The following is a 144,179-nucleotide window of genomic DNA, read 5'->3' as shown; positions in this document are numbered from 1 at the left end:
TAAAATGGAGACAACTGTACTTGAAAAACAATAAACAAAAAAGAAAGTATAAGACTTGCATACTAAGAACTATAAGATACTCCTAAAAGAAAGTAAAGAAAACCTAAATAAATGGAAATCTATCCCATGATTATGCATTGGAAGAAAATTTTGCTAATATGGCAATGTGCCCCAAATTTATCTGCATATTTCTTGTGGCCCCTATCAAAATTCCAACTGCAATTCTTTATTTGTAGAAATAAACAAGCTGATTCTAAGGCTCATATAAAAATGTAATGGACCCTGAGCAATCAATGACAAAGTTGGAGAACATATACTTTAATGTTAAGACTAACTACAATGTGCCCTCACTGTTGTGGCTCAGTGGATTGAGTGCTGGCCTGTGAAACAAAGGGTCCCCGATTTGATTCCCAGTCGGGGCACACGTCTGGGTTGCGGGCCAGGTCCCCAGTAGGGGGCACATGAGAGGCAGACACATTGATATTTCTCCCCCTCTCCCTCCCTTCCCCTGTCTAAAATAAATAAATAAAATCTTTTTAAAAAGACTAACTACAATGCTACAGGAATCTAAAGTGTGGTACTGACATAGAAATATGTATATAGATCAACAGTATAGAATTAACTGTCTAGAAATTAATCCATACATCTGTGGTCCATTGATTTTTGGAGTGCCAAGACTATCCAATGAGGAAATAATCTTTTCAAGACATGGTACTTGGAGAAATGGATAGCCATATGCAAATGAATGAAGTTGTTCCCTTACTTAACATCATATACAGTATTTATCAAAAGACATATAAAAGACCTAAAAGATAAAACTATAAGTGACACTCTTTTTTATGGGTGAACATCTTTTTACCCTGGGGATTGGTACCAGATTTTTTGACATGCCACCAAAAACACAAGCAACATACAAAAGAGTAGATAAATTGGACTTAAAATTAAAACTTCTGTGCATCAAAGAACACAATCAAGAATGTGAAGAGCCCAAGCTGGTGTGGCTCAGTGGATTGAGCACTGGCCTGTGAACTGAAGGGTCACCAGTTCAATTCCCAGTCAGGGCCCATGCCTGGGTTTTAGGCCACGTCCCCAGTAGTGGGCGCATGAGAGGCAACCACACATTGATGTTTCTTTCCTCTTTCTCCCTCCCTCCCTCCCCCTCTCTAAAAATAAATAAAGTATACTTTTAAAAGGGTGAAAAGACAACCTATAAATTGGGGGAAAATTTGTAAATCATTATATTTGGTAAGAGACATATCCAAAATGCATGTCTTACAACTTAATACTAAAGCCCAAGTAAAAAATGGGCAAAGGCTTTGTTAGAATGTTCTCCAAAAAAGATATACAAATGAACAATAAGCACAAGAGAAGATGCTTAATTTCATCAGGAAAATGCTAATCGAAATCACGATGATTTTGATCACCCCTAATTCCCCCACTAGGATGGTTATAATGCAGAGAGAGACAATAACAAGTGTTGACAAATTGTGGGAAAATTAGAACCCTCATACATTGCTGGTGAGAATATAAAATGCTGAAGCCACTTTGGATAATAGTCTGGGATTCCTCAAAAAGTTAAACACAGGATTACTATATGAGCCAGTGGTCCACTCCTGCATACATACACAGGAGAAATGAAAACACATATGCCCACAAAAACTTGCACATGAATACTCATAGAAGTATTATTCATAATTGACAAAACATAGAAACAACCAAAATGTCCATCAACTAACAGTGTAGTATTTTGGTGCAATATAATATTAGCCATAAAAAGAAATGAAGTAATAATATGTGCTACAATGGGAATGAAAACATTATGCCCAGTGAAAGACGTCAGGCAAAAATGGCACATGTTTCAAGATTCCATTTATAGGTAGTATCCAAAATAGGCAAATCCATAGAGACAGAAATAAATTAGTGGTTGCCAAGGACCAGTGGATGTGGAGTTGTCTGGAATTAGTGGTGATGGTTGTACAATACTGTGAATATACTTAAAACCACTGATTTGTACACTTTGAAATAATGAAAATAATGAATTTTGTTGTTAATTTTATCTAAGTGCAAACAAAACTTTAGATGATTTCATGAACATCACAATAGAAAGATATCAAGCATCATAATATCTTATTAACTATATTTTGGACATATAACAAACTACAATCATCTTTGCACAGAATTTTTATTAAGATAAGCAGTAAAATTTTGTGGATACATATATAATGAGAACTGCCCTTCTGTAATGAACAAGTCACAGTTGAAAAAGATAATTCTAACTCCTTGGCATTACATGAAAATATTTCACCTTTATAAAAGCAACCTAGAGAACCACACACAATTTTTCCTTTTCAGATCTCTGCACATAATGAAATTATCACATACAGGAGTAAAATTAAGGTTCAAAGATTGAACACATAACTTACACAAAAGGAAATTTACTGACAAAGCTGAAAGTGTGTTTTTTTCTAAATATTCCACTATTATAATCACAAAACTTACAAAGGCTTCATGTTAGGAAATGGCTAATGATCAGTGTGAAGGTATAATGAAATTTAGTTAATGCTAAAGAAAAACTGCTTATAAAACATTTGATAAAAATATTTACCTCTATTAACATTACAACATGTAGGCACATATTACCAAATTATGAAACTACGTAGGGCAGCTTTAAATAATACTCTGAGGGTCTTCTTTCTCTCCATCTTCTTTTTTGACCTCTTCTTTTCCAACTTCAGCCTTATTTTCATTTTCCTTTCCATGCCTTCCATCTTTTCCATCTCCTTTTCCACCTTCCTCCTCTTTTCCTTCTTCCTCTTTTCCATCTTTGTCATCTTTTCCAACTTCTCCTTTCTCTTTTCCATCTATCTCATTTCCATCTTCATCATCTTTTTTGTCTTCATCCTTTGTATTGTCATCCTCTCCATCTTCATCCTCTTTTCCATCTTCATCATCTTTTTCATCTTCATCATCTTTTCCATCACCTTCCTCTTTTCTGTCTTCTCCTTGTTTTTCATCTTCTCCTTTATCTTTTTCATCCCCAGATTCTTTGCCATCTTTTCCTTTCCCCTTTTCATCTTCACCTTCTTTTTCATCTCCTTTCCCTTCTCCATCTTCACCCTCTTTTTGGTCTTCTTCCTCTTTTCCATCTCCTTCTTTCTTCTTTCCATCTTCATCCTCTTTTTCACCTTTTCCCTCATTTCCATCTTTGTCTTCTTTTCCATCTTCTCCTTTCTGTTCTTCTCCATCTCCTTTCTGATCTTCTTTTTCATTTTTCTTTTCTTCCGATGCCACTGCTTGTCCCTTTTCTCCTCCTTCTTCTTCAACATCAATTTTTTCTTCTTTCATTTCCTCAAATTCTGTTTTAAGAGCAGGAGCCTATATGTAGAGGGGAAAAATCACAATTGTATTTTTAAATTCAGAACCCCCCTAAATATTTAGAGAAGATTATATATATTTTATGAAAATAATAACATATCATTTACAAAAAAGTAACTTTTTGTGGAAAAGGCCTCCTAAATACCACATCACAAGGAAAACATTCTAAGAAATAGGATTAATTAAAATACCTCCACACAAACAGACATTTGCACAATAACTTCAGGGAAACTTAATTCATGTAAGTAATCTTTATAAAAATATGAAAAAAGAGTAAGTACAGAAAAAAATGACATATTCTATATCAGCAATTCTCAATGAGTAGCATACATATAAAAAAACTGCCTTCCTTGAAGAAATATTATGTTTTGTTTTTATAATGGTAAGATTTAAGTTTTTTGTAAAAAGTTACTTGAAATGTTTTTACCATATATCATAGGATCACTTAGAAAAAGATTTTCCCTACATGCACAGGTTTAGTTTGTAGATTTGACACTTTATCCCATTTTCAGTGTTTTACTATAAAACCTAAAAGTGTGGTATGCATTACATATGCAAAGCAAGACCTATTGGAAACATTTACATAATGTTTTGTTCTGCAATCTGCAGGGGAGGCAAATAATCATGATCTGGGAAAAGGATTTACAAATAACTCATGTCCTGACAAAAGGAATAGATAATTAGTCTATATTTAATAAGAAAGTCATTATATTACTAAATCATTATCACTGGCATTGTTCTATTAATAGCAATACTAAGCCACTGCTCCCAATACCCACACATGTAAATCTCCTATTTAAATTAATTTTCATTTTTAAATTTTCCCTTTAGATACCATTATATTATATGTCATAGATTGAATGTTTGTGTCCTCCCCAATTAATATGATGAAACCTAATCCCCCATGTGGTAGTGTTTGGAGGTAGGTCTTTTGGGAGGTGTTTAGGTTATGAGTTAGCTGTCATGAATGGAATTAGTGTCTACAAAGGACAGAGCTCTCTGGCCCTTCTATCATGTCAGGATGCAGAGGACTGCCATCTATAAATCAGGAAGCAGGTCCTCACCAGACACCAAACATACTGTAGCCTTCATCTTGAACTTCCAAGCCTCTAGACTGAGAAATAAATTTCTGTTGTTTGTAAACCACCCAATGTGTGGTATTTTGTTATAGCAGCCTGAAAATATTAAGACATTATAGAACCACTACTAAATTAATGTGTCTCAACTTTTAAACTACAAGGAAAGTAAGATTTCATCCAGTTGCACCAATTGTTAACTTTCAAATGGACAAATCTGTTAATATTGTAAATACCTCCATAATTTTGGCTCCTCCATTTTCAGCGTTTTCGTTGCTGTGTTGTTTAACAACTTCTTCTTGCTTGGTTTCAGCTATGTTTTGGGGACTTGTAGTTGCAGTTTCCATCATATCATCTTTTTTCACTTTCTGTCCAGCAACACAAAATAATAAAAATAAACAGACAATTTAACTGGTGTATTTATTAAATTCCCCAAGATATTTTACCAGATGTTGTAATAATCTATGAAAAAGCTTTAAACTACCTGTAAAAACTTTATATCAACAGAATTATCACTAGAGACCTTCACTTTCATTGTAAACTGATATAGTATTAAAAGAGAGGGGTTTGAGGGTGCTGGGTGAAAAAGGTGAAGGGATTAAGAAGTACAAAATGACAGTTACAAAACATTAATGGAATATAAAGTACAGCATAGAGAATATAGTCAATAATATTGTAATAACTATGTATGCTGCAGTGGGGGGTACTAGACTTAAGTTCATAAATTATATAAATGTCTTTAACTACTATGCTGTATACCTGAAACTAATATAATATTGTATTTCAACTATAATTGAAAAACTAAGATTAAATTAAAAATAAATAAATCTCTCCATATATATTAAAAATGAATAATATCCTGATACAAATCAAACAAATTTTCTTTTAGATGAGCAACAAGTTAGAATGCTGAGCAGTGGCCACTCAGCCAACTGCCAGCATTAGGTTAGACTGATAAATTAACTGCCTTTGACTAGAGGGGCTAGTTTATTATCTCTGTCATGTCTAATAATTAGCAACAGGGTTTTGCTGATTACAAATCCTTCATTTGTAATAATTAAGAGAAATACTAGAGAGATTATCAATTTACATATATTTCAAAAGAGATCACTTGGGGGCATAGTTGATTAAATCTATGTGTCTACAAGTTTTAGAATGACTTGAATCATGATTGTTTTTATCAAGAAAGCTTTTTGCCTAAGTACATATGTAGTAGAAAGAGCACTGGGTTAAGGGGCCAGAAAATCTGTGAAATTTGCATCTGCTACTTACTTATGTGATCTTGAGCAAAAGCATAAATCCCTTTGAGCTTATTCATTCATATATAAAATAAAGTAATGCCATCTATGTCATAGGGATGTTATAAGGATCAAATGATAAAATATATGTGAAACTGCTTTAGAAACTGTTAAATGCAATATAGACAGGTAGTATTTTATTATTTTTTAAAAGATTTTATTTATTTATTTTTAGACAGAGGAGAAAGGAGGAAAGAAGGAGAGAAACATCACTGTGTCATTGCCTTTCATGTGCCCTCCACTGGGGACCTGGCCAGCAAGCATGTGCCCTGATTGGGAATCAAACTGTCTACCCTTTGGTTCCCAGTCCAGTGCTCAATCCACTGAGACGCATCAGCCAGGGCTAGATATGTATGTAGTATTTTGAACTCAATGATTATATACTGTCCATTTTATTCTAGCAATATCTTCTATTTTTAAAGGAAACAAAGTGTTTACTATTTTTATAATCTATAAATTGAGTACCTAATTTTATACATTAGTGACCTTGAAATGTGAAATAGAGAAAAAAATAAACTTTCTCTTCTATTTTTACTTACTCTTATTATTAAGACTTCACTTACCCTAGTTTTACCAGTATCTTTTAATCAAGAATTTCAAAGCATTTTACAAATAAGACTGTAATGCACTTTCTTCAACCACAGAACAATGGGATTACATGACTCTAATATTCTCATAGCTTTAAACTTTTATGATTTTAATAATTCAATCAATCCTGAAAACATAAATCATACCTCAATCAAGCACTTAAAATGAAATTGAATTATATTCACACATTTGCAGATAGATAAATAAAAAGTATAAAAATGAACTTAATATCAAGGTTCTTTCTATTTCCAATGTCTTTAGCCACATCAGAACATAGAAGCTGATATGAAATCAATTGAGTCCATTTAAAAATAATATATGTGAAAGCACTTTGCAAATTGTAAAGTATCAAATATGTTAGTTATTACAATTATTAAAAGTATTTCTTTGGTTACTACAGTTTACACCTTTTGTTTTTTTAGGAATATGGGTATTGTGAATATATGATGTCAAAGGCATGTACATCTTACAGATCTATCCAATTAAAACTTTGTTTTGTCTCTTCCTAATGAAAAGGCCAAAATACAGTGGACAATCACAGAACATGAATAAATATTCCCTTACTCAAAGAGATTACATGTACCAAATGGTATAATGTAATATATTACTAAGTGAACAGAAAATTTAAAAAATGATCAACTGTATGCTTTTCCAAAAAAATATTTTTGAATAAAAGCGATTTTTTCTCAACATTGCATGTTGAATATTTACTCTTGGAGTTGATCTTTTGGGCTTCAACTCTGGTATAATGGGCACAGGCATCTGCATTAAAAAACAAAACAAAAAATGAATAAACAAACAAACAGAAAAACATGAATCAAGTTGGGGGGGGAAGGAAGAAGTCAGAATTAAAGATCACTAACAACAATCAACCTCTTAATTAAAATAGATGGGTAGGTATAGTTCAAGCTGAACACCAGGAAAACATTTCTTTCATGTGAGAGTTTTTCCTTACAAACAAATCTTGTAAATATAGTATTGTCCAGGATTACCTGAATTTTAAAATCATATTGTACAATACCTAGGCAGATTTTTGAAAAGACTACTTACAGCAGACAGTCTGGCTGATCTTCTCCTTGGCTAAGTGTGGAAAAAAAATATATCAGTTCAGAGATTTATGGATACACGATATTAGAATTGTTTATATTTCAGTGAAATACTTAGTGTAACACTACATAAATATTTTCACTACAGAAGCAATTACAAACTTGATTATAAAGTTTGTACATACTAGAAAAGTATGTTATGAACATACTTGATCATACTAGAAAAGTTTTTATTTCTCCCTCCTCTAGACTCTTCATATAACTAAGAAAAAAATCCAAAATTAAACTTCAATTGCTAGACTAAATGAACAAAATCACTAGTAACAAGGAACATATTTAGAAATGACAATATAGCCCCTTCTTGTAAACTGACAAAGCAATTCTTTTGCTTAAAAGGAAGAAGCTCCCTCCAGATCTTAACAAGAACAATAAGGTCCTAAATTCCAAGAAGTTTGGAGTTTTCAATACATACTATATTTTTGAGAGAGCTCACTGACATATACATTGGTACTCAAGTGATGAAATATACTAACCAGCATCTATATTTTAGCTGCTTTTATGAGCTTCAAGTTTTAAAAAGGAGTGTATTTTTGGACAGATTCTAAAACTAAAGAAACTCACCTCCTGCTTCATATCACCTTGACCTGCAGCCTATAAAGAGGAGAAAACCATACAGAAATAAGGTCATCGATATAAACATATAGATGACAAAATAATGCCTATGGATTACAGTTGCAACATAACCGTGTAGGACTTTTTCCCAGATTCCCGTTCAAGTAGCTGCGCGTTATTTCCTAGCAGCATGCTACATACCACTACTACTGTGCAAATGTGCACCAAGATGCAAATGTATTCACAAGACATTAAGTTTACACAAATGATAATCGATTTCATCCTTTTGTGTACATTGCATCTCCTAAAAAAAACAAACCTTTTAAATTTTAAAATCCACCTGTTGTTGCTAGTGCTAAAGCCCCAAAGAAAACTGTGGGGGCGGGCAGAATGAAGGCGGGGCTTCATGCCATTTCCCTGTCTTGCCTTATGTTTGAGATGCAATTGTATTTATCTGAACCTCTCTAATTACTCTGGACTATTCTACCCTCCAAGTTCTTAACACAGGAACTACAACCCCCACAATGCTCTGAAGGGGGGGATCTCTTTGTTACAACGTCAATGCGTTATTCTGAGGAGCCAGCCGCATTTTTAAAACTTCCCGCCACTACCTGCTACAAGGTTGCTGTCAGCTCTGCAAAATAGCAAGACACATTGCACAAGCCTAGAAAAGTGCAACGGCGGGAATCTCAGAAAGGGGGATGGTGATTAGAAACCATTGCTTCCCGTGTCTGAGCAGCGCTCTAGCCTGGGAATTATGAAACCATTGCAGGATTCATAGCACAGCCCCAGAGCCCCGGGGAATTTCAATCTTATTCCTATGCTATAGAAATAGGGAAGGTGGACAGATAAATGAGAATCATATCAAAACAATCATAATGCCTTACATTAGCAGTGTTTTACAATTTTATCAAGCATGAAACTGCGTTCGACTTCACTTCTAAGGGACCCTTCCTCCCAAAACAAACACCGAGCGTGAATTTATTTCCTGTCCAAGAGGGGAGCCACGAATTTAGAAGTGAGGGTTTTCAGGAGACCTGTAGCCCTTGAGGAGCTCAGATCAATTCTGCATGTCGCTATGCCAAAACGAACAATACTTTTTGTAGTTTAGTTCTTGTTTCTTTCCACCTTTAGGCAGAGAGCTTGGAGAGCCCCAGCGCTCTCAGCCCTAAAGTTGTTAATTACAGCGGTGAATCTCTCCCTTCTCTAGGACAGTTTGAAGTCTGCGCCGCCTAATGGCACAGGATTACCATTGCATAGCCATCTGGCATGACAAGAAGTGGAGGAGGGAAGGGGAAAAAAGGAAAAAGAAAACGGGAAGAACAAAGGCAAATATGGGAGAAAGCCACGGCTTTCGTACTCCCAAACGGGACGGTTCCCGGAGAAAAGCCGGAGGCTGAGGAGGAAACTGGTGCCTGGAAGTGCGGTTGGGAGAAGTGTTCTCCAATAGGGTAAGCGGAGGAAGGGGGGTGGGGTAGGAAGCGACAGCACAGCGCTATGGCTGTTTGTAATTCAGCATGGAGACACCTCATAAGCGATTCTTTGCCTTAAACAAAACAAGTCAAAAGTGAACTACTAGTTGCATGCGAGACCATCCTAAACCTTACACTGACCGTTCTTTGCCCTTCCCTCCCCTTCCATTCCGCACATCACAAAATCGAACTAGAAGTCAAAATGCTTTTAAAAAAATCTCTGCCGGTTAGGAAATATATATTTCAGTAGTCAATCCCCCTTATATCTTTCCATTTCACTTACCTTTCTTTTGGGCATTGTTGCAGCTCTCCACAGAAGATTTTACCAGTGAGCAGAAGAAAAGCTGAGAGCAGTCTGCTCCTCCGCTCCGAGAGCAACTGAGTTTTCAATGAACTAATTGCAGCACGACCTGTACTCGCCTCCCCCCTCCCCAAAAAAAATCTCTCGTTATTGGCAACATTAAACACACCAAGACGCAACCGAACTACGTGAGTGGTTAGCTGGAGTGGGAGCCAGATTGGAGTGACAGGCTATCAAGCCAATAAGGGGAGGTGACCAGCCTAGGGGGCGTGGTGCACGGACTTGCCTGAAGCCCTCTTCGCTCCCAGCTCCGACCGCTGTTGGGGTATAGGAGCACGCGGACTTAGAAAACGCAAAGTGTTCAAGCATTAAACCGGCCAGAAAGCCCGACTTGTCTTGATCATTTTCCCCCACTTATGTTGTAATGACAGACGAAAACCACCGCAGTTGCTTTCTCCACAGCCTCCGAAACGTCCACTTTTACTTCTTCCCGGGGCAGGGCAGGCAGGGGAGTGCCTTTGAGACCTGATTGCGTGTAGGCTCGTCTTTCCATTCTAACTCTGTCAGGAAGATGGAGACGAACTAAGTGCAGAGCGCTCATTCAGAAAGTAGAAAAGAATGAAGATGTTTTCTGATTTTGGGTACTTTCCGCCAAAGCAGAACTGTGGCCCTGGCACAAGGAAGTTGCCAAAATTGCCTGTCCCCTGCAAGTAGAGAGTAGCATCAAAACTGGGAGCTGGAAGAGCTGGAGGTGCCCGAAGGTAGGGACACCCGATAAATAACCCTTATCCCACTTGGTGGGAGTCCACCAAGAATTCAGTGGGACCCCGCATGAGGTTTGTACTAACAGAGGCTGTCCAGAGGGAAAGTGCTGGTACAATGGATTTTAAATCTAAAGGGAGGTCCACATACGAAAGTGTTTAGAACTGAAGTCTGGACTAGGATAAAGTGGTTAAGGGACTCACCTCTGGAGCAAAATTTAAGGATGTGCCCAAAACTCAAGAGATTACAGTTAAGCAATTGAGGTGAGCTATGTTAAGTGTAAGGTAGAATCCTGTCATTTAAAAATTTGATATTTTGTTAGCCATGGACTTTTACATTAATTTACATCTTTACAATAGTGTATTAAATAGGTATCTTCATTACTGAGTTTTGGGGCACCCCTTACATTTTGTGCCTAAGGAGAGTGCTTCCCTAGCCTCGCCCAAGTCCTAGCCATTTTAAGTGGTTTTCTACACTAAAAGAGAGGCTTCGATTTGCTTTCCAAAGTTATTACCTGAGACCTGTGGATTGTTGGAGTGGGGATGGGCATTGGCAAATAAGGTATTGAGTATAATTACGGGTAAACATAGGGTCCAAATCCCTGAAGCCCTTTCTTACAGTACCTCGTTTTGGCTGTTGTAACAGCTAATTGGACTTAAAGGTGCTCCAACAACAGCCCAAATCCCTGTTTTGGAAAACATATCCAAAAAGAAAAGAAAAGAAAATTCACCAAATTAACCTTTTGAACAGTTGCGTAATGAGAGAATTCCATTTGTATTCATGTGGATTTAAAAAATTGGAATGGTGAGTTAAAAAAATAAATATTCAAACCATCCCTTCAAATTAAAATACAGCCCAACAGAAAAACCCATCATTTTTATTTTTATCCATTCTTCCCCAGCATCTATAGTGGGGAATTAAACAGATTACATAGTATAAGACTGACTGCAGCTCAATTCCCTTCCTCCATTCCCTTCCTCCAACCTCATATTGCATTCTAAGTCAAGTAGGTAAATCAGAAAGATTTAAATTGCATCTTTTGCCCATCATTATTATGAACATCCCCAGATGCCCTAGACGCCTCTTTTTACCCTTAATGTGAAAGCATTATTGGGTGACACTAGATATGTTTCAATCATTTTATTTTCGAGGAGTTAGAAGCTAAGCATAAAAATTGGGTTCAATATAAGTATTGCCTCATAAGGATAAAGAGAAACATGAAGGGAATAAAAAATCTATCATCACCAGAACACATTCATTCAACAAATATATGTATTTAGCATTATTTTGTGAGTTGGATTTTGTTTTTGTAGACTAGCCAAAGAAAATGCAAAACCCTGTGGCATGAAAAATTGCATTGCGTGGTTTCTGGCTTTAAGGATTTTTTTCATAAGTTTGCAGGATAGAGCAAACAGATGCATACATATTTATAAATCAAGGTTGCTGGTTGCTTGTATCATGTAAGTTGTGCAATCTACATTCAATTTGCTCTGAATTGTTCAGTAGATTGTTATATTTTAGCAAATGCAGAGGTAAGGAGAGTTTGTTCTTACTCTGAGAACAGAACGCCTTGTCCAAGTGGATTGAAACAAATGATTATGAGGAGCCCTGGGAGGAGAGACCGTTGGGAGGCATAGCAAATGTTGCAGGTCAGTGAGCTCTAAAATTCCTAGTAAGTTTGCAAGCAATTTTCTTTCTTGATCAGTTTCTCTTCCGTGCAGTCTAACCTGTTGCAATTATGAGTTGTGTCTTATCAGAATGCAAAAATAGACATAAATGCAAAAGAAAAGTTTGGGTGTGGAATATTTCTTTAATTCCTGTGCTGCACCCTCCATGTTTTTCTTTTCAACCATTAACCAGAGGGGTCTTCTGTACAAACCAATCTGCCCTAGGCTCTTTGCCTTTGTTATGTTGTTACTACTGACTGCAGTCTCCTTCTCTTCCATCCTCACCTATCAAATGTCTACCAAACTGTTCAGGCCCCAGTTAAATATCACCTCTTTGAAAAAAGCCTTCTCCAATCATTTCAGCCTAAAAGATACTACCTTCTTGTCATACTATAGAATTTAGATCCACTCATATAACACAAGAAAGCTGGATATTTTCCACTACACCCCAACAACTCAGTCCTACAATTTCACATTTAATTAAAATTGTATGTATTTAGTTCCTCTTGCCTAAATATTTTCTTAACACATCACAGTATATAACTTCTATAGAATTTAACATTAAATACTATTTTTGTAAAATTGATAAATTATTCCTTAGTAAAGTTTTTATTTTTGTACAACTTGTTGAAGTTAGACTTTTTATTAGTTCATTTTTTCTAAAATTACATTGGCTTATTTCTCTTTTTAGGTTATTTTTCAATGACTATGAAGGTTTATTGCCAGGCAGTTCTCCACAGGGCACTCTCATTTCCACTGGGTGTTAAGTATGCCTACTACCACTCTGAAAACTTACAGGAGCTTCAGCATGTCCGTTTAGTAACCATGGGGAAATGACATGGGATAATATGAAAAAGTATACAGGAAGACACCAACATTAACCTGTTTGAGAAAGAGAATCCAAAAGAAAATATTATGTGTTTATGAGAAAAGGGAAGGTAGGCAGTTAAGATAAAAGGGGTCTCAAATATTTTGCATAATCATAGTTTTAAAAGATATATATACAAAACAGTCATTGGGATATAAAGTACAGCATGGGGAATATAGTCAATAATATTGTAATAACTATGTGTGGTGTCAGGTGGGTACTGGAAATACTGGGGGACCACTTTGTAAAGTATGTGATTGTCTAACCACTATGCTGGACACCTGAAACTAATACAAAATAATATTGAATGTGAACTGTAATTGAAAAAAAAATTTAATTGTGATATACACACACAATGGAACACTACGCAGCAACAAAAAGAAAAATCACTGTTAGTACCCATAGCAATGTATGAGAACATCACAGACACTATGTTGACTGAAAAAGCCAGACACAAAACAACACATGCTGCTGTATTAAATTTACATGAAGTCTTAGAAAAGGCAGAACTATGGTGACAGAAGCAGAAATGGGAGAGATTGAATATTTGGGTGTGATAGGAATTTTTGATAATTGATTATGCTGATGTTTACATTGCTGTAACACGTTTGAAAAAACTCATCACACTGTGTACTTTAAATGGGTGCATTTTATTGTATGCAAAGTATGTATCAATAAAATGCATCTTTAAAAAGTGTGAAAAATAAAAAGATATATATAAATGATACATTATGAAATGTATTTATAAATACGCTACTTTGCATGCAATGGGATCTCAAAAATACTGATTCATTAATAGATATTTTCTTTTCCTTATTAACTTATCATTAATTTTGGCCTCATTCATTACCATTATTATCCTTATTATATTAGCAAAATAAAAATTAACAAATCCAGTTAATATTGTTAGCAAATAATAATGTAAAACTTCTAGCACATAATCAAAATAATATGTTTTAAATAAATTGTTTGTTGGTGTTTTTAGAGGACAAAATAAATGGTAAATCTAGTGAACCAAGTACATCAATGCACTTATTTTTTAGCTTTGTTTAAGACCAATGACAACATTTAGCTGAAACTCTGGAAAAAAAACGATAATCCTGGGACCCAAAGTTTCCCATATTCTATATTTATTCACAGCAGGTCTGAGATTAATAAAATACTGAATTAATGAGTGACCCCTGATATGAAGGATCTGGAAAATATGTTTCCAGTAATAAAAAGTAAATGGGGCTGCTTTCTAGACGAAAAAGCAATATAATACAATTTTATGTTTTTAATTGCAAAATGTCCATTTTTTTTTTCTTTCTTTTACGTATTTTATTGTTGTTCAATTACACTTGTCTGCATTTTCTCCCCACCCCTCCCCCCCACCCCATCCAAACCCACCTCATTCAAATGAAATGTCAAATTCATTTATTAGGTCAAGTAGTTTTTGGTAGAGTCTATAGGAGTTTCTATATACACTATCACGTCATCTGCAAACAATGACAGTTTTGTTTCCTCCTTTCCAATTTGGATGCCTTTTATTTGTTTTTATTGTTTGATTGCTGTGGCTAGGAATTCCAGTACTATGTTGAATAGGAGTGGTGAGAGAAGGCATCCTTGTCTTGATGAAAGCTCTGAGTTTTTGTCCATTGAGTATGATGTTGACTGTAGGTCTCTCCTATATGGCCCTTATTTATTATGTTGAGGAATGCTCCCTCTAGTCCCACTTTGCTGAGTGTTTTTATCATAAATGGGTGCTGTACCTTATCAAATGCTTTTTCCACATCTATTGATATGATAATGTGATTTTTGTCTTTCCCTTTGTTTATATGGTGTATTATGTTTATTGATTTGTGAATATTGTACCATCCTTGCATTCCTGGGATGAATCCCACTTGATCATGGTATATGATCTTTTTAACATATTGCTGGATGTGGTTTACCAATATTTTGTTGAGGATTTTAGCATCTATGTTCATCAGCAATATTGGCCTGAAGTTTTCTTTCTTTGTTATATCTTTATCTGTTTTGGGGATTAGGATGATGTTGGCTTCATAAAAAAAGTTTGGCAGTCTTCCACCTTCTTGCATTTTTTGAAATAATCTGTGGAGGATGGGGGTTAGTGCTCCTTTAAATTCTTTGTAGAATTCTCCTGTGAAACCACCTGGTCCAGGGCTTTTGTGTGTTGGGAGTTTTTTGATGACTGCTTCAATTTCCTCTGCTGTTATTGGTCTGTTCAGGTTTTCTGCTTCTTCTTCATTGAGTTTTGGAAGGTTATATTTTTCTAGAAATTTGTCCATTTCATCTAGGTTTTCACATTTCTTGCCATACAGTTCTTCATAGTAATTTCTTACAATCCTTTGTATTTCTGTGGTATCAGTTGTAATCTCTCCTCTTTCATTTCTAATTATGTTTATTTGAATCCTCTCTCTTTTTTTCTTGATGAGCCTGCTTAAAGGCTTGTCGATTTTGTTTATGGTTTCAAAGAACCAGCTCCTGGATTCATTGATCCTTAGAATTCTGCTTTTAGTCTCTATGTCATTTAATTCTGCTCTGATCTTCGTTATTTCCTTCCTTGTACTTGCTGTGGGCTTTCTTTCTTGTTGTTCCTCAAGTTCTTTTAGTCATAGAGTTAGGTTGTTTACTTGAAATGTTTCTATCTTTTTTAGGTAGGCCTGTATTGCTATGAACTTCCCTCTCAGGACTGCCTTTGCTGTGTCCCATAAGTTTTGGATTGTTGTGAGTTCATTTTCATTTGTTTCCAGAAACTTTTTGATTTCTTCCCTAATCTCATTCTTCACCCATTCATTGTTTAATAGCATGCTATTCAATCTCCATGATTTTGAGAGTTTGGGGGTTTTTTTCCTTGAGATTGGCTTCTAGTTTCAGTCCCTTGTGGTTGGAGAAAATGCATGATATGATTTCCATTTTCTTGAATTTGTTGAGGCTTGTTTTGTGTCCTATCATGTGGTCTATCTTTGAAAATGTTCCATGTGCATGTGAAACAAATGTGTATTTTACTTCTTTGGGATGAAAGGCTCTCTATATATCATTTAAGTCCATTTCATCTAGGGTATTGTTCAGTGACACGAAATCTTTGCTGATATTTTGTTTGTTTGGAAGATCTGTCCATTTTTGACAGTGGGGTGTTAAAGTCCCCTACTATAATTGTGTTGCTGTCAATATCTTTCTTGAAGTCCTGCAAGATTTTCTTTATGTATTGGGTGCTCCCATGTTGGGTGCATATATATTCACAATGTTTATGTCTTCTTGGTGGATTCTTCCTTTGAGTATTATGAAGTGACCTTCTGGGTCTCTTTTTATGGCTCTTCTTTTGAAGTCTATTTTGCCTGATACGAGTATTGCTACCCCGGCTTTTTTTTTTCCTGTCCGTTTGCTTGGAATATTTGTTTCCAGCCCTTCACTTTCAGTCTGTGTAGGTCTTTTGTCCTGAGGTGCGTCTCTTGTAGGCAGCATATGTGTGGGTCATGTTTTCTTATCCATTCCGCTATTCTGTGTCTTTTGATTGGGGCATTTAATCCATTTACATTTAAGGTTATTATTGATAGGTATTTATTCATTGCCTTTTTTTTGTACCTGTCTTCCTCTCTCTTTCACTGTTTTTCTTCCTGTTCTTAAAGCAAGCCCTTTAGCATCTCCTGAAGAGCTGGTTTGGAGGAGGTATATTCTTGGAGGCTTCTTTTGTCTGGGAAGCTCCTTATTTGGCCTTCCATTTTAATTGAGAGTCTTGCTGGATAAAGTAGTCTTGGTGGCAGGCCTTTGGTTTTCATTACTTGGAATATTTCTTGTCATTCCCTTCTGGCTTGGAATGTTTCCATTGAGAGGTCAGCTGCTAGTCTTATGGGGGCTCCTTTGTATGTTACCTCCTGTTTTTCTCTTGCTGCCTTTAAGATTCTCTCTTTATCTTGGAATTTTGCTATTTTAATTATGATGTGTCTTGAAATGGGACTCTCTGTGTTTTCTGGATTTCTGTGACTTTTGATCTCATCAAATTAGGGAAGTTTTCCATCATTACTTTTTCATGTCTGCCTATTTTTAAAATAGTAATTTGAGCTCTGGTTGGTGTGGCTCAGTGGATCGAGCACCCGTCTGTGAACTGAAGGTTCTCTGGTTCGATTCCCAGTCAGGGCACGTGCCTGGGTTGTGGGCCAGGTCCCCTGTGGGGGGCGCTCAAGAGGAAACCACACATTGATATTTTTCTCCCTCTCTCTCTCCCTCCTTTCCCTCTATCTAAACATAAATTAAAAAGTCTTTAAAAAATAATAATTTGAAAGAATTCTATTTTTAGGCTTTTAGACCTTAAAGTTTAGATGATACCATTAGGGCTTGCTGAGTACTTGCCCGTGTTTCTTCTTTCTTTTGCCAGAAGAGTAATTTCCAACTCCTAGTACATGTCCTCATTTACTAGAAGAGTTTGAAAGTTTCTCACTTTAGCTATAGAATTCTGGTCCACTGAACATTACTAAATTCTGTCTATTGAACTTAATTTGCTTTTTTTTTTGGTTATTATGCATGTTTTGCATGAAATGTAAGACTTTTAAAATCTTAAAATTGTTGTAATTTTTTACCATCAGCCTCATCATATAGAAGCATAGATATTAGTCCATACTATATCAACTAAGATTTAGATTGGGACAGTTCTACAAGCTGTGTGAATATTATGATACAGTAACACAATGGCATCTTTAGTGTAAAACAGTTATATTTTGGCTTTTTATATTTTAATTTACCTTAATGCCCCAGGCTTCTTCTCTCTCCTAGAAAGCTCATTAACGTTGGTTACCCTTTTAAAATAATTAAAAAGTTGATTAATGTTTCATGCTTCCCATATGAGATTAGAGCTTAGTTTCCAAAAAAGATGGGTCAGATTTTTGGTGTAGTCCAACTGTCTTTCAATGAGGCTTTGTTAGAAACAATCACCTTTCACTGAGAAAATAGTGGTGACCTGTCAAATAGGATATGTGTCTTCATTAATAAAAAATATTCAACTTATTAAATGGATGTCATTTTAACCACCAGCGAAAGATAAATATTTGGCCTTCATCTACTGCTCACTTAGAGCCTTACATATCAGAATGTTTTATGATAATGACCCTCTAAATTGCTTTATTTTATCATAAATTACTTGAAATACATTGGCCATCTACTGAAGCTTGTTTAAATTTAAACATATCTAAAGTGTGATATCAAAGTTAAAACTACTTTTGTTCAATCATCAAACTATGGTTATGAATGCCGTGATAAAGTTGTAGAACTCAAGAGGATTTTGTTTTGGGAAATTGGCAACCTGTGCTATTGTTATTACTAACTGTGTATTCCTTCAAGATGATAAATGAATAAACAGCTGTAAAACAAAGGTGTTCCGTTTGAAAATGCTTCAGAGTGTATAGCAAAGGAAGAGTTCTGGAAGGAAGAGAGAAAAGAAGATCACTGAAGAATAATCATTAAGAAATTATCTCTTAAGAGTCATCAACATACAGAAGAGAGCAAGAGAATAAGACTAGAAAAGAACTACAAAACATTCAGAAACAATAAAATGGCAGTACCTACCAATAAGCACTTTAAATGTCAAAGGTTAAATGCTACAATCAAGACATTTTTGGATAAAGAGGTAGTACATATACATAATGGATTATTATTCGACCATAACTAAGAATGATATCTTATCATTTGCAGCAACATGGATGTACCTAAAGGGTATTATGCTAAATCAAATAAGTCAGACCTAGAAAGACAAATACCATATGATTCCACTTATTGTGGGATCTAAACAACAAAATAAACAGACTAAATAGAAACAAAGTTATAGATACAGAAAACAGACTGATGGTTGCCAGAGGGGAGGTGTTGGGGGATGGGCAAAAAAGGTAAAGGGATTAAGAAGTACTAATTGGTAGTTACAAACTAGTCACGGGGATGGTAAGTACAGTTTACGGAATATAGTCAATAATATTACAATAACTATGTATGGTGCCAGGTTGGTACTGGACTTATGAGGGGGATCACTTTGTAAAGTATATAAATGTCAAACCACTATGCTGTACACAGGAAAATAATATAATATTGAATGTCAACTGTAACTGAAAAATAAAATTTATAGTAGTCATTTGGGGGGGTAATTTATAAACATATATGTTCTTAAATTCTAAGCACATGGCAAACATTTATAGCAGGGGTTTCCTCATTACCTCTTTTTCAAGGAATCATTCTTTTTGTTTGTTCCTATCCTCTTTTATTTTCAGTCTATGTTCAACTCATTTGTTAAACAATGGCTGACTTGCTTCATTCATTTTCCACTTACTTAATACCTGGGAAATTATATTTTATATTGAAATCACTAACAAGTCATGCACATGGGCATACTCAATTTTTATATACTTTGATGACAATGGTATAAATCTACATTTACATATTCTTATTAATTCCAATAAACTAAACATACCTTTGGAACTTCTTTTGGTTTCAAGGTTATATTGTTGAAATGCAAATAACACAATTTTTTAAAAACATGAACATTAAGTAGTTTGTTTTTAGATTGTATATTTTCTTGTCCATTTCATGTATGGAGTCATTGCTGATTCAAAGGAAGAGAAAACAGAATTACTCCTTCAATTTCCTTTTGTTTTAATGTTGTACTTCATTTCTAAATTTATTGTGAGATTAATTGCCATTCATCACTTAATTTCTTCTGAGTGTAGCCAACAATGGAGATTTTTATTTTTTTATTTTTAATTTTAATTTAATTTTGTAATTGTTCAAGTACAGTTGTCTCCATTTTCACCTCACCGTGCCCCCCACCCGCTCCACCCATCCCCGCCTCCCACCTTTGATCCTACCCCCTTTGGCTTTGTCCATGTGTCCTTTATACATGTTCCTTGATGATCTTTCCCCTATTTCCCCCACTATCCCTCTCCTAGATTTTTAAGAGAGTAATAAAATGCATGGTATTTGGGTACATGAAGTATGCTTTGTTGTGTGAAAAATATTATTTGTGTAGTTCTTGAAAATAGAAATATTATTTTGTTTATGCTAATTTTGAAAATTAAAAGTAGTATTCTATTATAGTCATCTTGATTTCATATTTAAAATAACTGTGGCAGAATAATTTCTTTAAATATTATTTGTTTACATTTAAAGAACTTACCCAAATCTTTGTTTTTCTTATCTTTAGCCAGTTGATGATGTCTGTGCTTTAAGATTCTTGGAATTTGTAAAACTTGAGAGAAAGGGGTCCCAAAGAGTAGAAGAGAGGGGAAAAGCCATTGTAAAGGAAACTTTGAACTTCCCTCAAGGCCAAGGAGATGACAGGTCATGGGACTGAGACCACTGTACTTATTTGGCATTTAGTGTCCAAGATTAAAATATGTCTGTGGAATGCCAAATTAGATACTGAAATTACTGTATAAGGGTGGCTCAGAAAATTATTCGGACAGAAGTGCTTCAGAGATGGGTAGCAAGAACCATTATTGGAAATACCCTCTCCCATTTGGTTGGTTGCCTTTTTGTTTTGTTCGCAGTTTCTTTTGCTGTGCAGAAGCTTTTTAGTTTAATATAGTCCCATTCATTTATTTGCGCCTTTGCTTCCCTTGCCTTTGGGGTAAAATTCATAAAATCTTCTCTAAGATCATAATTTTATTACCTATGTTTTCTTCTATGTAATTTATTGTTTCAGGCCTTATATTTAGGTCTTTGATTCATTTTGACTTTACTTTTGTACATGGGGACAAGCAGTAGTCTAGTATCATCCTATTGCTTGTGGCTTTCCAATTTTCCATCACCACTTATTGAGGAGGCTTTCCTTTCTCCATTGTATGTTTTTGCTATTTGATTAATAATTATTTGTATACATGTAGTTTTACTTATGGGCTCTCAATTCTGTTCCATTGGTCTGTATATCTATTTTTCAGCCAATATATCAGATTTCTGCTGACAGTAATCTGTTATGATTACTCTCACTTTGTAGTATAATTTGAAGTCAGGGACTGTGATAACTCCAGCTTTGTTCTATTTTGTCAGGATTGCTTTGGCTATTGGGGGTCTTTTGGGTTCCATGCAAATCTGATGAATTTTTGGTTTAATTTCTGTTAAAAAATCATTGGGATTTTCAGTAACAGCTCTGACAAGGGGTTAATACCCAAAACATAGAAAGAACTCATACAAATCAACACCAAACTATTCAATTAAAAAACTAAAAAATGGGCAGAGGACCTGAACAGACAGTTCTCCCAAGAAGACATGTAAATGGCCAACAGATATATGAAAAGATACTCAACTTCACTCATTGTTAAGGAAGTGCAAATCAAAACTACAATGAGATACAACCTCACACTTGTTAGAATAGCTATTATCAACAAGGCAAGTAGTAACAAGTGTTGGAGAGGTTGTGGAGAAAAAGGAACCCTCACTCACTGCTGGTGGGAATAAACTGGTACAGCCACTATGGAAAACAGTATGGAGGTTCCTCCAAAAATTAAGAATAGAGTTACCACATGACCCAGCAACACTGCTCCTGGGTATCTATCTGAAAATTTTTTTAATGTTCATTTGCAAAGATATACGCACCTGTATGTTCATAGCAACATTATTCACAGTGGCCAAAACATGGAAACAACCCAAGTGTACTTCCATAGAAAAGTGGATAAATAAGATGTGGTACATGTATACAGTGGAATACTACTCAGTCATAGGAAAAGATAAAATACTACCATTTGCAACAAAGTGAATGGACCCTGAAATATGAGGATCCACCCCCTAAGTGAAATAATTCAGTCATAAAAAGCTAAGAACCATATTATTTCACTTGTATGTAGGATATAAAACTGAACACAACAATGAACAAACAAGAAAAACAAATAAAAATCATAGACACAGACAACAGTATGGTGGTTACCAGAGGGAAGAGGGGTGGGGTTACTAAAGGTTAAATGGAGTCAAGTGTATGGTGGTGGAAGGAGATTTGACTTTGTGTGGTGGGCACGCAATGCAATATACAGATGATGTATTATAGAAATGGGCACTTGAAACTTGTGTAATATTATTAACTAATGTCACCCAATAAATTTAATTAAACATTTAAAAAAATAGATTAAAAACCCAACACTGAAGAGCAGCACCACTTTACACTCCCACCAACATAGAAGTATGCCACTTGCTTACCTTGGACAGCATTTAGTATATTAAAAGGTATTAATTTTTACTTATTGGATAGGTTAAAATATCTCCTTTTGATTTGCATGTTTTTAATTATGAGTGAACATCTTTTTATGTTTGAATGCCACTTATAATTTTTTTCTGTGAATTATTTCACCATATCCTTTCTTTTCCTACTTGATTTTCTCTTTCATCTTTTGAAGTTTTTTTTTGATACTGGTATGTTTTTTAGAGAGAAGACTTAAATTTTAAGTAATTTCATCAGTGTTTAAGTCATTGTTCTTTATGACTTTTTTTATTCTGTTTTTTGTAGAAGAATTTCTCCATTTCAAAATTGTAAAAATATCCATCCATACTTCTCTATAAATTATATAGTTTTGCTTTTTATAAATACTTTTTTCAGTCCTCTGGACTTTATTTTTTTAAGGAGTGAGTGAGGGAGGATGTGGCTTTATATTTTTTTCTAAATATGAGTCAATCACATCTGCATAAAACCAATCATATATAAGTGAGGAAGTTGAGGCCTGGAGCAATGAAGCAACTCACCTAAAATTTCTAAGTTATTAACAAGGTTGAGAGTAGAAATCAGATCTCCTACTTTAACTTTTGGCCTGTAATTTTTCCAGCAAAGTACACTGACTCATTGTCACCGCCTCTGTTTAATTAAGTACTTTCCTGGCTTGACAGTATTGTGATTTAGTCTAACCCACTAGAAATTGAATGAAAAAGGCTTTTTATTATAAACAATTATCTGCTTGCTACCAGGAAAGTGTGAATTTGAAAATGATTTATTTCCTTGTATAGGAAGATCTATACCAGGAACTTCAGAGAGAGAGACCAGCTGTGCTTTAGACTGGTGCTTGGTGTAAGTTGGGAAAGTAATGAATACAGTGTTACCACGAAAGGATTGAGGTGAGAATGGGAGCAAGATAAGAGGAGGGACTGGACTTCTTTAAATTTTTCTCTTGGGTCATATTTTCAGAGAGTCAGTCCTTGGAGATTATTAGTAAAACATTCCCTACTTTTCTCCAGATTAAATTAATAATAACAATTACTATCTATTGGAAGCTTACTATGTGTCAGGGACTATTTAGGCTCTGTATGAATTATCTGTGGTCCTCAGTTTACGGATGACACATGTAGTAATTGTTGAGCCAGAATTCAAATTCAGATGAGCTTGATTCCAGAGTCTTTGAGCTTTTAATTACATTTCAGTTCTTTCAAGATGTAATGAGCATAAAAATACCTGTTTCTTTTACCCAGTAATTCTCCTTTGGAATTATAGTTTAGAATCTATTATTGTAAAAACACTCAAAATAAAAATTTGCTAATGTAATTAATTAGATAAAGAATTAATTATGTTTGGTTTCCTGTCTTGCAGTTTTAAATTTTCAGTTCTCCCCAGGATAGACACGGTGCCATCTTGCCTCCAACTGTGAAATAGCCACTAGATATATACTTGTAAATGTAATTTTTGTGACCACAGTTGTAATTCACGTTTATTCACTCTATAAATATCAACTATGAATTTCCCAGGGCCTAGCATTAGGCAATGAGAATACAAAGATTTGACTGTTGTTCTTGAGGAATTCGTAGTCTAATACAGAAGTAGATGTGGCTACAAAAATTACAGTGCCATCTTAAATGTGATATAATCAAGGTATGTGCAAAACAGTATGGGAATCAGAGTAAGAAGCAAGTAGCACTGTCTGAACATAAGATCAGGAAAGACTATTGGGGAAGAAAAATTAAAATAAGAGAAATGGGCACTCCAAGTAAAGAATTACTAATGATTTTATATATTCTTACTCATTCTAAAGAAGTAATATTTGGTAAAATACTGATATGCTAATTATTTTTTGTAATGCACATTAAAACAATTACACATGTGTTAGAACACTTGCCAATGTATTTCTCCAAATTATCTGTGGGGCACCTATGAATCTGTTCACACTATGAGAAGTACTCTTCCATTAGAGGCACTGGCACTGTTCCCAGAGCTCAGTGCAGCTGGCTGATTTTATTTTTTTCTGTAACTGGACAATTAAATGAGCATTTTCTATTATGTATTTTTTAGATAGTGCTGAATAAGTAACATTTCTTTTTTCTTGCTTGAATAAACAGAAGTAGAACTGTACCTTGAGTACAGCCAGGTATACCTATGCAAAAGAACTGTGCTGGAGCTGACAAGGGTTATGTTAGTGCACAAGCCAAAGTAGCAAATTTGATCTTGACTAGCTACCATTTTAGGGAAGCAGGGGCTGGTGCGAGTCAGCCAGCTGATTTGTGGAATAAGTATCCTTACATAAGATGTGAAGATAAGACTGGCAAACATATGACATACATACCACATAATTTCACTAACATATGAAAAATTAAAACTATTATCTTTTTAACTTAGTATATCTTTTTTGTTTTGTTGCCAATTCACTTCAATATTTAAATTAAAATTTAAATATAAAAAGGTTGTGATCTAGGTAAGTTGGATTGCCGTCGAAATTGTTTTATTATATAGTCATATAATGAAAATGAAAATACCTCTTTGCTTTCAATGAGTACCAAGAAATGAACGAATGTATTGATGATGAATCTATGAATAGATTTTCATTTGGCAAATAAGAGTGACACTAAAAAAACACAATGTTTATGCATATTACAAAACTTGTCTAATATAAACAGAGCAGCTGACTAAATATTGAACTTTAACCTGTTAGAAATCATGCTATGTGCTGTACTGTTGTACTGCCATTTCTCAATTGTGTTGTGTTCTTTGGTTACAAGGATTTATTACAACCAGTTTAGGACCTCACATTGAATTTGAATGTTGCAATCAGTTTTGGATTTAATATTTGTCTTCATTAATGTTTTTAATTTCTTATGACCAAGTTTCAAATTGTATCATTATATTTATTTCTTCTTTAATTAAGCAAGTTTATTGAGGCATAATTCACATACCATAAAATTTACCATTTCAAGTGTACAGTTCAATGAATTTTACATATTTAGAGTTGTGGACCCATCACCACAATCAGTTTAGAATATTTAAATCACTCCAAAAAGAATATTTTTATCTATTAGCAGTCACTCCCAATTCTCTCCTAACCACCACACCAACTGATCTGCACATTTAACACAATCCCTAAATTCATATGAAAATTACAGGGACCTACAAAAACCAAAGTAATCTTAGAAGAAGAGAATAAAGTTGGAGGATTCACAGCTCCCAATCTCAAAATTTATTACAAAACAATATTAAGACAGCGACATAAGCATGGACATATAAATTATTACATGTGTGAATAACTGGTTTTCGACAAGGGTGCAAAGAAGATGCAACGAGAAAAAAGCCTTTTCAACAAATGACAGTGAAAAGAGTCTACATACAAACAAGTAAAGTTTAACTCATTCTTTATACCATGTAGAAATGCACTCAAAATGTATCATACACATGAATATAAGTGATAATATGGTAATAGTCTCAGAATAAAACATAGGACTAAATATTTGTGACCTTGGGTTAGACAATGTTTTCTTAGATATGACACCAAAAGAACAAGCAACAAAAGAAAAACAGATAAATTGAAGTTTATCAAACTATAATATATTGTGATTCAAATAATATCATAAAGACAGTGAAGAGACAACATGCACAATGAGAAAATTTCAAACCATTCATCTAATAAAGTACTTTTATTCAGAATATGTGAATAACACTTACAGATAAATAATAAAAAGATAAATAACCCAATTTAAAAGTGGACACCAGATCTGCTATGACTCACCACTCCCACTTCTAGATATCTTCCAAAGAGAAATAAAAACATACATGCACACAAAAACCTGTACATGAATGTTCATAGCAGCATTATTCATTATAGCCAACAAGTAGAAGAAACGCAAATGCCCATCAACTGATAAATGTGTAATATATGGCATGTAAAATATAATGGAATATTGCTTAGCAATAGAGAAATAGTGATACATTCTACAAACATGGATGAACCTTGAAAACATTATATTAATTGAAAGAAGCCAGTAATAAAGATTATATATGATATAATTTTATTTATGTAAAATGTCCAGAAAGGCAAATCTATCAACACAGAAAATCAATATACTGGTACTTGCCTGGGATTGGCAGGGATGGGGGAATTCTGGGGAATGGAAAGTGAGTGCTAATAGGTACAGCGTTTATTTCTACAGGGACAAAAATATTTTCATATTGATTGTGATGATGGTTGCACAACCATTTTATACTAAAAATATTGAATTGTACAATTTGAGTGAATTATGTGGTACCTAAATAACTTATTAATAAAGCTGTGAAAAGGAACTCTAAGTACATACAATAGATCATGCTTTTACTCATGAGTTTTATAAACCATATTTTAAAATTAGAACAAAAATATAATGCTATCAAATATAAATAAAATGACATTTAAAAGTGAAGAAAGTAAAGGGACCTCCATGGAAGTATGGTATCCACACTACAAAGTGGTAATATGTTGAAACCAGTAGACCGTGATATATTGCAACACCCAGAGCAACCTCTACTAAAACTACACAAAGATATACACTCAAAGGCAATATAAATAATTCCAGGTACAGTCTTAAAATGTTTTCAAATAATAAACAGAATGGAAAGAAAAGAGAAACAAAAGAATGACAACCACAGGTAACAAACAGAAAACAATAGTAAATGGCAGGCTTAAGCTCTAATATATCTATAACAACATTAAATGCAGATTGCCTCAGTACATCAATCAAAAAACAGCAATTGCCAAAGTGGAAAAAGAATGTCTCAATTACATGGTGTTAACTACAAACTCACATCAAATTCAATAACATGATTGGTTGAAAATAAAAGTATGAGGACAGCCATACCATGCAAATATTTATTTTCAAAAGCAAGAGTCTCTATATTAACATCCAAAATGTAGACCTCAGAATAGAGAAAACTACCAGAGACAGCAGGACATTAAATAATAATAAAAGGATCAATCCACCAGGAAGATAAATGATCCTCAATGTCTATAAACTAAACAATAGAGCCTCAAAACACATACATGAAGCAAAAACTGATAGAGTGTAAGGGAGAAAAAAAACAAATCCACAAGTACAGTTCAGGTTTTCAACATGCCCTTCTTAGCAACTTACACAACTGCTGAGCAGAAAATCAAGTATATTGAAAGAAAAATACAATAAATGAACAGATATATGTACACATACATATATACACGAATGTCTGTCCAGGAGGTATCTAGCATGCAGTATGAAAAATATATTTATTGAACAAGATACAAGGTACAAGAAACACTGTACATAGGACAATGATGTCTCAGTCCCCTTCAAAGTAGGCACCTTGGGACCTCACACAGTTCTCCCAATTGCCATCAGCTGCCCCGTCATATTTTCCTGAATCTCATTGATGGGCTGAAGTCTCTTCCCTTTCAAAGGGAGAGTGGTGGGGGAGAAATGGAGACAATTGTACTTGAATAATAATTTTTTTTTAAAGGTGATTTTAGTTTGGGGAAAAGCCAGAAGTCACAGCACGCCAAATCTGGGCTATAGTGAGGCCGAGTCACCTGTGTGATTTGACGTTTTGCCAAAACTCTGCACGAGACATGATGCATGAGTGGACATGTTGTTGTGAAGAAGCTGCCAATCTCCAGTTGCCCATAGCTGCAGCCTTCTGAATCATCTGAATAGTCTCCACGGAAGAATATTCAAGCTTAACACAAAATTTGATGCAGATTCGTTGCTCTACTCAGTCATTTTGAATGTGATGGCCACACAGGACATGTGGTCACTCAATGGCATCTACTGCCCCCAGTAACTAGTACAGTGAAATTGTCATTGTTCATGCATGCACATTCCAGTCTACTCTCCTTGGCTGCCAGGTTACATCAATGTCCAGCAAACCATTCTTATTATATTAACAATGGCTAGATTTTTTCCAGACAGATCTAATATAGACACACATACATAAACCAGTCCACCCAACAAGAGTAGAAAACACATTTTTTCCAAATACCCATTGAAAACTCATCAAGATAGAGTATCCAGGGTCATAAGACAAACCTCAACAAATATAAAAATTTGAAATTATGTACATATCCTTATAAATTGCTAGTGGTAATATAAAATGGTACAGTTTCTCTGGAAAACAATTTGGCAGTTTCTTATGAACGTAAATATGCAATGTTAATCTACAACTCAGCAATTGCTCTCCAGGGCATTTTTTTCCTGGAAAATTACAACTTATGTTAACACATAATCCTGTGCAGGATTTTAATAGCAGTTCTATTGATAACAGTCAAAAACTATAAAAATTCAGATGTTCTTCAATGTGTTAATAGTTAAGCTGTAGAACAACTATACCATGGAATAGTATGCAGTCATGCAATGGAATGAACTATTGAGGCATGCAAGGACCTGAATGAATCTCCAGGGAGTTAATATGAGTGGAAAAAGCCAACCCCCCAAGGTTACAATCTTTATGAATCACTTCATATAAAATTATTGAAATGACACAATTTTAGAAATGAAGACATAATTAGTGATTGCCAGATGTTAGGGACAGAGTAAGGGGTGGAGAGGAGGTTGGGTGTGTTTATAAACACACATTACAAGGGATCCTTGTGATGATGAAATTTTCTGTATCTACAGTTGGCTTGGGATATACGAACTTGCATGTGTAATAAAACTGCATAGAACTTAATAACATAAACAAATGAATGCATAAAATATGGGGAAATATGGATAAGATTAGTGGATTATACCATATCAATATACTGGTTGTGCTATTGTTTTATATGTGTATACACACACATATATACATAGTTTTGAAAGTGTTAATGGGGAAACTGAGTAAAGGGCATAGGGGATTTCTCTGTATTTTTTTCTTACAACTCACTGGGAATCTCAACAAAAATTTCAATTTAAAAAACAGTAGATCAGATTTGATCTATAAATTGTTATTTGTTGACCCTTCCTCTAAACAATATGTAATGCCATTTTTTTTCGGGAATTAAATGGTCATTCATGGTAGTTGTTGAGTGGCTGATGTTTTCCTGCAATGTGTGCCTCCAATGTAGTATTGGAAGCAGATATTTGCACTATATGAATGTGTTCTATATCAGGGTAGGCCAGAGAATGGTTAGAAGAAAAGCAGGATGAATACATCTGAACAACAGATAAGATCATACTGATTCAATTGTTATTTAATCACAATGACTGAGTCCTCAATCCAAAGTTTAAAGCAGAGTTAAAATTTCAATTCTGAGTTCCTCTCTCTAGAGCTCTTCCTCCCAGATAGCTCAGTGTTGTGCTTCTTCAGCTTCTTCCAGTATTTGATTAAATATCACTTTCTTGGGGAACCTTCCCTGATGATTATATTTAAAACTAATATCCTTATCCCCTTTCCTTGCTTTATTTACCTCCATAACACTTACTAGTTTTTAACTTACTATTTGACTTACTTACTTGTTTTGTTTATTTTGTCTTCCACTCTAGAATGAAAGCCTCATAGAGCAAACAATTTTGTCTGCTTTGCTTACCACGGTATCTCAAGTGTCTGTGTCATAATAAGTCATTAATAATTACTTATTCAATAAGTGAATAGCCATGTATCTCCTCACCATTTTGTTCTGCGAACAGCTTCTTGATAGACTGATTTCTTCTTGGGCACTCAGGCTGTATGATTGTTAAAGCAGGCATACCTTAAAAACCTGTAATCATTGATGTTATCAGTAAGCAAAGATGAAGCTTACAGAATGTTCCAGATGATAGTTCAGTTATGAGCTTAGACCAATTGAACTCAAGAACCAACATCAGAATGAGTAGCCCCATGTATTACCTACTCTAACAAGTTCTACTAGATGATGGTTTTCCCCTAGCAGCAGATGCCCATTACATGTGCCCACTAAGTCTGGTAAAAGCTTGAAGTGTGTCTGGACCTGCTGGACCATTAATGAGTTTTATTCCCCAATTCCCTGAAATCTGTCATTATGTGGGTCTATAGGCAGGTTATATAGGTAACCAGGATTCCCCTGACATAAGATAAAAGTACAGGGAGAGAACCTAGCTGATTTTTATCATTATTGAATAGCTGCAGCATATGTTGCAGATGGGCCCACCACATATATACATAAAGTGACTGACTTTTCTGCAGTAAAATATTTCATGCTGCTGCATTCACTCCTGACTTGTGCTAGACTGAACCAGGATGGCTAGGAGGTGGGTCCAAGTGTTCAGGTTTATACACACAGGTCCAGGTTGCTAGCCTTGGCTATCTAAATCAGTTGCTCACATAAAAATATGTAAATCCCTTCTTGGGTGTCATATTTAGACCAGCATCATTCTATAGCATGTCCATTCAAAAACTGGAACACATTCATGGTGTCTGCTTTCTGCTGTGGAAGTATTGGCACCTCTTCACGAGCAGAAAGTCACAGAATGTCAAAAGTGATAATAGTAATCCAACATAGATCTGCAGGATTGCTCTCAGCTTATCTGTGTCCTTATGTGTAGTGTTTCTGGAGCTATGTGTTTAATAATATGATGGCATTGAGTTGGCCAAAAAGTTCATTTAGTTTTTTCTGTAAGATTGCTCTAGTAGCACTTAGCTGCCTTTAACTTCATTTGAGACATTTTTGTTAGATTTTTTAGTGACAGCTGTCATAAGAGTATGCATTAAAAAAACATCAAAATTAGTGAGCTTGTGTAGCCATTTTAACTGGAATAGAAGTGTGTACGTGTAAGTGGAATACTGCAATAACAAAATTTAAAAGTGTGCATCAGCTGGGATGAAAAGGAATAGAAATAGTACAAAATGGAGTCCTGTGGACTGCCAGACTACCACAGGGGGAAACAAGCTTAGAAAACTATTTAGCTGCAAACATGAAAATATGGCTTAGATTTGGAACCAAGTGACCAGAAAGTAGAATGAGGAGTAATAGAGAGCAACTTCCAAGCAGTAGGACACAAGAAGGAAATGGCAACATAACCATACTTAGATTTCAGAATTGCTATGGACCAGTGATTTCTACCTTCTTTCTATTCCCCCTCCTCTCATTTGCATTAGTGTTTATACTGGCTATGTTAGACCCACCCCCTGCAATTGTAAGTTGGCTATGTCTATAAGATAAATTGTAATATGAGTTTTCCTATATTCAAGTGAAGATATACTCAAGGAACTGTATCCAAAGAACCAAATCTGAGGATCTTCATTTATACATGGACTTGATCTAGAGAATGAGATCTGATAGGTAAAAAAGTCTGTCATATGGGCTTAGACTTGGAGGATGAGATCAGTATATTTTGTGTGTGGGAAGGATATTAATTGTTATAGTCAGTGGGCAAATTGTGACAGATTGTATTTTCCAAAGTTAACTATAACAGTATCTCCAATAGCACATGTTCTTCTTAAAATGTGACTTTTAACTACTTATTTCATGAAGAGTTGGAGTTTATGTTCCCTCCCATTCAATCTGAGTGGGCTTGTAACTATGAAACAACTGATGCTGTTTGAATTCCGAAGGCTAGAACATAAAAGGTGATAGAATTTCTATTTTGTGATTATTGGGACACTTGCTCTTGGAACCCAGCTACCATGCTGTGATGAAGTCTGAGCAGCTATGTGAAGAGATCACATGTTCCAGCTGAGAGTCTCAGCTTACATCAGAGCTGACAGTATCAATTGCTGAACATAGGAATGAGTAAGGCTTCAGATGATGTTAGCTGTCTTTTATTCTTCCCTTCTGAGGCCCCAGTCACTATTAGGCAGAGACAATTCATCTCTGATGTTTCCCAATTCCTAACCTATAAAATATGTGTGCATAATCAACCAGTTGCTACATGCCATTAAGTTTGAATGGTTTGTTATATTGAAATAGTAACTGGAACAGGACCTAATAGCCAATAGACTTCATTCCTAAATTAGGCACTAGCCAGATAGGTAGAGTATACTATAATTGTTCTTGCTGAAGAATTCCATCTCTTGACTTTTGAAGCTGTATTTTTAAAAAATTTAGCCTGGATAGTACATAAAACTCATTGCTGCTTGGATTTGGAGTTTGTCAGAGACCTATATCTGTGAAATATATGAAATTTATGAAATAGGTCAGTGTTCTTCAAGCTTCCTAGCCTCCTAACACACATGAGGAATGAATACCTTTCTCAATACAGTTCTGGCATTTAGGTATAAGCACAGGAAGTATGTACCGTAATCTCTAGGGAGTAAGAAAAGGGAATGTGTAGTTTGAAAGAGCCCTAATCCCTGGAAATTCTTATGTGTTTTCTATTTGAGATTAAATGATTGATACACTAACATGCCTCTGAGACCTGAGACAAGATAATTGGTAGGCTTCAATTTCTTAGCAGCCAGGGCCATTGAAAAAGACAAAGGAAACCATTAGAAATGGAATTTATTTTATAAGTGTCCTTGAGTTGCTACATAAGGCTCTGGAGTTTCTTATTGGTTTAAAAGTGGCCCTTTGGTTGATATATAATTTCAGGGGTGCACAAAAATAGATAGAAGCCCCACAGCACTAATAATGTTATTTCAAGGTGAAGTACAAGAGCTGTCATTAAGTAATGCTGGGCTCTTTCTATCAGTGATTCCCCTCCCCTGCAATAACAAGACTATGTCAAAAGTGCTGCAAAAGTGTAAAGTACTAAGATGAAATTTTAGTTCAATGCACTTATTGTGTAGTTGACTCACATCTATTTGTTTCCAGATGGGAGTAAAACTCAGTCTGAGACAGACAAGAGCTAGAATACAGAATCAGAAAGGTGATTGTTTGAATTTATCTCTATTCCCTCTAAATTTTTCTTTCCTAATGCATTCTGGCATTCTCAAACCAGGCCCACCCCTTTACCCTAACTCCCTCCAATACTGTGTAGCTAATGTACCATCTTTGTTATATTTTGTCAATCTCAGAATAAAGATTTCTTTGTCCACTTATCTTGAGTTTATAATGTAATTTATTTTATTATGAATGCCTTATTCATTTTTATGCAGCATTGTTTCTCTTTGCTTTTGACCAAGGTCAACGTCTCTCTAATTTCTGGATTGCTCTGTTATCTATTTCACCTATTCAAAGCAACCAGCAAATTTGTAGGAAACCTATAAAGTAACATACAACACTGAAAAAAGCTGCTGGAGTGGGGGAAAGGGGAAAATAGTATTGCATCTAAGATTTCTTACTAATATTGCAGGTGAGGAATTGAGTTTCTCACAGAACCAGTGGGTTTATAACAGGGAAGACCTCTGGAATCCCTGTCTTATTATAAAGAAACTCGCTACACAATAAGCTTACCTCAGGTCTGGTGTTTTTGTCAGCTTTGTTTCCTGATTTATCCAAGTGTTTACAATAATTCCTGGCATATAATAGGTGCTTAATATAAAATTTTATTGAATGACTAAATGCAATTCCCCTTCTGTCTGGGAAGCAGCTTGATATAGTGGAGAGACATTGGATGTGGATTAATCCTTTATCTGACATCAAATGTTGGAGTTACCTAAGAGTTTAGTTATGGACTACTTTCTCTTCTTTTTTTCCTTTTTATTTGAAAATTTATTTTTAATACGATATAGTAGTTTCAGGCAGGTGTACAGCATAGTGATTCAACATTTATATATCTTATGAAGTGATCACAACAATGTCTATATAACAATCTGTCACCAACAGCAGTTATTACAATATTATTGACTCCATTCCCTATGCTGCACATTATATTCCCATGGCTTATGTTATAACTGGAAGTTTGCATTTATTTTTAAGTATATTTTATTGATTATGCTATTATAGTTGTCCCAATTTTTCCCTGTTGCCCCCCTCTGCCCAGTACCCCTATTCCCTCTACCATTCCCCCCTTAGTTCATGTCCATGGGTCGTACATATAAGTTCTTTGGCTTCTCCATTTCTTATGCTATTCTTAACCTCCTCCTGTCTATTTTGTACCTACCATTTATGCTTCTTATTCCCTGTGTCTTTCCCCCATTCTCCCCCTTCTCCCTCCCCACTGATAACCCTCCATGTGATCTCCATTTCTGTGATTCTGTTCCAGTTCTAGTTGTTTGCTTAGTTTGCTTTTGTTTGTTTGTTTAGATTCAGATGTTGATAGTTGTGAATTTGTTGCTTTTTTAATGTTCATGATTTTGATCTCCTTTTTCTTCAGTAAGTCCCTTTAACATTTTATATAATAATGGTTTGCTGATGATGAACTCCTCTTCTAAATCTATATTATATCTTCAACTGTTACCATCCACTCCCATGGCTTCAATTACCATCAGTAAGCTGATGATGCCCACATTTTTATTTCTACCTCCATTTCTATATATTCAATTACCTGCTTGACATCTCTGCTTGAATGACTCACAGGCACTTCAGTCTCATATTTAAAATTGAACTCATTATCTGTTTCCCATATCAGCCACTGAGATGAGTTGAACCAATCCTGGTGTGGTGTACAGGACATGGATTGAGCCTAATTTCAGCCTTTTTAAGTCCTAGAATATTATTTCCATCAGCAGACTGATGATATATCCATAAGAGAACACCCTTTACTTACCTTATATACACTTGTTCACCAGAATTAGAGACAAACAGAAAAAAAAAAAAAAACTACTTCCAATCTCTATTTCTTCCTCTTGGCTATCACCCTAGAAAATTCCATGTTTAAGATCTGAGCTAACTTAATTTTGACTTTCAGAACTATCAAGTTTTGAGAAGTACAATTAGGGTTTGAGAAGGAATATCAGAGTTAGGGCCATGGTATATTTTCTATGAAAATGAAAGGGTATATAAAGGGAATAGCTCACCTTAGCTTTGAATGGCTCAAGGAAATACTAGGGATAAATGTCAGGGTCAGGTCAAGATTTTTCAACATCAGCATCAGCACTATTGACATTTTGGGCCAAATAATTCTGTGTGTGTGGCGGGGGGGCAGGGTACTGCCCTGTGCATTGTATGATGTTTAGCAGTATCCTAGCCTTCTACCCACTAGATCTCAGTAGCACACTCCCACAATGTTTTAACAACCAAAAATGTCCTCAGGTGTTGCTAAATATTCCAAGTGGCAAAAATTCCCCCAGTTGATATCCATCAACTTAAGAAGATTGGTTTACCAGAGTTTCGTGAAACAAAATCTGAAAATTTTTGAATGGGCGTGGATTATCATACTCACAGTTGCTATGACCAGATACAAGATGTATAGTATACCTTGTTAGGAATTTAATAAAGTACTCAATTATATTTGTACAACATGAGTAATAAAATCCCAGTCATTGATGCAAGGAAAACATATCTTTATTAGTTTAAGAGGCTTCTTCAGAGAAAAACAATAGCTTTGCCACCTCGCAATAACAAATGGAAAGACAATGGATTAGGTGAACTACCTAGAAGTATTGGTAGTTCTAAATGACAGCACTGCCTTTATCAAGGCACTGAAAGAACATGGAATTTGGCTATTTAAAGTCCCAAGCCACCTGAGTGTAGCCAATTTGAAAAGATCTTTAGAAAATATTAGTTCCGTTGAGATGCTATTAGAGAGAGACTCACACAAAGAAGAACCTCATACATTCTTGGCCTCAGCCAATTAGTTGCATGAACAACAAGATCCTAAATAGACATTTCTGTATCATTGCTGGCACTGACCCCTAGGATGCCATATCCAGCATTAGTCTTCATTGTCTGTGACATCTTGCTTGTCTTAGGGAAGGGATTCAATAATACTTTCAGACTTGATGTTACTGGGCATATGTGAGTGGTGGTTTTTCCAGGTTAAAATTTAAAGGCTTGAATCTATGCTACAGGACCAGGGTTAGCAGCAGAGATATGCCATCTCAGGTACTCAATCTATAGGAAATGGAAACTATTCCCAAGGAGGAAATTAGGACTATTTGGAATTCCTGGAATACCTGGGACCCTGTTTTAGCAAACATGTCTGAAAACTTGTGTCTTCCTCCAGACAATATTTGTAGTAGCTGTCAGCTATGTTGCCGTACATAAATCCTTGTTGCCTCAATTTATGGGATAAAAGATAGATGCCTTATGAGCTAAGAGAAAAGGGCCTTCTAGACCAAGAGGACTTGTGATTTTACTATGAAAATAAATTTCAATTCTTTATGACTACTATCCACAATATGAAATAAATTTTATGTCTCTATCCACAAACATATATGCATACATAAACCCAAAAATATTTAACAGAAACATGTTTCACAAAATAATATTTTTTCTAAATGCCAGGCATTCTTATATGTATTTATTTTTTTTAAAGATATTTTATTTATTTATTTTTAGGGAGAAGGGAGAGAGAAAGAGAGGGAGAGAAACATCGATGTGATTGGATACATCGATCTGCTGCCTCTTGCATGGTCCCAACTGGGGACCTTGCCAACAACCCAGGCATGAGCCGTGACTGGGAATTGAACTGGTGAACTTTTGGTTCACAGGCTGACTTTCATTCCATTGAGCCACACCAGCCAGGGCACATTCTTATGTTTCTTACACTGTCCTATTATACTTCACTTTATAAAAATGCTGTTTGCAACCAACTGACTTGATTTTACTACTTAGGAGGCTATGATCTGTAGTTTGAAAAGCATTCTTCTAGGGTGATTAAGATTTAACTTTAAGAATGACATTATTTGGAAGTAGTCAATCAGGTATTATGCCAACTTTTGCACTGCTTTGTGCAAGGGAAATAGAAACATTAGGGGTTTTTTTTTACACATTTGGTTTTCCTCAAATGATATTGGCATGTATTTATGACAGCATTAGCAATGACTGTGCCTATTAAAATAGAAAGGACCCTAGACCTACTTGGACCTAGATTTTCATTTGTTTTGCTTGCCAAGGGTGACAGAAGACAGTAAGTCCACTATAAAACTTCTGCACACTGCAAAAGATGTCCAAATTTGGCAGCCTATCTGGAAACAATCCATAATGACCAACTCATACTGTTAATGAACAGAGATGTCTTGTTTTTAAAGTGGATAACAAAACCGTGGGAGCAGCAAACTCTTGTAAACCAATTATTTTACTCATCATTCCCCAAATTAAAGGGATCTAATCACAGTTGCTTAGATTTTGTAGAGGAAATGTTTCTCTCTATATAGGCTCTTATGCAAAATAGTCCAAATGATGGACACACAAAAATCTAGAACCTACCTAAATGATTCTCAGGAGATTCGCTACCTAAAATGTTTGATTGGACTTTGCTGAACTTGCCAGGAAATGGGAGTGTGGACAGACCCAAAGGGTTAGCACATGATATTCTTAGCACTTAGCTATAAAGACTCTAAAAAATGCCATTTTCTTTGCCCTTCATTTTTTGGTATTTATAGAGAATCCTGACTGTCTCCAGACCCCTAATCTATTGTGGGTGCTCAGAATGGTAATTCAGTAAGCCAGACCTATCATGTGGCTAGATAAAATGAGAAACAAGCGTACATTCCCAGATGAAAAATCACTGTGGGCCACAGCACTGATGTCAATGCTCATGTGCGGTGGCAGGTACTCCAAAATGGGTGATGAGTACTGTTATAGACTCGGGCCACCCTGTCCAGTGTACAATGAATGGGAGTTGAACATTACACCCCTTATAGTTGGATTAATTTTGAGGTCACTACTTACACAAAAAGAGCTGATATAAAGTGAAGTATATATAATAAAGGGGGATCTACAAACATGATCTATTGCCTGAAGGCCAATTAGGGAAAAATACTTTTCCTACCTATGTATGTCTGGCACTTGGGAACCAAAGCAAGAGTATGAATCATCTGTCCTTTGCTTAATCAAACACAGTTTACTGATTAAGATGAGAAAGATAGTGAGTCAGAACATGTGGCTGGAGTGGTTGTCATCATAAACTATGGAGTCTGCCTACACATACCCATAGACTTTCTAATGGACAGTGTTTTTTTTTTAATGTGTGGCTCACCCAGAGAGGACTCAGCAAGTTCCAGGAAAAACAAAACACCTGGAGGCTTACTTTTTTAGGAAAAAAGGGATCAGAGACAGAAAAGAAAATGCTCATCCTGAAAATTAGTGAAAACACTAATTTACAGCAGAGGTCATTTGAAATCTGCATCAAAGGCCAGCTTTATTCTATCACCCTGCTCGTGCTGGGGAGGATGTCACAAACAAAGTTCAGGGTTGTTTGGCATGTGAGAATCTGGGCCTGCGAATCAAGGTTAGAGTGATTAGATAAAGGAATGCTTATGTTTCCCATTCTGCAAGAATGTAATAATTAGTTCCTGCATAAAGATTTACACTGTAGCTTGTATACTGCAAAGTTTTTACTGGGAAAAGAAAGTTGCAGGGAGTCCCAGTATGCACCTACGTTTTATTCCATTTAGGTTTGGGGGGAACTGGTGGAAAAGCAGTCCTAGGAGGCTAGTTACCTGAGGGGCCAAAGAACTTCTTGGAAAATAACTTATCCTCAGAAAACAAAAAGTCCCAGAACTCACGATGAGTTCAATGGGTCAGCCCCATTAGAAAGAGTGATTTCAATTACAGCACAGGTATGTATCACTCAGCTGCATTCGTCACTGACCTAACAAATTCACAGGCAATTACATTTAAGTCCTAGAGGGATACCCAAACAATAAAAGAGTGAAAAATGTAATGAATTGTTTCGTGTATTAGACAGCATTACACAACTGCTCTACCACAGCTATGCCACTCTTCGTGACACATTAAGTATTTAATCCTTACATTTAAGTATCAGGAACATTAATGTCATCAACCTTAGATGGAAGATGGCATTCTTTGTCCACATAGTCCTGTCAGGCTAAGGCAGTAGGTATCAGTAACCTTAGTGTAAAAATTTCCAAGAGTGCCATTAGCAAGAAACTTCAGAAGCCATCAGTAATGAGTGGTGCTTTAAGAGCCAATGGATTCTATAACTTTTTTTTAGCATGGAGAATGACAAGGCATAATTACAGCAAAGAACGTAAAAAAATGAGGGGCACCAAGTAGTAGCCAAAGGGCTCACTGATTCACACAGCATCTGAAAGATGTACCCTTAAGGACTCTCAAACCAATTCATGTTGCACTAGGGCCATAAGTATGGTGAGGTAGAGAAGGCATTACAGTTTTTGAAGCAAGTGAATCCAGAGTTATAGAAATACTATTTGTTAGAATAAAGCTATTTTACATCCATGATAATGTGGCCTGGGAAACAAAAGTCACTTATGATTATATTACTTTTCTAGGAAAAAAATGAATATATAACAAAATATTGAATACAGAGGGGGGAAAGTAGGTTTATAGTCATGAGTATGCAAAACAGAATATATTTTTGTATTATTTTCCATATGCTCCACCTTGTATATTAAAAGAAAATAAAGCAAAATTAAATAAAACCAGTTTGTGTAGTAATGTTAATGGTCTAATTTATAAGACTATAAGTATATGCACTAGGGGCATAAAGAGTAAAATCAATGATCCTTCAAACACTAATAAGCAATTATCAATGACATGTATCAATGATGAAATGTACCTTGTATCATTATTCAATTACAGTTGTATGCCTCTTCTCCCCATCCCTCCACCCCACCCCAGCCAAACCCACCTCCCTCCCCCACCTCTACCCTCCCCCTTGATTTTGCCCATGTGTCCTTTATAGTAGTTCCTGAAAACCCCTCTCTTCACTGTCCCCTCCCCACTCCCCCCTGGCTATTGTAAGATTGTTCTTAACTTCAATGTTTCTGGTTATATTTTGTTTGCTTTTCTCTTCTGTTGATTATGTTCCAGTTAAAGGTGAGATCATATGGTATTTGTCCCTCACCACCTGGCTTATTTCACTTAGCATAATGCTCTCCAGGTCCATCCATGCTGTTGCAAAGGATATAAGCTCCTTCTTTCTCTCTGCTGAGTAATATTCCATTGTGTAAATGTACCATAGTTTTTGGATCCACTCATTTGCTGATGGGCACTTAGGTTGATTCCAGTACTTGGCTATTGTAAATTGTGCTGCTATGAACATTGGGGTGCACAGGTTCTTTTGGATTGGTGTTTCAGGGTTCTTAGGGTATAATCCCAGCAGTGGAATTGCTGGGTCAAAGAGCAGTTCCATTTTTAGTTTTCTGAGGAAATTCCATATTGTTTTCCACAGTGGCCTCACCAGTCTGCATTCCCACCAACAGTGCACTAGGGTTCCCTTTTCTCCACATCCTCTCCAACATTTGTTTGTTGATTTGTTTATGTTGGCCACTCTGACTGGTGTGAGATGGTACCTCATTGTGGTTTTAATTTGTATTTCTCTGATGGCTAGTGATGCTGAGCATCTTTTCATCTGTCTCTGGGCCCTCTGATTGTCTTCCTTGGAGAAGTGTCTGTTCAAGTCCTTTGCCCATTTTTTAATTGGGTTGTTTGTCTTCCTGGAGTGCAGTCATGTGAATGAATTGTACCTTGTATCTTGTATCGTCTTCAATAAATGTCTCTATTTTTCATAGTGCATGGCTAGATATCTTGTGGACAGACTATATGTGTGTGTGTGTGTGTGTGTGCATGTGTGTGTGTGTCTCAAATATATCTCAAATCACCCTAATCTATTTACATAATAGGAATACTAGTAACCAACAAGCAGACTCTTCACAGCCACTCTGCATGTTAGTTACTGTTATTCCTATTATGCAGATAAAGAAGCTGAGAAAGAGAGATGGTGACTTGACTCTGATATACTACAAATATGTGATAAAAATTGGGATTGCAGTCTTATTCTGATTGACTTCAATATTCTGCTATAGTATTCTGCCTTCCAAGAAGGTTGACTTCAAGCAAGGAAAAATGTACAGCACTGCCGCATTGTTACTGCGACTCAAAGGGAATCTGTCTTAATGTCCAATCTGTGTGTTACAATAAATGTAGGTACAATTTGGTGAATATTAAGTGATTTATAAAAGCATTTTGGAGATCTTCTTATGAGAAAATGAGATTTTATATATGGACCAACCAGTGGCCATGAAATTGCAGCTTTCATTAGAGACAAAAGACATGCATTTTAGGTAAGTGAGAAGGAAAGTAAATGGCACTGAAGGAACATCTGAAAAAGTAATGATTGTACAAATTTTCTTTTTTTCACAAATATAATTTATTTTCTTTACAAATATAAATGTTTGAACCCTGAATTCTTGTATGTCGAGTGGTATATTGGTTCTAGTTCTGCATAAAATTCAGGAGTTGGAGGAAATGTGAGTAGAAGCACAATGGCATGTTTCCAGGCTTGAGAAAATAATTTAATAAGTTTTCACTCATGTGTTGGTGGATGAGACACAAACAGCTTGCATTTCCTTGTGTATTTTTATGTGAAATAATTAATAAACATAGAAATATTCCGAGTTTTCCTGAGTTGAAGGTGTATGGCTAAAAAATTAAAACTTTTCATTGGCTTCCCATTGTTCTCAGGGTAAAAACCAAAATCTTATGGCCATAGAAAGTCATGCATAGTTTGGCAGCAGCCTCTCTCTCTGCACATCATCTGAAGTCACTCAAACCCTTGTTCAGTACACTGTGGTCATATTCTTCAAGGTCATTGTACATACTGTGCCCAAATTATGATATATTACAGCAATTATTTTGTCCTCTCATTAGAAAATATTTCAAACATAAGTATATAAAACGAGAACTGATAAGTATGCTCACAAGGAACTATTTGAAGAATTCTAGATTAATGTAATAAACTTTAGGTTTATCAAAAACAAATTACTTTTTATGAATCACATGTCTTGATAAAACTAAATGTTCTGGGCAAAGCTGAATGTTATTTGCTTAAATCTTATTTCTTTTGTTCTTATTTCTTTCTAAGGATTTCATTTATTTTTTAGAGAGAAGGAAAGGTAAGGAGAAAGGGAGGAAGAGAAACATCAATATGTGGTTGCTTCTCACACACCCCCTACTAGGAACCTGGCCTGCAACCCAGGCATGTGCCCTGACTGGGAATCGAACTGGTGATCCTGGTACGCAGACCCCACTCATCCCACTAAGCTACACCAGCCAGGCCTAGATCTAGTTTTAAAGGGTGATGCTACACTCTTTTGTTTCTCCTCTGTCTTCTTAAATGTATATACATAATACAGGGGGAAATGAGGGATATAGAATAAAACAAAGGAGACATAACCAAATTTAATGTGTGGATCTCATTTGGATGGTGTTGAGGAAAAAAAATGGTTATACAATAGCCAGAGGGGAGTGGGGAGGGGACAGTGGGGAGAGGGGTTGTCAGGAACTACTATAAAAGACACATGGACAAAACGAAGGGGGAGGGTGGAGGCGGGGGAGGGAGGTGGATTTGGCTGGGGTTGGAGAAAATGCAGACAACTGTAATTGAACAACAATAAAAAAAGTGCAAGAGAAAAAAATGGTTGTAAAAAGACATCTTTAACATAATCAGGAAAATAATTAGTATAGCCTGGGTATTAGTTGGTATTAAGGAATTAATGTTAATTTTGTTAGGTATGATAATGGCATGGTAGTTAAATGAAAAAAATAAGTCCCATAAATTACTTATTATACTTAGGAGGGAGCAGACATGATATCTGAAAATCGCTATAAAATATGCCATCAAAAAGTAAAGGAAGAAATGCATGCAAAAAGATTGTAATAATATACACTGAATACCCGAGGTAAACTCCCAATGCTAAACGAAACAGTAAAGCTAAAGAAGAACTTGAATAAAACACAGGTGAAATATTTTTTAATAATTGAAGAATAGAAAAGGCTTTTTTATACTACGGTTCAAGATTCAGAAGCCAAAAAAGGAAAGATCAATAACATGAAATACTTTCTCATTTTATTTTTTATTGTTTCCCAAGTACAGTTGTCTCTATTTTTCCCCACCACTCTCCCCTGCCCTACGCTTCTTAAAAAAGATACTTCTGCATGACAAAAAAAAGCATATATTTTTGAAACAATAAAAAGCTGGAAAAATATTTGTTACTTACATCACAGATGAGAGCAAATATTCCTAGTTTACTAAGAGGCCCTAGAAACTGATATGAAAAAGACAAGCAATCTAACGGAAAAAATGAGGAAAAGACATAAATGGACAGTTCAGAGAAAAATGAGTACAATTACCCATACATATAAAAAAATGTTTCATCTCACTCATAGTAACAGAATTATGCATTACATGACAGCAAAAGATAATTTTTGCCAATAAGCTTTGGGAAGTAAGCATTCTCAATATCTATATAAAATATAACCAAAGAAATTGAAATAAAGAATAAACCAACAGCAACCACAGGGGAAGGTGGTGGGGGATAGTGGGGGAAAGGAGGGGAATTGTTGTCAAGGAACATGTATAAAGGATCCATGGACAAAGCCAAAAGGTGGTAGGATCAATGGTGGGAGGTGGGGGGAAATGGAGACAAATGTACTTGAACAACAATAAAAAAATTAAAAAATAGAAAAAGTATTTGGAGTATAATTTGGTAATATCTATCAAAAATATAAAGGAATTTATCTTTCCACTCAGTAATCCCAATGAGAATGTATGTCTACAAATATATTTTCATATGTAAACAAAGCTATTTATTGGTGCACTGTTTGTAACAAAATGTTGGTAATAATCCAAATGTCTATCACTATTGAACTTGTTAAATAAATTGTGGTAAACCATACAATGCAGCACCACACACCTGTTTTAAAAAACCATGAGGAACCTCTCTGTATATACTGATGTGGGAAGATCTCCAGGATATACCGTTAAGTGAAAAAGAGTAAGAAAATGAAAAATGTCTATAGTATAATACCTTTTGAATAAAGGATGGAAGTGATAATGGTACATATCTTCATTCTCTTGTATTTACATAGAAAAACACTGGCAGTATCCACAAGAATCAATAAAAGCACTTAGTTGCATGGTGCAGGGGAAAGAGGTGCAGATGGGGAAGAGACAGGAATGGAACTTCCCAATATAAACCTTGATTGTTTACTTCATTTTTTGAATCATTTAAGTATAATCTGCATCCAAAACAATACAAATAACATTTTAAAAGAAGAAAGTTAGCTACTCAACAAGCCTTGCACATTTCATCCAAGCGGACTTAGTCTTTTGCTTTACTGTACTCCCACACTATTTTAAAAGCAATTTTCTGCAACACTCTTTAGTCACTTCCATAGTTTTTGTTTCTTGTCAGTCATTCCTACAAAGCTATGAAGTTCTTAAATGTAGAAGTCCTGTGTTAATGCATTTCTGTCTCTTTCATTATGTACACGGTGCCTAGCATGTGGTAGTTGTCCATTAAATATAACCTTTTGAGGTCCAGCTTGTTGTTGTTTTTCATTTTCTAACACCTGAGTTTGATTGTAACTTTTATTTCTGAAATTCTAAAGGGCTATTTCCTCAAAGTGCGTTATAACTACTTGCATCAGACCTTAAAAAGTATGTATGTAAGTGGTTATTTAGAAGTCCCATTTTTACCCACATTCACACATACACAGACCCTGTAGTTAAAGTGCCTTGTGTAAGCCCCAGTAGTCAAGTTGGCATCCCAGGGGCTCTGTGCCAAGGATCATTTCAGTCATCTACATTCTGTATATATTTAACTCACATAATAATCTCATAGGGTAGATACTCCCCTCTCCACTTTATAGAGTTATAGAAACTGAGGCTCAGGAAGCTTAAACAACTTTCAGAAGGTCACATAGTCAGTAAGTGAGAGTTATGGGCAGAATTGTGTTCCTTCAAAATTTAAATGTTGAAGTCTTTTGTTTTCACATTTTGTTACTGTTGTTCAAGTACAGTTGTCTCCATTTCCCCTACCAGTCCTCACCATCCCAGCAATCCCCCACTTCCCCCACTTACCATTACCCCCTTTTGGCTTTGTCCTCGTGTCCTTTATACATGTTCCTGGAAACTCTTCCCCTTTACCCCCCACACTGTGTTCTCCTGCCTCCCCTCTGATTACTGTCAGTTTGGTCTTTATTTCAATGTGTCTGGTTCTATTTTGGTTGCTTGCTTGTTTTGTTGATTAGGTTCCACTTATAGGTGAGATCATATGGTATTTGTCTTTCACCACCTGGCTCATTTCAATCTTTTCCCGTAGCATCTTATTTTTGCTCCCTTGATTGCATTTATCACTATCTTGTATTAGAATTATTTACTTGGTTTTGTTTGTTTTTATCAAATGGTGAACCCCTAGTGATTTATTAGGTATTCAATTAAGATAATGAACTGAGAGACCTTGAAAAATTAAAAATAATTTTTCTATAATTTCTAAGTTAAATGATGCCAATACTATCATAATACTTAGTGATATTTAAGATGATCACTCCCTAGTAAAATAATAGAACCTCATTAGTGGAAAATGAGAATCACATCTTTAAAAAAATCTTTGTTCATTATACTGATGCACTTATCCATGAAGACCTCCCACATCCTACACTTCTTTGTTAAGGGTATGCAGAAATCTGTTAAGCTGTTTTTAAAATCTACCTTTGGTTTAGTTTCCATAATTTGAAGAATTGATTTTGAAAGACATTAATAATATTTAAACAGACTACTATAGACCAGTAAGATAGAACATTAATAAATAAGAATTGAAGTTCTGAGACTGATAGAAATATTTTCCTAAAAAGCACATAAATTTTTTCAATGCATGAAAGTCCCTAGCTGAAATGTATTTATTAACATTCATTCATTCAGCAAATATTTTTGAGCAACTGCTATGCTACACATTATGAAGTATTAAAATATGAATGAGGGGGGATTGAATGTAGAAGATGGGGGAGGGGAGGGCAAGGAGAGTAGTGGGGGAGAAATGAGGACAACTGTAACTGAACAACAATTAATAAAAAAAATTTTGAAAGGTATAAATGAAATATAGTCTTTGTCCTCAAGGAGGCAGTATTGCATAGTGATTAATAACATGGAATTAAACATAATTTTGAAATATCCCTTGTCTACACGACCTTGTGGAAGTTATTAAACACTACGCCTTATTTTTATCTTCTGTCAAATAGGACAATGATAGCTATTTCACAGGACTGTTAGGAAGATTTAGATTAAATAATGTGCATACAGACTCTACGCACTGCTTGGCACATAATAACCAGTCCAAAAGTGTTTCAATTCAGTCTTATTGTCTAAAAATAGAAGTATTCTTTTATGGAGTCTATCTTTTCATAAGAGTAACATTCATATGCTTTACTGTAGAGTGTAATCCCATTCCAAATACTTACATGGTATTCACACATAGCACCCTTATCCTAATTCTCAGGCTCTATGAGGCATGGGAGAACAACTTTTTAGAGTGGTGAGGATATTAGTAAATGAAATTGATGAGCAATTATTAGTGCTCTTAATAAGAATAATAAACGTGGTTCTCCAAAACTGATGATGGGAGAATACATGTTATTTATTTGAATGATAGAGTGGAATTTTAACAAAGATTATAAATGTATTAAAAATATTTTGAAAAAGAAATGGTGACTGCTAAAAGTCAGTATGGGTTCACTAACAATATATTATGCTAGACTAGTAGGCCACTGTTACTTAAAGTGGTGTCCCTCAGAACACTGAATGCTGCCAAAATTGTATTTATTTTCTATGAACAGATAAGTCTAGGAAACATGAGATTAAGCAAAGTTAAACATGTCTTCACATGTATTCACTGCAGAACTTTTCAGAGTTTTAATACAGTAAAACGTACTACACGTTTCCTATAGGGTAATATAGTATTCAGTCTTTCACAAATGTGAGCATAATGACAAGGTGGGGCAAAAGTAGGTTTACAGTTGTTCAAATGGAAAATAATGCAAAAATTAATAAATCATACAAGAATAAACTCTGTGTGTTGTGTAAACCTGTATTGTGGAGGCCAGGTGTGTGTGCTCACTAGTACGAGCACATTACTTATCAACATTACCCCAGACTAATGTTCTATAAAATATAGTTTTGAAAATATGGTTCTAGTTTAAGTTTGTTTTATTTGTTTGAGGAATTTTTATTACGTTTTTATGTACAGAAAACTCAACAGTGTACACTTAGCCAGGCTTGGGGGCCAGTTCTTTAGCCTTGGCCTTTTCCAGTTTGGCCATGTGGGCCACCGACTTTGGACCCAAGACGTTGCCTCGCCAGTGGCAGTGGATCCCATAATATCTGTCGTAATTGGTCCAGATAGCTTCCACCAGCTTAGGGAGAGCTCCTTTGCCTTCCAAGTTAACCTATTTAAAGGCGACAATGGTGCAGGCCTTCCTGTGGAGTAGAGATCTGGCCTTCCCCTTGATGATGCAGTGAGAAGCCCCCATCTTTGGCAGGAAGATAACCAGCTCAATTGGATCCACATCCTGTGCATTCACTACCAGCTGGGACTTCTTGCTCTCCACCAAGCTAGTGGCAGTGTTAACCCCTGCTGGAGGGACAGGTGGCCCCTTGGTGGAGATATCCCCTTTGCTGTCAGCTTTTTTATCAGCCTAGGGCCAATCTCTGCTTCTTCTCTGGCTTTGTCTCTGGTCAGTACTTGTGCACAGCTTGAGCAGCTGCGGAGCTGTTTGGCGGTCCAAGCCCTGGGTGAACTGGTTAATGGCAGGAGGTACTTTTAGACGCTCATAGAGAATAGCCCTTTGCCTCTGCAGCCGAATGTAGCAGGGCCATTTGATAAAGCAGGTGAGGTCCAATGCAAAAATATGGGGGCCTTTTCTCAAACAGGAGATTTACCATCTTCTTAGCCTCCTGCTTCTTCAATTCCTTCTTTCCTTTTAGCCTTTTGGGTGGCAGGAGGAAAGTTAGTTTAAGTTTCCTTATAGAGTTCATAGAGTAGTAGAAAGGAGATTGAGCAGGCATTATATTTCAATTTTTAGAAGAAATTTGAAAAAAAATTCCTATTATTAATCTTTGGTGGAAAAATGTCCTTTGAATCAGTCATCTTTAAACATTTTCTTCATATACCCCTTAAAAGAATTTTGAAAACATATATACAATCTCCATACTTTTTCTTCTTTTAAAAAAAATTTTTTATTGTTGTTCAATTACAATTGTCCCTGTATTTTTAAGTTGATACCAAACATCTATCATCATGATTTTTAAATTATTTTTTTAAATTTTGTATCTCAGAAGTACAGAGTTGGCTTCATCATAAACATTTCCTATGATCTACTCTTTTCATTGGTCTTATACATGGACTACTTTGAGTGATTTATTTAGTAAATCGTTTTGTATGATGTAATAAGCATGCACAAACCCAACACCTCAAAAGAAATTTAGGCCTTGAGAATAACTTGACATTTGTCCATATATTTTGCTCCCATTATTCCATTCCCTTGGATCACCTATCCTGAATCTGGTGTTCATTGTTCTCTGGCTTTCTGTTTTATTTACCTTTATTGTGTTTAAACACATTCATAGACATATAAAAATATGCTGAATGTCATTAATTGTTGTTGAAATGCAAAATAAAACCACAATGAGATATCACCTCACATCTGTCAGAATGGCTCACCAATAAACCAACAAGTGTTGGTGAAGATACAAAGAAAAGGGAACCCTCGTGCACTGTTGGTAGGAATGCAGACTGGCACAGTCACTGTGGAAAATAGTATGCAGTTTTCTTTAAAAATTAAATATGGAACTGCCTTATGATCCAGCGATTCCACTTCTGGGAATATATCTGAAGAAATCTGAAATATTAATTCAAAAGAATATGTGCACCCCTCTGTTCATTATAGTATTATTACAATAGCCAAGATATGGAAGCAGCACAAATACCCATCAATAAATGAGTGGATAAAAAACCTATGGTACATTTACACAGTGGAATTCTACACAGCACTAAAAAAGAAGGAAGCCTTGTCATTTGTGACAGCATGGATGGACCTGGAGAGTATTGTGCTAAGTGAAATAAGCCAGTCAGAGAAAGACAAATACCACATGATCTCACTTATATGTGCAATCTAGTGAACAAAATAAAATGAGGAACAAAATAGAAACAGATTCATAGATATAGCAAACAGACTGATAGCTGTTAGAGGGGAAAGGGGTTAGAGGGCTCAGTGAAAAAAGAGAAAGGGTTAAGCAAAAAAAAGAAAAACTCATGGCCACAGACAACAGTATGGTGATTACCAGAGGAAAGGGGGTGAGGGCAGGTAGAAGGTAAACAGGACATAAATACTGATGGATGAAGTCTTGACTTTGATGGTGAACACACAATATACAACATACAGAGGATGTACTATACAATTGTACATTTAAAGCCTTTATAATTTTATTAGCTAATGTCACCTGAATAATTTCAAGAAAAATTAAAATAAATAATTTTTTTAAAAGATCTGAGGAAAAAATAGATTTATTTTACATATTTGATACTTTACACTATTTTATATATTTTAAAACATACAGTTCCTAGGTCTATTGCTAATATGTTGGAATACCATTCTATTTATAACGAACTATAGAACTGATCCCTGAAAGTATAGTCTTCTATTCTATTTACATATTGATCTTGCAACCAGCTTTCTTGTCAAATAAATTCATTTATTATTTAAAATAATCTGTAGATTTTTGGATTTTTATATACATAATATTATTTATAAATACTGATATTTTAAATTTCCCCTTCAAATCATAATATCTTTATTTTATTTTTCTTGTCTTTCTGGATGGGTGAGAATATCTAACACCAGGTTAAGCAGAAAAGGTAATAGTGAGCCTCTATTTTTCATTCCTTCTCTGAAAGGAAAAAAATCTGAATATTTCACCTGTAAATATGGTATTTCCTGTAGGATTTTGTACCCATTTTTAAATCAAAGTCAAAAAGCTCCCTTTTATGCCCATTTTGCTATTTTTAATCACGAAGGGATGTTAAATTTATCAAATTACTCTCTCCATCTGTTTAGATGATCTTAATGTTTTTCTCCTTTATTCAAATAATAAGGCTGGGTGCAGGGAGTGAGGGGGGGGAATTGGGACAACTGTAATAGCATAAATGATAAAATATTTTGTTAAAGTTTTCTTAAAATAAACCTGGCTCTGTGAAATTCATTAGAAAAGCACATCTTAGAAGAGAACATCATCCCACAATTATTTTAATTTCTGTATTATTGTAACATTCCCTTATATGGGCACTAGATAGACGGGTTTAGTCTATATCCTACTCTATGAAATATAGAATCTATATAAAATCAGCCCTGGCTGGTGTGGCTCAGTGGATTGAGCACCTGCCTGCGAACCAAAGAGCTGCTGGTTCGATTCCCAGTCAGGGCACATGCCTGGGTTGCAGGCCAGATCCCCAGTTGGGAGCACACAAGAGGCAACCACACACTGTTGTTTCTCTCCCTCTCTTTGAAAAAAGAAAGAAAGAAAGAAAGGAAGGAAGGAAAAAAATCTATATAAAATCTGTACACTTTAAAACAAAAGAAAATCTAGTTTCTTTGCTAAAGCAGCAATTATCTGTTTCAAAATAAATATAGTAAATTCCCTATTTAACTTTAAGAAGTATTTTAGTTAAGTTATATTATCCTTTATTAAAAATAGTGGGTATTTTCCTTACTCCCTTTTTTCACTCAAAACACAAAGACTCAAAAAATTACATTGATTGCTTTTCAAATATTGAGTCAATACTGAATTTGTAGACTAACCCAAATTGGTCATAAATATTATCCTTTTTATGTAATACTGAATTTGGTTTACTATTGTTTTGTTCAGCAACTTTGCTTCTATTTTTTAACAGTGGGATTGGAGTACTGGTTTCTTTTCTTGTACTATTAGGTTTTGAAATGAATATGAAACTGTCCTTGAAGTGATCAGGAAATAGCCCTTTTTTGTCTATTGTCTGAAGAAATTTGGATAAAATTGATATTCTTTATTCGTTAAATTTTGGTAGAATTTACCAATGAAACCATTTGGGCCTGCAGTTTACTTTGTGGTAAGGTTTTAATTATATATAAGTTGTTCTTAGTGGTTATAGAATTACTGTATTTAGTCCATTCTGTGTACACTCTAGTAAGTTATATTATTCTAGGAATTTTACCATTTCATCTCATTTACTGGCATAAAATTATTAATAATATCTTCAAAAATATTGTATATGTTGTAGTGTTTGCTTTTCATTCCTGAGATAGGATAATGCAGTTTCTCTGTCTCTCTCTCTCAATCTCTCTAAGGGTTTATGAACTTCAGGGGTTTTTAATTTTTTAATTTAATTTATTTTATTAAGATTTTATTTATTTAATTTTAGGGTAGGGGAAGGGAGGAGAGGGAGAGAAACACCAGTGTGTGGTTGACTCTCATGCGCCCCCTACTGGAGACTTGGCCCACAACCCAGGCATGTGCCCTGAGTGGGAATCGAACTCATTCAGGTGACCCTTTGGTTCCCAGGCCTGTGCTTATTTATTACTTTCAGTCTTATATCCCACATATGAATGAAATCATATGATTCTAAAGTTTTTCTGTCTGACTTATTTTGCTGAGCATAAAATTCTCAAGATCCATCCATACTGTCACAAATGGCAATATTTCAACCTTTCTATGGCTGAGTAGTACTCTACTGTATACATGTACCACATCTTCATTATCCAATCATCTACTAAGGGACACTTTGGTTGTTTCAATATCTTGACCACCATGAATAACGCTGCAATGAACATATGTGAATGCTGCAGTGCACATATGTTTGCAAGTAAATGTTTTTCAATTTTGGGGGGTAGATACCTCAAAGATAGGTTGATGGGTCATATGGTAACTCTGTTCTTAATTTTTTGAGGAACCTCCATACTGTTTTCCATAGTGGCTGTACCAGTTTTCATGTCCACTGTTAGTGAATGAGGGTTCCTTTTACTCCACAACCTCTCCAACACTTGTTATTATTTGTCTTATAGAGAATAGCCATTCTAACAGGTGTGAGGTGGTAACTCATTATAATTTTTATTTGCATTTTCCTAATAGCTAATGAAGTTGAGCATCCTTTCATATATCTGTTGGCCATTTGGAGGTCTTTGTGGAAGAAGTGTCTGTTCAGGTCCTCTGCCCATTTTTTAATTGGACTGTTTGTTTGTTTGGGGTTGAGTTGTGTGAGTTCTTTATGTATTTTGGATATTAACCCCTTCTCAGAGCTGTTGTTTGCAAATATCTTCTTTCATTGGATTGGTTGCCTTTTCATTTTGCTGGCAGTTTCTGTTGTTGTGCAGAAGCTTTTTTGTTTGATACAGTCCCATTCATTTATTTTTGCCTCTACTTCTTTTGCCTTTGGGGTCAAATTAATAAAATCTTCTCTATGACCCAGGTCCATAAGTTTAATACCTATGTTTTCTTCTATGTAATTTATTGTTTCAGGTCTTATATTTAGGTTTTTGATACATTTTGAGTTTATTTTTGTATATGGGGATAAACAATAGTCTACTTTCATTCTTTTCTGTGTGACTTTCCAATTTTCCCAGAACCATTTATTGAAGAAACATTCTTTTCTCCATTGTATATTTTTGGCTTCTTTATCAAAAATTATTTGCCCATATACACGTGTGTTTATTTCTGGGCTCTCACTTCTGTTCCATTGGTCTGTGTGTGTTTTTCTGCCAACAACATGTTGTTTTGATTATTGACTAAATAGTATTATTTTCAAGTGCTAGAGATTGTTGATGAAAAAATTTAGTAACAGTGAGAGTCTGGATGATATTTCGTTTCAAGACTAATTACTATTATTGCTTTTGGAGCAATATCAGATTACCTCAATGTAATCAATGTCTCTTTGAGATGTGGTCCAGTTTTCTTTCCTGTGTTTGTGGAGTATAGCTTTTTGGAAAAGCAATGCTATGTGGCTTCCAAGGTAAGGTCATAAAAGGTAATAAAAGCTTCTACTTTGTTCTCTGGAGCTCTGATATACATTTTAAGATCAACTATCTGAAGCTGCCCTGCCACAAGGAAGACTGTCACACGTTGAGGTCACATGCAAGCACTCTAGTCACCATTTGCAGTTGAGCTTATTAGTGCTTGAATCATCTCCATAGACATACCAACTACATGAAGAAAGAAGTCTTCAGATGATTTTTGCCTCCAGCCATTAAGGTACTCTCACCCTTAAAGACTTTAGATGAGGCCACAGATACTATAGATAAAAAACAAATATTCCTGATGTATAGAATCTTTCAGCATGACCAAGTGGAGTTTTTTTTCATAGCACTAAGTTTTGGAGTTTTTTATTACATAGCAACAGTAAACAGCATGAGTGTTTTAGAAGTGTCAGTTCAATAAGAAAATGAAAATAATATACACCACTTTATGCTCTGCCCCCTTTGTCAATTGGGGGGAATGGTGGGGGGGAAATGAACACAACTGTACTTGAACAACAATAAAAATGTTAAAAAAATAAAATAATATACAAATGGAAAGAAAAAATAAAACTATCATTTTCTTGAATGATATTACTGTATAAATATAAAATCTAAAATATATACAGGTACATTAATGATATTAACATTTGTATTTAGCAAAGTTTCTGGATACAAGGTCACTATCCAAAAAACAATTGTATTTTCATATTGTACTTACAAACATTCTAACTTTTAAAAGGAATGATAAAGGACTATAAACAGTGAAGACACTAAACAAAGAAAACCAAAGTAGAAAAACTTGTTGTACCAGATTTGAATGTATTAAAATTGATAGTAATTAAGATAGTGTGGTATTGGCACAAAGGTAGATGGACAATGAATGTAACAAAGATACGAAAGCACAAGCAGTCCCAGTAGAGGCAGCCACACAGAACAAATTGCATGGTAGCTCCAGGCTGATAGCCCAAGGCTGGTTACAGGCAGCGTCTGACATTAACCTGCACTGGAACCCTACCCTAGTGGATCCAGAATAAACACAACCAAACCACACCAGACCATGACCATGACCGAACTAACCACACAAGTGGCACACCCAAAGGAAGATCCTGGCAAAAACCAGAACTTGCAAGAAAACACTCTACTCTGGCTGCAGCCTCTGCACAGTGGTTGAGGTCTATCCTTACAGTCAGCCAGCCTGAGCATTACCCTAAAGCACAAATAGGCCAACAGCATTTAAGACTCTACTACACAGGAAGGCACATATCATCCACACAGGAGACATTCTTGGAGCACCTAGCTCAGGTAATCTGGAAGATTGCACCCATAAGCACCACAAGACACCTACAACATAAAACCACCATAACAAATTTGGGAGTCATAGCAGATGTACCTAATACACAGTGATAAGGACAAGAATGCAGATGAAATGGAAACACAAATAAACATTCCCCAAGTGAAAGAATAAGATATATCCCCAGAATAAGAATTAAATGCAATGGAAAAAACCCAAAATGCCAGATGCAGAGTTCAGAACAATGATAATAAGAATGGTCAAGGACCTTAAGGGAAGAATGCATGATCTAGGTGAGAACTTAAACAAAGACATAGTAAGCACTGAAAAGGATATAGAAACCATGAAAAGACCCAGTCAGAAATAAACACAGTATCTGAGATAAAGGATACACTAGAGCCCTGGCTGGTGTAGGTTAGTGGATTGAGTGCTGGCCTGCGAACTAAATGGTCACCAGTTCGATTCCCAGTCAGGGCCCATGCCTGGGCTGTGGGCCAGGTTCCCAGTAGGGGGTGCATGAGAGTCAACCACACATTAATATTTCTCTCTTTCTCCCTCCCTTCCCCTCTCTATAAATAAATGAAATCTTTAAGAAAAAGAATACACTAGAAGGATTCAACAGCAGGTTAAGTGAAGAAGAGACTCAAATCAGTGAATTATAGGATAATATAACAGACTAACAGATGTCAAAGGGGAGGGAGGTTGGGGGGCTGTATAAAAAAAGGTGAAGGGGTTAAGCAAAAAGAAACACACATGGGCACAGAGAACAGTATGGTCATTACCAGAGGGAAAGTGGGGTGGGGGTGGTAGGAAAGGGTAAAGGGGGATAAATGGGGATAGAAAGACACTTTACTTGGGGCAATGGGTGCACAATGCAGTGTGCAGATGGTGTCTTATAGAACTGAAAATCTCTTACACAAATTGGTGTACGCTTGAAAGCTCTATGGTTTTATTAACCAATCCCCCCCAATAAATTCAATTAAAAAGCCAAAAAAGTATGGATGGGCATGTATAGATGAATAAAAAGATCCCCCCCATGCATGTTTGATCACTCAGTCTTTGACAAAAGTGGCATTGCAAACCAGTGGAAAAAGAATGTCTTTTCTTCTTCAAATTTCTGAACAGATAGTCCACAAAATAAAATATCCAAAAGGCAATACGATGTCAAAAGGTAAATGACTGACTAGTAATCAAGGAAATACAAATTAAAACCACAATGAGATAACCACTCCCCACCAAATAGAAGGAATAAAAGAGAAACTCGAGGTCTAGAATGAGGACCCCACAGTACTCTATATGATGCTAATCAAACCACACTTGGAACATGAAATTCAGTTCTGGAGACCACCCTTTCAAGAAGAGAGAAGCGAAGAAACTGGAACACATTGAGAGGAGAGATCTGTAGACATCACAACATCTAAAAACTGGTTAGAGCAATGGGAAATATTAACTTAGAGGACAGAAGGCGTCCATTTCAAAAGCTTTCACAAGAATAGAGATAAGTTTATAACTGAATTATTAGTATGAAAGAAACATAAAGGGAAACAGTTTTAAGCTCAACCTCAGAAAATACTTCTCAAGTTTGGAGCTGACCAAAAATGGAATAGGGATGTCTCAGGAATTGTGAGCTAACTGTAACTGGAGGAATTCACAAGCAATGCCTGAATGACAATTTGATGATGTCATTATTGTTAGGGTCTGGAGGGAGCTAGAGGGGTTAGACTGACCTCTGAAGTTCTTTTCAGATTTATAAATCCCTAAGTCATGCAGCATGTTTGTGTGTGAAAGGGTTCTTAAACCAGGCCTCCCTTCGGAAGAAATAACACCTGTACCCTAGCCCCCATTATATATTTTATTATTTTTTAAAAGATTTTATTTATTTATTTTTAGAGAGAGGAGAGGGGAGGGAGAAAGAGAGGGAGAGAAACATCAATGTGCGGTTGCCTCTCACATGGCCCCCACTGGGGACCTGGCCTACAACCCAGGCATGTGTCCTGACTGGGAATCAAATCGGTGACCCTTTGGTTAGCATGCTGGTGCTCAATCTAGTGAGCCACACCAGCCAGGGATCCCCCGTTATATTTCAAATTTATAAATTCATAAATCATGGGGTGTGTTTGTGTGTGAAAGAGTTCTTAAAGCAGGCCTCCCTTTAGAAAAAATAACACCTGCATCCTAGCCCCCATTACATCTCCTTCTAGTGACAACTGGGTTGACTTACTACTCTTCTGGAGTCAGTGATTCCTGATGAAAGAATAATTGACCAGTTGTCCTTACTGCAAGTACAAGAACATTTTAGAAATAATTATTGCTGTTGCTGGAGTCCTATTGTTCCCTGAGAACTTTTCTTGTTACTGCTCAGGGACAATGGATAAAATGACATTCTACGCATGTCCCTGTTGGGATTCTATACAGAGTTGATAAAATTTTATCTTTAAATTTTGCTTTCCCAAGCAAGGAACATTTACTTTCCATGGGTATATGTCACCCTCTAGTGGCTACAACTATGAACCTAATATCTTGGGTGAGATCAGAACTCTGGACCCAATACTTCAAAAACAACTTTTGGCACCAAGTCATGAAGTTGCTTCCTGATCATGCGCATCACCAGGTAGCATATAAATGAGACAGACTTCAAACTCTTATGCACAACACTCTGCTGACACCCAGGGAAACAAACAGTAAGTCCTCCAAAATGCAGTATTTTTCTGTATTTAAATATTTTGTGTTAATATGTTGTTTGTTAATAGAAGAAAAATGTGATATTTCTAGTCTTCCACTTGCCAGAACAGCCATAAATGTGGGGAGTGTGTCATCACTGAGTAACATTGCTGTTAATTCAATCTAACAATCAAATGTCTTTGAATACAATCAAGAACCAGGTACTCTTATTTTAGAAACACCCCTCCACAATGTATCAAAGAATAAAAAGTGAAATGTACTTACCTTCTTATTTATTTATTTATTTAAATTTTTAGTTATTGATTTTGAGAGAGACAGGATGGGGAGGGAGAGAGACAGAGAGAGAGAGAGTGGTGGGGAGAGAGAGACATTGATTTGTTGTTCCACTTATTTATGCATTCATTGGTTGATACTTCGATGTGCCCTGACCTTGGATTGAAACCACAACCTTGGCATATCAGGCTGATGTTCTAACCAACTGAGCTACCTGGCCAGGGCCCCTACCTTCTTATTCAAGTAGACATGAAAAATTCTCAATGTCACTAATCATCAGAGAAATGCAATTTCAAACCACAATGAGATACCACTTCACACCGGTCAGAATGGCCATCATAACCAAATCAACAAACAACAAGTGCTGACGAGGATGTGGAGAAAAGGGCACCCTAGTGCAGTGTTGGTGGGAATGCACGCTGGTGCAGCCACTGTGGAAAACAGCATGGAGTTACTTCAAAACTTAAAAATGAACTGCCTTGGGAGAACCAAGATGGCGGCGTAGGTAGACACACTGCGCCTCCTCGCACAACCAGAACTGACAGAGAATCGAACAGCAAGGGGGACCAACACCAAGAAAATAGAAAATAACCATTCATCCAGACTGGTAGGAGGGGCGGAGACAGGCACCGGGGTGGAGAGGACTCGCGTGGCTGTGGCGGGACTGAGACTGGCGGAGTGTGGGACAAACGGCGCAGGCAGTCTGAGCACTAGCAGACCCTGCGGCCCCACATTTGCGCAGATAAACCGAGAGGGCCGGACTCAGAGTGGCGGAGAGTGGGGCAGGCAGAGCAGCAGGTAGCACCCCGCGGCACCACATTCGCCCACAGATAAACCGGACAAACGGCAGGGAGCGAAGCAGACCACGTAACCCAGGGCTCCAGCTCAGGGAAATAAAGCCTCAAACCTCTGATTGAAAACGCCCGTGGGGGTTGGGGCGGCAGCGGGAGAGACTCCCAGCCTCACAGGAGAGGTCGTTGAAGAGACCCACAGGGGCCTAGAGTGTGCACAGGCCCACTTGCTCGGGAACCAGCACCAGAGGGGCCCAGTTCGATTGTGGGTAGCAGAGTGAAAGATTGAAATCCGGAGGAGAGTGAGGCGGGCACCATTGCTCCCCCTCGGCCCCTCCCCCTCGTACAGCGTCACAGCGCTGCGACCAGCATTACCCCGCCCCGGTGAACACCTAAGGCTCCGCCCCTTAAAGTAACAGACACGCCAAGACAAACAAACAAAAAAAATGGCCCAAATGACAGAACACTTCAAAGCTCCAGAAAAAATACAACTAAGCGACGAAGAGATAGCCAACCTATCGGATGCACAGTTCAAAGCACTGGTTATCAATATGCTCACAGACTTGGTTGAATCTATTCGAAAAACAGATGAAAAAATGAAGCCTATGCTAAGAGAAACAAAGGAAAATGTACAGGGAACCAATAGTGATGAGAAGGAAACTGGGACTCAAATCAATGGTGTGGACCAGAAGGAAGAAACGAACATCCAACCAGAAAAGAATGAAGAAACAAGAACTTGGAAAAATGAGGAGAGGCTTAGGAACCTCCCGGACGCCTTGAAACGTTCCAACATCCGAATTATAGGGGTGCCAGAAGGAGAAGAGGAAGAACAAAAAATTGAAAACTTATTGGAACAAATAATGAAGGAGAACTTCCCTCATCTGGCAAAGGAAACAGACTCTCGGGAAGTCCAGGAAGCTCAGAGAGTCCCAAAGAAGCTGGACCCAAGGAGGAACACAACAAGGCACATCATAATTACATTACCCAAGATTAAACGCAAGAACCTACATCCAAGATTACTGTATCCAGCAAAGCTATCACTTAGAATGGAAGGGAAGATAAAGTGCTTCTCAGACAAGGTCAAGTTAAAGAAGCTCATCATCACCAAGCCCTTATTATATGAAATGTTAAAGGGAGTTACCTAAGAAAAAGAAGATAAAAAATAGGAACAGTAAAAATGACAGCAAACTCAGTTATTAACGGCCACACATAAAACAAAAATGAGAGCAAACTAGGCAAACAACTAGAACATGAGGGTTGTCATTAAGGGAGTGGGAGGGGGAGAGAGGGGGAAAGGTACAGAGAATAAGTAGCATAGATGATAGGTGGAAAATAGACAGGGGGAGGGTAAAAATAGTGTAGGAAATATAGAAGCCAAAGAACTTATAGGTATGACCTATGGACATGAACTATAGGGGGGGAATGTGGGAGGGAGGGGGGTGGGCAGGATGGAGTGGAGTGGGGGGGGGAAATGGGACAACTGTAATAGCATAATCAATAAATATATTTAAAAAAAAAAAATGAACTGCCTTTTGACCCAGTGATTCCACTTCTGGGACTTGAGCTGAAGAAACCCGAAACACTAATTTCAAAGAATATATGCACCCATTTGTTCATTTCAGTGTCACTTACAATAGCCAAGATCTGGAAACAGTCCAAGTGCCCATCAGTAGGTGAGTGGATAAAAGAGCAGTGGTACATTTACACAGTGGAATACTACTTGGCCATTAACAAAATGAAATTGTAGCTTTTGTGACAGCATGGATGGACCTAGAGATTATTATGCTAAGTGAAATAAACCGGGCAGAGAAAGACTAGCTCCATATGATCTCAGTTATATGTGGAATCAAATTGAGGAACAAAATAGAAATAGAAGCATGGACACGTGGAACACACTGATAGCTGTCAGAGGGGAGGGGGTTCTGGGTGAAAGAAGATGAAGACATTAAGCAAAATCATATAATATGACACACAGACACAGATAACAGTCTGGTGATGAGCAAAGGGAAAGAGGGGTAGGAGTGTGTGGAGGTGGACAGACGGGGGGATAAATGAGGACAGAAAGAGACTTTGCTTTGGGTGATGGGTGCATGTTGCAGGGTGTACATACTTTGCTGAGTTGTACACTTCAGCCCGTTTTATTAGGGCAAACCAATGTCACCCCAATAAAATTAATAAAAATGAAAAATAAGTAAATAAACATAAATATTAAATAAAAAGTATTAAAATGTTATAATTTTGTTTTTAAATTTAAAATTATGTAGCACCAAGCAATTTATTAAATTATGCTTGACAGTGATTTCTTGGCAACCACTATATATACTTCTGAATTCTGCAGATGCAGGAGAAAAAATCTAAACTCCCAATTGTTTTCAAATGAAATGCACATTTTATGAATACTGAATGTAATATTTAAACAAGTTGATGTGGTGATGTTTTATAGACATTTCATTAAACATTTCATAATTGTGTATTTCTAGGCTTGTTTTTATAATGTGGGGTAAATAGTATTTTTACTTTCTCAAAAGTTTAAAAATAGAAAAAAAATTTCTTCTGGCCATGGTGGACTACATGATCTGGAAAAACCCTTTCCTAAAGGAAACTTAAAATGTTAGAAAACAGTTGACAAAATTTTCTTAAAAACATCAAAGGCCTAGACAAGAAAGTGAGGAATTACCAGGTTCAGAAAAGGGGATAGACTTCAACCCCAGAGAGCTCAGTGATGACCTGAAGGTGCTTTTGCCCTAGTCAGACCTTCTGTTTTGGCATGGGGGATACAGATAACTTGCCTGCAGACTCCTAACTTTGAGTGCGGTGTGAGAGCGTAAGCAGTCTCCACTTGAAGGGGAAGTGCTGCCCTAAAGAAAAAAAACGTGAGTTAAGGCAAGGGGGAGAAATAACATTCAGAGAAAAGACTGAAGATATAGGAGTATTTTCTCATCACAAAGTCGAACATCCAGTGAATTCAGAGAACAGGTTTGGAGAAGAGGAAAGCGTGGACACTGAAGACTGAGGTAGAATTTTTTAATGGAAGATGCCTTCTTGTACTTGTCCTGTGCCATAGGCGTGATCCATGTTATTAAAGTTCTGATGGAACCCTTCCAGTGTGAACAGATATCCTCAGTTCTGTCTCTTTCTTACTTTTTTGTTCACCTATGAACATGCTTCACGCCCCAATTCTACCACTGTATGTACAGCTCACTATAACTGTACTATACCCTCCTCTAGCTCAATAGTTGGCCCAAAAATGTAGGGCAGGAAACTAAAATGTATATTTTGGGTAGTGCTGTACTCAGTCTGCACCATTAGCACCGTGAGTTCCTGATCCATCAAAAGGAATATGAGGCAGAGAAGTATTTGTAATAATTTATCTGCCACCTTAGAAAAGTGCCACATGTTAGGGACTTATATCAAGACAATCAATGAGGAAGGAGGGGGGATAAAATTCTTGTTACTGGGGTAACATTGGCTTCTTCTTCAATAAAATTAATAGTCATTTGTACTCTAGACCATGGCACCAAGAGGCCCAAATTATAACATTGTAATACTAAGCCTGAATGCCTATCCAGTTTGCCAGCAATTCCACATCTAGGAATTTATTCTGAAGAAATTATTAGGCAAGTGGGCAAAAATCTATTGGTAAATATATACTGCAGCATTAACTATAATATAGAATAACTGAAAACTAGCAATATGTTTAATAATACAGAATTGCTTAAAAAACTTGGTATGTTTTCTGATATGGGATAAATCATTTATTTATTTTTAAATATTCTTTTTTTTTAAAGATTTTATTTATTTATTTTTAAAGAGAGGGGAAGGGAGGGAGAAAGAGAGGGAAACATCAATGTGTGGTTGCCTCTTGAGCACCCCCTACTGGGGACCTGACCTGCAACCCAGGCATGTGCCCTGGGTGGGAATCAAATCGGTGACCCTTTGGTTCCCAGGCCCATGTTTAATCCACTGAGCCACACCAGCCAGGGCATAATTTCTAAAATATATTTTCTAAGTAAAAATGAGCCATTTATAAAATACTATCTATCTTATCATAAATAGATTTTTAAAATATATTTACTCCTCATCCTTTCCTGCCACTTCTCTCAAAGCCTCACACCCACCCTCATCTATCTATCTCTGACTAGGCCTGTAAGGGCTTATATCCACATATCAAAAAGTGATTGTCCCCAAATATTAGGGGTATGGATGATTTTTATTTGTAGTATTTGTTAAGTTTTCTGTACACAGCATGCATTTATTTTATAATTTTTGAAATATGTTACCATTTAGTTAATAAATAGATTTCTTATCACTATTGTCACGAGTACTATTCAAAAACTCTTTGATCCATCTTAATTTAATCAGGCTTTAATGTTTTCAATCAAATTATATGAACAAATTGTTTGGAGACAGTTCTATGAAGGAGTAAAATGAAGCAAAAATGACCATTCTAGAATGTACATTCCAGGGATGGTTGAATATAGTAGGGAGCAGGTCTAATATAATCTATTATGTTAATTTCTAGGAAAAAATACTGGTAAAGACCTTCCCCCAAATGCATCCTAACTGTTCTTGTTAATAAGGATCAACAGATTTTGTTTATATATCAATTTAGTTGGGATATTTTCACTTAGATTAATACACATATTTAAAAAAAAGTTTACAGCTCCAAACTCTTTTATTTTATTTTTTAATTTTTATTGTTATTCAATTACAGTTGTATGCCTTTTCTCCCCATCCCTCCACCTCACCCCAGCCAAACCCACCTCCCTCCCCCATCTCCACCCTCCCTCTTGATTTTGTCCATGTGTCCTTTATAGTAGTTCCTGTAATCCACATTTAAAAGAAATGAAGTATCAGGGAACATCTGCCCATCATCAAAGTTTCAGATAAGGCCCACTGGACTCATTGCCAATCCTGGAATTCAGTTCTCTGGAGATATTAATTTTGTCATATGGATATGTAGAATAAATAGAAGAGTTCTTCTTTTTTGTCTTTATTGTTTTCATCAATTCAGTAAAGACTATTGGTCCAAATAGAATACATGTTGACCACTAAGGGGTGGGACTCATATATGGCAAATTATGTCAATTTTCCCAAATCAAAACCTGAAGGAAGATTTCCCTGTCCTGTGGCCTGGGAAGCACAATAACAGTCACCCTGATGCTGCCAGGGCATTTGTGTAACAATTTTAAATTAGGTCTAAAAAAGGTAAGAGCTGGGAAGATGGAGAGGGCAGAAAAGATTATGAGCATGTGGGAAAAAATGAATAAAAGGATAGGAAGAGCAAAGGTATGAAAATGAATAAGTACTGGGATTGCAGTGGGGAGTAAACAATGATTATGCAGGGAAGTTAGTTTAGGGAAACAGTGAAGACTATGTAAATAGTGTAGGGCCAGATTATGGTAGGAGCTCCTTAGAAACATAATTTAGGTTTGATTTGATAGTCAATGGAGTAGTATTTTAAGTATTTCAGGCTGTATTGTCTTTAGTGCCAGATAAAAGTGATGTTTTAGGGAAAATAGTTAAGAATTATTGAGAACTTTCCCTGTTCCAGGCATTGTGTTACAATTATGGTCAAGAGGATGACCTTTGGGGCTGGTTGGACTTGAGGTCTAGTCCTGGCTCTGGAATTTACTTGCTATATGACTTTGGGAAAAATTACTTATTCCCTAAGTCTCAGTTTCTTCTGTAAAACTGATATAATAATATTGACCTCTCAAGGTTGTTCTATGGAGAAGGGAGAACCTGTTAACAGGAAATAGTTAGGAAGGTACAACTGTTACAGAGCAGGCCGGGGGATGGTTCACGATAAATTATTACAGAAAGGATTCCCCCCTTTCTGTCTCTGGAGGTTCCTTCCCCCACGCCCACCTGCTAGGTTCGAAATGCCCACCACCAGAGGAAAGACGTCTCTCAATGCCAGAGACTGGTGAAAAGGAAAGGAATTATTTATTTAAAAGTTACACAAACTTAAGAGTAATGACTTAATGTCTTCAATAAGATACTAAAGTCCTCTAGAATACCCACTGATGCACAGTCCTTCCCTCTCCCTGTGCCCAGTCCGGGGTACTGTGTCTCAGGAAAGGAAGTAGAAGTCCGTGATTCAGGCTCCCGGCACCATCAGCTGTGTGGCTGCTACAATCTCCAGTTAATCCAAAGCCATGTGGCACCTTCCCATGGCCCTCCAGCAAGAGTCCTTTCTCCCCTTTTCTTCTTGGCAAAGTCTCTCCTGCTCCCTAAGCCGAGTGGCAAAAAGAAGCACTCCAAAACCACATGGTCTTCTCTACTCTCCTTCAGATCCTCGTGGCCCTCTCCCTTTCCCCTCAGAACCGCGTGGTCTTCTTCCTTTTACTTCAGAACCTCGTGGCCCTCACTTTATTTACTTGCTTCAGAACCTCGTGGTTCTCTCTTTTCCCTCAGAACCGCATGGCCCTCTCTATTTACTTCACCAAAGCTGCATGATCCTCTCCTTTCTCCCCCAAAACCTTGTGGTCCTCTCCCTTCCCCTTCAGATCCGCGTGGTCTTCTATCTATCTACTTGCTTCAGAACTGTGTGGTCTCCTCCTTCTCTATCACGGCCGTGCCTAGGTTTTAATCCCAGTGCCCATCTTCCTTTGCAGCCCCATTTCCGACTCCTCCTACAGTCAGTTACACCTGCCAGCATCCCCGTATTTTTTCAGCTTTACTGGGCTGCCATAGTAAGTCTGGGCAGGTGTGGCCCCATGGCATGGAGCCAATCATCTCCAAGCTCTCACGCAGGCCTTGTAACCAGGGGGAGTTGCTTCCCAGTCCCATCTTGGGTGGAATTTGTTCCCATCCTCCTGGCCCAAAGCAGGGCCACAGCTATTTAACATATCTATGAAACCAGTTAAAGGTTATAGATATGTTAAATGAGTGTGCCAGGGGTTAGCTGCAAAGCTCTTGCTACCCAAAACAGCTCTGAATGGCCCTGTTCCATGAGTCCCATCCCCCCTGGCTCAGGCTTGTGGGGGTGAGGACATCCTATATATATATTTCTAATATTTCCTGGACACCTTGAGTTCTGGTCCCCATTACAAATCCCTTCTTGGGGCCCTCCTCTTGGCTGCACCCTGCTTCACAATTATTGAACATAGAAAAAGGTGATAAAACCATTGGAATATAGAGGGAAACCAAGTGCAAAGGAAAAGTAAAGAAGTAGGACAGGTGACTGACTCCCTCTATCCACTCGATCTGTGAGTTCCTTAATTCTGTTCATTTGACATAATTTGGAAATTTGAAATCACAGTCTGACATATATGGTCCTTCTGTGGACAAATGACCATTGCTCTCTGTTTACCATTTCAAGATGCCCTGAAACATAGGATTCAAACTGCGTTTCCTCGGTCAGTTAATAAGGAAACAATGCAATACAAAATGAAAAATTATTTACTTTCTCACACTGCATTTTCTTTTCTTTTTTCTTTTTTTTTGGGGGGGGGGGTTTCAATTGCTTCCTCCATTCTTGAGTTTGCGAGTCAGTCTTCCTGCGTATTCACACAGAAGCAGGATTCCTAATCTTAACAAAAAGCAAAGCTCCAAAGAAATCAAATCCTGCCATTTCTGGCTTACAGAAACCTGAAACTTTTTATAACCTTCTGTGGCATCGCTCAGCCCTTCGGTGCCCAATCCTAATAAACAGGATTCTTAAAATGCACAAGGTTTGAAGAGCAAGGGCTTTCTTATTAGTGTGTGAATTCAAGGAAAATCGGTCTTCTCATTTGCATACATTTCTGAGCCGGAAGTTATACGCAGAAGTTTTAGTCTCTGTGGGAAAAGCTCTTTCATTCTAATCTAATTGAATTAAACTCTCCCTTTTCTGTTTCTTTCATCTATCCCTGCTCTCTTGGAGGGAATAGTAAAAAAAAAGTCAACAGATCTCGCGGTGCTATTCGAGATTCCTTTAGAAAAAAATTAGAAATGATGCAAACAAGCCTTTGCCTTCCGGGATTTGGGGCTGGGACTGCAGAGCTCCCAGCCCAGTGAAAGCAGCCAAGGGAGGAGGCGGGGCTCTAGCGAGTTCCCCTTCCACGTTCCCCCACCCTTCTCTTCCAACCTCTGTTCGGCTGTTAGCTCAATTACAGCCTTTGCTGCCCCTGCTCTCCAGCCATTTGCAGGACCCAAACTACCGCAGCCGTTGTTCTCAGGATGGTGATCCGTGTGTATATTGCATCTTCCTCTGGCTCTACGGCGGTAAGGAGGGTGGGGAGCCCATCTTTGTTGCTTTCCAACACACCAGGCTTTTGCTGCCCCAGAACCGTTAAATTGCAGAAGTTCGTCTGGCAGCTTCTCTTTCGGAAGACACTCCGACCCCACCCCCTTCTTCTCTTTCTTCCCTTTGTTGTATTGATTTCATTTCTCCATGGAGTTTAGATTTCCTTGCCTTCTGACGTTGGGGCCAAGTTTCTTCTTTGAAGGAAAAAGAAAGCTATGGAGTTTTGGTAGATGAGACATGATGGTATAGAGTCTTTAAAGTTAGGCGAAGAAGTGAGGTAAAATCACACACTGGTGATGTTTAAGAGTGGGACATTTGACATATGTGCTCTAGTTACTGAGGTGAGGGGCAGAAGTGCACATCTGTAAACGATGTAAAATATGCTCTAACTGGTAACAACTGAATGGAGGCCTACTGCGGTATTGTGACTACTTTCAGAAAGTAATACCCCTGTAATAAAATAGTTATTTTACTTGTATATAGGAGAGGGTGTTTAACTTCGGCCTAAAAAGTTTGTCAGAGCTAGACACAATAGTGGGGGGGGGGAGTTGGGAACAATAGTACAAAGCTGTTGGTTTAAAAAAAAAATAACGATAAAGGATCTTTCCCCCATCCCCTCCTATATTGTACCTTATTTTGACCTTTGCTTTTCTTTCAAAAGTTTTTACTTCTAACAGTTCCTAACTATTTCAAATACATTGAGAAAAATGAATGAAAAGGGAACTAAGGAGTCACTTCCTGGGTAGTAGCAGACTGACGTTGCTACTTCTTCAAATTATAGGACATACCCCCAAATTCACATGCTCTTAATTTATAAAATGTTTTTAACTTCATTTATCATTGTTCAAGTACAATTGTCTCCATTTCCCCCCCCACTGCCCCCCACCCCAGCCATCCCCACCTCCCACCCTCAATCCTACCCCCCTTTAATTTTGTCCATGTGTCCTTTATACATGTTCCTTGATGGCCTTTCCCTCTTTCCCCCCTCCATTATGTCCTCCCCCTTACCCTGTGGTTACTGTGAGTTCGACGTTATTTCCGTGTCTGTGGTTGTATTTTGCTTGCTGGTTTGTTTTGTTGATTAGGTTCCAGTTAAAGGTGAGATCATATGATATTTGTCTTTCACCGCCTGGCTTATTTCACTTAGCATAATGCTCTCCAGTTCCATCCATGCTGTTGCAAAGGGTAGGAGCTCCTTCTTTCTTTCTGCTGCATAGTATTCCATCATGTAAATGTACCACAGCTTTGTGATCCACTCATTTTACTGATGGGCACTTAGGTTGCTTCCAGCACTTAGCTATTGTAAATTGTGCTGCTATGAACACTGGGGTGCATAGGTTCTTTTTTCAGCACCTATGAGTAACAAAAGGGTAAACTTGGGTGCAAGCTGAGTGTAATCCATGATGAAAGTGTCTCTGTTTTCCACAACTCAGGAGAAAAGCCAGAAGTGGCAAGAGCACATGTGTGGGATCAGATGTAGGATGTAGGAACCCCTTCCCTCTTCTGGGCTTCAGAGCAGCACCTTTTCCGTGTTTTTGTTTTGTCTTGTTTTGTTACCTGCTAAGAGGATTTGGAGTAGAATTGAATGTTGTGTGAAAACCCAAGAACCTTGATTAAACCTTGAACTTCGGCTTCTCTAGCCACCATATGTGAGTTGTTCACACAACTTTGAAATAGAATACTTACCTTTATACTTTTTGAGCAAGTTTAGGTTGAAAAAAAAAAGAAAACTTTTAAAATTACCTTTGAACATCAGTTTTTGAGCTTCTTGCCTTATTATTTTCCATATATATTAATTCCAATATTTCAGAGTAATATTTCGGTTGTTCAGAGTCTCAAGTCCAACACAATGATTGTAATATTTTAAACACCAGCTTAGTACCCTTAATTGAACCCTTGTTTAGATTGAACAGATCAGGAAATTAGTTTCATTTCCGGTGATAGGCAGTTTCAATATTGCTGTTTATTCTTTGCTTTCTCACTCTCGTACTACTCCCCCAAAAGCATATTCAAGAAGAAACTCATTTCAAATTTCTGTTCATGTAAGAACAACCGCACCTCTCAGTTTATTGACTTAAGTTTCTAAGAGCCTTACAAATGACTGCCCTCTCCTATCATGTTCATTTTTTAGACTCCATTTTTGAAGACTGTGCAAATAAGAACATTTTATGTTACCAGTATTTTGTTTCAAGTTTATTTTCTTACAGGTGATTAGAAATTTGTGTGTTGCAGTTATTGCAGTAATACTTCTGATGAACCTGTTAGCAAAGTTCTACTGCATATTGCTGGCATAAATCCTTGTTTTATTGTAATCAGCACTTTTATAAACAGCCCTTTTACAAAATACTAAAACAGTATAAAATGAGCGTACTTCAGGAAGAGATCCTTTATACCGTAAGTGGGGACACTTCCGTTTGCAATACTAAGGGTTTTCCTTCAATACTGATGACATGTTTTTAAAACAGGATTTAGAAATTTGGCAGCAAACGTAATGGGAACTTAACAATTGCACAAACTGAGATACTCCTATTAAGTGAGTAAGTATAGTTCTCTGAAGAACATTTTTAAAAGACAGTTTTTGGTTTCATATTGGCAAGCTCTGACTGTTTTCTGCCTCTTCCTAGTACTTGTCATAAGAATAACCAATATTAGAGGTTTTATCAGGCAGGGTAGGATCTGTTAGAATTACAAGACAATATTAACTTATGCTTTCCTTTCCTCAAGATGCCCTTTCCATGATAGCCTGATTTTTTTTAAAAAAAGCTTTCAAGCTTGTACTCAACTCTGCCTCCATATGGAGGAATAACAGTTGCTTCTGAAAAGTTTAGAAATGAAAGCACTATGTTCATTTTTGCAACAGATTTTTTGACAGTAGCCATAATAATAATAATAGACACACTTAAGTTTGCCAGATACTATCTCATTTTTCTTGACAATTTGTAGTCCTATGAATTAGGCACTATGATTCTCTCCATTTTTAAGATTAGGAAATAAAGGTTCAGAGATGTAAACAGCTTTCTCAAGGTCACACAAGTAGTAAGCCACAGACCTGGAATCTAATACAAGCTGAATCCAAATAACATGTGTTTAAACACCAAGAAATATATCCTCCCAGTAATGCTTGACAGCTAGGAGGAATGAGGAGATAAACATCAACATGAGGTGAGAGGTATGGAAAGGAATAAGTCCTGTGAGTGGAATAGTTGCCTGGATATTGTTTTAAAAAAGGAGCTAGTGTGAAGGAAGGATAGTATGTCTAAAGGTGAATGTTAGTATGTGGGGTGAATGGCTATTCATTCAAGGCCACTGAGATTGCAAAGAGATGCACATTTGGAACTAATGTTTCATAGGTCAAACTATGAAAAGTTAGGTCTTCGTACTGTTTCTTTTTATGGAAAACATTTAGCAGGAATGCATCTCTGAAATTGTCTGTCTGTAGGAAATGATTTCTGCCTGTTCAGAACTGTTCATGCATGTCTTGATCCACTATTAACAGTAATATACAGCAAGCATTTCTTGAGATTGTAATACCCTGTAAATTTACATTTAATGGAAAAAGAATAAAGAGTACAGAGGTTATATAGCATAATAAATTTCAATAACTTTTAACAAAAATCAACATTGGCCTTTGGTCAGAATTACTACAGTGATATAGCTTGGTTTTAAATTGGAAGTTTTCTTTCCATACTCTTTTGCCATAGGTCCACAGTGATCTCCCTTTTGTGGCCTTTATGCATTCTAGGTGTGCTTGGTGTAGACATGTTCAGGTTGTGGTGGATGATAGATGGTTTCTGAGGGTTTCATTTATGGAATAACTTTTTAAAAATGATCCTTTTTATGACTGCTAAAGCATATACTACTTGGATTGTCCATATAGCAAATGAAATACACATACTTTTCCTCTATGGCAATATTCAGTGCACATGCTATAAAAACAAGTGAGTAAAATGAACACTTGTGATAGCCAATGCATGAGTCAGTAGTCACAGTATTTTCTTCATTCAGATAATATGGATATAGAACAACAAGCCACAGTTCTTCATATACATAATTCTCAATTAATTGCATCTTATGTGACAAAGTATTTTTGCTACTCTGTCTCTGTATTTATAAATTGAACATTGATTTGATTTATGCAATGGTCTTTGTCATAGCTTCCAAGGTTTGATCAAATACTGTTTAAAGCTATTCATAAACTACTTAGAAGAATGAAATCAGAAGCTGTTCATCAGATGACTGTTTGGATATGCCTTTCGGATGTCCTGAGCAGTGAAACATGGGCTTCTTTTACATGGCAAACACAGGAGCTCAAGACCAGTGCCTTCAGCTTGGTTCCCTCTATTCAATGACTGATTTCCTAAGTTTCACAGGAATGGTGAAGCCTTTGGAATAATTTGGCCCAACTTAAAGAGACTTGGGAAACAGTTATCAACGATTAAGATTCTTGGTTATTTACAAGACCAGTGCTCTAACCCCTGAGCTATGGAGCCAACTGATTCTTGGTTATTTAAAAAGGTACTTAAAAGTCACATGGTTGTAGGGAAGAACATATTGTGGAATTTAGTAAGATTCACAGTCTGGTAGGAGGGATGGATTCATCTCAAGACCAAATACTAGTTACTTTATTAAGGAAGCATTTTTTAAAAATTATGTTATTGTTAGCCAGGGGGGAGTGCAGAGGGGACAGTGGGGAAAGGGGATTACAGGAACTACTATAAAGGACACATGGACGAAATCAAAGGGGAGGGTGGAGGTGGGGGAGGGAGAGGGTTCGGCTGGGGTGGGGTGGAGGAATGGGGAGAAAAGGCAGACAACTGTAATTGAACAACAATTTTTTTAAAAAATTATTTTATTGTTGTTCAATTACAGTTGTCTGCCTTTTCTCCCCACCCCTCTACCCCACCCCAGCCAAACCCACCTCCCTCCCTTGCTTCCACCCTCCCCCTTGGTTTTGTCTATGTGTCCTTTATAGTAGTTCCTGAAAACCCTTCTCCCCACTGTCCCTTCCCCCCTCCCCTCTGGCTATCATTAAGTTGTTCTTAATTTCAATGTCTCTGGTTGTATTTTGTTTGCTTTTTTCTTCTGTTGATTATTAAGGAAGCATTTTGATCAATAAACCTTAAGGTCAGTCCTCATCCTGGATTGGCTTGGAAAACAATAAACTGAAGCCCTACCCACAATCAGGTCAAATATACTAATTCTCTAGTTAATATCTAAATTCTTTTCTAAAAGATATATTGTATAATCAAGCATATATCTTTGACAGGACTACTTTCTGATTTAATTGAATTATCAAGGGTGAATGATATATTTCATTTCTTACTGATAAAATTAAACAGATTGAGAATCTGTCGGTTGCTATCTGACCATCTGCTTTGTTTCAGTTCTATTTAGCAGTCCAGCAGGAGGCCTTTTAAACCTGCTACTTAAATACTTCCTCCAATCCATACCAAGATTTAAAAACTGTACATTCAGAGAGAAAGGGCAACTCTTTTATGGTGGTGGTTTTTAGTAATATGAGAGGCAAAGCTTACTTTTTTCATTTGTCCAGTAGGGAATAATTCTAAGCAAAGGAGTTATTTTCTAGCCCAGTCTCTCACATTCTGGCTTTATTAGTTGGTTTGAAGTGTTGTAGATTGCCAGACATCAGGCAAAAATTAAACATAAGTTTAAGTTTAAAAATACCATAATGTTTTAAAGGTTGTATATTTAAAATTATTTAGTGTCAGTGCTGCTACCTTTCTTTTTGTTTTAGTACCCTTTCATTAACATGATAATCAAGATTTTACTCTAGTAATAGTAAAAACTAATATTTATTTATGCATCATATATGTCAAGTGGTGTGCCCTGTCCTTTACATATATTATCTCAATTATTTGTATACTTATACTACCCCTATGAGGTAAGTGCTATTATTAGATGCATGTCATGTAAAGGGAGGGGGAATCTCTCAGACCCAGAAACATTAGGTATGTTGCTCAAGATCAAAGAGTTACAAATGGCAGAACTGGGACTAGAACCCAGGTTGTTCTCATTCCAGAACCCACTCCTAAACACTGTTATTTACACATCCTCCCAGTGCATAAGCATTGAAGAGAGATTAGGTCACTAACACATTGAAATCTTGTCATGTGACTAGGAATCTATAATTGCCATTTAAGATGGCATGACTTCTGAAAAGAAAGAAAACGACTGGGTGATGCCTAACCAAGCAAATGTGTCTGTATCCGTTATCTGCATGAGAGTTAGGTGCAAGTGGGGGAGGTAGGAAGATGAGTAGCACCATTTTCATGTACAGTTTAGTTTTTGTATAAAATTGGCCTCACCAAGGGCACATTTTTAAATGACATTTGTGCCACATATTGAATTTTTATGTCTTTGATTCTCTCCCTGAAAAGTATCTTTCTGTGGATAGACCAACATAATTAAAAGGTAGCTTTTTATTGTTCTGTAAACCTTCTAAATTTTTCAGGAATGCAGTACTATAGTCTTTGAGTTCTGTCCCTTTGGCTTAGTTATTTCTTAAAATGAGACCCTATCGAAGAGTTGGAATGGGGGCAAACATTTTGCTTAGGCTATTTACTTAAAATTATAAGTATCTCTTGAGTGAGTCAAGATAAATAGAATTTCACTTTTTAAACACCAGAGAACATTCGTCTTTGTTGGTTTCATCAGTACCATTCAGCCAATTGTTTAATCAAAGTGCGGCATACTTTTCAATGTTAAAATGAAAACAGTGAATATATATTTGATAGTAGCAATATACCAGAAACCACTATATCCAGTGTGATATTTCAAAGTTAATTTAGAAGGAAGATGAGCATAGGTAATTACTTAATAAGCAAAAAATAGTATACATCATCTTTCTTTAATTTCTCATGCAATTAACTTGTCAGTTTTAGTTGTTAATAATAAGAGCTATCATTTATTGAGCAGTTAAAAGTGCCAGGGATAGTGGTAAGAAATTTATATGTATTGTATTATTTAATTCTCATGGCAACTCAGTGACTTCAGTAATCTTATTATGCCCATGTTTAAGAAGAGGAAGCAGGCTCAAAGAGCTAACAATATCAGAAAGCTAGCAAAGGACCCCTGGTTTATCTGATTCTGGGGTGCATGATTCTAAACCCTATGCTATTTCTGAGAACTGATGGATATTTATTAATTACTCACTTGAATGTGGCCCTGAAACTAATTTAAAAGTCATTGAAAAATTGGTTTTCTGATGAACTTGGAAAATCAGAAAATAATATTTGTTAATTAATTGGTCTCTAGCAGTACTAAAAATAATTCTAGTGCCCTGTTACATCATGTAGAGAACTTAGAGTTCTTCAGAACAGAAAATCAGTCATATAGCTTAGTATATACTATTAGAATGCATAACATGTACCTTTATTCAAATATAAGAAATTTTGTGTAAGGCAGTCTAACTAAAAGTAGATAGACAAATTATTTTTGGAAGGGATTTTAAGCTTTTAGCTAGAGAATGTAGCTTTAGAGTGATGTATGCATTATCAGCTCTTGCCTCTGTGATTTGAGTAGGTCACTAAACCTTTCTTTGCTGTTCGTCACTCTCACAAGTGGAATATAAAAGACATAAAATGAAGAGTAGCACAGAAGACAGCTTCTACAAATGTTGTTATTGGATATTCATAACTGAAAATTATGGAATCTGAGGAGAAGTACATATTTGTCACTTAGTATTGAGTCTGATCTACTAAAAGGTTGACTTTGAGAAGTGGAACTACACGTAGCAGGGGATCCTTACACTGCCCAACTGTCAGGGACTGCTTGGGACCAGCCACAGTGCATTATGTGTACCTTCAGAAGTCAGTAACTACGTTTACAGTTCATGAAAAGTACTGTACCATGTGATGTTTTAAAACCCAACACATCTAACACAATCTTATCTAAATAAGTTATGTCTAAGATGCCCAAATGGATTTACTGTAAATCAATATCTAATTACTTTTTGAAAATCACTCATTTACAGAGATAGATATTATTTTTTTCACTGCGCAGTGTGGATGGCGGAGACATATTCGAATTGTACTTTTAGGTTAATGTATAAACTACAGGAACAGTACATAAAAGCATTTAAAACAAAAGGTGACAATAGTACACAATTAGATACGGTATTTTGCGACAGCTCATGTTAAGAGATTCTGGGGGAAGAAAAAAGCAAACTTTGTACCCTTGAGTTGTCGATACAAGCATTGCTCCAACAATTATAAACAAAGGTAGTTAGATTATCTCCTAGTGAGTGAGATAATTGTGGCCTCATTCTATACCCCCCTCCTTGCAAAAAGGACCACCATTTGATGTCCTTTTACAATTACTTGCGGTTGGAATGGTGTGCATAAATTTATGTGTCTATTTTGTTTTAGTAAAAATGTATAGCAACTTTTATTTCATATGATTAGTGATTAATAAGTATTCTATGTAAAAGAATATGATAAAAAGACAAAGACATGTTGTTCTATATAATAACATTACAATTTTTCTTCTAAACATTTTTTCAAGCTATAGAGATTGTCTCTATCATAGAAATTGTTTGAATTCATGTACATAAAAACCGGATTTTGAGGCCAAGGCAATGTTTTTACATTGAATATCCTAGCTTTTCTCCCCTTATATTGATGGGTCTGTCAAAATTCAAAGTATTTTGTAGAGATCTACTGTGGAATAGCACTATTTCAAAATTCAATAGAGATATCAACAATTTCTCTACCTTCAGCACAAGACCATGAGCTTCTTACTGCCCAGAATATGTTTATACATGGTAGGCTTCTAAATAAACGTTTGTGATGCATAAATGCATGACGTGTTTAAGTTCAAGTTGAAACAAGTCATCCAAATAGAGATGTGCAGTTGCTAGTGGGAAATGTGTGACTAGATCTTGGGAAAGATGGTGGCTGGAGAGTAAATTTGTGAGTCATTCACAAAGAGGTGGCTGAAACCATATGAAAGAATGAGCTCACTTAGAGGGAAGAATTATAGAGTGAGATGAAAAGACGGCTGAGAATAAGGACAGGACCCTGGTGAATGTTCACATTTAGGAAAGTAGGTGGGTAAGAAGCAAGAGGATTCACTGAGACATCAGAGTAGCATTATTTAATGGAAATGGGTAGGGAAGTGTTTTCAAGGAGGGTGAACATTGTTGCTGGTGCTGTACAGAAATCATAAAAGCTGACTTGAAAAAGTTATTGAATTCAAAATAAGGAAATTATTAGTGAATTTGGAAATAGGAGTTTCAGTGAAATAATGAGGATGGCAGCATGACTGGAAAGTGTTAAGAAATTCAGTGTGTAATGAGAGAGAAGTGAGTATATTGACTAATATTTGAGTAGCTTGGTGAAGGGAAAGAAGTAAGATAGTTGCAAAGGAAATGAAATTATTCTACAGTTACTAGAAAAGAACAACCCTAAGTGAACTAGAATTTTCCCTCAAAAAATGCCATCCGTCAGTTTTCCCAGCTTACATTAGAACATTGTTCATTTTTTTTTTATTTTATTGTAGAATCAGCTTTAAACTAACTCAATGACTAGTGGCTGAAGTGTTAAAAACTAATATTTTGTAAATTATGACAGAGAAGATGAATATTTGTGATTACAAAACAATGAAACCAAATGTCCATCTTTATTATTTATATCTGAAAATGGCCAATGGATATTTTATCAAGACAAATAAACATTACTTTAGACAACATTGTCTTTAAAATATAAGAGCCTTTGCTTATTTCAGTTAGAAATAAAACCATATGAAGTCTGAGTTGACCACGTGGAAACAGGTCTTTATTTTTAAATTTAAATTAACCTGGTAAGAGAATAAGGAGAAAAGTTGAAGTTCTTATAGAAATTATGAATAACAGCTGGACAACTTCCATTAACCTACTTGCCAAACTTCCATAAAGGCCACTTTGACTTTTTACAAAATATTGTCCTAACTTCTTGCCGCGAGATGGGTTATTTTCCTCATCAGAAAGTACAACCACTCTGTTTTTTTAACATTTATTCTTTTACATTTAGTCCCCTCCCCCAATCCTAAACTAGTTTCCAAAAGGCTAGAAGGAGTTACAGGATTGCCAGGTCAATAGGCAGATAACCACTTAAGATTTCTGGAATGACTTGGCGTCTGGTGAATGCAATTTAAGAAAGAAAAACAATGAACGATAAATGGAAAGAAATTAGGGATTCCATGTAAATTAAATCGCTAAATTCTAGATCACAGTGCACAATATTTCTAATTGAACAATAATAATAATGAATATATACCCACATACCATATAAACACTTGGCAGAGATGCTCAAGAGCACAGCCTTTTACAGGGGGTGGACAATTTGAATAAATTATCTAGACAGGCCCCATAAATTCTGCATCCATAAGCTGTGCTGGGGATTCTCTTCCTTTTACCCCAAATTTGTTCATTCAGAAAATATTTTTTGCCGTACACTGAGCTGGACTCTGGACTGAGGTGCTTGACAGCAGAAAAGGGCCAGAATTAAAGAGTTCTCAGCCTTTTCCCTGATCCAGAATATGTAAGGAAGTATGGTGATGTCAGTTTAGGGGACTAAGCTATAATGTCCGGAAAAAAGAGGCATATAGGATGGGCTGAAAGGCAGAAGTACTTTAGGACTACTTGCATGCAAGTTGGTACACTGTCTCATAGGAATCCATCTCCTGCCTCCCAACAAATTTTCCAAAGTATTTTGTCTTCCTCTTCCAGTCATCCTGAAAATGAACTCCTCCTTGAATAGCTATTGTGGAAACAGCAATAGTTTATGAGTTCAATTCAACTTTTACTCAGCTTTCCTGCCATTTTACTAGCAAAAGATGTGGGAAGTAGATTGTAAACACAGTTTGCCCTTTCCTCTTGTATTTGGATGCTTGGCATGGTCATTATTATTACATAGTTCTGATTAAAGTGAAATGTATCAGTGATGACGCCAAGTTAAATATCTGTGGTTTCATTACCTATTTCTTCCTGTTACCTTAGGATTCTGGAACAAAGCATGCTAACACCCTTTTCATTGTCTGAAAAATGCCTTTTAGACTTTATAATTCCTTCACCTTGGGATCACCCTGGCCTTGATTTTTTGTGTAAACAATTATGCCTTACAAAAATCTTAGGTGTATTTACTAACTCCTTTATTTCTAATATTCCAGCCATCTTATGTTTGTCTCTCCCTTCCTGCTTTCCTTAGCTCTTTCTATGTTTCGCAAGGATTTTTGGGTTCCAAACTATATGTTTTAATGTTTGGTTCAGGGTTCTTCTTATCGGTGTGCTTTATTTACTTTGGGTTTAGTTCATGCCGCTGCTACAGTGAGATTTGATAGATCTCTGTGCTAGACCTTCCCTTGTGGGAGCTGTTCGGTGTTTGCCTTTGGTCAAGTATATGGCAAAGAGGCTAAGTGCTGAAAATATCAATATTTCTCCCTATGTTTCCATCACATTAATAGATAAGTAAAGATAATTTTAGCTCCTCTTTCCCCCTTCCAACATATTTCTAACTCTCCCCAACTCAAACATTTGACCTCTGTCAACAATGGTTGCCTCATTATCATGAGTTAAAAAGTATGGAAATCTAGTTCAGTCCTGTTGTTCCCGTGTATAATTTGCCCCCTACTATCAGATTGTTCTTCTTGAAATAGCATTATGGCTTTCAAATTTTTATAATAGTGCTTTTGTACACTAAAACAACTATATCTAGATAGAGAGGGCATGGAAAAATATTTATCTATTGAGATTAATGCCACTTGTTATTAAGAAACTTAGAGTGTAATACTGAAAGTCCCTTCTCTGTTGGAGAAAAAAAGTGTCTTTTGGTCTTTTTTCATTTTTATCAGCATCAAACATACCGAAAATAAAATGTCAACAGCGTTTGGTTAGAAGGGATCGTAGGAGGTCATCCAGTCCATCTACATAAGGACTGCCTGTGAACTGTCCCAGAAAGATTGTAATCAATTTTCTTTTAGTAAACTCTCCAAAGAAGGAAATATACAACCTCCCTTGGTAGTATTCTGCAGTACCACTTTCTATTACTTGTTGTCCTAGACTCTGGGACTAAGATTGTGGAAATCTGGGTGACCAATGAAAGATATTTTTTACCTCTTTTTGAGTAGTGAAGAGGAACATCAGATTTTTGAAACCATGAAAGCAAAGGAAGGAAAGCACTATACAATATGTAGAGACCTACGAGTTATCAATTTAACATATAGTTCCTAAAATATCTGCTGATAAAATGTTCAACTCAGGACAAGGTCTTTCTCCTGAAAGAGTTTACAACCTACCTGGGTTTGGAAAGCTTAAAATAAGTCTTCTGATTTTTTCCTGTTCTCTTATGCCCCTTTTCTTTTTAAGGAAGCATGGTGGGTTCATGCTTGTAGGTCAGTCAGTACACTCTAAGATCATGCCACAAGGGAGTATTCTTACATATTGGTTATTTTGCAAGATTCGTGATTTATTGAATTTAAACTAGTCTCAAAGTCAGCATTTTTAACATTTTTATTTTTATTTGTTTATACTTATTTTATTTTTATTTTTTACTTACTTATTTATTTTTATTAATTTTTTGTTATTCATTACAATTGTCTGCATTTTCTCCCCATCCCTCCACCCCACCCCAGCCAATCCCACCTCCCTCCCCTGCCTCTACCCCATTTTTAACATTTTTAAATCAATAATTCCCCAAAGCCCAAGTATTGGGCATTGTTCATTTATGATACAAAATGGTGTTATTAATGCAGAAAATAATATGATATGGCTAATGTAAGACCTAATGTAATGCCTTTAAAATTCAATTTCCAGAAAAATATTTTGTTGTAAAATTATGAATTGTACTGCTTACTATTACAAAAAAACACAGTTGTTTTAAAATGCTGAGTTGAAGGCTGTGACTTTTTAATGTTTAATAGTAATTTGCTTGGGCTCTTTCCTGTTATTAGTGTACTAATCAACCAGGGATGCCTGGATTGCGGAGCATAGGCCTTAGGATAATAGGTTAATCTCTATGCTTTTTTTCCCCTCTGTAAAATAGAAGAAATGACCTTACCCCTATTTCCAAAGAATGTTATTAGACTTTTTAAAATGTGATTAATAACAAGTACTTTGAGTTCCTTTGAAAGAAAAATTTTTTCATCAGCAGCCCAAAATAACTTGTTAAAACTGTTAAGGCACTTTTTTTTCTTTGACTGGCTTATTTCACTTAGCATAATTATCTCCAGGTTCATCCATGCTGTCACAAAGGGTAAAATTTCCTTCTTTTTCATGGCCAAGTAGTATTCCATTTGTAAATATAGCACAGCTTTACCATATGATTTGCCATATGATTTCAGTCATATGCAGAATCTAATGAACAAACTGAACTAATAAGCAAAACAGAGAAAGACTCATACATCGAGAGCAGGCTGAGAGTTGTGGGGATGGAGGGTTAGGAGGCTGGGTGAGGTGGGGAGGGATTAAGCAAAAAAAGAAAGAAAAACTTTGCTGGGGGTTGGGAGAGAGGAGTGTGGGAGGGTATATGAGGGTGTATGATAAATAATGGACGAAGACTAGACTAAGGGTGGTGAGCACACAATAGTGTACAGATGATGTATAATAGAACTGTGCACCTGACACCTGTATAACTTTATTAATCAGTGTCACCCTGGTAAGTTCAATAAAAAGGGAAAAAACTGTTAAGGCAAATGGCCTTTCCATTTTTCATTTATAAATTGGGATTTCATGTTTATTTTTAGAAGTCCAAGATTAGGTTTCAAGAGAACTTCAGCTTGTTTTGTTTTGAAATGCTAGTGTTGCCTCAGAATAGTGTACTATCTATTATTATTTCTTTTCCTTTGAAAATGAATTTTTCTCTTAAGGAAAAGTATTGTGGGCTGTTACGTTTGTGCCCTCTGTCTCTGTCTGTCTGTCTCTCCCTCTCCCACTCCCTCTCTCTCCCTCTGTCCCAGCTTCCTCCCTCCCTGTCTCTCCCCCTTTCTTTCTCTCTGGTTCTTTTAGATGCCCTTTAAAAAAAATGCCATTTTTACAATGATTTGCCATTAGTTAAGTGTGATGTTTAATAACAAAGGTGAGTCCCAAAGGAGATATATTTTAAGGAAGAAAAAAGGTATAAAAATGTTATACAGGATCTCCAAAGGCTACTTGTGACATTCACATTTCCAAATTAAGAGTTGTCCCACGTAAAGAATTTTAGATATTTATTTCTGTTTTCTGGAAAGAGAATCCTATGCTATTGAAAATGGTAACATTCTTTTCACTGATAGTCTTTCTCTTAGATGATTTCCTCCCCACCTTCATTTCTTTTGTAAAATATTAAAAAATCTTTTCTCTTTGGTTATATTTCAACTCTTACAGGGAAATTTGCAGTAACTTCCAGTCTCAAGACCATCCTAAATTATAAACAAATTTTATGAAACCTTAGTATATATACCACGAATATGACTACTTTTAAGTACAATTTATGAATCAGGAAGACAAGCCAAGGCACAGTTTATAGTTAGCCCAAAACCACATAGTTGGAAGCAAGACTGAGAATGAATCAAGAATAGCTATTAGAAGGCATTCTTTCAGGTCACAATTAATGTGTGAGATTAAGATGGTTTGTATTTACTAACTTTATTTTATGCACAAAGCTTATTTTGAGTGCCCATTATAATTCCACTGCACTTTCGTTAAACTCCATTTTTTGATAGTGTAATAAAAGGAACACTAATCATTCTTTGCTTTAGTCAATTTTGTCAACAGTCTTTTTCCCTTTTTTTCCTCAATTGTGGGTTGGGAACATGGATTTAAAAAAAAAGAAACAATGAGAGAGCTGTTATTATAATTTCTGCTTGGAGATTGGTGATTGAAAGCTAACTCAACTTGTCTTTTCTAAAGAAGATAATGGATCAGATAATGACCTGATGAACGATATACAGAGCTAAGTAAATCTGGTTTCTTCATAAAAACCCTGTACAAGTAGAGACTATATTTCACTCAACACCCAGAACTTTCTTCAAGACTTTTAAGCCTGACGTAAATTCTGCTACCCCCACTGTGATCCTAGCTGGACTGTTTAACCAAAACTATGGCTCACTACCAGTTATATGTGAATGAAGTCAAAGCCTCAGAAAAAGGAATGCTATACCTTAACCCAAGTGTGGGCAGTAAATCATGTTTTTTTTTTCTGAAAAAAAGAAGTTTCTTTTTAAAATGAGGCATTTTTCAGAATTTTAGATACCTATTTTCAGCTCAAGGCTCTTTTGGATATTCTTTGGTGATACCTATGGATTTGTAAACATTAGTTGAACTTTTGCTCTTATGAAAGTTTTTTAAAAATAATGAATGGGTTATGTCGACAATGTTAAACTTGATAAATAGGAGGGATGATTTAGCAATCTCAGAATCCAGTTGATTATGTATATGTTTCTGAGAACTGCAGGCTAAATCCCAGCTGAATTAAATTGATACTTTATCTTTGGGAGAAAAATCAACCCTTCTCTTAAATGTTTCTGAATTGTCTTTTTCTGCAATCTATTCCATCCAGAATCCCTATATTAACTTTCCTAAATATACTTTAATCTTCTCCATGAAACACCTTCAACCTAAGTGTCTTTTTTAAAAAAGGTTTTATTCATTTTATTTTTAGAGAGATGGTAAGGGAGGGAGAATGACAGGGAGAGAAACATCAATGTGTGCTTGCCTCTTATACGCTCCCCACTGGGAACCTGGCCTGCAACCCAGGCATGTGCCCTGACTGGGAATGGAAGCAGCGACCCTTTGGTTTGCAGGCTGGCTGGCATTCAATACACTGAGCTACACCAGCCAAAGTCTTAAGTGTCTTTATAATTCAATAAAACCTTGTGCATATTTTATTGTATATTGTATCGTAATTTTATGTTTGTATCTGTCTTTCCTACTAGACTGTGAGCTCCTTGGACTTTGTTTTTTTCACCTCCATTGTGTTCTCAGACTGCAGTAGGAAATTCGATTCCCAGTCAGGGCACATGCCTGGATTGCAGGCCAGGTCCCCAGTAGGGGGCACGAGAGGAAACCACACTGATGTTTCTCTCCCTATCTTTCTCCTTCCCTTCCCCTCTTTCTAAAAATAAGATAAATACAATCTTTAATTTTTTTTAAAAAGTGACTGCATTTCATATTGATCTGAAGGAGTTAGCAAGAGCCATTGCTAAAGTGATGAATTAGTCTCTCATTTAAGACTTCCATTTTATGTTTTTCCTTAAAATTAACAAAAATATTCCCGTTTGTACGTTTCCCACCAGTGCATATCCTAACTCTTCTGGGTCTATTTCGGAACAGAGATCCTGTCTCATTGCTTGTGAAAACCGTTGGGAACTGAGTGTGTGTGAGGAATACACAGAAATTCTTGAAGAATCTATTACACAAGACTGTTGACAGCTTCCTAGCCTAAAGGAAGCCAGTTATCTTACGTTTTTAAATTTTGCTTTAGAAATGACTTATTTTTGTTTGCTGTCTTGATAAGTATCTAAAGGACACAATGATTTCATTTGCTTTTTAAGCTTTAAGTAATAATATTTACTTGCAAATAGTCTTTTAATCATGAAATTAATTTTTTAGTTTGTATGAGTTGAACTTGCTTTAACTATCCTAAGCTCAGAATGGGCTGAGTCAAATGAATGGTGAGCTAATGCCTGGAGTATTAATCCACACGATAACCTACTTCACTCATGTCTTGGATTTCTGCACTCTCTAGCAATTTACGGAAGCTATTAGAAAATAAACTGTGAGCATGTAGCTTCATGTTCTCTCATATATTTCGCCAAGCAGGCAATTTTAGATACCAGTACTCTAGAAGTACAGTGATTTCACATGAATATGCAGAGTCATTTTCTAGTGATAGTCAATATTAATGTGTTTATAAGAAAAAAAGTAGTCTATTTTAACCTATAGTAATATATGTTAATCCATTTTTCTGTGCTCATATGTTTTGGGTATATATTCTAATTTTTTAACAGAATAACATTGAGTATAATGCATGAGCTACAGCTTGTGAGTTACATATAGGATTTAGAGGTTTTCAGATTAGCTTTCACTGAAGTTGGGGATTCCTGAGTGGCCTGTATGGAATACTGGTTCTCTTTAGAAAAGAGATAACTGGTTGACTTTTTTAAGGAAGTCTGTGATGCATATTGGTCTCTGGTGCCTAGAATTCATTTCCAGAGGCTATGGAGGAGGTGCAAAGGATTAAATAACATGGGGTTACTAGTAATTAGGGAATTTCTAGAGATGTAGTGGAATGGGACCTGGATTTGGAGTAAGAAATTCAGAGTTTGAATTTTATTTTTATTTTCTTAAATATATAATCTTCATTACATTTTTTAAAAAAATATTTACTTATTTTTAGGGAGAGGGGAGGGGAGGGAAAGAGAGAGGGAGAGAAACATCAATGTGTGGTTGCCTCTCAAGCACCCCCTACTGGGGACCTGGCCCACAACCCAGGCATGTGCCCTGACTGCGAATTGAACTGGCAACCTTTTGGTTACTAGGCCAGCACTCAATCTACTGAGCCACACGCCCCAGGGCTATTTTTTCCATTACCATTTAGTCCCCTTATAAACCCCTCTCCCAGCAATCACCACACTGTTGTCCCTGTCCATGAGCACAGTTTGAATTTTAGTTCCTCCGTTCATAGAGCTTTGTTATAGATCCCCTAGTTTCTATTAACCACAGTGACCTCAACTAGAAAATGAGTATATATATTCCATTAAGTTGTTGTAATGGATGAGTAATATACAATGATTCATTTATTCATTCACCAAGTATATTTGAAGCATTTTCTATGTGCTTGGCTCTGTGCTGGGCCCTAGAGATTCAGTAGTGAACAGAATTGACATAGCCCCTACTTTCATTAAGCTTACATTCTGATGGAAAATGCAGATATTAAAAAGTAATCGTATATAAGTTTGTAATTACAATTTGAGATAAGTTCCATGAAGGATGAGTACAGGGTTTACTCTGAGAGCATGAGACTTATTTTAGACTAGTGTGGTCATGGAAGGTCCCACTGTGCAGGTGATAATTAAGCTTGGTCATGAAGGAAAGAAGAACAGGGTAGATGACATACAAGAAAAAGAACATTACCGGCAGAAGAAGAAGAGCAATGGTAAAAAAGCTAGAAGAACAAATGAGCTTGGCATATTTGAAGAGTATGGGAGATCCTTGGGGTGGCCAGAGCAAATTGAATCATTTGAAAGAAAATTGGAGTGGAAATCAGAATATAGATCAAATAGAAGAGCCTTGGGAGCACAATGGCACACTATGTAAACTCTAAAATCTTCTACAAGTTTAAAGTGGTGATAGAATTGTTGTCACTACTATTACCAACATAATATGCCTGAGTTCTTTCATCCCTATAATGTGTGATTCTAACTGGCTCTTAGCATGAAGATAAGCATATGTATTTTCTGTATTGGTACTTTGACTCTGAGCCAAATGTGATGAAAGCTGGGTTTCCCTCACTTGCCTTAATATTAAAAGCATGCTTCTGTAGTTACTTGTCTCCAAATGAGATTATCGGTCTCTTGGAGTTCCTAAGTAGGTCACAGTAGGTTGAAGAGCTTTAGCTGTTTGTCTTTGTAACGTTACCAATTTCATCTGTGTATGGAAAGTAAAGAACTCTTCAATGGAGAGAGGGAGGGAAAAGAGAGAGAGAGAGAGAGCAAGTGTGAGCTTGAAGAAGGGAGGGGAGAGATAGTGCAAGTGTGGGAGGGAGGAAGAGGGATTACAAAAGGCATACTCTTTTTTTTCTGGCATTTATTCTGCTTTAATGTACCCAATTTTCCACCAAGGTTTTTTTCTTTTTCTTTTCCTTTTTGTCTTTTGATGAATTTATTTTTTTTATTGTTTATTCTATTACAGTTTTCCCAATTTTTTCCCTTTTGCCCCCCTCCACCCAGCCCACCCCTGTCGCCTACAGTCCATCCCCTCTCCATTGTCCATGTCCATGAGTCATTCATACATGTTCTTCGACTAGTCCCTTCCCTTTCCTCCCACCATTCCCCCCACCCCTCCTACAGCTATCAGTCTGTTCCATGTTTCCATGTCTCTGGTTCTATTTTTCTCATTAGTTTATTTTTTTGATTAGGTTGCATGTATAGGTGAGATCATATGGTATTTATCTTTCACCGCCTGGTTTATTTCACTTAGCATAATGCTCTCCAGTTCCATCCATTCTGTTGTGAAGGGTAGGAACTCCTTTCTTTCTGCGGCATAGTATTCCATTGTGTAAATCAAGGGTGTAAAACTCATTTTCACCAGGGGCCACATCAGCCTTGCAGTTGCTTTCAAAGGGCCAAATGTAATTTTAGGACTGTATACATGTAACTACTCCTTAACTAGGCACAAGGAGCTCAGCATTGCTGCTGGGTAGAAACAAGGCGTTGGGCTGGATAAAACAAGGTGGAGGACCAGATTCAGTCCACCAGCCTTGTGTTTGCCACTGGTGCTATAAATGTACCACAGTTTTTTGATCCACTCACCTACTGATGGGCAGTTAGGCTGTTTCCAACACTTAGCTATTGTAAATACCACTGCTATCAACATAGGGGTGCTTAAGTTCTTTTGAATTGGTATTTCAGGATTCTTAGGGTATATTCCTAGAAGTAGAATTGCCAGGTCAAAAAGCAGTTCCATTTTTAGTTTTCTGAGGAAATTCCACACTGTTTTCCACAGTGGCTGCCCCAGTCTGCATTCCCACCGACAGTGCACTAGGGTTCCCTTCTATCCACAACTGTGCCATTGTTTGTTGATTTGGTTATGATGGCCGTTCTGACTGGTGTGAAGTGGTATCTCATTGTGCCTTTAGTTTGCATCTCTCTGATGATTAGCGGTGCTGAGCATATTTTCATATGTCTGTGGGCCCTCTGTGTGTCCTCCTTGGAGAACTGTCTGTTCAAACCCTTGATCTGTGGTTCTTCAAGAAGAGAAGCCAGAAAAACCATGTTGGATTGCTCTTGGAAAATTTTTACATGGAAATAGATTTAATATTATTTTAGTGGAAACTTGTGAACTCAACTGTGGTTCACTTTTAATCTTTCAGGAAAAAATAGTTTTCTGCCAAAAAGAGTGACAAATGTTACCAGATGTATATCGAAATGATCAACTTGCAGATGAAGTTCTCTTTATAGGTTGGAAACCAAGGGAATACTCATCACTGCCTAACTCCTTTTGTTATTAAAACTAATGTGAAGCACAGTGTTAATGGGCTTTTATTTAAATGAGGGGAATTTAATTTCATGTCTAGCCTCTTAAGGCATTGTTATTTGTTGGTGGTCATTTTTAGAATAGAGAAATTAGGTTATAGTTTTGGATAGTTTTTAAAATCATTTCTATCTGAGCCTACGGCTCTGAACAAAGCAGTAAACTTTATTATGAGATTTTGTCCTCTCCAGAAAGCAGTCAACTTGTTGGTTATAGCCGTTTAGAAGGGGAATTCCTAACTCCTACCAACTGCCAGCAGTTATTAACTGAATTGCTATCTGTTAAATAATGATGGTGTCCTTAATTTTGTGATTAGTCAAATTTTTGCTGAAAAGTTAAGTTCAAAACAGAATACCCCATCAACAAAACAAACAAACAAGCAAAATATAACCACAGGCATTGAAATTAAGAACAAACTAACAGGAACCACAGGGGAGGTGGGAGAGGATAATGGGGGGGAAGGGGGGAAGGGTTTTGAGGAACTATAAAGGACACATGGACAAAACCAAGGGTGGGATAGGATTGAGGGTGGGAGGTGGGGATGGCTGGGGTGGGGGGGGAGTGGTGGTGGGTAAATGCAGACAACTGTACTTGAACAATAAAAAAATGTGAAAAAAACAGAGTATCTAATTTGTGCAAAATTAATGTGAACAATTTTCAAAATGACTTAATTTTAAGTTTTAGAATACCATTGTGACACTTTATAGATATATATTTGATTTTTTTCTCTGGTTCCTGACACAGAATTTTACTAAAACTCAGTACCTTTCATTATTCATAACAAGCCCCTTTCAAGTCAGCCTGAGTTTATGCTAATGAGGTGGCTCTTGTCAGGTTGGGGCTTCTAGGTAGCTTCAGGATAGGGGCTGGTCTTCAGAGGAACCAATCACAGGATTGGAGTGAGGAGGCAAAGAGTTAGCTTGGTGTTTAGGGATTGGCTGAGTGGAGATATTGTATTTCTAGTCAAGTGAAGCGTTTTCAGGGACGCGGAAGTTAGCCAAATTTTGGTTTGATGACATGGCACCGTGGGCAGGAGCTGTGCCATCTTGGGCCTAGACAATTATTTCAAATGTAGGTATGTCTACATACACACACACACACACTCAAACCTCTCTACCTCTCTAAGCCTCAGTAGAAACAAGGATGATGATACCTACCTATGTTATCAGCTATTATAAAGTTTAAATGAGACAATATGTTTAGCACAGTGCTTAAAAACAGGAACTGTTCAGTGTTATTTGTTATTGTTTTTGTTATTACAGGTATACTTGCATAAATTAATATTGTTCCAAAAAAATTTAATTAGGTACAGCACTGTATACAAGCCATTTAATTCCCTCTGACACTCAGTTAATAAAATGAGGGTAATAAAACTACATATACATCACAGAATCATAGTGATGACTAAACAAGATGAAGCTCTTAGTGTTGTGCTTGGCACACAGTAAGTATTCAATAAATAGTAGTGATGATGATAATAATGGCAAAGAACATGATGTCACCTGCCCTCTGGAAAATTAAATGTAGGCCAGCCATCAGCTTTTCTAAACTGCAAGACCTTTACTGCTTAATTCATACACTCCCAGAACTGTTTTTTCTGTTCCTAAATTCAGACTTTCAACATGCATACCCATCTCCCTCCCTCCCTCCCTCCCTCCCTCTCTCTCACTCTCTCTCTCTCTGTAGCTCGCTCTATCTATCTATCTATCTATCATATATCTATCTATCTAGTCTGTCTGTCTGTCTGTCTGTCTGTCTGTCTTTGTCTCTGTCTCTCTTGCCTTCCCTGTTCCCAGTGCTTCCTCTGCTTTTTGCATGCTAGAGGCAGATGTTTCTGTGTGAAGGCACTCATGCATAGATTGGCTTACTCTTTCAGAAGTCCAGATGAACATTGTAATGAGCACTTTTCACATTATGAAAGAGTGGCAGTTTTTTCCTTCTTTAGACATGAAGAGTCACATCACAATATGTTTATGAACCAAGGTCTGACCCTGCACTTAAGTGACTCATGTCACTTACCTCACCCTGTGATCTTGGCCCTGTCAGACCATGGTTTTGCTTAAGATTTGGTATTTTTGCTCATTATATATTTTTGCATTAATTTTTACTTTAAATTTTTCTTTAAAATATTTTATCTTGATTACTAAGTGTTTGGTGCCCTTTACATTTTCACTTGAGTTGAGTGCCTCACTTCCTTCACCCTAGTGTAGTTGAAATAATGGGAGAACACCATACAACTATTAGAACCACTTGTAATAGTGGGATCTAGCTTTTTAGAGTATAAATATGGAAATCTACAAGAATAGTAGTTGAATTTTGATTCTCCATTGATTAAGAAAATAAATAATAACAAAAAGCTACCGTTAATTTGCTAAGACTTTGAAATGAATTTGTATTTTAATTTATACAACAGTATCTATGCATTCTAGGAAACCTAGCTGTATGTTTTAGTGCAAGGCTTGTTCTTCCAGTCTCTAGAAAATGCTTTGTGTACTTAGAGTTTTGTAGGCTCTTTACATGAACTTTTCTTCCCACCTTACTCCCCTTCTCCATAGTGATTTCTGGACCACAGACCAGAAACGATTTCTATAAAAATTGAGATATAAGGAAAATCACTGTGCCTAAAATATATTCCAGAAAAGGTAGGACTTTTGCCTGAGTTTGAAGAATGGATAGGTATAAAGGAAGAAATGGGCTTGTAAAGACTTTGTGTTTATGGAATGCCTTGGAGTGCCAGGCTCAAATCCAGGCACTTCACATTCCTTTTCTCATTTAGTTTTTACTTCTGTGAAGTAGGCTTTTACATTTACATCTTATGCCCATTTTACATAAAACAAATTTGAGTCTTCAAATATTTGAATAACTTGGCCACAGTCTTTTTAAAAAATCATTTTTCAATTACATTTAACATACAATATTATATTAGCATCAGGTGGACAACATAGTGATTAGACATTAATATACTTTACAAAATGATCACCCCAGTAAGTCTTGGACCCAATCTGTTAGCTGAGGTCTTATAGCCAGTAAATTTGCAGTTAGGATTCATACCCAAGACTTTTACATTATCATTATTCAAATAAGAAGGGCAGAAATCAACTACTGTTAATGATGATAAACAAAGTGTGCATTAGAACTGGCAACTGTGGAGTCCACAAAAATTATAGCAATTGTTTGCTTTCGTACCTCCTCACATGGCAAAGCCTATATCAATTACCTCAATGTTTTTGAATATCTTGTTGAAAAAGCTTGTTTCTAGACCATCCTTCAACAGATTATTCCATCATTCACTGAGTTTACTAATGTTTAACTCTACTGCCTAGCCTCTTTCCATGCTCCAGAATAATCTATTTTTCACAGGCTATCTGAAGCAGGTAACAAAAACACAGTTAGTGCCTTGATCAGCCCTTTCTAAATTTCTCAACTTGCACATGAATAAATAGGTTCCTGTTACCAATGGTTTGTGTCAAAGTAGAAATACCTTAACTTGTTTATTTCCTAAAAATAATAAAGCAGACATTACAAAATCAATTCTGTATTATGCATGAGGAAATGGTTTTCATTACTTTGTCTGTAGTTGTCTTTGATGAATTTTACAAAGTGTATTTATGAGCAGTTAGTGGAACTTTTCCTTTTAAAGATTTTAATGATTCTTTTCTTCCCATGCTGTTCTGGTTATTTTATATCCAAGTACAGCCAGTACATGTGATTTTTCATTACATTATTTTACAATTTATGTCACAGCAAAATGTTTTCTATTAAGTTTCTTCTAGTAAAATGGAAATACTTTCTTCTTTTGTGACACGATACATGATATTTAACATGCCAATAGAAGTTATGGAAATTTCAAAGTTCTTAGATAAGATTTAACTGGAATTATTCATCATTTTTCCAATTAACTCTCCCTTTAAAAATCATTAAATGTCTCTAGATCTACCACACACACACATACTAGATTATGACTGTATAAACTTGGTAATAAAGGTTTACCAGGCATGTTTTGATATCAGGAAAGATTATAATTTTGGACTTTGGACTAAGTCATTTTCCCATGCCTTTAATATTTTTGTGGCAGTGTTTCTGATCCATACCAGCCGTTATTGGAGATATTTATGAGTTGCCAGATAATCATGAAACATCTGGGTTTCCACAGGCTGTAGTGTTGCACAATTAAGAACACAGACTTTGGATTCAGGCTTCATGGGTTCAAAATTGCATTTACTGGTGGTTTTCTTGAGTAGATTTCTTAACTTTTTCCCCTCTCACAGACTCTATTTATTTATCTGTCAATGAAGGATAATTATGTCAACCTTACAGATTTCTTTTAAAGATTAAGAGAAAATGTGATATGCTTCACACTATGCCTCGCATATACAGAGCACTCAATAAAATGTCAGCTGAGGACGATGATGGTGATGATGTAACTTTAGCGAAGAAAACAATGTGTGTTTATGATCTTAAGGGTTTGGGATCTGGTATGCTCCAACTGAGACCACTAACTACCAGTCTGTCTCAGAAAAGTACTTGCCCTTGTCTTTTGTGAAATTAAAGGGGTCTCTAATTGTAAGAACCCAGAGTCTATCTTTCTCATGTATTACTGCCAACTCTCCTCTTAGCTCCCTCCTTCCTTCTTTTCTCCTTGTTATTATATAACCAACTGCACAAACTCACTTAGGTAGGTGTGTAAACAGCTATGTTTCTCCCTGAAACCATTGAGGTATTATCACTTGACTACTTCTTACTGAACTTATACAATTTTCTAACTGAAAACTATTTTTTATTTGTTTAGTTCTCATTCTCAATCATTGGTTTTGACATGACTGCCTGTCCTCCTTTCCAGTTTCTATGGGCTTTGAGTTACTACCCTGAGCAATCAGATGGCAAGTGTTGTTTACTTTTCTATTAGTTTACCCAGTTTACAGGTCTTATAGCCAACTTAACTCAAGGGCACAGACTTGGATGTACAACTTCAGTTTGTAAAGCCTAGAGCCTGTATGATCACTCGATACTTCTTTATACCCACGTGCTGATAACATCCCGTATCTGTTCAGTAGAAAAGAGCGCAAGTGCTAGGTTTGGGCGAAATGGACGGGGAGGCTGCCTTTTAGATGGATGTCAAAAATTAGCAATATTTTCACTATCAGAGATAAAAGGAAAAAGCATTCCTGAGAGAGGCAACAGTAAGAGGAAAGATATGACTAGGGGACTGGGGAATGACTCAATGTTAGGTGTTCTCTAAATATTTCACTTTTTCCATAGTATGCTATGGGGACCACGTGCTTCAGAAATTTCATAGGAATACTGTGCAAAATTTTATTTATGGATGCTGTAAAGCTATTGCATTAGGATCCATGGGAATTTAATCAAGACATTGCATTTTGAACAAGTACAGCATCCAAAAGCATCAAGTAGCTATATATAATTAAGGTTATGAAGCTGAGGACCTGGGAAGATAAACCCAGGTCTTTCTTAAAGGGCTGAAAACTGCATACTTTTGACCCTTTGGCTTGCAGGCCAGTGCTCAATCCACTGAGCCACACCAGCCAGGGCAAAAAAACTGCATACTTTTGAGAATGAATACTTACATTCTAAAAGTGGCAGTTGCTTGTAATTACTGAAAGTATGGGGAAACAATTGAGATAAATACTTAAGACTCTAGGAGATCAGGAAAGAAAATTATCTGAAATCAGCATGTTTTTTAGTGAGAGAACGGGGAGGGGAGGCGAGGAGAGGGGAAAAAGGGAAGAGAGAGGACAGAGGAGAGGGGAGAAAGGAAAAAATGATAATAGTGCATAGAAGCCCTGATACGGCTTTGAAGTACCAGGGAACACCCACTAAGGAAGCACACACAGCCTGGAGTTTTGAGACCATGGGGATTAGACTCAAGTGAGGCGTATGGTAGTGAGAGAAAAGTCAAATGATTTTATTGAATTAAATCCTTATTTGATATTAACCTCTTATCAGATATATTGACCAATACATTCTCCCATTCAGTGGGTTGCCTTCATTTTCTGATTCTTTGCTGTGCAAAAACTTTTTAGTTTGATGTAGTCCCATTTGTTTATTTTTCTTTCCCTTGCCCAAGGAGAGAGATACATCAGAAAAAATATTGCTACAAGAAATGTCCAAGACTTTACTGCCTGTGTTTTCTTCTAGGATTTTTAGGGATTTGAGCCTAACATTTAAGTGTCTAATACATTTTGAGTTTATTCTTGTGTATGGTGTCTAGTTTCATTTTTTTGCATGTATATATCCAATTTTTGCAACATCGTTTATTGAGTAGACTACTTTTGCCCCATTGTATGTTCTTGCCTTCTTTGTCAAATATTAATTAACCATAAATGTGTGGGTTTATTTCTGGGCTCTCTAGTCTGTTCCATAGGTCTACATGTCCGTTCCTGTGCCAGTACCAGGCTGTAACACTGTAATACAGTCTGATATCAGGTACTGCGATCCCTTCAACTTTGTTTTTCTTTCTCAAGATTACTGTGGCTATTTGGGGTATTTTTTGGTTCCATATAAATTTGTGGAATATCTGCCCTGGCTGGTGTAGGTCAGTCGATTGAGCACAGGCAGGGAACCAAAGGGTCACCAGTTCAATTCCCAGTCACGGCACATGCCTGAGTTGTGGGCCAGGTCCCCAGTGGGGGCCATGTGAGAGGCACACATTGATGTTTCTCTCTCCCTTCCCCTCTCTCAAAAAACAAATAAATAAAATCTTTAAAAATTTTTGTGGAATATTTGTTCTAGTTCTGTGAAAAATGCCATTGGTATGTTGATAGGAATTGAATTCAATCTATAGATGGCTTTGGATAGTATGGACATTTTAATGATGTTAATTATTTCTATCCATGGACATGGTATGTGTTTCCATTTATTTGTATCTTCTTCAGTTTCCTTCTTCAGTGTCTTATAATTTTCCTAGTACGGGTCTCTTACACCTCTAGTTAAATTTACTCCAAATGTTTTTTTTAATATATGTAATTGTAAATGGGAGTGTTTTCTTAGTTTGCCTTTTTGATAGCAAAATTTATAAAGAACTTATAAAATTCAACACCTCCCCCCAAAAAAACCCCCCAAATAACCCAATTAAAACATGGGAAACGAACCTGAAAAGACACTTCTCCAAAGAGGACATACAGATGGCCAATAGATAAATGAAATGATGCTCAGCTTCACTAATCATCAGAGAGATGGAAATTAAAACCACAGTGAGATATCACCTCACACTTGTCAGATTGGCTACCATCAATGAATCCACAGACGACAAATGGTGGCGAGGATGTGGAGAAAAGGGAACACTAGTGCACTGGTGGTGGGAATGCAGACTGGTGCAACCTCTGTGGAAAACAGTATGCAATTACCTCAAAAAGCTAAAAATGGAACTACCTTATGACCCAGCAGTTCCACTCCTGGGAATTTATTTGAAGAAACCCAAAACATTAATTCAAAAGAATATACGTACCCCTATGTTCATTGCAGCATTATTTACAATAGCCAAGATATGGAAGCAGCCCAAGTGCCCATCAGTAGGTGAGTGGATAAAAAGCTGTGGTACATTTACAGAATGTATTATATTACTATGCAGCTGTAAAAAAGAAGAAAATCTCTCCTTTGTGTGACACCACGGATAGGCCTGGATAGTACTATGCTAAGTGAAATAAGCCAGGTGGTGAGGGACAAATACCATATGATCTCACCTTAACTGGGACATAATCAACAAAAGAAAAAAGCAAACAAAATAGAACCAGAGACATTGAAGTTAAGAACAATCTAACAATAGCCAGAGGGGAGTGGGGAGGGGACAGTGGGGAGAGGGGATAACAGGAACTACTATAAAGGACACAAGGGCAAAACCAAGGGGGAGGGTGGAGGTAGGGGAGGGGGGGTTAGCTGGGGTGGGGTGGAGCGATGGGGAGAAAATGGGGACAACTGTAATTGAATAACAATAAAAATTTTTTTTAAAAAAGAAAATCTTTCCTTTTTGTGACACCACAGATAGGCCTGGAGAGTATTATGCTAAGTGAAATAAGTCAGTCAGAGAAAGACAAATACCATATGATTTCACTTATATGTGGAATCTAATGAACAAAATAAACTAACAAAATAGAAACAGACTTAGGGCTAGGGGGAGCTGAGTGAAAAATGAAAGGATTAAGCAAAAAAAAAAAAAAAAAAAAAAAAAACCAAAACCCTCATAGGCAGCTAACAGTATGGTGATTACCAGAGGGAAAGGGGGTGGGGGAGGTAGGACAGGGTAAAGAGGAGATAAATGATGATGGAAAGAGACGTGACTTTGGGTGGTGAACACACAATACAGTGTACAGATGATGTATCATAGAACTGTATGCCTTAAACCTGTATAATTTTATTAAGTAATGTCCACCCAACAAATTCAATAAAAAACCCTTATTGATCATATTTACAAAGTTCTTTTACATATATTCTTATATGTCCACATTGATGTTCATAATAACCTATAAGCACAATTACTCATATCCCTCATTTGGAAATTAAGAAACTGAGACCCAGAATGTTTACGACTTGCTATGATCACATATCTGGTGGGTAGAACAGACCATTTTTAAATTAAATTCACTGAGGTAATGGTTAATCACACTACATAAACCTCAGTTGTACAACATTACAATTCTATATCTGTATACTGTATTGCATGCTCCCCACCCAAAGTCTATTTTCCTTTTGTTACCACATATTTGCTCCCTTTTACCCAATTTTCCCTCTCTCCACCACCCTTACCCCCTGGTGACAAACAACCAATTCTGTTGTTTGTATCTATGAGTTTGTTTAGTTAGTTTCTTTTTGGTTTTATGTTCAACATATGAGTGAAATGATAAGGTTTTTTGCCCTTTTCCATCTGATTTATTTCACTTAGCATAATCCCATCAAGACCAATTCATGTTGCAGATGGCAATATTTTCCATGTCTTGGCCATTGTTAATAATGGTGAAGTTAACATAGGAGTACATATATCTTTTTGAATTAGTGCTTTCATATTTTTGGCATAATAAATACCCAGAAGAGGAATCGCTGGATCACACAGAATGTGTATTCTTAATCTTTTTGAGAAACCTCCTTTCCAGACCAGATCATTCCATGCAAATAAGTTCTCAACCTGGAAAGAGGGTTTGGTGAAGCCTCTACTCCGTGCAAGGGGAGATGGGAGAATTACTTCAATATACCAGACATCTCGATAGGGAAGGGCAAAGGACCAGTAATTGCAGCTGCCCTTTCAATGGAAAATTTTAACACTGCAAATAAATTCCATCTGTATCTGCACATATAGTAGTTACAAGAACTATTCCATTACTCTCGTCAAACTGATTACACAGTGGTGCCATAAGAAACACTGGAATTTCCAGACCTTTACTAATCACATCTTCCCCACAGATAATATTGACCAGACGTTAGGATGAGAATTGTTCCCTGAACTTTTCAGCAGTTGTGTGTTTATTTAGGAAATGAATATATTCAGTACAGCCTGAAGGAAAATATATTTGATAACATACTATCAGGTAGAGAGTAGAAAAATACAGTTTTAACTTATGAATCCTAATTTGAATTTCTGATGTTTCAAAAAAAAGCCTGCTGGATTTAAGTGAATAATACATAATTAAAGAAATTCTCTGAGACTTTCCTGAAGCAAGGAACACCTAGCTCTCAACTAATTATCATAAATTAAGTTGGACAGTGTAATAAATGATATCGTTATTGTTTGTTTTTTAATGGATATTATGCAATATCACTTTAAATCCATTTTTAATTTCAGTTCTAGACTTGCAAAGAAGTGAATGCTGGGAAAATGTATTAGAAGTAACTGCTTAAAGTATTTTTTAAGTATTAAAAGAAGTTTTGTAATTTAATTCTGTAGTTTTCCTTCTATTTCTTTAAAGCCATCTTTTTATTGACTTGACTGGTTTGCTTCCCTCTTTCAATGCTTAGAATGAAAAATATGCTATTATTTTTTTTAATTTCTGGAATTATTTTTTACAGCTTATTTAATGACATAACTTCCATTCATATAATGCAGTGACAAAGATCATGTATTTAAGCTGTTTACCTAGAATTTCTATTCCACTATTTTCTAACTCTGTGTTCTTGGGCAAAGTTAACTGTTCTAAAAACTGGTTTCTCATCTGTTAATATGAGATAATGCATGTAAAGTGTTCAGTGTAATATTTAGCACATGACATAAATATTTAAAAATATACAACTGTCACAAGCATTTTACTGTAGTGTGGCAAATTGACTTTAGTGTCCTACTAAATTTATTTTTTTTTCCTAAGACAGAAATAGTGTCTTCTCTTTTTATGCTTCCTGAAGAGCTAGGCTGTGGAACAAGAACTAATCCACAGGATGTGTGGGAGGGGACTTTGAATTTTTTTGCCAGGATATTTCATATAAACCTAAACTGAAGAAAATAGAAAAAATGGTTTTTTTAAAAAATTCTCTTTTACTTAGGTCCAATATAGCACCAAGCCTGTTTAAACTATTTTTTGACATTTTTATTTGTTTTTACACCAAGAAAAATGGAATTCCACACATTCTGGAAAGCTGGGAATATTTACTGAGTTTTTTCCCCCATTCCTCTACAAAACTAGTCACTGAGTGATTTTGTGTCTCAAACCTAATGTTAAGAAGTTGCAGGATTCTATGATGAAGAATTATTTACAAATATTTATCATGTAGATCTTTTAAAAGAACCATAAAGTTTAAGAAAACTGCCTATTGAGCAAACAACAAGCAGACATGAGATGTTACTGCTTAGTAGATTGCACAGTTAATCAGTAACATTCACATGCTGTAGTTTGAATGAGTTTGGTGCTCAGGGCAATTAGATATATTTCAAGAAATTATCTACTGCCAGATCACTAGGTGATGCCTTAGAATAATTTATTTCCTTTGTGCATATAAATCTTAGTGAAGAGAATAGATCTTATTGACTCACCTTGGAAACTGGCCTATAATTGAGCGTCACTTTTCAGTATATGGATTCTCATTGGATTCTACGCAGGTTTTGGCCACCTTTGTAGTAACCGGTGAACACTTTTAAAAAATCGTAAGGTAGTCCTGGCTGGTGTGGCTCAGTGGATTGAGCACCAGCTTGCGAACCAAAGGGTCACCAGTTTGATTCCCAGTCAGGGCACATGCCTGGGTTGAGGGCCAGGTCCCCAGTTGGAGGCGTACAAGAGGTAACCACACCCTGATGTTTCCTTCTCTCTCTCCCTCCCTTCTCCTATCTAAAAATAAATAAATAAAACCTTTAAAAAATTTAAAAATCATAAGGTAAAATGAGTATTTTAATGTCTGCCATTTTCCTGATAACTTATGCTTGCTTCTAATAATAATAAAACAAATTTGATACATAACATTTTAGTACTGACACCAGACATTAGAGTCCTTCTTTCCTCTATTTTCAGTAAGGATTCTATACTGATAACTGCCATTTTTTTTCTTTTAAAAACTCCATTAGTATTAGATTTATTTTGATAAATTATTTCCTGAACCAGGATCAAAATCCTTGAGGCAAAAGCATGTTTACAGAGAGAATAAGTGCTTTGCAGCTTGTCTAGACTTCAAAATGAGGTCATGATCTGAACTGGTGTTTCAGGATTCTTCGAGTATAATTGGAGACAACTGTACTTGAACAACAATAAAAAATAAAATAAAGTGAGGTCATGATTCACTTTTTGCCTTTTGGCATATATATATATATATAGATATTTGGTTTTAGAGTGAGAGAAGTTAAAGATGTAACATTGATCACAGGAATTGATTTTACAAATAACAATCCACCTTATGAGGGATTGCTGAATGAATGTGTTATCCCTGGAGGTAGAAGAGATCAGTCTGGCCCGATGGATTTTTGAAGAATCCATGATTTCTGTTTTGAATTGAATTGCTACACAACTTAATTCCCATAATTTTCTATTCAACCAGGCGATGAAATTATAAGCTTTCATTCCACAAAACTACATTTGATGTTCATATTAGCTTCCCCTGCAGAAACCTCTAAGAGCCGAGAATCTTATGACCAAAGTTTGTTTTAATAATTTTTTCATTTTCAATTACAGTTGATATACAATATTATATTAGTTTTAATACTGAATGTCAAGTATAATTGAAAAATTAAAAAAATACTATATTAGCTTCAGGTGTACAACATAATGATTAGACATATATAAAGGTACGAAGTGATCACCGTGATCAGTTTAGTACCCATCTGATGCCATACATAGTTATGTATGTAACATACATAGTTACAATATTACTGACTATATCCATAATGGTAGATGTTGGTAGACAATTCTCCATTGGTCTTTTGCATTGGTGTACCTCTTGTGAGCAGAGGCACTGACTACCTTTGTCCTAATTACCTTTACAAGGATGCAAACAACCTTGAAAGATGAGGTAGTGTCTGCCTCTCAAGAAAAGGGAACCCAGTTAAAAAAAAGACTTGGGTTCCCTAACATGGCCTCTGGCGTCACCCTATAGGAACTGAGTATCAAGGAACAAGAACAAGACAATGCTGATACTCTGGCTACTACTGTTGCTGTGACCCAGAAGCCTCACATTTTCTGCCATTATCTTTAAAACTGTGGTAGATTTACTTGTTAGTTTGCAAGTAAGGTAAAAACATCAGCTGTTTTCACCATTCTTCGCAGTAGTTCTTATTGCTGGACAGGCTGTTGTTCTCGATGGTCATAATCCAAATAACAACAGTGGCAATTAAATTCCACATAAAGTCACTGATTGTACAGAGAGTCCACAGAACGGCATGACCCAAGCCTCTTTTGTTTAAGCAACCTTGATTTAGTAGTTGGTTAATTTTCTGAACCATTTGATCTTGGTCTTATTTAATTAATTAGGTAATGCATGATGGTTCTTCTCAGTTGGACAGTTTAGAACATGCTTTATTGGCTTGTGCTGGGAGTACATTCACAGTGTTCTTTGGCATGTTCATCTGGAACACACTCCTCAGCTACGGCTTCAGAAGAGTTATTTTTTTTTATGGCAAATGAATTTGTTTTGGCGAGGATACAGAATTTGCTGAGTTGCCATGCTTCCTTTAAAGGAAAGTATTTAATTTCCTTTGCAACAAAATGTTATCATCTCACCAACTATAGAGGAATAAAAGCAGTACTACAGCTAGGTAGTCTGAAAAGGTAGTATTTTTTGGTTGGTTGTTTTCTGAAGACATGGGCAGCCCTTTAATGTAAAAGTTGCACTTATAGACCTGCCATCATCTGGTTTGTTGCAGTTATTTTCCCAGAGGGGTCTAGAGAAGGGAACCAAAGACATGCTTTTTTTTTTTTTTTTTTTTAGTGTGAAGGTAACTTGGACCAAGAATTATCTGCTAATGGAGCCTGTGCAATGTTGAAAAAACATTCATATAAACAACTTTTAGACTGTTAAACACCATTTAGCAATGTACATTTTTTGTAGATTCCTGCAAATTCCTTAAAAAGCAAAAAAAAAAATGCAATCATCCTATATTTGTGGAAGGCCACTTAAAATCCTTTACTTTGAATAATTATAATTGAGAGTTAGCCGAAAGTTGGGTGGCTGCGTTTGTTTCAGTGTGTGAAAAGGGAATCAAGCCATGCCTGCTTGCCTTGGCATATGACATTAAGGAAGCATGCTATTTAGTTACACAGAGTTTTCATTGTTTGGAAAGGTGGCCGTGTGATCTAAAAATCTGACAGGATCATTTGTAAAAATTAGCCAGTTAGATAATGCGTAGAAAGACTTGATACCTCCTGTTATGCATTTGATAGAATAGTAGTTTTAAGGGTAAATAAATTGAATTTAAGTTGAATGGGGGCAGTTCGTGACATTCCCATGAATTTGATCAACATGCAAAAGGATTCTGGTTCTTCCCTGCATTTGATGTTTTGCTTCCTGGTAGCTGTTAGGTTGAGATTCTGTCCCTACTTGAGTGATCATTAGCAGTAGTTAAACCTCACTCAGTCATTCTTCATGTTTTATTTCTCCTTTTCTGTTGCCACTATAATACCAGTCTTGAATTAGAAAAAGCCATTGCTTTAGAATATTTTTCTTGTACTGAGAAAGAATTAAGTTTTAGCCAAGACATGTTTATTGCATTGAAAAATGCAATAGAAAGTGTGTAAAACAGCCCTGGCTGGTGTGGCTCAGTGGATTGAGTGCCAGCCTGCAACCTGAAAGGTTGCAGGTTCGATTCCCAGTCAGGGCACATGCCTGGGTTGCGGGCCAGGTTCCCAGTAGGGGGCACACGAGAGGCAACCACACATTGATGTTTCTCACACTCTCTCCCTCCCTTCCCCCTCTCTAAAAATGCATAGATTAAATCTTTTTTTTTAAGTGTGCAAAACAGCTTCCTTTCCCTTTAAAAAGTAAAGAGAACTGGAAAAATCTTTTTGTTTCAACCTAGAGTCATTAGAATTTGCATTTCTGAGAATGTGCATGTGTCTTCATATATGTGAGTATTGATTGGTCTTTTTCATAAAATGATTTTGGGGACTTTCAGAAATGAAGTCAATGACTTCGTTACTCATTGTTTCATAATATTTTTGGTCTTCCCCTTTTCACAGAAACAAATGTTGGCAGATGTTTACAGTGAACACTAGAAGAGTGTTGTGAGTCTAAGGGTTTATGGTTCAAATTGCTTTGACTTTGGAATTTTTTCTTACTGCTGCAAATTTATCTGACAGTTGGGAGTGGTAATTCTTTTGCATTTGGAGCAGTTTAATAGATGCCACATAAAGTAGCCTATCTAGGAAAAGGAGTAATTTTATAGTATGGTAGGGTGTTTTTTATGGAAATTGACTATAGGGCTCAAGAAATGTATTTAGCTACTATTCATTTGCTGAGTATTTATAGAACACTTGCTATGGGTCACATATGATAATGGGCACTGGATAAAATGATGAGCAGGATAAATAAGGTTGTAGCCATGAGAGAGCTTATAATTTACAATCTAGCCTACTTTGTGGCAGGCAGTGTGAGAGGTGCATTGCTTCTGTTATCTATACTTTTCTGTGTAACTCTTCTGGAAGGTGAGTATTAATCTCGACTGAGTGAGGAATTTGACACGCAAAGAGATTAACTAACTCAACCACACAGATAATAAGTAGAGGACCTGAGATTGAAACCCAAGTCAGTTGCACTGTGTATGAATGTTCTCTGTTGTGTAAAAAATTATTATATATTTAGAGGCTGAAAGCAATACTTACTTATTATATCACAGTATCTGTGGATCAGGAGTCCTGGCATAACTCTCCAAGATTGCAATCAGTGTGTCAACCAGGACTGGCTTCTCTTCTGCAGGTTCCACTATAGAGGAGTCCACTTTCAAGCTCACGTGGTTGGTGGCAGAATTCATTTCCTTGAGAGTATAGTACTTATGGTATCTTGCTTCTTCATAGCCAACAAAGGAGGGAAAGATTTTAACGTGAATCCGCTAGAAAGATAAAGCCTTGGATGACATAGCATCATCACTAGGATGGCATCTCATTACCTTTGCCATATTCTGTTGATTGGAAACAAGCAACAGGTTTTGTCCACATCCAAGGGAGGGGATTATACAATGGAGTCAACACCAGGAGGTGAGGATCTTGCAGGCAACATGAGAGTGTGCCTACCATGGGTTCCATAGTCTGTGTTCTTTCCATGATACTGTGCTGCCTCTACTAAGAGCTCAACATACATGAATTGATTTTTGAAATATTTTAAGAACTCCTATAAAACAATATAACACCACTAGAAAAATTTCATGGAGGGAGTCCCATAACTTCATGATCCCACCACAACTCAATTCGTCTCCTGAGCAAAGTGCTAAGAACTCACTCCTACTATGTGTAAGCAGTCATAAATGTGTTTCAGTTCCTGTCTAGTCTTTTAAAAACATACAGTTCTTTTTCACAGAATCACATTAAATACATGACTGTGTAAACTTATTGTCCACTCATTTCATGATAATATTTTTCTTTGTTGCTATATAATCATATAGTGGTCAATTCCAATGTGTTCATTGCAGTCTCTCAAATGACTATCCCGCTATTCACTTGACCACGTCCAAATGGTTGGATATGCAGGCAATTTTCAGTGCTCCACCACTAAAACACAAATCATAACAACAACAACAAATACGCCAAAACACTGCGTAATCTCTTCAGGCACATAATTTTTACCGCTTTGCATTATTTACTTAAACTACGAATCCAGAAGTAAAATCACTTGATTTTTTTATGTGAATGTTTTCATGGTCTGATTTTATTTGACTTTAACTGAATAAACAACCTTCAGAATTGCCAAGGGATGTGATAATGCTTATTGAAATCGTATTATCTTTGAAAAGAAGGACAGTACCTTACCTATTCTTAGTCATAGAGATTTGGTAGTACGAAGTAGAAGAAATTATCTTCTCTTTATGGTTACGGACCAGATGTCAGGGTGTTGTTCTATCCTGGAGTTCAAATGAGGACAAGGATCCCCTCAGGAATTTTCCTTAGTACAAAATGATGTCACTTATATGGATATTTTTCTTGTTCGTATGTGTAGGACAGTACCTTCCCTACAATGAGGCAGAGGCTATTAACCTGAGACGTTTGTGAATTTTACATTTCCTTCTGTAGAGGGGCATATTGGACTAACACATTTATTGAGATGCAATACCCTGTTGTTCAATATGTCTACTTTAGTAGCACATTTCACAGTAGTCTTTCTTGCGGTGGAAAAGGAAAAGAAAAAATAAGCAGGGCCAGTGTTATACACAGCAGACTAGCTTATATTTGTCACCCAGTTAACTTGAATAAGAACAGATGAATTGCGTATTATTTTCTTGTGATTCAAGGACTGATAGTTTGGAGTTGGTGGTTACAGCCTTTAAAAAAAAGTATCTGTTGTGAGCTGGAGAATTTAGCTACCATATTTGGTTCTCATATGCCTGCCCTGTGACCTTACATCAGCCTCTTGGAAGATTTGTGTGTTTTTGCTTATCCTTACATGGGAAAGCTGCCTGGAAAATATGTGTGACCAGAATTAGAAGCCCTGTAGTGTTTTCAGGAAGTGCGGCTTTAAGGGAAAGCTGTAGTTTCTGAAATTAAGTTTGCTTATTGCCAGAATCTTTTTCATAGAGAGGTAGTGATTTGGAGGACACCTTGGCTGACTATAAAATTACCAGCATTTTATATCTTTTCATATATCAAGCAAATTCCCTTCTATTATGTCAGAATTCTAAAGAGATTTAAAATCTGTATAGAAACTCTTTGTATTGAGTTGATAATAATAGTGATCAGTGCAGGGAGGTGGAGGCTGGAATGAACTTGTTTCTTTAATTTTAAATTCTTAGTGCAACCTTAGTATGATTTTTTTTGGAACAGAAGGTCCATATGTGTTAGAGTAGCACCTGTCACAAATGTTTCGTTTTGATAATGGATTGTAAAAGTTAGTGTGATTTGTTTCAAGGAAAACTTTTCCTTTAACGGATCTCCCAAAACTACCAGAACAAACTAAAGTAACTGTTACCTATTTCTGCCTTAGCTCTCATTTCCTGTTGCCACCTATGGTGAGAAGTCACTGACTCTTCTGTGGAAGCAAAAATGTCCTCACCTTCACAGTTCATTTGTCCAAATATATTACAGTTTTAAATGGGAATGCAACTTTTTTATTCTGGTAAAGGCAATGGAATGCTTATGAATCATTGCTTCTTCACTGTAACTTCTTCTTACCCAAACTTAAAGTTCCAGGAAGCTTTTACTGCTGGTTGGCATGTTTCTCTGTTTCACTAACACAGAACCTCAGAGTGGAAAAGAATGGAAGGGATCATCCAGGAAAATCTACCCTGTGTATAAAACCTTTGAAATAATCAACAGGTTTCCTTGCTCTTACTTTAGGGTAAATTTTGAAATTAATAATGATACAAAAGAATTCTCAGCCATGTATGCACTAGAGGAGCCATCATTAAGTTGACAGTCTAATCAGCATGAGATAACAAACATGGAGTACAGTACTCTGTAGTGATGAAGAGATGCTTTTCACTCTGACAGATCTTGGGCAAGTGTATGCTTTTGAGAAAGATCCTAATCCCACTTGAGCATTTGTTTCTTTATGTGTGAATCTGGAATGAAAATAGTAACAGCTGCCTCGTAAGATTATTGTGACAGTTAAATAAAATAAGCATGTAAAGGGCTTAATATAGTATCCGGCCCATAGAAAGCACTTAATAAATAATTATTAATATATTATGCTGTAGAGTGAGATTATAGTTGGTGCAATGCAGGGAGGTATGTGGTACATATGAAATTCTGCAGTCCATTGTTAGCAGACCCTAAGGTAGGGTCTGTGTATCCCTTTGTTTCCCCTTATTAGTGCAGCCCTAGTCCACCCACTTCCCTGCAGCAGAAAGACACCACACTTTAATTAAGAAGTGGCTGGCTGGATTCCATCCCTTAAATTATCTGCTAGTATGGAATTTATAATCCTATAATTATGATTTATAAATTCTTTGAGACCGAAAATAATACCTCTGTTTTATTTTATTTTTATTTGTATCAGGGTCAGAACAATGGCCTTGAGGCCCAGTATGTGCTGAGCAACTGCATCCTTGATTGACTGGTAGCCCCTAACATTGCCTACACAAGGGTTCAAGATGAATCCTTTGCTAGCAGCAGAGAATTCTAGAGTTAGAATTGGGTATTCCAGTCACTTTTTGTTCTTAATGACGTGGAGATTGCTTCAAATGTGTACATACATACTCATTTGAACGATAATGGAAGCAAAAGCATAGTCTGGTGACTAGAATTTAGAATTATATAGTAAGAACACATTAAAAAGTATTAGTCTTTATAAGAGGTTGTCAACCTTATATAAAATTTGTTACAGAAAATCCACATAAAATATCATGAAGCTGGACAGGGAAAAGTAGTGGAACAAACTTAAGCTTTTGAGTTATGGACATTGAGGTTTGAATGCTGGCCCTGCCACCCACTAGCTTTGAGACTTTGTGTAAATTACTTAACCTCTTTGAGCCTCAGTATTCTAATCTGTCAAATAGTGGTAATAACATCTATTTTAAAAAAATAACATCTATTTTACAGGGTTGTTATATTAAATGATATTGACCATAAAGGTGTGGATTTATTTCTGGGCTCTCTAGTCTGTTCCATAAGTCTGCATGTCTGTTCCTGTGCCAGTACCAGGCTCCTTCTCTGTAAATGGTAGCTATAATTGGTATGACTAATTAGAACATCTGCCTCCTAGTCTTTTCTGAACACAGCCACAACTTGAAATTTCTGTGAATTTGGGAATAATTACTGAGTACCTTCTGATACCCCAAAGTGTCTCTCTATACTGGATGAACCCAAAACTTCTGTGAAGCCAGAAACTCTAATGCTAGTGAAACTTTTGAACTTTAGTCCTACAGGGGTGTCCAACCTTTTGGTATCTCTAGGCCACACTAGAAGAAGAGTTGTCTTGGGCCACACATTAAACACACTGTGACATGTAATCACCACAAATCTCATCACGTTTTAAGTAAATTCATGATTCTGTGTTGGGCCGCATTCACAGTCACCCTGGGCTGCATGCGGATTGGACACCACTGTATGGTTCTGCAGCTGCTGTGCTGCCATGGGTGTGCTAGCAGCGAGATGTTCTGTTGGGCTTTAGAGATTTCTGAAGGTTCTATCTTCAAATCAACTTTGTTCTAGGATTTCCAAGTGATATTTTATAGAATAAAGACTTACCTTGCTAGCTGGGAATGGAAAAGTGTCTGTGTGCAAATAGTAATTCTAAACAGTTATCTCCCTGCACTCAAATCTTGGGTAAATGAAAGTATATAAGCATATTGAAAATAACACAGTTATCAGTACTTTAAGAGTGGCAAAAATATCTGATGTTGAAAAAGGTGGCTAAGGCATAACTAAAATCCACCAATGGATGGAGTTTTCTCCTATCTATTGTGCAGAACCCATCAATCTAATTTGGTGTGTAACATGTCTAATACAGGGAATTTCCTTTGAAGATAGATTTCTGGTTAATAGTTAATCTTTGAACAATCCAGCCCGGTCACCTTAAAAGACTGATGTACATTACTTTTGAATAAGCTCTTATAGGTTGCTGATTATAGCCACCTGACTTTTCTCAAACTCTCCTAGAAAGTATTGTCAGATTTCCAGTGCACTGCAAGAGTTTTCAAAAGAGCACTGTGCTTCCTTTATATGGCTGGACTTACTTTCTTGCAGCTTTATTGACGTATAGTTCACTTATTTACTTCCTTCTAAAACATAGAGTGTGGAAAGCGGAAAAAAATAGTCACTTTTTCAGTGGAGAAACCTGGAAGAGACCATCTTAATGAAGTAGTGAAGGCTAACCCCACAATTAATAAGTCATGTTGATATCATGTGCCCCTGTTATCTTATGTGAAAGACACTTCTTTGCAATATTCCCAGAATTCTTTAGCTCCAATCTAATCATTGGAAGAACATCATACAAACATGAATTGAGGAACATTCTACAAAATAACCTGGCCAGTACTCCTCCAAACTGTCAAAATCATGGGAAAGAAGAAAAGTCTGAGAAACTCACAGACCAGAAGAGACTAAGGAGACATGACTGAATATAATGTAGTATCTTTTTTTAAATTAATTAATTTATTTTTATTCAGTTACAATTGTCTGCATTTTCTCCCCTTCCCTCCACCCCACCCCAGCCAGTCCCACCTCCCTCCCCCACCTCTACCCTCCCCCTTGATTTGGTCCTTGTGTCCTTGAAAAGGATATCTGGAAGGGAGCTTGAAACCAAAGAAGGACATTAATGGGAAAACTAGTGCAACTCAAATAGTGTGGCGTTTAATTACCAGTGGTGTACCGATTATAACAACAGGGGAGACAGAAAGACAACTCTGGAAATTTTCTGTACTATAGCTGCAAATTTTCTGCAGATCTAAAACTCTTCCAAAATTGAAGTTTATTAAAATAAAAAACTAAAGCCATTTTTGGTGGGGCTCAATTTAAAACAACATTTTGATCAATCAGTATTATCTACTTTGTGTCCAGCTGGAAGGTGAGAGCACTGTGGAGAGACATAGGCAAAAGGCATGGCCTATGCGTGCAGGTGCTTATCAACTAATTAATTGAAGAGATGAGAATTTGACATGTGAAGAGATGTCAAGCATTGGTATTACATGTATTTGATTACGCTCTAAACTTGGTAATACAGACTGTTGGAAGTCAAAGGGTGAGGGCTGAAGTGGCCAACAAAGAGGCCTCTTCAAAGGGGCTTCCAGGAGGGGTTGAACTTGGATGAGTGGTTAGAATTGCATCAGTGAAGAGAGGGGAAACTTACAGTTGAAGGGAACAGAGAAAAAGTTCTGAAGTCTTGAGTAGGATAGGCTCAGGGAAAAGCAAAGGCAACCTCATCTGATCTGGGAGAGGGAGGGGAATGCATATTCATACAAATGTAGCTGGAGCGGGGCCTTTATGCAGAACCTTGAAATTAAGCCTTTGGGTGGGATTGAAATTGGCCACAGGAATCCAGTGTAACAGCAGTAGGATTGCAGTTTATGTGTCAATTTTGTGGCTTTTAGCCCTTGGTCAAATCTATGTCTATCATTTATTAACCTGCTAACACTACTCTCAACATGTACATTTGATAACATTATATAGGGATGAAGGTCACCTGCAAAAAGTAAAAGTAAAGTCATGCTCGTATTCTGGATTAAAAGGGCTTTTCTCGACTAAATGGTATGTCAGTTTTGAATAACTTCATCTATAAGCCCTTTCTTATCTGCAACTTTTCTGTCCATACTCTTTTTCAGAGTCAGAAGGAACTTTAGCCCTTTTGTCTGTTACTGACTCAATTAAAGCTTGTTTTTACTACCAGGTGAGCAGTGCATTATATTTTGATCATTTTGTTCCTTAGAAAGATTGTTGGGCTTTTTTTGTGATAGGTACACTGCTGATTTAAAAAAAAAATAAAGAATGGGAAGTGTCTGCTGCTTTTGTACTTTCTTGCCTGTTTCTTTGTAAATTTAAAGTAAAGAAATCAATACCCTCCACAGCCACCTTGCCCACTGAGAACTATTAGGTGGCTGACTTCTTCACAAAGGGAAAGCATCGGCTGCATTGTTCTCCGTGCAATTAATGAGAAACAAGAAGCTTCATCCATTCTTTTCTTCTGCGTACACACTGCCTATGTGCAAGCAAGTTCACAAATTGCTGGATTTAGGGATTCATTGGGGTCAACTAGGAATTCAAATTAAATAAATAGGGCTATTTGGAAGACAACATAAGATATATCTCAATTTTGTTGTCTTTTTAGTCAATATCAAATAGTTCAGAAGGAAATCTTTCAGATATGTCAGTAGTGTCTCCCCAACTAGAAATGGGGAATTCTAGTATGTATTGCATGTAGTGAAAAAGACTAGGGCTTTGCAGTCAGATTTAGATTTGTGATTTGCTGCAGGCAAGTAAAAGTGATGTCTTCGTAGGCAGGTTCCTGAACCTACGTGAGCCTCAATTTCCTTTGCTGTAAAATGGGGATAATCATACTATAACCTTTCAGAATTGTGTAAATAGCCTCACAAAGAGTTGGATACTCAGGAAGCACTCAACAAGTGTCAGTCTTCCTTTCTCTTTATCTTATGCAAAACTTAACCCAGTACGAACATACAATAAAGTTTGGAAATTTCCTCTTGGGATTATCCAGGGAGGCCATTCCTGCTGCTTTTTCATGTGATGTTGTTAAGGTTTAGATAGGAACAACGATGGGCACCATTCTAAGGCCGACAACCTTTACTGTCTTCCTTCCCTGTGTCTCTCTAGGCAGTCGCTCCCTCACCTTCAAACGTGCACACTGCCTGACATTTCTATGAAGGCCAAGGCAGTGAATCACTAATGGTTTAAGGCATCAGAGGATAGAATTTTGAGGTAGGATGGTACTCCCAGAGCTCCATATTTCACCACCCCCTGTGTATACAGAAAGCCATCTCTGAAGAAATGGGAGGAACACTAAAGTTCCTTCTGACTCTAAAAAAAAAAAGGTACAGGCAGATAAAAGTGCCAGATAACAAAAGGCTGTATAGATGAGTTTATTCAGGACTATTTCATTTGTTTAAGAAAAACCTTTTTAATCCAAAAAATGGGAATGACTGTATTTTCTTTACTGTGACCACATTAAGACATAGCTATTTTTGAGAAACTACCATTAATATCTAATTTCTCCTCTTTGCATATCAGGCTCTACTTTTGAAATTCCTTGGGCCTTAACATCTTCTTTTGACGTGGTTAGAATTGCAAGTAAAGCTCTGGCTGGTGTAGCTCAGTGGACTGAGTTGCGGCCTGCACACCAAAGGGTCGCTGTTAGATTCTGAGTCAGGGCGCGTACCTGGGTTGCGGGCCACATCAGGTCCCCAGTAGGGGGTGTGTGACAGGCAACCACACAGTGATGTTTCTCTCCCTTTCTCTTTCCCCCCCCTCTCTAAAAATAAATAACTAAAATCTTAAAAAAAAAAAAAAAAAGAATTGCAACCGAACAGGAAATAATTTTTTTCTTTTGGCAGCAAGAAAATAGCAAAACTTAGAACGTGCTCTTTTGCTGCCACATCTTGAGACATCTGTCAGGAGAAAACTCTAAAGAAGTGTAAGTAGGTAGAGGTGGGAGAACAAGAAAAAAAAATTTTATTGTTCACACTATTATAGATGTCCCCCTTCCTACCCCCCACCTCTGCCCTCTCCACCCTACCCATGCACCCCACCCTGCCCCTTGCACCCCACCCTGACCTTCAAAGAACATTCTTAATAGTCATCTTAACCCAGATTTCTTGCAGACTTGCTGGTAAAGAGCTGCGAATTGTACGTTTTACATGGCTGATTGTGATCAAAGCATTTTTCAAACTATTGCAAAACAGACAAGTTGAAAACAAGTGCCTCTTGCTGTGGTTATTCCATTGGATTAAGCAATAGGAAGCCAGTGGCTTCCAGACTCCTGACAGTATCCATTTAAAAACACACAGAGATGGCTTTGGTCACAAAAGGACTTCGCAGGGGCCACACTGCAGTGGGCCAATGCCAAGCAGACTAACTGCGGATGCAGATTTGATTTACCTTTTAGATAGATTTGTAAGTAGATTAGAACAAGAATAAAAAGGCAGATTTAAATGCTATTTATTCACTCTCCTTTACCCCACTGTTAAATCCTTAGGCACAGGCTAGGCAAAAACAGGCTTATTATTTTCCTATAAAGTAGAGTGGCGCTTCTTAGGGGTTAGCATTTGAAATAAACAGAACCAATGGGAGGTAATCTATGTATCTGAACTTGTCTTTGCAGAAATTGACTAGGTAACACATTATAACCTGTGGAAAATGACAAAATGCACACCCACATAATTGTTTATTCATTAAAAGGCCTTAAATATGTGTAAGAATTTAGTCATAGAAATTGTGAGCATCCATTTAGAATGTTTCCAAGTTTGTTTTGTACTAGTAACACCTTCATTGCTCTAGTGCGATATGTTATCGCATTTGTTCAGTTTTCACAGGTGGCCAGTTATGTTAACCTTTCCATCATCCTTTCACTAAAACAAAACACTGGATTCATGGATATAGTGTGTAGCATTTGTGCTGTCATTATTAAGCTTTGTCTAAGTGGCATAAATAATAGCCATGAGTGCTTGCTCTCCCTTCTGTGTTTTGTCCTCACTGGCTTTGACATTCAGTAGGCCCTTCTCACCTAACTACTCTGTATGGATAACTGTCTTGGCTTCATATTTGCACACCATGTTGTAATTGAATTTTTTAAAGATTTTATTTTATTTTTAGAGAGATGGGAATAGAAGGAAAAAGAGAGGAATAGAAATAATCAATGTGTGGTGGCCTCTCATGCCCCCCACCCCTCACTGGGGACCTGGGCCGCAACCCAGGCATGTGCCCTGACGGGGAATCTAACTGGAGACCCTTTCGGTTCACGGGCTGGCATTCAGTCCACTGAGCCACACCAGCCAGGGCAAACTTTTTAATTTATGTCTAATCCTTACCACTAGATTGTAATCCTGTGTGTAGATTGTAATTTCTGCTATTTTTCTTCAGACATTTTAGAGAACCTCAAATAAATATTTTACACATGTAACAGGCACCCAAGAAACAGTGTTGAAATGACTACTAAATATAATTTTGGGTAATCCTTTTAGATTTCAGTGCACTATAGTTGGAACCACTTGTCAGTGTTCATTAGAGCATCAGGTGAGACAATGTGCCAGAGGTTAATTATAAAACAGGACAAAACCCCCACCTTCATTAAATGTTTCATGGTAGGCTCACACTTTCATGAAAAAGACTCTTGTTTTCCCATTTGAAGCATAGTAACAAGTTTCATTCTTGTTTGGAAATTTGAACATTTATACTGGCCTCTTCTAAAGCACATACCTTGTCAGTTTCTTTCAAAGAAACACACAAGGAATTTACTGAGGCTGGAGAGGAGCTGTTTTCCTGCAGACAACAGTTTCTCTGTAGCTCTGCTCTGTGTCATTGGAGGGAAACATACCTTGAACTTCCAACCCTGACATGTGGGCAGAAATAACTTATCAATAACCTTTTAACGCCAAAACATTTTTCCTGTAGGAAATATAAATTATATTCCTTTGTGAACTCTTATAACACCCATCCCTAATTATTCTTGTAAAGTATGGTTTTCAGTCACATCTATGTTATATTTAGGACTGAAATTTTGATTTTGTAAGAATAAGGAAATAAAAATTATCTTGTTGCAAATTGTGCTGGTAACTGATCTTTAAAGGAGGGCATTCTATCCTCTGATCTAAATAGCCTATACAAATTTCAGTTCTTATTGGGAGAAATTGAGAACTTTTTCTTTGGGGTTACACAATGAGAGAAAATTACTTGCACACAATCACAAGCAAGTTAGAAGGACAAAAATACAACCTATGTGTATTGTGTTGCATGTGTGTGTTGGGGGGTGTAAGCCCAGAGAGGACTTGACTATGTGGAAGTTTTTTATTTGCGTTTTTATCTCCATTGGGAGGACTGCTGCTTTTGATTTTACGTTTCTGATGATGCTACTCTATGTGTCTTTTTAGTGTAACTCCATGAGGAAACGTTTGATTATGCTCTGCACCTCAGACATGTTAAGAGTTTCAAATTTGGATAAATTATCGTAGACGTGTGAATTAAGGTTCTCAAACAAATGTGTATTAGAGAAGCATTACTTAAAGTATTAATTTTACTATTTTAAAACTCTCTTCTAGGTATGATTCGGAGACATAAAAATGTATTATCTCTACCCGGTAACCTAGCTAAAGAAGTGGCACAGATACACATGAAAGATACTTAGCAACACATATTAAGGACTAAAAAGTGGTACAAGTATATTCCAAACATAGCGTATTTTGCCGTGTGTAATGCACACTCTTTTGCCCAGGTGTTTGAGGGAAAACTAAGGATGCACATTATAGATGGGCCGTACTAATTCTGTATCTATATACATGTTTTTAATTCTTTTATTTATGCTTATGTTTTAAAAATGTTACTCTAGAAAGCAATAACAATATCCATATGTTCAAAAATGAGTGCTAAAATTTCTTTATAATACCAAAACAAGTTATCTAAATATAAATAAATAACAAATGGAATTAAAAAATTAAAACAAAAGATTTTTTTCCCGAACGTTTGGGCCAAAAACATGGGTGCACATTATACATGGCAAAATAGAGGGAAGATTCGTTTCTGTTCACGACGTGATGCTTGTTAAGACAGGTAGTAGGACTTTGATTGTTTGTGAAGACTTTCAACAGGAGCTGAAACTAAGAAAAGTCTGTGGGTAATCAGAAAACAAATCTTCCCACTATTCATACTTTTGAGTTAACTGCATTTTAGATTATTGATATGCATCAGCTAGCCTTACATTTTCATCATTAGATGTGGGAATTTTCAATGAAAAAAAAAAAGCAAAAGGTTGACAAAAGCATCTGTGGTCTGAGAGCTCTTCAATCCACTTGAGACATTGTTAACAGCGAAATAATAGAAGGGAAGTCATGTATCTTCTGTGAAACTCCAAATCTTCACCCCGGTCTAAATTTATTTAGGCTAGTTCACAAACACTGACTTCTTTTGAATTTGAAAATAACAGAAGCTGTTTTGTTCAATACTACACTTTCCTGTCCTTTGGGTCCTAGATTAAGAAGAAACAGCAAGATGTGCTTGGTTTTTTAGAAGCTAACAAAATAGGATTTGAAGAAAAAGATATTGCTGCCAATGAAGAAAATCGGAAGTGGATGAGAGAAAATGTACCCGAGAACAGTCGACCAGCCACAGGACACCCCCTGCCTCCTCAGATTTTCAATGAAAGCCAGTACCGTGGGGTAAGGAATCCATTTAAATTCTTGGAATTTTTTTGTTTCTTTGGTTTTGAAAGGGATTGCCTGAAATCCATCCTATCCATGTCAGCCCCTTGTCCAGACCTGCACACAGTCATTTCTCCTGTTCGTTCTCTTCATCTGCCCTCGGCAGCTGAGATAGTTTGCCCACACAGGAAGGCAAATGAATGAGTCATCCACCAAAAATTATCTGCAAATGCATAAATACAGACCTTGGGTATATAGCTTTACATTTCTTCATCTGCATTCCAACTACAGCAATGATATCATTGTTCCTGGTATGTCCATGAAGGAGTCTCTGAAAAGAGCTCAGCCATTTGACTTACTTAGATTCACATTAGTTAGAAAAAAAAAGAGGAATGTCATTTTCTGCTTGAAGCTAGTAATACTTTTATTCTGGTAGCATTAATGAATGTTGTTAAAAATTTAATTTAGCTCACTGGACTTATGTAAGGCACGGGGCGGGGGAATTATTTTTGCCTTGTGACTGGTGCTCTCAGGTATGCCATCTAGTTTAGTCTTCATTTAAACTATTCTTTTCCTTCATTCTTTATTCGTTGTATATTTAAGTACCATTTGTAGCGTACGGCTACCCTATGCACAATGGCAAGCACAAATATAAATAAAACACAGCTGCTTCTCTTAAGGAGCTGGCTAGGAGTGGGGCGGGAGAAGAATCACACATACTTGAAACAATCAGAGAGTGGTTATGAAGTCATCGTACAGAAAGCATAGGTAAGAGCTATCAGAGTTTCCAGTAAAGAATTCTTTGCATTGCTGTATTCTCAGAATTAACATGACTGAGGAACGAATGTTTTCAGAGCCAGCTCATAGGTTTATATGGGAGTGAGACAGGCACTTTTTGGTGATGACCTTTTCATGTTCCAATCCAAAGCGTCTAAGGGACAGGTATAGCAAGTTTGAGAAGTTTATTGGCACAAAAGTCTGTCTGTGAATTGAATTTGTCAGTTCTGAGGAGGGGAGCCTGAAAATTTCATCCGTTGCTACAGACACGGCCAACTTGTAAAAGACGTTCTTTGCAGATAAGGAAAAGGCAATTATGCTGTCCATTTAGATAGTGAAACCTCCTTTCCTCTGTAGAAGTTTCTGAAAATTGGTGAATTGCAGGGGTTGGAAGAGGCCTCAGAGTTCATACAGTCCAACCTAAGCCAGCATACATTGCCTTAACCTCTCTTTTAAAGCAGACATGTGAATTTGTTTGACTTTAGAAAACAAACACATTTTGGATTATAAGAGTAACTTTGGGAAACCTATTTATTTGATTTATTTCTCCTTTGGAAACCACACTGCAAGGGAATGCAGTATGCTATAGAAATAAGGCAAGTATCACTGAGAAATGGGAAAATGGAAAGGAAGAGGCAGGAGGTGAGACGCAACCAAACAAATAAATATTGAGTGTTTGCTTTGCCAGGTACTGAGTTAGAAGTTCAACAACAATAAGAATGAAGATTTGTCCCTAATCAGGCACCTAGAAGAATATATAGTAACCATTCATACAAAACATACATGTCAGCTATTGTGCTACACGTTTTATGAGCATTGTCAGTCAGCTTTCATGCTAATCTCATGAGGTAGGTATAGTTATTCTTACTTTAAATAGATGAGGAAATTGAGACCTAGAAGAGTTTAACTGACTTCCTAATCACACAATTAATAAGTGATGCAGCTAGCATTTAAACCTAGATCTCTCTTACTCTGAAGCTATTACTCTTGCTATTAAATCACTGCATTATTCATTTCCCCATTTACTCAAAGTTCCCATTTTTCATTCTTTTCTGGCTCCATTATGTATTGTGGGGGGTCTGGCCTCAGCAAATTACGTCTCCTAATCTGCATTGCCAGGTGGCTGCCTATTAGGTTTGGCTGATGATAGGATGTACTGGTTGGAAGAGTGGAGGCCAGCAGGAGAGGAAAGGCAAAGTATGCCCCTCCTTTCTATCTGGAGGGTCCATGCCAGTGGTTGAATCTCCTTTATGATAGTGGCTCCACCAGGTACTCCAGTTCCTGGGTCCTGTAATACCATCTTCTCCACTTTTTCCTTCTACCCTAGATCTGGTAGAAGCTTCCTGCCATTACTAATCTCTGGGTTGCCTCACCATCACTTGCTTGACTTTCAGCTTTTTAATCTTTTGTAAGTGGCTCGTAATATGAAATTCCCCATTTAAACTCTCTCAAGGCTCCTCCACCTTGGCACTACTGACACGTTCAGTTGGATAATTCTTTGTTGTGGACGGCTGCCCTGTACATGATAGGATGTTTCGCAGCACCCCTGCATTCTATCTTGGAATGCCAGTAGCACTCTCACAGTTGTGAAGAACCAAACATATTTCCAGACTTTGCCAGATACCCCTGTGGGAAAAATTACCTCCTGTTGAGAAACACTCAACTATGGTGGCTGAGGTTCTTATTTCCACAGTGGAATGTGACCGAAACAACTACCCTCCCTACACATGTGAGGCTCTGATACAGAAGATGCAAAATTTATAAAGTAATGTTTGTTCCAAAAGACCTTATGCTATGTATATGAAGAAGTAAAACACATTTCCATGAAATGACAAATAATATGATACCACCATATAGTAGAATACATTCAGGATTAATGTTATCGGAATCTCAGAGGTGTAAAATAAATTATCTTTTTTTCCCAAGAGAATTCCTATATAAGAAGTACACTATGTCACAGTCTGTTTTGTTCACTCTTGTATTCTTATCACCAAGAACAGTGATTGGAATGTAGTAGGTGCTCAGTACATATTTGTGCATTTAATTATTCAATCTGGCTTAACTGAGAAACTAATCTTCTTTTCTCTCAGAGTTACAAACCTGTTTGTGTTTGCTGAGTCCAAGGCCAATAAATGATCATATATTTTGATTCTAAAACACTTGAAACACAGACAAGAGTCCCTTACATAGAGTTTTTTAAATTACATTTCAATAAAGCTGAGGGCCTTTTTTCTTTCACATGGATTTAAAGACATGTATTGTTTTTGTTGTTTTAATGTTAGTAAGAAATGTCTCTTGTGTGACTGTTGGATTTTCGAAGCTAGCATTTTGAGGTTACTTCCAAGTGGTTGAGTATAGACATGACCTATATTATTTGTTTACCTTGAGGAGCTTATAGGCCATGCGTCTCAGCATGGAACTGGTATCAGGATCCAGTTAGTTTTACTTTTGAACAGTGAGCTGAAAGAGTATATGCTTCTCATATATAGGAGTCTACTCGTATATGCTTCCTTGTTGTTTAGGGGTTACTCCTTTGTCAGCAAAAAGATACTTTGAGTCAATACTTGTGGAGATTTCAGTGACCCTAAACAGTTCTGACTCTGTTAAAAAGAATCTGTAAATATAAGAGAGAAATTCTGATGTTTCTCGGGGTGGTGTCACCAGTAGTAGCTTGCGAGGTTCTAAAATTCATACCTCCACATCCTCCGGGTGTGAGCAAATTATGAGTGTTTTCTACCTCTAATTAAATCTGATTTTACTAGAGCCAATGTTACAGTCATCTACTCAAATTCACTGAGAGCATTTGAGTTTCAAAACTGGTTGCTAAATTGCTGGCTAAATTTTATCTGATTAAAATTTATCTAAATTTTTATCTAAATCTGTCTGTTTTAAATCAAACAAACTAAGGCCAGGTATAGACCATGGTTGTGTTTTCAAAGCAGGTGGGCTACTGGTTATGTCATAATCAAATTTAGGCAATTCTGCTTGTTACTTTTGGAGTCTAGTTGATGGCTTAGAGCAGGGGTGTCAAACTCATTTTCACTGGGGGCCACATCAGCCTCCCAGTTGCCATCAAAGGGCTGAATGTAATTTTGGGACGGTATAAATGTAACTACTCCTTAACGAGGTGCAAGGAGCTCAGTGCTGCTGCTGGGTAGCGTAGGGTAGAAACAAGGTGCCGGGCCAGATAAAACAAGGTAGAGGGCTGGATTTGGCCTGTGGGCCCTGTGTTTGTCACCTCTGCCATAGAGGATAACAGTGGAAAGTAGCCCAACCAACTGTAGTCACGTGAGGCTTTTTTGGATTCCCTGGATAGACGCCTTTTAGTAACTAGCTTGCTCTTCTGGTCATAGTTCATGAAAATCACATTGTCTTCCTCCAAACACAGCACAGATTTACTATTCTTATGGCCTTGGCTATATCTACCTAATATCTGGGCTACCACAGGTTCTGAGGACACCTTTACTTTAATAATAATGGAGGAGAAATAATGGGAAACTGGAACAACAAACCCCTGCCAGAACATGCAACCTCTTACTGGTAAATAGTTGGCTGCTTTGGGCTGTGGAGAAAGCTGCTTGTCCAGAGACATATTTTAATTCTGTGTGATATGGAATAAGCCATTTCGCAGTTTCTGCACCACAGAACAGCATATCTCCTAACGTACGTTAAATGAGATCCAATAAGCCTTGCCTCTTCACTGTCCTTCCCGAAATTCTAGCATCATGGAACTTAGTGAGACTGCCGCTACCAAGGAGATTGGCTAGTTAAGCTATTTTGAATAAATGTCCTTGTTTTCTTTCCTTTAATTGATTGCATATTGCTAAATTTTTTTTTTGCCTTTTTCCCCCACGAAGGACTATGATGCCTTCTTTGAAGCCAGAGAAAATAATGCAGTGTATGCCTTTTTAGGCCTGACAGCCCCACCTGGTTCAAAGGTATGATTTTCCTGCTTTATAGGCCACTTTATTTCTGCTAAGTTTTTAAATCAGTAAGATTTCCACCTTTATTAAGTAGTCATGTTAAGCCAGAGGTCTTGTAACAAGGAAAATTTCCCTGGTCTGCATGCACTTCACCCCTAGTAGGACAGTCAGATCCACATAATGAAATACATAAGTACGTGAGTAAGAGGTAAATACAGTGACTTCTCCACCAAGCTGTTAAAAGGCAGCACGTTTCTGATTGACCCATTCGCAAATAGGTGGTAAGTATTTTAAAGACTCTGTTATTCTAGCTGTCTTTTAAGGTTGTACATTGACATAAAGCATCTTAGTTCATAGTAATCTTCTCGGGCAGCCATTTATCGTCTTTGTGTGAGGCAAATGTTACAGTCATCTATTCAAATTCACTGAGAGCATTTGAGTTTCAAAACTGGTTGCTAAATTGCTGGCTAAATTTGGGGCTTTTTCTCTGCCAACAACAAATTAATTTTTCAAGTGGCAGTGTTCCCATGGAGACCACATAAAGAAAAGAATCAAAAATTAAATTGCCTGTATAATGAAATGTCTCAGAGCCATGGACTTTAAATGCTTCTTTGGCGTTTACCACAGGTCTTCTCCTCATTGGCCGGCGTGATCAGAGTATGTCCCCTGTTCTATCGGTTTACGTTTTGCTATTAGGAACTGATTTTATGTTAAACAGTTTTGAATTCCATCCCCTTCTCCAGTTTTGAGAGTCTATGTTATTGTTCATGTTTTCACTACAAACCATTTACTAGCATGGTTAGCTGACTCACTGTGAAATTCTGTTTCCTCATCAAACTTTCTTAAAATTACTTATTTTAGGCTTCTGTGTAATTTAAGTCATAAGAAATGTTAGGTAAAGCATTTTTATTTAAACAAGTTAGTAAAACTCAAGTTAAATTATTGATGTCAGTACATATTTAAGGAAGTATGAAAGGAACAATAGTGTGTTTCCTGTGACAATGACAGCCTCTCCTTCAAGTAATAGTAGGAGGCCTTAAACAAAAACTAAGCAAACAGCTAGAACAGGAACAGAATCACAGAAATGGACATCACATGGAGGGATTTCAGTGGGGAGGCAGAGAGGGAAGAATGGGGGGGAAGGTACAAGGACTCAGAAGCATAATTGGTAGGTACAAAACAGACAGGGGGAAGTTAAGAATACTTTGGGGGCCCTGGCTGGTGTGACTCAGTGGATTGAGTGCCGGCCTGTGAACCAAAAGGTCACCAGTTCGATTCCCACTCAAGGCACATGTCTGGGTTGCAGGCCAGGTCCCCAGTAGAGGGTGCGCAAGAGGCAACCACACATTGATATTTCTCTCCCTCTCTTTCTCCCTCCCTTCCCCTCTAAATATAAATAAAGAAAATCTTTTAAAAAATAGTATGTGAAATGGAGAAGCCAAAGAACTTACATGTACAACCCATGGACATGAACTAAGTGTAGGGGGAATACAGGTGGGAGGGGGTGTGCAGGGCGAAGGGGAATAAAGGGGAGGAAATGGGACAACTATAATAGCATAATCAATAAAATACACTTTAAAAAAGTAGGAGGCCTTCATTCCTTTTGAACACAAGCACGAAAACAGTAAGGCAATTCATCTGATAACTGGGACAGCCACTAAGTGACTACGGAGTGGCATAGTATATAGTTTAGATACGTTGCACAAAGGATAACTCACATCCCAGGTAGGACAGTCATTTCTGAGGGCCACTTTCTGATTTTCACTATTCTTAGTACTTTAAGCTAATATAGTCCAACCAAAATACATATGGGTGTCTGCTTTGTGATATTTAAATCTAATTGTGTTGTTTGTTTTTTCATTTCAGGAAGCAGAAGCTCAGGCAAAGCAGCAAGCATGAACCTTAAACATTCTGCCTTAAGCATCCGGGAAAAGGAGTCTCCATTGTTTTTTATAAAATAGCAGAATTATCTTGGCTTCAAAAGAAATAGGCTAGTGTTGAAATAATAGATTAGTTGGTGTTTTCGCATGCAAACAATCAAAATGAATACATAATTAAATGTGAATGTTATGATGAGGAGAATGCCAGATGAACGTAAAATTTTAAGTAGCTGTCATGGAATAGTTTTGTTATCTGCCAAGGCATTTTATATACTGCAGTGATTTTAAAAAGCAAACACTTGTGTACTTTGTTGGTATTATTATTGCAGCTTAAGTATATCTGTAGCTCTACATTGAAGAATTTAAAAAGCAGAGAGAAAGAATCTGTCTTTTGTTTCCAAATTGCCTCATTAATTTTAGGGAACAAAAACATGTACCTTTTTGATGTGACGTTATTGTGACTAAACTGTAGTTGCAGGTAATGTTTATGATATGGCAGACATTGTAATTTCCTATAGTAATTATAACATTCCCATTCTTTTGTAGTTGAAACTTCAGTGTACTGAACCACAGGTTTTCTAGGCTTCTAAATGTAGCCTTTCATTGCATATTTCAGTGATCAGAACAGATGACCCCCCACACACACACACACAAAAGATGCATCCAGTTGACAAGTTTCTTGCTTAACTCACAGCTAAGATGCAATCATGTTTAGAAGTTGCTTGGTCCAGGGTGCTTATGTATGTTATGGAAGTAGGATAGTAAGTACATTTAAAGCGGCACCCTTTTGTAAAGAAAGAGCTCGGACTTTTAATTAACTGTTATAGGTTTGCATCCACTGTCCAAGACTTATTTTGGGGAGGTCTTTGCTAAAAATATCTTAGTGGTTTCCCCCTTTTAAAGCAAATTGTGATCACAAGTGCCACTGTCTCTCAGATATTTGATCTTTTCATTTCAGCGTGGTCATATACTGTACGGATACATTAATCTTAAGTATAGAGAATATTTTCGATGCCGCCATTCTAGCTAATAGCACAAGTGCCAGATAAAAATGTCATTTTTAAAAAATGTTAATTCTAAAACCTAAGAAGACAAGAAATATCATGGCCTTAATCAGTCACCCGGACAATATGCATATTTTACTTTAATTCCATACTACTTTATTAATAAAACACCTGTTTAAATTATCATATTTGATACATTCAAGTCTGCTCTTTGGTAAACTTGGTACCTAATGAAGACATGGCTTTGATTACTGAGATTAAAACTCGATGCTTTAAAATAAACTCTGTACTTTTAGGGAATATAAGTTATATGTTCCTGGATATTCTAAACAATTTACTAGTAAATTTAGGTGAGTAATGCATATTATTTTCAGAGAGTGGGGAAGGATAAAAGAGATAATAACTAAGAAAACAATTTAAATGGAATTTCTAAATTTTCTGTTTAGGGTCCTCAATTTTGCAATATACACTGAAGTCAAATATTCCATTGTTTTGTGTACAAAAATGTGCTCTGGAGAACTCTAGAGAAAACAGGGTGCTTTGTAATAGATTCTGGAAAAATGTGTAAAAAATTGGTGGATATTTTTTCCTGAGCTTTATTAAATGCTGATGATGCTACTTGCAATAATCTATGTGGACATTTTTACTTCTTTTTTACTATCCAATAAGTTAACAGTGTCAAAAACAGTCTTCAAAAACAGATGACCTTTTTGAGATGTCTATGTCTACTGGACTATACCTTACAGTTAATATAGATGTATATTTAAAGTAAAAGGTTGAATTGAGTCTTCCTAAATTGACACATTTCATTTTGTCAGTTGAGTACTATGTTTGGTAGATATAATAAAATTAAGTGAAAATCTGAATATTAAGGTGAGTTTTATAAAGAGTTTTCACAGAATTTGCCTGCAAAATATAACTGTTGCTACTTGTATTACTTTTGACATCTTTGTTTGTAGCTCAGACCTGCTAATACTTTTTTTAAAAAGATTTTATTTATTTATTTTTAGAGAGAGAGGGATGGAGAAAGAGGGAGAGAAACATCAATGGGTGGTTGCCTCTCACACACCCCCCACCAGGGGACCTGGCCCACAACCCAGGCATGTACCCTGACTGGGAATTAAACCAGCAACCCTTTGGTTCGCAGGCTGGCACTCAATCCACTGAGTCACACCAGCCAGGGCTGAGACCTGCTAATACTTTATTTTCCTTTTTGTGAGTTTAATTGCCCTTAAAGAACATGACCTTTAGGAAGATTTCCATTTTCACCAAACAATGCAAATTGGTTGTTGATTGTATTGTTAAGTGCCAATACTCCTCTGGGAATCTGAGTGTACAGGGGAAACCGAATTTTGAAACAGAGATTGTTACTTACTTGGAAATTCTAAATGCAGTGAATTTTGTGGAGACAGTTTTCATTACATATATTCCATTAATTCAGCAAAAAACAAGAAAGGTTCACATGGATTTTATTACTCAGCTATGGATGTGGAAAATATAGAAAGATTGGCATTGATGTTTTTTTCTGAGTAAAATAAATGGGTATTTTTTAAAATTCCAGTATAACTGATTAAGAGACATTCACATTTGATTAATTTGAACCTTCTAATTTTTCACCCGAACTTCTCTACTTCATCTTTGAATATTATCAGTCATCTCCTTTTAGTAGGCAAACAAAAATTTGAATTGCTACCAAAATAGTAACCATACTGTTTATACAACGTTTATTTTAGTGTAATTTCCTTTTTAACATCTTCTTTGGACTATAATTCACATGCCTTAAAATTTACCCATTTAACGTGTACAATTGAAGACTTCTAGTATATTGTGAGTTGTGCAACTATCACAATTTAAGTTTAGAATATTTCATCACCCAAAAAATAAACTTTGTATTAATTAAAAGTCATTCTCCATCCCCTCCTCCCTAAGCCCTATGCAATCACTAGCCAGGGCAAGAACTCTTAATAATGAAGAAACAAAACAACTAAATAAAAAATTGGAGACAGACCTGAGCAGGTATTTCCCACACACAAAAAAATGTGAGTGCCCCCAAAAAGATGTTCTACATCATTAGTCATTAGAAAAATGCACACCTATTCAAATCTTTACAATCAAAAGGCTGATTATGCCAAATCATACATGGAGGATCTGGAACTGTCCTACACTGACTGCTGTTAGGAATATAAAATGGTACAACCACTTTGGGGAACTGTTTGGCAGGTTCTTAAAAAGTTAAACAGCCCTGGCTTGTGTGGCTCAGTGGATTGAGTGCTGCCCTGTGAACCAAAAGGTCGCCGGTTCAATTCCTAGTCAGGGCACGTGCCTGGGTTGTAGGCCAGGTCCCCAGTAGGGGGCACATGAGAGGTAACCACACACCGATGTTTCTCTCCCTCTGTTTCTCCTTCCCTTCCCCTGTCTCTAAAAATAAATAAATAAAATATTTCAAAAAAATTAAAAGTAAACAAATGGAATTACATCAAACTAAAAACTTCATGCACAGCAAAAGAAACCATCAACAAAGTGAAAAGACAGCCCATTGAATGAGAATATATTTCCCAATCGATCTGATAAGGGTTTAATACCAAAATTTATAAAGAACTCATGAAACAACACCATAAAAACAAACAATCCAATTAAAAAATGGCCAAAGGGCCCTGGCTGGTGTGGCTCAGTGGAATGAGCGCTGGCCTGCAAACCAGAAGGTCTGAGGTTCAATTCCCAGATCAGGACACATGGCTGGGTTACGGGCCAGGTCCCTGGTAGAGGGCTGCACAAGAGGCAACCACACATTGATGTTTCCCTCTCTCTTTCTCCCTCCCTTCCCCTCTGTCTAAAAATAAGTAAAATCTTTTAAAAAAAATGGGCAAAGGACCTGAATAGATACTCCTCCAAAGAGGACATACAAATGGCCTATAGACATAAGAAAAGATACTCAACATCAATAATTATCAGAGAGATGCAAATTAAAACCATAAGGAGTCAGAATGGTTATCAATCAATCAACAAACAACAAGTGCTGGCGAGGATGTGGAGAAAAGGGAACCCTAGTGCACTGTTGGTGGGAATGCAGACTGGGGCAGATGCTGTGGAAGACACAGTGGAGTCTCCTCAAAAAAATTAAAAGTGGAACTGCTTGTTGACCCAGCGATCCCACTTCTGGGAATATATCCTAAACATTCTGAAACACTAATTCAAAAGGACATATGCACCCCTATGTTCATAGCAGTGTTATTTACAATAGCCAAGATCTGGGAAAAGACCAAGTGCCCATTAGTAGAGAGTGGATAAAAAAGCTGTAGTACATTTACACAATGGAATACTATGTGGCCATAAAAAAGAAGGAAATCTTACTTTTTGTGACAGCATAGATGAACCTACAGATTATTATGCTACGTGAAATAAGCCAGTTAGAGAAAGACAGATATCATATGTGGAACCTAATGAGCAAGATATACTAATGAACAAAATAGAAATAGAAGGAGTATGAAGTTTAGATTTTAACACTTCTCAGAAATCAGTGTGTCATCTAGAGCTGTCCATTTGAACTTTAAATATCTTTGCCCCAACTTTAGAGTTCTGGGGCAGGGCTCAGGAATATGCATATTTTTTATGTTCTCCAGATGATTCTGAGAGATGTGTTTTTCTTACACCACACTGTGAGAAACTTTATGCTGCTGGCTACATACACTTAAACTTAATGTTTTAGAAAGATCCCTTTAATGCTATTGTTCCTGAGTATAGTTGTATATAGAATCATTAAAGATGGGATCCAGACATGTATTTTTACAGTTCCTCAGATGATTCCACGGTTCAGTCAAGAATGAAAAACTGATTTAGCAGCAATGAAGAGGGCAGATATTAAAATAGTAAAACTGGAAAGTACAGGCAAAAATGGTGAGGACATGAGCAGAGGCAATAGCTGGAAAGCTGCAGAGTGTAGCGTAACTCGGATATTAAAACTAGGGTTTGGTGATTGATTGCATATGGGTGTGAGGGAGTGGGCAATGTTAAGGATGATGCCCAGGTTTCTGAGTCAGAGTTTGATTGAATGGAGTTGCCATTTGATAAGATAGGAACCACAGGAGTAAAAACAGGCTTGGAAGAAGACTACCATTTTATAGCAGAGCTGGAGGTCCAGGGAGACGTGACCTAAAATTGCTATTCTTTACTACTGGTTTCCAGACTGAAATGTACAAAGAGAGATCACCAGGGGAGTTTGTTAAAAACACCGATTTCTATTCTCCCTCATTTCCATTTAGGAGGGCTTGGAATGGGGTCCAGTTATTTGCTTCTTTCTTTTTTAAAAGCCCCAGTGCAGATTGTAAGCCTTTGTCAAACATGGTAAGAAACATTTTAAAAAATAAAGCTGAAAGTAAATGGAAAATTGCACTAAAAGTCCATTTCTTGCCTATAAACTGACAACTACTAGTGACTTAAGGATAGATAATAAACAATATTTTTCTTTTCACACAGCTTTATAAAATGGTCACAGTGTAATAAATGATTTTAATGCATGATTGAAATGCCAAAGCCCATCTACGGCCATACCACCCTGAACGCGCCGAATCTCATCTGAAATGGTAAAGCCCTACCTCTTAACGAATACAACTTAGTCTAGGTAGCAGTTAATTTTAATGAAAGCTTTTTATTGTTATGATGAAAAGTACCAGATGTACATAGAAATATATACAGATCCATGTCAGTAAACATCTTTTGTGTCAATACTGCCCATTCATTCCATCTTCAGGAACTTGAGAATCTCTTTGTTTTCCTTTGCCTTGTGAAACATTTCAAAATCCTAAAAGGAATCAAAATTAATTTGTAGTATCAATGCTAAAAATTCTCATTTATGAACCCATTAAACTCAAGTGTCTAGGTAAGTTTCCTCATTATCTTGCCTGGCCTTTGCAAGCTTCTGGCAGCTAAGTTACATTTCAAAAATTTTCCCAGAGTATCAGAAGTTCATACTATAACATATGATGAAAAATACTGCATAAGTATTCCAAAGCAAGCAGCACGACATAGCTTCTTTTATGAGTCTTTTTGTACTAAAATACAAATTACTTTGTCTTCAGGCTTATATTCTGAATGGAGAAACCTGACCATCACACTTCATACATGTATTATTTCCCCATGTACAATATGTGACCTTAAGATATAAAATAAAAATAAAATAAAAATTAACATTTACACTTACTCCACAATATTCTTGGCCATTGAATATCTGAGGTGGTAGAGCCTTAGGGCTGGAAACCTTCCTCCTCATTTGTTGAAGTTTTTTCAAACTGATAGAAATATCTATTAATTCGTAATTTATTTTGTAAGCATCTAAAATTCTGATAACGTCTTCCTGTCTCTGCTTCACCTAGGTAAAGATGTAAAGTGATAGAAAGATGTTAGTCAACTGATCCCAAGGTGTTATGTTTAATTTTTATTTTCCCTGTCCATTATGCTATGGAAGAAGAAAAGCTTTTAATGATGTGAGACTTCTTTGAGGAACAAAAGTTATGTAATTTTGTGTGTGTATATATATCACATAGAGTATATGTAACATAAATATGTTTAATGTGTGTACAAATGATTTTAGCAAGGTGTCAGTGGAGACTGAAAATCTCTAGTGCGTTATAAATGTTTGCCAGAAACCTCTGCCTATATTTCAGAGCTCAGAAATTTCTGAAATTCCAAAATGAAACATTTCCACTTTCTGAGTCACATTAGTTTTTAAAATTGCAAAACCATGGTGCCTATGACTTAGGTCAAACTTTGGTAGTGGTTTTTCAAAACCTTTTCAGAAGAGCCCATTAAGAAGAGTTGCTTAGACCAGTGCTAGTTTGACTGTGGTTCCAAAGACCGGTAGCATCAGCCTTGCCCCACTCCAAAACCACAGAATTGGATTCTCTAGGAGTGACTTCTAGGAAAGTTTTAACAAGTCCTGCAGATGATTTTTACATTACAGTTTCAGGGACAGACCAACAGGCGGGTAAGTCTTCTGCTACATGCATTGTGGTCCTTACTGGTTCAAATTAATTCCCTGTTACAGACTTGTAGTACCATGTTCAACAACATAAATCACAACGTTCCAAAAAACACGAGTCAAATTGTCTATAGTTTTCCTTTTCAAACTGCTGCTTGCTGTTTCGTAGTGCTCAGGCAAACCCCGCATCTTTCTGACAAGGCTTTATGCAAAAGCAATGCATTCTTTCTAGGCTTAGATCAATTCTGATTCCTCCATGTACTTATCATAGTATGTGCCACAGCAGGAATGTGATATTTGTCAATCATTTATAATCAACTCCAAATCCTTCAGTTTTCATGCTTCTCCAAAAACTTTGCCTAATGAGGTCCTTAACCATATAACGGTCCTTCTATAACTGAGTTGTCCAATGTGTTAACTACTAATGACAAGTAACTACTGATCACTTCAAGTACAGCTAGTCCAAAATACATTATGCTGTAAGTGCAAAATAAATACTGGAATGAGGACTTGATGCAAAAAGAAAATATATAACATCTACATTTTTATAATGCTTATATGCTGCAGTGATAACATTTTGTTTGTTTTGTGTTAAAATAAGTTAATTTCATCTCTTAAGTGGCTACTAGAAAATTTAAAATGGCATATGTGGCTGGCAATATATTGACTTTGGAAAGCACTGTTCTACAATATTAGTATATCCTGGGCACAATAATTCATCTAAGCTCAGTTAAGAAATGGAATACTACTCAGACACAAGAAAAGATTAAATACTACCATTTGTGACATGGACCAATCTTGAGAAAATCACGCTAAGAGAATAAGTCAGTCAGAAATAGCTAAGAATCATATGATTTCATTCATATTGGGAATATAAAACTAAAACGGGCCACAGACGACAGTGTGGTGGTTATGGGGAAAAGGGGTGGGGGTAGTAAAAGGTAAAGAGAGCCAAGTATATGGTGATGGAAGATGATTTGACTGTGGGTGGTGGGCACACAGGGCAATATACAGACCATGGGTCATAGAAATGTACACTTGAAACTTATATGACCTTATTAAGCAATGTCACCTCAATAAATTTAACAAATCTTTTTTAATTAAAAAATAAATATGTGCTCTATGCAAATACAACTTCTTAAAAATCAACAATCAGTTTACCTTTTGGGGATTACCCAGTCTTCTGAAGTTTTTGGTCATTTTTCCTCTCCCATACTAAGCAGGGATCTTTATCTTTCTCATCTCCCATCCTAAATAGGGTCCTTTATCACTTCCATTGGAAACATCCACAAAATTGGAAGCCATTAATCTGCTTGAGTTGGGGACACAGAAACCCCCCAAATCTACCAGGCCGCAGAGCCCAACCCGTGTGAGGGAATTAACCATATTGTCTGGGGGCCTGCCCGCCTCCCCCCCCCCCCACGTCCCACCCCAGAAAACCTAGAGAGGAAGAAGCTGAAGAATGAAAGGCAGGAAGAGAATGTAATATGTTAGCACAATCCTTAAATCCCCAGTTAGATTATCTTCACTCTAGGTTTCCCACCCCCGCACCCCCACCCCCCCACCCCCCGCTGAGACTCTTTTCTTTCCACTCACCTCCCTAGACCCTGATACGCTGGAATAATAGACTTTAATGGAGCTCATTGTTTCCACTCTGAGGCTACTTTGTAGAAGTAAACCGCAGTAAGCCACTTCAATGTTTCACACTGCTCGGAACGTTCTGCGAAGTCTTGAGCCTGCCCTTCCCCAGGGCCGTTGCTAAGGGCCGGCGGCCACTGAGCTCAGGATTGGCTGGGAATCTAGGGCCTTTCTGGCGCAGGTGAGAGCCCATTCCGGAAATACCGGGGCCTCTTGGCAAGTAATCAGTAACCTCCACCGGCCTGGGGGTGGGGGGAAGGGTCTGAATTCCCCCGGGTCATAAACACCAGTTAACCCCTCTTTTCTCTCATCTGCAAGTCTCAGGGCAGGGGGGCCCGGAAGAGCAAATGGTCTCTACTTTACTACTGCCCATTTTCACATCTCCCTGCAACCACAGCTGTAAATGAAGGGCTGAGACTCCTGAGGGAGAAAATGGCCAAAATACAATGTTACTATTGAAGAAAAAGAGATAAATTAAAACTTGCATTGCCTAGGGTTCTAGGAACAGAACTAATGGTGCCAATGTTGACCTGGATGGAACTGGACCACCACAGCAATCTTTGTTACTTTTCCTCTTAGCTCGGAGAGGTGCCTCCTTCCCTTCTCTAATACTCCTGCCTTTTTGAGGACTGCGGTTTGCAGAGCACCCTGTCCTTCTGGGAGTTGACCTTTTGGTTTTCGCAATTGTGAGTGCAATAGTTCCTGACTCTCATAGCACTTCCTCTGTTCCCTGTGTAAGAAGATGACTTTGCACTGTAATGTCAGCTTCCTCTTGAATACATTCATAGCTCATTATTCCACCTTTTATTTCTAACTCTTAACCTTTTCCAGCAGTTGAATATAGCGGTAATATTTATAGGATTTTAGGGATTTGCCAAAAATTGGCAATAGGAATTAAGAGGGAAGGTCAAAGAACCATAGCACCAGATTTTATGAGGCAAATTTGGATTCCATGGCTCTCCAACTTGCTAGTTATGGATTGTGGGCAAATTATCTTTCTAAAAGTCAGTTTCTCTATTGATGCCTATCGGATAGCATCACCATAAGTAAGATTAAATAAATTCAATATGTAAAACTGTTAGGCACATGGTCTGACATGTACAAGTAGTTTAGAAAGTGATAATTATAATTCATAATAGTGTCAGACTCTGTATTCTGCTTGGAAACGAACGCATCAATATGAGTAAGAAAAAGCATTTTACCTTCAAGGAACTCACAGAGTGATAACCAATAAGATAAGGTAAATGAAATGTTAGAGAAATCTTAACCAGACTAGGTGCTTAAGAACTGACAGCAAACTAGAAACCTGAAGAAAGTATAGTCTGCCAAGAAATAAGAATAAAGGACTTTTAGGTAGAAGGAACACTCATGAAGCAACATGGTAATTGGAGCTTTGGGAGCAAGTGTAGGAATAAAAGCTGAAAAAGTAAACAGGGAAAAGAACATAGACGTTCAGCATTCCTCTTAGATTTTGATTTTTTTTTTTTTTGTCTTTTGGAGGCTGTTTCCTGTTTTGCAAAAATGTGCAAAATCATAACTCACAGATTTACTGTTAGGACTACATAAGCACAGATGTTACCTAGGACCACCTCTGACTTATATGACGCTCAAAAAATTATTATTATTGTTAATCAATGGATAATTATAAGTTATTGAAAGATTTAGCAGGTTTGGGTGAAAGGTGGATCTACCAAATCTAGTGGATTTGAAAAGGGGCAATATTGGAAGCGGCTGCAGCAATCCAAGAACAAAATGCCTCGAGAAACTGAGAGATCATCAGGATGGGGGACTACTAGGATTTGGATAATATCCTTTTCCACAAACATCATTACATATTTTAAGTCAGTTATAGCAGAGAAATTAAGCACCCAGCCTTTGAAGCCAAGCTGCCTGGATTCAAACACAGACTCTATACCACTTACAACTGTGTGATATTGGGCATCTTATCTAACTTCTCTGCACCCCAGTTTCTTCACTGGTAAAGTGACAAGTAGAATATCTGTTTCATAGAGATGTGATGAAGATTAAATGAGTTAGTCCATGAGAAATATGGACTAACTTTAGAAACGTGCCTGGTTCATAGTCCGTGCTCAGTACATGAAGCAGTCCTACTCTATATGTCGTTGAGCGGTTCACATTTCATCAGTACACATGGAGGCAATGCGGTATAGTGATGAAGGCCATGGGTTCTGAATCAAATTGCCTGGTGCACATCCTGGTTCCACCATTTACCACCTTTGTCATTGTTTCTGTTTGTTAAACAGAGATAATAGCTTCTGTTTTAAATGAAATAGTATGTGTAGAACTTTTAGAATGACTGTATTGGAATAACTACTTAATAGATGCTTATTATGATTCCATTATTAAAATTCTTAGTTTAGCATTTAATGTAATAGATGTATCATAATTCATCTAACCATTACCTTGGGGATGGCTGTCCAAGTTATTTTTAATTATTAATTGTTACAAAATATGCTGGTTTCCATACTGCATTTTTTACTTAAAAACTTTAAAATAACCTTGCCTCTTGTCTTTGCTTGGATGAAGAAAACTACTGCTGTTAATATTTCCCACTCTCACTGTCATTTGCATATTGAATAAATACTTTCAAGATCCTCTTTTGTTATGTGAACATCATGACCGCATCATTTTCCAGTTAGTTTGCTTCAGTCCTAGTGAACAAGAACCATTTTGTTTTGTGTGGTTGAAGTTATCTTTCTGAGGTATAACCAAAAGCTGAGAAGCAAAGAAGCCAAAAGGTACACTTTTCCTGTGTTTGAAGTGTTGGAACCTCAGAAGACTGAATGTTTAGGTGTCTTGATATTCGGAAAAGGTAAATCTAAATTCTGACTTATTTTTGTGTTGTATTGTTTGATTTTCTTCCAAAAACCCTTTATATGTGAATAAGTAGGTTTCTTGGAAACATTTACAGTAAACACTATAGACCTATAAAAGGAAAATGGTGTATTGAATCAAGCCTGCTTTTTCCCTTTGCGCCCTTATCAAGTTTATAGGGAAAATTGAGAGTCTTAAAATTTCATGCAAACCATGCAAAAGGCTGAATAAGTGCTTTGGGAGGTAAGATGCAAGTCCAAAAGAAAAGAATGGAAGGGAAAAAGAAAGGACAGGAGAGTAGGAGGGAGGGGTAGAGGAGGGGGAAGGGATGGAGGGAGGGAAAGAAAGGGAGAGAGAGAGAGAGGGTGACAGAGAGAAAGGAGGGTAAGAAGGAAGGAAGGTAGGAAGGGGAAAGATAAAAGAAAAAAAGCATGGTAGCGAATTTGAGAAAACGATTTGCATTTATTTATTTATTTTATTTAAACTGTTTTTAGGTGTACAATTCAGCAGCATTAAGTACATTCATGTTACTGTATAACCATGGCCAGTATGGTTTCAGAACTTTTTCATCTTGCAAAAGTGAAACTCTATGTCCATTAAACATTAATAATCTCCTATTCCCCAGACCCTGGCAATCTTTTTCTATGTTTTATCTCTATTAATGTCTACTTTAGTTTAGATTATTGAAAAAGAAGTGGCTACATTTGCTTATAGTTTAAATCTGAAAGTGTTCATGAGTCCAAACTATGAATAAATATGCATTCCTTGTGTACATTCTAAGGCATAGTAGTTTTTTCAATGTGTGACTAAAATGACATTAATTAATGCACAGTTAAATTAAGACCAAGTCCTTGAAACCAGGCTTGATTTTAAGTAGACTGTTTGAAGATAGGGAAAGCGTTAGGTATTTTAACTAATAACTTTATTATTTTTATGCTATATTTTTATTTTTTTAACTTTTTATTGTTATTCAATTACACTTGTCTGCATTTTCTCCCCATCCCTCCACCCCACCCCAGGCAAACCCACCTCCCTCCCCTGCCTCCACCCTCCCCCTTGATTTTGTCCTTGTGTCCTTTATAGTAGCTCCTGTAAGCCCCTCTCCCCAATATCCCCCTCCCCACTCCCCTCTGGCTATTGTTAGATTGTTCTTAACTCACAGACACATCCCCTAAAGCAAGGGACATAAAGGAAAGAATAAACAAATGGCACCTCATCAAAATAAAAAGCTTCTGCATGGCTAAAGAAAACAGCATTAAAATAAAAAGAAAACCAACAGTATGGGAAAACATATTAACTAATAACTTTAAAATAAATAATTTATTACAGCTGAATATATGTGTGTGTATATATATATACATATACATAATTATACACTTGTATAAGTTTGTACTTTTTAAAGCATTTGCATGTGCATCATATAATATCCTGACAATCATCCTGTGAAGAAAGCAGAGGAGTGTTATCACCATTTAACTAATAGGAAAATTGAGATCTGATAACAGTAATTTACTTGATATTAAAAAGATAATGGCAGAATTGGAACCCAAGTCTCCTTACTCCTGGTCCTGTTTTCTATCCTTTGAGCAATCACTTGTGTTTCATGTAGAAGATAAATCTTAACTTGACATTTTAATATATGTTGCCTTAATGAGTTCTTTTATAATTTCAGAAATATACTGCAGTCTTCTGTTTAGAAATCTTGCCTAATAAAATGCTTGGAGAAGCCTTCCTAATTGAACTCCTATACAAAGAACAGAAATATACAAAATTATGTAAACCACTCACATGTAAGAAGACCTCAAATGCTGAAAAGGAAACTTGGAAAAAACAGCTTTTAGGTATAGAAGACAATTCATTTTCCCCTGATAAAATAGAAAATCAAGATAAGATTGAGAAAGAAAGGTTAGCAGAGCAAATTAATGATACAAATAAAAGAAAATCTATGGATGAGATAACTGTAGTGAAATATAAAAGCGCATCCTTTACAGGAAATGTGTCTGTTGCATTGCCCATTCCCAAGAGAGAAAACTCTGATGAAAGACAACTGGATTTATACCGATCTTGGTCATGTACAAGAATTTGCCAGAATTACCCTGACCTACTGATTGGAGGAGACCATGTGGGGAACATGTATGATTCAGGCTGCTTTGTGGAACATATACGTGATGATGCTTTTAATGGACCCCTTTTACTTTCAGTAGATATCCCATTGGGCCATTCTCCTACCACTGAGCCTGTAGAGAAACCACCTGCCTCAAAACTTTTGAGTGGGGATGAAATGCGAGAAAAAAGTATGTTGTTTTATAAGCAGCCCCTCTCTAATTCTATGCTTAACAGTTATATGGAAAAAAAAGTGGATGAAGTCTACAAACAATTTTTGGAAGAAAATCTCACGAAGTGCCTTTCCATAACCAACCTTATGACTTCCAATTTGCTAATGAATAATGTGAATCAAATTAGCCTTCAAATCTCTCAAGAACAGAACATAGAGGCATCGAAAGGCCTGGAAGCTCACCTACATTCTTGCTCAAGAAACAGTTCTGAATTCAGCACTCCTAACCTACAAATATCGAACCAGAGAAGTAGGGAATTTGTATCACATCTACAGTAGGAACCAATTATAAGTTTATTGGACTGACTTAAAGGACTGGACTAACAATAGTTTTCTGTGGTTCCTGTCACATCAGGGCTCCTTTGGGGTGTGGTTATTAAATTATTTGAGAAATTATTTGATCACTGGTACATCTGCATTCTTTTAGGAGACAATTTTAATAAGTTGTATGACTATATTTTCTAATTATTTTGACATGTTTAATAGTTGCCACATTCATGTTTGTAAATTTCATATGTACTTATTTATTTAATTGCCACTGGCATCCCAAATCAATTACCTCACTCTCACTGATCAGCTTTATTTACTACGAAAGTGGTACAAAACTGAGTTGAAGAGAGAATTATTGCTTTTGGCTACTGAAAAGAGCACTAGAAATGATATCATACAGAAGCATTTATTTCACCACAAAATATTTAAAGACTTATAAGTAATGCTTAAATGTTCTTTCTTTTATTTTCAACATTCCTACTGTTTTTTTACACTGACAGAATAGCCTAAGGAAAATTCTTTTCTTTTTTCCACAGTTTAAACTTATATTGACACACAGCTACACTCATTCATTTACAGACTGTCTATGGCTGTTTTTGTTTTGGGTTGGTTTTTTGTGTTTTTGTTTTTTTGCAGTTGCAGAAATATTTTAATTTTTTTATTATTATATTTTTTTAGAATTTTTTTATTGTTCAAGTACAGTTGTCCCCTATTTCCCCCCAACACTCACCCCCACCCTCGATCCTACCCCACTTTGGCTTTGTCCATGTGTCCTTTATACATGTTCCTTGAATAAGGAAAATTCTTGAAACTAAAGTTGTATTTAAATATGTGAAAAAATATGGAAGAATGGGTTAAGGAAAATAGAGAATTTGACATTGAAATTTGCAATTGAAATCTGATGCTTTTAAACTTTCCTGGGGCAAGCAGCAACTTTTTAATTTATGTTATACATGGTGGTTTTAAGGGATGAGACAGGAAGGAAATCATGCAGGTAAAGAGGACAAAGTACATAGAGAACCATCAGGTAGTAGTGAAGAAAGAGGCTCTCTTGGCAACTTTTGACACTTCTTAGATTAACCTCAGTCAAGATCCTGATTAAGAATAACAGTCAGCAGGATATTATGCTGATTTTGGAATCTAAATTAAATAAACTTTTAAAACATACCTAAAACAATGGTATGGTTTATTGCAGACTTGGAAACAAAACTCCACACTTAACAGCTTACACTTCTCTTGGATATAGTGAAATGATCAGCATGTGCCTGGGCTTGCAAAATAAAATTGTATATATCTGTTATGGAATTATTATGATTGTATTATACATTAATAAGATTTGTGCATTACTGATTAGATAGTCCCCTCCAATTTTCTTTTTGGCCTTTGATTAAATTTTATAGACTGAATTACCCCAGTGCCCTCACAACTTGTTCCTTTGGATCACAAAATCAGTTTGTTTTCATCCTCTTTACATTTCTATGATCTTGTAATAGGTACCCCTGATTGATCTTGTTTTTATTTTAATCACTTCTTTCTCCAACATTCCCTCCCATAAACCTGTCAATTAATATTCATCATTCATGCATTTGATTCTGAAGAGACATTGGCCAAGGGTTTTGGAAAAACTGATTTAGCATCTTGTAGATACTAAAAACTGTTTTGTGTACATTGTCTTATACATTGCTGAATTTGTACAGTTTAATGAGTTACAAAAAAGATAAAATATTGATGTTATTCTTTGTCTTTTCTAAACTGAATTAAATCTTGTTGAGCAACAGTATTGGTGTGAGGTTCTTTTATATACAGTGATATGTATTAATATATTATAAAGCAGATATATTTATAAATATTAAAACTACATAGTATTATACAAAAGTCTACAGTATTTAACTAGTATCAAATTCAGAAATGCATTTAACTATACCCTTAGATTTCAATGTTTTCCCTCTTATGTCATCAAAATGCTTATTATTAAAGATACTTGTTTAAAAAAAAAGATACTTGTTAACATTTCCTAAGAATTCATTGCAATATTTAAATAAATAAAGATGATATATTTGGTATTTTAAAAAATATTTTATTTATTTATTTTTAGAGAGAGGGAAAGGGAGGGAGAGAGGGAGAGAAACATCAATGTGTGGTTGCCTCTCACGTGCCCCTTACTGGGGATCTGACTCACAACCCAGGCACATGCCCTGACTGGGACTCAAACTGACAACCCTTGGGTTTACAGGCTGGCACTCACTCCACTGAGCCATACCAGCCAGGATTGGTATTATTTTTTATTTGACCTCAAACATGCTGCCTTTAATGTTTGAATGAAATATGCATATGAGATTGTGGCTTTGCATATTTTGGCCTTAAGTAATTACTTTTGATTCTGTCTTTCATCGTAGGTTTCACTTATATGACGATCCCGTTCCCTTTGAAAATGTTATATGAAATGTGTGGAATGATGTGTTTCTTTCTGTCTCACTTTTTCAGAATTTTACAGTATTAGTTTTGTGGTTGTATAAAAGTGGAGAGTGTTAATGATTGAGTAGTTGCAAAGGATAATCCTATTTTTTTTACCTCTATTTTTATTGTTGACAGATGTCTCCATTTCCTACCCCCCTCCTCCCCGACCCTAGCCATCAGCACACTGTTGTTTGTATCTCTGGGTCATGATATATGTTCTTCGGTTAATCCCTTCACCTTCTTTCTAAGCAGGGAGGAAGTTGAAGCTGTTAAGAATGATGCCCAATATAGTCTTGCTTCCTACCTGTATAGGTCACTTTAATTTATGTCTCATCTTTGGATTTTAGGGTACTATTGGAAGGCCCACAGTAGGTTTGACCCAATCTCAGGTAATTTTCCGTCAGGAGGTCCTTCAACCATTGAAACCAATTCAAGAGATACAGCCTATATTGCACTTTTGGAATTTTTAGGTTTTCTTTATCTTTCTTATGGATTAGTCTCCAAAAGTAGCCAGACTCCCTGAGGTTCTTAAGAACCAAGGTAATAACTAAGCTGCTCTACTCAAGGTTTTAAGCAAACTTTCTGGCTTTTACCTTTAACATTTGAGTCTTATTAAAAATGATTTTTGGAAGTGGAAAAACAAAATAAATAGCTCTCTGGGGATAATTTTCCACATGCTATTTACTTCCTGTAAGGCTGCTTTGAGTGTAGGAGTACAGTAGATGTTTATATATATACATATATATATATATTTATCTTCAAATGAAATTAATTAAACTTCAGGTAACCTGAATAAAATAGCACTACTACATAATATGTATTTGGATGAAGGGTGAAAGGGTGGCTTGGTGAGAATTAGTATGTGCAATAAACTGAAATAATTGTGCAGTTAAGTGGACGATTGCTTTTAGTCAATACAAGGAGAAAATAAATCAACAATAGATATTCATTAAATCAAGTGAAAACTAACTTAATATTTTTATGATCATGGAAATGATATTTCTAATCATTTCCATGAAAAAGTAGCCCAACAATTATATATGTATAAAAATCCATGGTAAATGAAATAATATCTGAAAGCAAACATAAAGAAATGATGGCAAAAATATTCTCATAATGTTAAAATAAAGATAACTATCTTTCGGAAAGTGCTTATTGGAAATTTGGGACTTTTGATCTCCAATCATGTTGGTGGTTCTTTCCCTCAAGGTCTAGTAGAAATGTATAAAAATGTTCTTATTTCCTGTTGGTTTCATATTTCTTAGAGAGTAAATGTACAGCATCATTTGTCACTATTTTATGAATTAGCCTTTAAATAATTATATTTAAAAACATATCTATAAAATGATGAAAATCAAATTACAGTATATTGACATCAATTACAAATACTGAATTATTGTTATAGGCAGCTAATTTGAATCGTTCTGCTATTTCTCTTTAAAGATGAGAAATTTATAGACTACAGAGTTGCAATGTAGTTCTGGTTTTTACTTCCCCAAATGAATACAGGCACTTTATCATAAGACCTAAATTGTCATAAGACCTTGAGTGACTGAAGTTCATAGGTAACCTATTTCCTGAAATTTATTTCTCTCCCTAAAAGAATTTGAGTAAAATTACAAAAGTTTATGCAGCTCAGGATTCTTACAACTTGTGCAGTTCTGCCGCTCTCCTTTAAGGGTTCAGCTCCACTGTAGGCGCATCATTTAACTCCTCCAAGGTCAATTCAAGATCAGAATGAATTCTCAGAGCTTTCTATCCCCTACATAGACATATCCTTAGGACACTCCAGGTACTAGAAGAAATTAACCGGATATTTATTCATTAAACAACTACTTATTGAGCCCCATGATAGGTGAACACTATTTACACAATTACTGTTTTTCACTGAGGTTACAGTCCAGCTGATTTAGAATTAAAGAGCCAAGTAAGTCACCACAGTCTAATTTTAGGGTCATGAAACTTATAAGCATGTAGCTCTTGATAAACTGTGTTGATAGTTCTGCTTGCTTGGCCTGTTCATAATCTAGTCTGAATCTTGCACCCAGGCCTGCTATTTGGTTGCCTCTACTGGTCATTATACATGCTGAAATATTTCCGTGCCAATTGGTATGAAGCTGCTACCCCCAACCCTCCAAGTCTTTCCACCATGGGTACCCTGGCCACTCTGACTCCTCCCCTTGGACCTTTGTATCTCATTATGGTCCAGCAACTGAATAGACAAGGGGCCTTTAGTGCCCAGCTCCAATACTACTTGTGGTACTTCTTATTCACATGAGCTGGTAAATATTATCACTTCTGCTTGTATCTCCTTCAGTATTGAGATTCCTATTCTAAAAGTCTACTCAATAACACTATTATTCCTAGACTTGGGCTCTGCTTCTGTTGTACCTCTTACGTAAATGAAGATGGATTCATGAACAACAAATTTTGAGCCTTTCTTAGTCACTTTCTTTGATTTTCTCTTGCCTTTCTTTGAGTCTTTATTTCTGTGTTCTTCTCTAAGACCATTTGCTTGGTAGATTACCCAGATGCAGGCTGACTTGTGGGATTATTGCCTGCTATCTGTTGACCAAATTGAGTGACCTGAGACACTGAAGAGAGGACCACATGTTGAGTGTTATACAATAATTACCCTGAATACTCTATATTTTTCCTGCTTTATATGTTGTCTCCGACCTAAAAGCTACTGATACTGCATTGTGCTTCATAACAAAACAGTTATTTCTGTTTCAGACACTGAGGACTTTTACTTTAAAGCTTAAGGATAGAAGAGGCGCATGCCCTGAGACAACTGGCTGTCTATGTGAAGTTCCCAACATTTCTACTATAGAGATTCATTTATGTAAGATTTTATTACCTGTTCAGGTAAAATGCTATTATTAGTCATTGTCATTGAGTAACATGAATAGCTATCATTTTGAGTATCTATTATATGATAAACACTCTACTAAGAACTTTACTTATTTTATGTTATTTAATTCTTTTAACAACATTATACAGGTAATATTGTTATCCCAACTTTACACAACAGAAAATTCAAGTTTACAGATGTTTGCAAAGTCAAATCATACAGCTACTCAGAGTAAGAGTCAGTATTCAAATGACGTCATTGTGATATCAGAACCTGTGCTGTTAATCTAGGGATTGCCAGATTTAGCAAATAAAAACAGGAAATGCCCAGTGAAATTTGAATTTCAGGACAATAACAAATGAGTTTTAGTACGTATATGTTCCCATGCAGTGTTTGAACACACTTACATTAAAGAAATACTAATTTCTCTGAAATTCAAATTTACCTAGGCATTCCGAATTTAATCTGGCAAGCCTAATTTAAAAAACATTACCCTTTGCTTTTTCTAGGGTGACTTAAAAAACAGGGTGAATGATGAAGGTGCAGAGAGAGCCATGAACATGAAAGCAGTGGGTGGAGAACTGAAGGCCCCCCCACCCCCGAGGTAGAAAAGACCAAAAATCCTGGGTGCTGTAAATCAAAGATACCATTTAGAGAGTCAATATCTTGAAGAAGATCTAAGAAGAAAGATCAGTCTCTGGGTACCTTAAAAAGGAGCAGAGTTTTTCACTTGTGTGGGTGTGTTGAGACATCCACATTGCAGTTTTGTTACACGAGAAAATCATTCAGTGAAGCAAATGGGAAGAGGCCAGACAGAACAAGGGATCTGCAACAAAAATATTTGCATTTTAGGAAAGTGCCAACTCAGCCACTCGCTCATTGCCTGACACTTTGCTTCTCTTGAGTCCTTATCTAGAAAATGAGGAAAACACCACTTGCCCCAACTAAATTACAGGACTGTTTGGAGAATTAAAGAGAGGTGAAAAGATCTGGTAGGTAGTAAAACATTCCGCTAATATACGGCCTCTATATAAAGAATCAGAACAATTCTAACAAATCAGTCATCACGTTCAATGTTAGGATGGAGGAAATTTTTTTTTTTGCGAACCTATTTAATGTTTGTAATAAATCCCTTCTGATCAGTTAACAGGACCACCTAAGAGTACAATAAGAGAGGAGAGTCCACACAGGCTGTTAGTGTTTACTGTTGGGAGGGGACGTTTTGTGTTCTATAGGGATATATATCTGGAAATTTAGTTTTATTGAATTTATTGGAGTGACACTGCTTAATAAAATTATATAGGTTTCAGTTGTACAATTCTGTAATACCATATCTGTATATTGTGTATTCAACACCCAAAGTCAATTCTCCTTCCATCACCATATATATTTGACCCCCACTACCCGCTTCTACCTTTCCCAACCTCTCTTTCATTCTGTTAATCACCATACTGTTGTCTGTGGTTATCAGCTGTTTTGTTGTTTTTTTTCTGCTTTCCCTTCACCTTTTTCACCCAGCCCCCTCCAACCCCCCTGCCCTCTGACAGCTGTCAGTGTGTTATCTATCTGAGTCTGTTTCTATTTTGTTAGCTTAGAATTTAAAAAATATATATTTCTCTAATGTTTCTGAAGTTCCTGACATTCTACATTACAATTTAAATTTTTATTTGATGAGAGAAATTTAAGGTAAATGTTTCTTAAAGATAAATCATATTGTAAACACTGAGTGGGAGAAACAGAAACTTTTAAAGATAATGTACAGACTCTCCTATTAAACTGAAATATACGAGGCTGGTGGGAACTTTTGCGGAAGAGTCATTGAAGGGGTGGTAAGTTTCAGCAGCAAATGCTGTAGCTACAATGTTTTTTCTTTATTTTAGAGAGAGGAGAAGGGAAGGAGAAAGAGAGGAAGAGAAACATTAGTGTGTAAGTTGCCTTCTGCACACCCCCCACTGGGGACCTGGCCTGCAACGCAGGCATGTGCCAACTGGAAATCCAACCTGCAATCATTTGCTGTGCAGGCCCTCAATCCACTGAGCTATACCAGCCAGGGCCAATGGTTTTTTTTTCTAAGTGAATGTAAAACTGGCAGAGAATAGGATACCACCCAAAAGAGAGAAGTGACTGTATGTTGTCAAGAAAGTGTGATTGACAGACACAAAATAGTATACCATAGGGAATATAGTTGATAATATTGTAGTAACTATGTACGGTGCCGGGTAGGTACTGAAAATATCAGGCGAACACTTTGTAAAGTATATGATTGTCTAAGCACTATGATGTACACCTGAAACTATTATAAAGTAATATTGAATGTAGACTGTAATTGAAAAATAAAATTTAAAAACAAATGAAGTTTATATAGAAAAAACAAGCGTGATGGCAGGACCAGGACTGTGCAGTTGGTTGGTAAAGTTTGTTTTCCTAGCCTCCTCATTATTTAAATAATAATAATGATGATGATGATAATAATGTTATAAATCATAAGGGCCTTATTGTCACAATAGGTAATTCACCTACCTTATACTACCGTGAGGAAGAAATGTGATGGTATAAGTTAAATGTCTAGTATGATGCTTGGTGCCTATTAAATGCTCAATAACTTGTCAGGGTCATTGTTGTTATATTTGTTATATTTATCATTATTTCCACTTCATACATGAATAAACAGATTTGTTCTGTTCCATGATTTCATACAGTTTTTTCCCTTTTAATTGAAAGCTTGATCTCAGATAAAAGTCATTTCTAACTGAGTGTGAATATGTCAGAGTTTCTTCTTCCATAGGGGCTGAATTATAAGCCTGAATTCCGTGTGGGACAACAGGTGGCATTCTTTGGGAAAGGCTTTAAACTTCATCCAGCTACCTGCTGGATGAGGATTTGAGCTTCTTATCCTAATTCCTGAAAATCCCACTACCTACGCAGTCCTGGCCTGCTTAAGTCTAAGGTCAGTCTTTTGCAGGCAACAGGGCCATTTTACAGGACAGGAGTTAGTCACCCTTCCTTAGGCAATGTCTTATGAGGCTCAGGAAGATGGGAGTGACGGGCTTGCAGAAGTATATAATAACAATAGCAAAAAATATCATAGAAGACAATTAAGAGAGGATTTATTATGAGTTCTGGAAGGGCTCTGGTTCTGGAAGGGCTCTGGTTTCTAAGCATAGGCATTATAAAATTCTAGGACACTATAGATGTAGAGTTTCAAAGAGATAATGTCAATTCTCACCCTTAAACAGCCACAGAACTAAATAACCCTTTCTCTCTCTCCTACACACACAGATTTATGCAGTAGGTCCATATACAAAACATATACTTGAAGAGTTGCTGTGATTAAAAGAAGGAGAAAAGATTTTGACCCTCTTCCTACATTAAGGCAGACCTTTAGGGTGTCCCTTATAATAGTTTGAAAATTATTGATCTAATCCAGCACTTATATTTTATTGATTAAAAATATTATGCTCAGAGAGAGGGAAAGAAATTGCCCAAGCAATTAGTGAATGACCAAACTGCCACTGGTACCCCCAGATGCACTAAGATTTAGGATTGATATACCACGTACTTTGCAGACTTATTCTATTATTCGTGATAATTTCTCTTTGGTTTAGTTGCTTACTGGACAGTGGTGAGGAAATAATCAAAGTGGTCAATAGTTTGTAAAGTATAATATCCATACACATGTTAATTAGTCATATGCAATATTGCCTAGTTTACAGTGATCCCTCCCCACTCCAAATTTCTAATCTTCTTACGGTTCCTGTGATGCATGCAAGAGACCCACTTGGAAATTTCATCGCCAAGCTTATTTTATTTTGGACAACCTCTTTTTTGCCCCAATTACTACTGCTGCCTCAGAAAGGTGCAATGTTCCTAGTACAATTGCCACTAATACTTTTTATTTTTTCATAAACGCTGGGGATAAGCCCTATCCCACTGAGTTTTGTATTAGATCAAATAAAGAAAAGCCCCGTGAGATGGTATTCTATAGAAGATGCTATTCAGGTCAAATAATGGCAATTCTCTTAGAATAAACAATTTTGGGGTTCAAACCCATTTTAACTCTTCTAGTAGAGGAAAGGCTTCTTATTTTTTTTTACAGATATCATAATTACAATGTTATTAGATTTCATGGTGACTATGCAGCTGGGAAAGGTGGTATGCAAATAGGGCAAGATAAAAATGCCACAAAGCTCATTGTTCTTACCAATATTCAGCTGAATTTCTTGACAGTAGTCAATTCTCAAATAATTTTCTTTGTGCAAACTGTTCTCCTTTGGTTTACCTTTTTTGACTCTTTTCATTCTGCCATTCCTCCTCTTCCTCCCTTTTGTTTTTCTTTTTTTCTGCCTTTGGATCATTTCCTTGGAGAATATTCACAGGAAT

At 36.6% G+C, this 144,179-nt stretch overlaps 4 protein-coding genes and 1 pseudogene across 6 annotated transcripts; 2 read left to right on the top strand and 3 right to left on the bottom strand.

The window, feature by feature from the left end:
• Positions 1 to 2,176: 2,176 nt before the first annotated feature.
• HMGN5 (high mobility group nucleosome binding domain 5) lies at positions 2,177 to 9,951 on the bottom strand. 2 transcript variants are annotated; one of them, XM_045183815.3, is made up of 6 exons: positions 9,751 to 9,951; positions 8,005 to 8,034; positions 7,388 to 7,417; positions 7,049 to 7,099; positions 4,688 to 4,819; positions 2,177 to 3,375 (listed from the first exon to the last, which is right to left on the bottom strand). In XM_045183815.3, exons 1-6 carry the CDS (start codon positions 9,763 to 9,765, stop codon positions 2,668 to 2,670), a joined length of 966 nt encoding a protein of 321 aa, XP_045039750.1. In that variant the 5' UTR covers positions 9,766 to 9,951; the 3' UTR covers positions 2,177 to 2,667. The 2 variants fall into 2 exon arrangements, with proteins under 2 accessions (XP_045039750.1, XP_045039751.1); XM_045183816.2 differs by lacking the exon at positions 7,049 to 7,099.
• A 37,274-nt stretch (positions 9,952 to 47,225) lies between these two features.
• On the bottom strand, positions 47,226 to 47,994 carry LOC112317944 (large ribosomal subunit protein eL8 pseudogene; annotated as a pseudogene).
• An 18,019-nt stretch (positions 47,995 to 66,013) lies between these two features.
• Positions 66,014 to 122,064, top strand: SH3BGRL (SH3 domain binding glutamate rich protein like). The gene is made up of 4 exons (XM_024574974.4): positions 66,014 to 66,248; positions 113,685 to 113,870; positions 118,487 to 118,567; positions 120,419 to 122,064. The coding sequence occupies exons 1-4, from the start codon at positions 66,204 to 66,206 to the stop codon at positions 120,449 to 120,451; spliced, it is 345 nt and encodes a 114-aa protein (XP_024430742.1). The 5' UTR covers positions 66,014 to 66,203; the 3' UTR covers positions 120,452 to 122,064.
• Positions 122,065 to 126,056: 3,992 nt separating this feature from the next.
• On the bottom strand, positions 126,057 to 129,215 carry LOC112317919 (SH3 domain-binding glutamic acid-rich-like protein 3). Of its 2 annotated transcripts, none has more exons than XM_024574971.3 (3): positions 129,007 to 129,215; positions 126,634 to 126,801; positions 126,057 to 126,234 (listed from the first exon to the last, which is right to left on the bottom strand). In XM_024574971.3, exons 1-3 carry the CDS (start codon positions 129,052 to 129,054, stop codon positions 126,169 to 126,171), a joined length of 282 nt encoding a protein of 93 aa, XP_024430739.1. In that variant the 5' UTR covers positions 129,055 to 129,215; the 3' UTR covers positions 126,057 to 126,168. The 2 variants fall into 2 exon arrangements, with proteins under 2 accessions (XP_024430739.1, XP_053773152.1); XM_053917177.1 differs by lacking the exon at positions 129,007 to 129,215 and adding an exon at positions 128,572 to 128,654.
• A 2,510-nt stretch (positions 129,216 to 131,725) lies between these two features.
• LOC112317945 (TLR adapter interacting with SLC15A4 on the lysosome-like) lies at positions 131,726 to 134,614 on the top strand. Its single transcript, XM_024574985.3, has 2 exons — positions 131,726 to 131,881; positions 133,556 to 134,614. The coding sequence occupies exon 2, from the start codon at positions 133,598 to 133,600 to the stop codon at positions 134,495 to 134,497; it is 900 nt and encodes a 299-aa protein (XP_024430753.2). The 5' UTR covers positions 131,726 to 131,881; positions 133,556 to 133,597; the 3' UTR covers positions 134,498 to 134,614.
• Positions 134,615 to 144,179: the final 9,565 nt, after the last annotated feature.

Source organism: Desmodus rotundus, chromosome X (assembly GCF_022682495.2).
Source record: "Desmodus rotundus isolate HL8 chromosome X, HLdesRot8A.1, whole genome shotgun sequence".
Taxonomy (NCBI): Eukaryota; Metazoa; Chordata; class Mammalia; order Chiroptera; family Phyllostomidae; genus Desmodus; species Desmodus rotundus.
The sequence above is the reverse complement of the archived record's forward strand: the minus strand, read 5'-3'. Positions and strand labels throughout refer to the sequence as shown.

What these genes read in the sequence shown, in the direction of transcription:
- HMGN5 (XM_045183815.3), bottom strand. An exon ending in CCAAAAGATCAACTCCAAGA is followed by an intron (nt 4,820 to 7,048) that starts GTAAATATTCAA and finishes GTTGCTGGACAG; the next exon opens with AAAGTGAAAAAAGATGATAT. An exon ending in GAGGAGCCAAAATTATGGAG is followed by an intron (nt 3,376 to 4,687) that starts GTATTTACAATA and finishes CTCTACATATAG; the next exon opens with GCTCCTGCTCTTAAAACAGA.
- SH3BGRL (XM_024574974.4), top strand. Translation starts at nt 66,204, where the DNA reads ATGGTGATCCGTGTGTATATTGCATCTTCCTCTGGCTCTACGGCG. An exon ending in CTTCCTCTGGCTCTACGGCG is followed by an intron (nt 66,249 to 113,684) that starts GTAAGGAGGGTG and finishes TTTGGGTCCTAG; the next exon opens with ATTAAGAAGAAACAGCAAGA. An exon ending in CAGCCCCACCTGGTTCAAAG is followed by an intron (nt 118,568 to 120,418) that starts GTATGATTTTCC and finishes TTTTCATTTCAG; the next exon opens with GAAGCAGAAGCTCAGGCAAA.
- LOC112317919 (XM_024574971.3), bottom strand. Translation starts at nt 129,054, where the DNA reads ATGAGCTCCATTAAAGTCTATTATTCCAGCGTATCAGGGTCTAGGGAG. An exon ending in GCGTATCAGGGTCTAGGGAG is followed by an intron (nt 126,802 to 129,006) that starts GTGAGTGGAAAG and finishes ATCTTTACCTAG; the next exon opens with GTGAAGCAGAGACAGGAAGA. An exon ending in ATGGCCAAGAATATTGTGGA is followed by an intron (nt 126,235 to 126,633) that starts GTAAGTGTAAAT and finishes GATTCCTTTTAG; the next exon opens with GATTTTGAAATGTTTCACAA.
- LOC112317945 (XM_024574985.3), top strand. Translation starts at nt 133,598, where the DNA reads ATGCTTGGAGAAGCCTTCCTAATTGAACTCCTATACAAAGAACAGAAA.